Source organism: Hyaena hyaena, unplaced genomic scaffold (genome assembly GCF_003009895.1).
Source record: "Hyaena hyaena isolate Hyena2069 unplaced genomic scaffold, ASM300989v1 scaffold_221, whole genome shotgun sequence".
NCBI lineage: Eukaryota > Metazoa > Chordata > Mammalia > Carnivora > Hyaenidae > Hyaena > Hyaena hyaena.
In genome coordinates, this window is record NW_024080853.1 from 1,353,094 (window position 1) to 1,497,272 (window position 144,179).

Sequence of the window (144,179 nt, forward strand, 5' to 3'; positions counted from 1 at the left end):
TGCAAGTTTTGCTTTATTTTAGATTTACTCTTTGGAAAATTAGGAAGTAGCTTAATAATAGTTTCCTGTCGCCAATCTCTTCAGAAGGCAAATGTGACACTGGAGTTTTGTTGTGGAGATAAGACAATAAAAGAACACCCACAAGCTATTCATTTGCAGAATGTAGATCACACAGGATGCAAGGATCAAATAGTCTGCCCTTTTGTACTAGGGATGAGCAAACAGGCCCAGGGGAATAGAATAAAGTTCTGGTGAAACTGTAAGAATTCTTCACTAACAAGTGATATGACTGTTACCAGCATTTTCCATTTGTAAAAGGATATGGGGTGGAAGTGACTTAATTAAACTTTTTAGAACTCTATGAATAGGCACAAAGTGTTAACCCCAATTACAGATGAGGAAACTGAAGGATAGAGAGGCTACTATCTTGCCTAATTATTGTATAACTAATAACTAGTTATTAGTAAGTGTCAGAGCTGGAATTCAAACCTAGGGAATCTGGTTCCAGAAATCAGACACCAAGTGTTTGGGGTGCCTGGGTGGCTCAGTTGGTTAAGTGTCTGACTCTTGATTTTGGCTCAGGTCATGATCTCACTATTTCATGAGTTTGAGTCCCACATCAGGTTATGTACCAACAGCGTGAAGCCTGCTTGTAATTCTCTCTCTCCCTCTTTCTCTGCCCCTCCTGCACTCTGTCTCTCTCTCAAAATAAATACACTTAGGAAAAAAAAAGAAACCAAGGGTTTAACTTGCCTAACTTCACATATTCGGTCTCTTAAATTTGTAATCTGTGAATATATTTTTGTGCATATGTATATTGGACTTTTGTACATATATTTGTGCATATAAATGTATTTAATGTTGTAATTCTCATTAAACATGTCTGGGTTTTGATAAGTCCTTTCATTTGACTTTCCCAGATAAAGCAAATATGAAGTTAAGATTGACATGAATAAACTTTTAACTCTTGGAGGAATGTCACAAAGGGTAAAATTTGCTTCTGGAGTAATTAGATAGCATTTTTTCAAAGCCGTCATGCTATTGTGTTACCTGGCAATGTCAAATCAATGTCAATCTCTGGTCAAACACCCGTTGTGCAAAGCATGTCAGAGTAGCTGGCAGCCTGGCAGATTTAATCATTTTCTCTCTGAGCACCAAAATTATAGTTGGACACCTAGTCATGGTGCCTCTCGACTTTGGAAGAAAAAAAAAAACACCGAGAAGAGATACAAATTATCATTAGAGACAAATTCCAGGTTATTTTATTTAATAACTCGGGAATAGGATAGTGTTTGTCATGATATGCAAATCATAGGGCATCCTTCATTCATTCACTCAGTCTTTCGACATCTATCTACTGAGTACCTAGGTATCTGATGCAGTGGAAATGCCACGAACACAGATAAGAATGAGACCGGCTGCTGAGGAGCTCAAAGTCTAATGGGGGCCAAATAATATATTATGATCCATCTCTGGAGTCCAAATGAGGGCAAGTTTAATCATGGGACAGAATGAGAAGAGCTCTGGAGTCACCTGTACTTGAGTCCTAACTCAGATTCTGCCTCTGGCAAGCCACTTAGCTCAGCCTCTGTTTTCTCATCTGAAAAGTGGGGAAGAAAACATGCAACTCACAGGGTGAGGTACTAACATGACGGTTCTCTTTCCTCCCTTCTTGGAACCCCACCCCATCCCCACCCCATGTCCCCAACGTACCAAGAAAAAAAGGACTGGAGGAGTTGGGAACGGCTTCATTCACTTAAGTGGTGACACGTGAGCTGGGGCTTGAACGATGAGTAAAAGGTGACGTTGACAGGCAGAGCCAGTGGTAAGGGATTTTAGGAAGCGGGAACAGTGCAAGCTCTAAGCCATGGAAAATCAAGGTGCTAGAGCTAGGGGGCTTTAAGTGGTTTAGAATAAGGGCTGTATAGACTAGTATAGTTGATTGGTGCTGTGAGTGTCAAGTTAGAAAAGGAAGGTGGTATATGTTTGGTTAATATGACTGGTCAGGTGTCTGCCTGTAATGCCATTTCCAGATCAGAAAGGCAAAGGCTGACTTCCCTGGGGCTGGTGTTGAATGCTGACCACACAATGCACAACTCTCCTCTCTGAGCTGTTTGTATGCCACATGTGGGCTCTGCTCCCCTTTTCACCTCCTGGATGGGACCTGGAGTCTGGTCCCTGACATCCTAACATTGGCCACTAGACTCAGATCCTCTAAGATCCTATATCTAGTTTGGGATTTCATTTTGAGATCCCGTTGCTAACTGTTTCATCACATGTGAAACTAAGATGGTAATCTATTCAGATATCTTCTTCCTAGAACCAGTAAGAAACAGCAGCCCATTTAGAGAACATAACACTAAAGAAACTCAACCACAAATACAATTCCTGGTATTACTCAGTGTCTCACATAAATCAAATCCAAATTCATGTAAGATAAAGTCATTATACTGACATTAGAATTTACAGAGGCTTATGCAATTATGCTAAGGAGATCATTGCTTTTATAGTAGTTATTTTAAAAATCATAATTGTATGGCTAAGCATGCTCTTTAGGGTTGACTACATTGCAGGCAGGAAAACAGAAAAGAAGATGCTCAGCAGTAAAAGGAGGTGAGCTGTGGGAGATACTGAATTTGAAGCCAGTGGTTCATGTTCCAGTCTGTCAAGTATTAGTTCTGTGTCTTTGGACCAATCACTTAACCTCTCTGAACCTCATTACCCTTTCTCATTGAATGGAGAAAATAATACTTAAGCTTATTTTAGTATCACGTGTCACAATATATGTTAAGGTGCTTCATAACCTAAAGTCAGTTTAGAATTATAATAGTGATTAATTGGAAAAACAATCCATATTAGAAGTCTACTATCAAAGAAAAAAGTTTGTACGAGTCCACTAAAGTCACTGCTATCAAACTTCAACAACAGTTCATAAACCTAGGAACTTTATAGTCTTGCCATGTGGCGTTTGAATAGTAACTCTGTTCTATTTCCTTCCTCGGGCTTTCATTTGTGCTAAAATTTGGCAATGGGTATACTCTGGATCATCAGACCTGAGAGATACTCCCTCTATCAAAGGGCTCATAGTTATGGAAAAATACTGCATGCTCCATCCCAACCTAGAGAGACTGATTAAAACTTCTGAGCACTCCCGCAAGAACTTTTTACCACGTTTTCCAAACTTCTTGGAGCACAGAACTCTGTTTCCAAGTATTAATTGTGGTTCAAAAGAATATATTTGGGGAGTATTTCCCCATATAGACTTTTCTTAAAAATGAAAGTATTCACAACAAAACCAATAGCATTCTTAGGTTAATCTAATTTTAGAGCAGAGAGCTTTCATCAAGTCGGCTTTGTCAAAACTGTAGTAAATGCTATCTGCTGTGTAAGCTTCTTTTCCTTTTTCTTTTTAATGTTTATTTATTTCTGAGAGAGAGAGAGAGAGAGAGAGAGAGAGAGAGAGAGAGAGATTGAGCGCATGCAAGAGGGGGAGACACAGAATCCAAATCAGGATCCAGGCTCTGAGCTGTCAGCACAGAGCCCGATGTGGAGCTCAAACCCATGAACTGTGAGAAAATGACCTGAGCCAAAGTCAGACTTAATCGACTGAGGCACCCAGGCGCGCCACGTGTAAGCTTTTTTCTTGATTGCAAATATTTCATATTCCTCTATCACTAGGTGGGTTTTTAGTATTGTCTGAAAGTAACTTAAGTCAGGAAAACTATGTGTCAAGAAATGTTCTCCATTTTTCAGGAGAATGAGTCACCAAGAACTTAAGTGACTTGGCCAAGGTCACAAAGCTGGTAGGTGGTGACTCTGAGATTCAAACCTACGCTAACTGCCCCAGAGCCAGTGGATGCTCTGATGACAAATCGGAGTGTGTTTTACACTGTGGTCCTGCGGGTGTATTCAAGTTGGTGGCTAGGGCTGCTTCTCATCGTTTCCTAGACTGGTTTAGAACAGACCTTTGAAGATTGTTGGGAAGATTCAGCAGAGCCATCAGTGGCTCAAGATTTGGATTGTAGCAGGGAAGATGAAGTGTGTCAGTTGTCTCGTGCCATCCAGAAATTGCGCTGATTAAACTCTAATGATGGGCAGTAGCTACAAGGGATGACACACTTGGACCTTGTTCAGTACTTCGCTGGTTCACAGATGAATGCAGCTTGTTTTACCTCAACCCACACCTGATATTAATAGTTCATATAGATGAGTAGCCCATAGGACTCCAGCAAATTCAGTAATGAAACACCGCTTTTGATCTTTTCTGTACTAAGATCTAGATGTCAAGAACTGATTAAATAAGCAGCTCATTAAAATGTTGGGAGGTTGCAGTTAACTAGTATCTGTTTGGAATTGTATGATGCCGTCTTCATTCGGTTGTCTCTGGAAAGGCTTGTCATTTTAGAAACCTGGGTTTTGTCTTTAGTGAACATTAGGTTAGGCAGAGAGAAATGTACATCTGTCTTGATCTCTTACTAATCCTCTCACAAGCCCACCAATTTTGACACTTAAGCGTATTTTGTAAAGCTACTAATGTTTATTAAATAAGAACTAATGGAAAGTGTGATAGTGTAAAGATAATGCTGTTTCAACAAGTTTAAAGGGATTTGAAAATTATTCTGATGTATTCTAATTTCTCAGAATGGAAGTTTCTTGTTATGACAAACTAAGGAGGTATAGCATAATTTGGTCAGGCAGGGGATAATTAGCTTCCTTTAAACAAAGATTTTTTAGATACTGATTTTTATTTATGTTTAGGGTCCAAAATGGTAATCCCAGTGAAGGTATTTATTGCATCATCCTTCTATTGAATTTGCATTGTTGGGTGGTTTTAGTACAATTTGATGTGTCTGGATGTTTGATGTGTGTGTGTTAATCTTTTTCAAAATGTTCCTGATCATTATACATTATCTGGGTAATTCTGGTTTTACTTAATATTTATTTGCTTGTTTTACCATAAGTAAAATGAAATGTCTTGGGGCTTTCATAGTATAAACGGTGACACCTACCATTCTGCATACAGTTACATCACACGTGCCAGAGCTCAAAACAATTTGTGTTGCCTAGTGAGTTTGCTGCACCGTGGAGTCAGATCTCCAATGGAGAATATTTTTTCCCCAAAGAATGACAAATGAGTACTAAAATAAACAGAGGGTTGTGAACAAGTTGGTTACACAGGCCTTCTTTGAAACAAGAATTTTGCTTAACATCAGAAAATGGGTTTTAACGTGAACAGTTTTCCTTGAAATGGCAGGTTAATGCCTTTAATGAAGAGAATTAAAATTACAGTGCTCTTTATCAGATCCTAATTCCTTCTCCATGCATAGTGAGGGTAATGTTTAAACTGAAATCCCAGAAAAGAAATAGCCACAAAGATCGCCAGTCATAGGTAAATGCTACCACGCTATCCCCAGCTTCACGGATGCATAAAGTCACCAATGGTGAACGACAGGTTTTTCATTTGTACCCCTTTCTCTGTGTTTACCCCTTTAAGTCAAGCTTGGGTTTGGCATCCCCAAACATGGAGGCAGTTTAAAGACACCTACCTGAAAGACATTTTTACTGACTTTACAGGGAAGATCAACAGGTATTTCTGCATATAGGGCAGATTCAACAAGTGCAACCTTGACTCTTGAGACTTCCTCACAAAACAATAAACAACCAAACAACAACAACAAGGAAAACCCGAACTCACACCAAGATCTTCCCGGTTGTCGGGACCCAGAAAGGAGGGAGCAGGTGCTGGCAGCTCCCAGGCTTCACTCTTGCTGGACAGCTGGACAACTCAGCCCACCTGGGAGGATGCTTCTGTTTACATCTCAGGTTGCCGCCTGACGATTGGCGGCTCAGCTGGAAGGGAGGGTCCTCAGGAAACGCGACACTGGGGATGCTGCCCCCTATCACATGATGGAAATTTCCACTCTTTAGAAAGGCGAAAAGAAAAGAAAGGAGGGTCTCTCAATCCACCCTTTTCCGATACTTCCCCCGGATCGGCAGAAGTAGAAAAAGACGCAGGTGAGCGATACTTTCCATTTTCTGCTAGGCTTAGGGACTTGTCGGTGTGCGAACTTGTGGCAGGATCCCAGCCGGCATTGGTGATTGTGTGATTCCGTGCACAGGGAACGCACATGTGTACAGTCCGTTCCCTCAACCTTCTGGGACTTAGGTTAGGTATTGCGGCTCTTCGTAACTTGTTTGTTGATTGACCCTAATTCTAACCAGATTTTCCAAAGGGTCGCGCTTTGGGTGGCTAATGACCGATTGACTAGAAATTAAGTAAACCAGGGCATACAGAGGTAAAGGGAACTGGCTGGGAAGGCTCCTTTGTGGCTACCTTTGCAAAAGAGGTGGCTATACCAAGGTAGCCCATTCCCAGGAGGCGGGAGGAGGTGGCTGGGGCTTAGGGTGCCCCCGCCCCCCGATCCCCTAGGCCCTGGGGTTTCCAGTTGGGTGTCCTGGGACCGCCTTCCACAGTGGTGGCCGCGCCGCCAGCCTCGATCCAGTCGGCTTGCGATCAGTGCTGGCAAGTGCTACCCAAGTCGCGGGGCCGGGGCCCGTGTCCTCAGGGCGGGGACACTGGGTGCTGGACCTAAAATAGACCCGTTGTCCCTGACAGCTGCGCTGCGCGGGCCAGGCCGGCACGGTTCCCCTGGTGGGGGGCTGTGGCCCCGGGGGGAGTCCCGAGACAGTCTCCTTGAGGGAGGAGGAAGGCGAGGGTCGGGCTGGGTCTTGGGGCCCTGACTGTGGGGCGGCGGCGGGTTCGAACACGGAGTCCGAAGTTCCGAGGGAGGCGACCGGCGCCGTGGGCCCGGGCAGCCTGGGGCGCACTGGAGAGAAGGGAGGAGAGGTGCAGAAACGCGGAGCGGGAAAGGCGAGTGGGATCGTAGAGGGGACATCGGAGAGAGGGGTGAAGCCGGGAAGATACCAGAAGCCAGAGCCAGGAGAGCGTGAGGCTTAGAGGAAAAATGGAGATAAGAGAATGAATGAAGAGAGGAGGGAAGGGAACGCAGACACAGAGAGCGCCTAGGGACGAGCTGGGGGCCTCCCGAGTCCGAGAGAGGAGAGAGGAGAGCGCGGGGACGAGCTCGCCGTGCGCTGGGAATGGCACGGGGAGTGGCTTTTCGCAGGCGGTTGCACCGGTGGGCGCTGCGCCCTGGCCGCTGGCAGGGGTGGAGGTGCCGAGGCACAGAGTGCGCCCCGCGGGCCCCCGGCTTCTTTTAGTGATCCTGCAGGGAGAGGTAGGGAGAATGCCCCGCCTGTGCTGTGTGCGCCGGGACAGCTCAGGAGATGCGCACCGGCCTGCTGGCTTGGGTAGAGGAAAGCGATAAATTAAACCGGGAAGCCCAGCCTGGGAGGCTTGGTGGCTGTTATGCCAGGGCGTGTACCGGGTAGTGACGAGGCAGTAGTTGGGACCTTGAGACTTGGCAAGGACCTGGAGATCCCGAGCCTCAGTTCTAAGCAGAGTGTTTAGATCCCTGGTCCTGGTTTCACCGGAGGACGGAGCGTCTCTTGATGTCAACTTCTCAGTGCAAAAGTGCATCTTTCCCTGTCTCCAGGGCGTCTTAGATCCTGAGGAAAGTGGCAAAGGGGAAACTGCGGCCCTGGAGGTGTAAGCAAACCCTGGCCACCCAGGGCGTCCCCGCCTCACCAGGTGCTCCTCCGACTCCTAACTCCGCGTCCGCGCCCCCCCCCCCCCCCCCCCCCCCCCCCCCCCCCCCCCCCGCCCCAGGCTTTCTTTGTTACACATTTGGGAGCGGTGGTGCTTCTCATCCCTGGGGGAAGGAGGGAGAGTTGGCCTGTTTCCCAGATTACTGATTTCTTATACTCGTATTTATTTATTTGCTTCCAGGCAGCGCACACAGTCATTATGACTGAACTGTCTTATGTTGTAAAAAGAACACGCTACACCTAGATCACAATTTCCAGGGCCTGGTAGCCAGGGCTCTACTTTGGCTTTGGCTCAGCTTTGGTTGTAACCTTTTATAGACCTTAATTTTGGGGAGAGGTGGGGGCCGGGGAATAAGCCCCACTGCAAACAAGTCCCTAAGGGGTCACTGAGATTGATGGACTCTCTCACTTGGAACACGAGTGTGTGTGTGTATGCGCGCGTGCACTTGTGTAATATAGCTTCTCAAATGCTAACACGTGAATGCTCAGAAAAATCCATGGCCTGGGTAGAAGTTTGTAAGGACAGAAACTGAAGAGACTTTGTGAACTTTGCCCAATTATTGAATGTCAGGTGTTCACAGACAGAAGGCTTTTCTTGGGTTGATTCTATCACAAAACACTAAAAAGCAGGGAGACTGGTGTAAGGGGGTAAATAATTGTCAAGGCTGCAGGGATAGAGGAGTATGTAATGCAAGGTGCTCCAAGGAAGCTAGTCTGTACTGGATCAATGATGACAATGGCTTAACAGATCTATCTGTTATTCTATTTATGTTATGTTATTGCTTCTTTTATGTTAAATCCTCATAACAACCATATGAAATAGATTCTATTATTATCCTCATTTTACAGAGCAAGATTGGGACATATACAGTGTGGGGAACATAGAACCTCTTTGGAAATCCTATTTGGGCAATGAATTGTTCTTAAATCTAAATGAACAATTCTCTTTCACTTTGTACTTTTATCAGGGGCGGAACTGGACAGGTGACTTTCAGGGACCCCCAAGCTGACTTTTTGTCTGTTACAGACTAATCCAACGCAAAGAAAGCCAAGACATGATGATATACCTATAGACTGAATCTTTGCAGGCCCAGAACTAGATTTTTTCTTTTTTTTAATTTTTTAATGTTTTATTTATTTCTGAGACAAAAAGAGAGAGAGAGAGCGCGCAGGAGAGGGTCAGAGAGAGAGGGAGACACAGTATCCGAAGCAGGCTCCAGGCTCTGAGCTGTCAGCACAGAGCCTGACATGGGGCTCAAAGCCACAAACCGTGAGATCATGATGTGAGCGGAAGTTGGACACTTAACCGACTGAGCCACCCAGGCGCCCCTAGATTTTTTTCAATAAGTGACATTTGAAAAATGCATAGTATACCTATGGTTACTTGTCAGTTTACCAAATGCTGAGGACAAGCATAATAAATATAGCTGCTGTGGACTTCTGTGTTAAATGTTTTTCTTCTTTCATGTCATTGTCCTTGTTTATTTCCTCAGTGTTTTTCAGGCAGCTATGCCTTTTTCTTCCCCCTTATCCTTATCCTAGTACTGACTTACTAGGATATTTTCTAACTATTTTTAAATAAAGCCCCCCCCCTTTTTTTTTTTAATTTTTACTATCCAAAGCAATGACTTCTATACAAAAAAAAAAAAATCAAAGGTATAATGGGGCTTATATATATACTACTTTTATATATTTTTGACATATATCAAAAAAGTACGCTTGGTTTTTTTTTTTTTTTATGTGCCTCCTGTATCACCTTAAGTCATCTTGCTTGCTGCTGGGGACATCTTGTAGGAAGGGTAAGGGGGAGGGAGTAGGGGAGAGAGAAAGAAAGGTGAAGAGAATTTCCAAGAGCCCGACTTTTAGCCAAGGCCGTGTAAGGAGGGGTGTCCTGTGAGGTCCTCACTCCTGTCTGCAGGGGTCCCAAAGATCTGTCCTGCCCTTGCATTTCAGAAGTGAACTAATAAGGAACAAAAGGACCGAATACAGGAGTTGGCAACACATTTTGTTATTTTATCATTCAGTGATGATCATATAATAGAGAACTATAATTTTTTAGACTCCTTGTAATGTTAGTTTTAAACACTTCACTCAAGCAGAAAGACCAGACTTTATCATCCTCTGTATGGGAAAATCAGTTGTTTTTCTGGTTCTCAAGGGAATATTCCGTTTTAACAAAGATGCAATTTATACAATCACAGAAGCGATTTCCAAAACAAATGTTTTTCTGAGTTCTTCTGATGGGGAGGGGGTAGCTGGGAAGGATTTCTCTCCTTATTTTAGTTTTTAGTGGTTTTATTTTACTGTGTTGCAGAAGAGTCTGGAAGGAAAAATGTATTTAAAAAAAAAAAACCAACAACAAAGTGAGATAGAGAATAGAGTGACAGTAATGATATCAACCTCCTTGCTCCAAGGTAGACGTTTATACCAGTTAGGATTCTGGCTCTTGATAACAGACTTGGAGAACTTAACTCCCACTGTCTCCTGTTTCTTTAGGGATCTTTTATGCCAGTTTCTTATCCCAGGCTCATAGGTCTGCCTGCCTCTTTCACCATTTCCACACTTGTAAAATACTGTTACTCAAACTGTTCTTTGGAAGGGAATTCAAAAGGTAAATGAAATCTATAAACAATCCAAATCCTATTTCAGTTAATACACTGATTAAATCCTCCACTTTTTAGCATTATATCCCTGGGTAAATTTTTTAATCTTTTTGAGCTTCAGTCTCTTCAGCAACAAAATGAGGTAGGTAATAGCACCTACCTCATGGGATCGTTATGAGGATTAAATGAGTTAATACATGTAAAATGCTTAGACTAATGCCTGACTCACAGTGAGCACTAAATATGGGATCACTATTATTGTTAATGTTATTTATTCTGCCACCCAAAGCCTTACTTGAAATGCTAACAAATGTCTATACTAAATGTTCTTTGACCATGTGTTTTCCTCTGTCATAATTAAAATGAAGACAACAGAAGAGAGGAAATGAAAAAAAGGATAAATACACAGGACAGTCGAGCCTAGAATAATGTCATCCCCTGCATAATAAGATTGAGATGTTCCCTTATTTCCTGTTGGCTATTTGCCTCTATTTCTCCTGATAAATCTCAGGTGTATCTATCATTAAAATGAACACCATCTCCAATTCTATTGTTTTCTCTCATTTTTGTCTCTATGGTGCCTCACACAGTGCCTGGCACAAACACTCATGCATGTCTGCTGAAGGAAGGAAAACCTGTTTTTTTAAAAACAGTATTTAATTCTTTATTAAATAAAAACATTATTTTATTTAATAAATTTAATAACATAAATAAAAAATTTAATGTTTATTCAGTTTTGAGAGACAGAGAGAGACAAAGCATGAGCAGGGGAGGGGCAGAAAGAGGGAGACACAGAACCTGAAGTGGGGTTTGAACTCAGGAACTGTGAGATCATGACCTGAGCTAAAGTCAGCCGCTTAACTGACTGAGCCACCCAGGCGCCCCAAAACAGTATTTATTCTTTAACCAAGCATGTTTTCACTGCAATATTAAAGGCTTTTGCAAAGTGAATTTGTGTCTTACTGACAGTCAATGTAAATCTTTTTAAAATAAATTATTCACTGTGCATTACTGACACCATTAAGCATGCAGGCAGCGAATCAGGGCATGTGGATAGGAACCCCTGCTCCATCATACAGTTGGGCTTCCTGGATTGAGATCCTGGCTCTATCATCTGCATGTACTGGCTTCCAGTTTGGCTCTCCCGCTTTCTACCTGCATGGCCCAGATAGAGGTGGTTACTTAACCTCACTGCTTCATTCTCTTCATCTATAAAATGAAGGAAATGTTTCCTACTTCATAAAGAATCATATATTACACATGGTGAGATTTAGGAGTGTTTGTTAAGCAGCTAAAAGAAACTAGTTTTTCAATTTCTCTGCTATTAGGAATTGGGGCCCTGACTTGGCTTTTCCTTTTTTTTTTTTTTTTGGTCCATTGAAAATCATTTCGATTCTACCCTCTGTTTCAGGGTGACTTTTCCTCCTCACCCACCCTGTGTTTGTCCTGTCATTTTGCCTTGCGTCATTCGTGCGCTTTTCACACTGCATACTTTTCAGGACAAGGACTTTGCTCTTTGTTTTGGCATAATTTTATACCACTGGGTACACTCATGGTACTATAAAAATGTTAAGGGAAAAAAAAAAAGAAAAAAAAAAGATGTAATCCCCCCAAGAGGCAACTTTGGCCATCAGCTGGTCAGGCCGTCTCTGTGTCTGCAGTGTTGGTACTCGGTGCGTGGAGCATCTCTGACAGTGGCCGGTGGCTCATGGGCGACACTGGTCTTGCTCAGCCACCGCCCGTTTGCGTGCTGGGAGCATGAGCTGCGTCGCGGCGCCAGGGAGGAGGACAGGCGCGGCTCGAGAGTTTGCCTGCTTTGCTGCGACTTCGCTAGAGAAACCAGGCGAGTGAGGGAGATGGACTTGGAAAGAGAAGTAGAAAAAAAAAAAAAAACTAAAAAAGGAGGGGAGAGGGAAGGCAGCCCTTTCTGTTTAAGAAAGTTTTCTTGCATGCGACGTGGGGCTACCCATGCTATGGTCTTATTTTCTGGAATTTCGCCAAATGGAAGGAATGTGGTACATAGATGCAGAATGTTCTTATAAACTGTATGATCAAACTGATCTTGATTGTGAAAGTGGTCTAACTGAAAGCATTCGTGTTTCCAACCTTGCTTTGTGAATGCCTGAAAAGCAATCATATGGTTCACAGCACGACATAAGTGGAGAGATTTTATTACAGTCCCGAGAACACATTTTGTCACTGTATTACTCCTTTTTTGGTTTTTGAAGCAATTCTTTAGAAACAGCACACTTAAAAAAAAATCTGGCACTGTTTTGGCATGTGTCACTATGCTCTATGTCGTTATACTTGCTGTATAGAGAAGTCCATGCTGTTGGGGAACTTAAATTAAAACTTCAAAATAAAAAGTTTAAATGTAGAGTCACAGGAAGCTGTCAAGGTAACAGAGAGACCTCACACACCTTTGACCCAGTTTCCTCCAATGGTTACATCCGACAGCTTTCATGCAAGATCAAAACCAGGAAATCAATGTTGATACAGTATGTGTGTACGATAGGTATAGTTTCCACGTCATTTTCTCACATGGATAGTTTTGTGCAGCCACTGCCACAACCCAGACCTAGAGCTTCCATCACCTGGAAGATCTTCCTGTGTGAGTCCTGGATAGCCACACTTACCTGCTTCTTCCTTCCCCTGACAAGGAGAGGTTTCCCGTCTCCATATTTTAATTGTTTTGAGAACATTACAGAAGCAGAATCATATGATATGTGATCTTTTTGCAGTGGATTTTTTTTTTCATGCAGCATAACATTCCGGAGATCCATTCAAGCTGCTGTATGAATAGTTGGGTCCTTTTTATGGCTAAGTAGTATTCCAGCTGCCTCACCATACTTAGGGGTGTGTTATCTAGAATTGACAGACTTGTCCAGAACTTCAGTTGGATTAAAGAGATACTAAGGGTAGTTAGGTAAAGTGTGAGGACAAAATTTGAGTAAGTTTTTAACTTCAAAATGATGTGTGTGTGACAGGGCAAAAGGATGTATAAACTACACTTTTATTTAAAACAGGGACCCCTGGCCCACTGGAAAGGAGAAAAGGAATATGGAAGAAAAAAAAAAAAACCTATGAGTTTAGACAAGAAGATATAAAACCTCGCACTTTTGAAGATTTCTACACCAATAGGATTGTCTGTTCTGTGACTTCATCGTTAGATAGGATAACTCAGATTTCTTGGAGCTAATTTTAAAAATGCCTCTGTAGTATGGATTCCCCTGCTAATCTGTGCTCAGTAACCTAGCTGATAACTCAGGGGACATGGCTGGAAACTACTGAGTGGCTCTCCACTTTGACAAGGGTCACTGAGAGTCAAATTAGCATCATTAGTCCCAGGGCATCTATCAAGGGTCCTGAGACTATCAGCATTATACTATTCTGGCCATTCACCCCACCACCACCACCTCCAGTGGGGGGAGCATCTCCCGGAGTTCACTTAAGTCAGGTGTTTTTGTGTTTTTATTTTTAATGTTTCTTTTATTTTTGAGAGAGAGAGAGAGAGAGAGAGAGAGAGAGAGAGAGAGAGAGAAACAGAGCACAAGTGGGAGAGGGGCAGAGAGAGAGAGGTAGACACAGAAGCCAAAGCAGGCTCCAGGCTCTGAGCTGTCAGCACAGAGCCCAACACGGGGCTCGAACCCACTAACCATGAGATCATGACCTGAGCAGAAGCAGGATGTTCAACCAACTGAGCCATCCAGGCACACCTCCCCCTAAATCAGGCTTTGAAACAAGGATGTGCTTCTTCACCTGAACACCCAGAAGCACTGGGAACCTGGATTCCAAAGGCTGTAACTAGTTCAAGGAAATGCAGCACTTCTGAATAGTACTTAGAAGAGTTAGGCTTACACCCCTCCCTTTTAGCTGGTGCCTAAAGTTCTTGCCCCCCACCCAATCCTCCCTAAACAGAGGAGGGAACCAAGTATCCCTGCCCGAAAGTATAAATGCCTGTGTGTTTTTAGAATTTCACACTTTTCAGAGACATATTGTCCATTCACAAAATAACAGTCTAGAGCCTTTGGCTAGATCCAAGTCTAACTGAAGGCATCACGCTAAGTCATCATTTTAGTGATTTCCATTACCAGAAACATATTCCTTATTCCAAACTCTGCCAGAGGATGGAGGGTAGGTAGGGGAGGCTGGTTCCAAAGCACAAACATATAGGACTGTCGTCGCTAAAATAATTTATAACTCCTTTTATAGGCACATCTGCTTTCCTGAATCTTTTTCAAAGTGGAACAGAATCTTTGTACCGTCTGTGTAAGTTATTTTATTTTGTGTGAATGTTAGATACCTCACATCACTCTGTAGGCTGTTATTCTGGGATATAGCTCCTGTATATGGACCCTAAGTTCCCGCAGCATGTGGTAGGGCCGCTAGTGCAGCCTAGCAATCTTGAGGGAGTGAACCCTTTGCTGTAAGTCAGGAGACTGAACACAAGGCCTACAGAATTTTGTTTACCTCTCTTGTATTAGGCTATTTACCAATTTAACTAAGGGCGACAGTCATTCCAAGGGCATGATGCAAAATGCAGACACACAGGCTACAGTTCCCAGCATTACAGACTTTGGGGTTTTTTCAGGGGTAACTGAAGGGGTTTGTTTCTTAAACTTTTTCTTTAAAGTGAAAAAAATAGAGCTTTTTCTGAAAGAAAAATAGAAACGCCTCAATGTATCGGTGTAGACAAAAACCAAACAGCTGTACAATTACTTTCACACAATTTTCTAATGCTAGAGCAGTAGCCACACTTTAAAGAATGACCCCAAATATAATGGTTTCCATTCTTTATGCCAGAATTCCATAAAGTTCAAACTCCTTAACCTGGCAGTCAAGGTCAACCTCAGCCAGACTCTACACAAACGTTCCATGTGAGCTGAAGTGGACTCCAGTTGTCTTGGTTGTACTGGGGCCAAACTTCCGATCCCGTTTCTCCTGCCTGGAGCCACGCTCCTCTCTCTGGAGTCATACCATTCTTCCTCCATGAAACCTGTTCCATTTGCCCTAGCTCCCATGCTGCGCCCTCCAGTTCAGCTCCAGGTCTTGACAACAGGGATCCTGTTATGAATAGTGGCCAACAAAAAAGTAGGTACCCAGCGGTGATGGAATGTTGTTAGCAGCTGGGCTCTGCAGTCAGACGTGTCGGGCGTGGGAATGGGGGGCGGTTGAGTCCTGGCTCAGTCACCTGTTCACCAGAGTTGGTCTTTGGGTAAATTACTCAGTCTTCTTGAGCATCAGTTGCCTTACTTGTAAAATGGGGATAATAATACTACCTACCTCAGAGGTAAGGGTATTACTGATTTGATATCTGCAACATGCTTAGCACAGGGCTGGCTGTCATGAATATGATTACTAATGATAACTTAATGAGATTTCAGACTTTACAGAATTAACAGGCCTATGGTCTGAGTGGAGGATGCAGACTAGAAAACTTGATAGTTCAGGCTTCTCTGCCTCTCAACCCTACCTGCGGTCATAGGAAGGGACAGGGTTCCTCTATGCCTATCAAGGAAGGTGGTCTCTAATCTTCACCCACCAATCTGGGACTCAGAGTGAAGCAGAAAGATTCTTTCCTTCTTAGATCTAACAGAAATATGTGTGGCTTGGCACAGATTTTATTTTTGGTAAGAAGTAATCAAATGATGAGTAAATTTCTATGAAGAAAGAAACAAATACTAGATGTTGGCTTCAAAGAGTAATTAAAATAGTCTCACAATGAGTTATCTGCCCTTGAAGCTATTACAAATACAATCTGCAGCCGTAGAAAAGTGAAAAGTTCAACGAATTAACTGGTTGTTTGATCTGCATAATGCCAAATTAGTAGTTTTCCTGATATTCCCTTACAAATTTGGTTGATATTTCACTGGAACATAGGTTCAATCCAATCAAGGGCATAATCTTAGTGTGCTCTTATTTACACTGGTTTCTAAACAAACCCTTTTTGTGTTTTGAATTACAGATCTAAAAATGATGTGTTCAGACCATAGCATGCGATTACAAACAGAATAGGGATACTTTACATAAATAGCAACATAGATTAGTGTGGGATGAGGTAGGCAGTCACATATAGATTCTGATTTTATTTTGTTCTTGGGGCCATACTTTAAATACTACTTTTTGCGAAGTGATTAGAACTCATGTGTACTACACTACTTCAAATAACACCCCCAACCCCGAGGGGGTGTCCACAAAAAATTGTTGATGCTCATGTACACACGGCTATTTATAAATTTCACAGGCATAGAGGAGAAGAATTCTGCCCAAAAGTCTCATTTGTTAGGGTGCCTGTGTAGCTCAACCAGTTGAGTATCCAACTCTTGATTTTAGCTAGGGCATGATCTCATAGTTTGTGGGATCAAGCCCCCCATGGGGATTCTCTTTCCCTTTCTCTCTCTGCCCCTCTTCCACTGTTCTCTCTCAAAAGAAATAAACATAAAAACAAGTTTCATTTGTTTAGCTAAGGATATAGAAAAACTCGGTTATATAACTAGAGAATGCAGTGTTCCAGTTAAGAAGAAATTATACCGATCATGGATTGTCAATTTTCAGAGAAATTAGAATACAGCAAGATCCATTTTAAAATTAGAATTTTATTCAACATGATTTAATCTTTTGTTGACTTCATTGATAATGTCAAAACTCAAAAATGCTAGGTAATAGAAATTTCTGGTTAATTGAAGGAATTTATAGTTCCTTTTGCTTTCAACCTTTTAGGAGAAATACCACGAAAAACATACAGAAAAGTTCTCAACTAGGAAACTTAAACCTTTTTTAATGTGGTTTTTGATATATTCCAAAGTAGAATGTAGTACAGTGATACTCCATCTTTGCAAAACTTCAACAGTTATTAATACTTGTGTGTAATATTTCATCCATACCCATATCTTTGCCCCCTGCTACCCTCACCACAACCATTACCACATTATTTCCAAGAAAATCCAAGTTGTCAAATAATTTGAACCATACATGATTCAATATGTATCCCACAAAGATAAGTCTTTATATTATCAAATATCCAGGCAGTGTTCAAATATGTCTGATTATCTCTACTTTACCCCTAGTTTGTTTGAATCAGAATTGAAGTGAGGTTCATATACTCTTTAGTTGATATGGATTAAAAGAGGTTTAAGAGACAGACAAGTTCAGCCAAACCTCATCTTTTTTTCCTCACTTACAATTTATTGGATGATGAGACCAGTCATTTGTCCTATAAGATTTCCCATATTCTGAATTTTGTTGATTTCCAAGACTTTTAAAATGTCATCCTCAAGTTTTAATAGTCTGCCTTCTTTAAATCTAACCCTCATAAAATTGCTGCTTTCTCTCTCTCTCTTTTAAAATGTTTATTTGAGAGAGAGAGATGGGGGGGAGAGAGAGAGAGCGCGCACAAGAGAGCACAAGTGAGCGCGGGGGAGGGACAGAGAGAGGGAGAGAGAAAATCCCAGGCAGGCTCCACAGCACTGTCAGCAAAGAGCCCCACACAGGGCTCAAAATCACGAACAGTGAGATCATGACCTGAAATGAAATCAAGAGTCGATGCTCAACCAACTGAGCCATCCAGGCGCCCCTAAATTGCTTCTCTTTTAAAGAAAAATTATACCTTGTCATTCTTTGTTTCTTCGAGGATCCTCCAGCATACATTTTCCCTAATTTTGTCCAAATATCCTTTGTTTTAATACCCATGATTTACCTAACACTTCTTCCTGATAGAACTTGGCCAACCTGGAATGCCCTTCGGTCAGATTTCGAAATGTGTCCCAGCTTCCTCACCCAGGTGCTTACTCAGCTTTCTCTGTATTGTCTCAAGACATCATCAGTAAACACTAGGTTGTTTTGATTTTAAAAATTGTGCCACATGACTACTTTTTAAAAAGTGCTTTCTGATTACGACATATACAAGTATATTTACTAGGAAATTATGTATTGGGGATTTGCTTTGAAATCATGGGGGAGGGAGAGTGGTGGTTTGGATGTAGGAAGACTGGCCATGGTTGATAATTGTTCAAGCTAAATAATACATATGTGAGGTTTCACAACATTATCTTATTGACATTTGTATAAATTTTAAGTTTTCCATAATGAATGAAATATGCTATATTACCCAAGCTAAATAATGAAACATTTTAGGGGCGTATGCTGTAACACCTTGGCTAAAGATTATAAAAATACCATGCCTATGGGGGCGCCTGGGTGGCTCAGTCAGGGAAGCGTCTGACTCTTGATATCTGCCCAGGTCATGATTCCACGTTCGGGAGTTCAAGTCCTGCATTGGGCTCATGCAGAGCATGGAGCCTGCTTGGGATTTTCTCCCCCTCTGCCCTTTACCTTCTCTCTCAAAATAAACAAATATTTTAAAAAATGTGCCTAAGGAACATACACACTTGCTTCTTCTATTCCATAAGTCTGGTTTGCCTAAAAACAACTTAGTTTTAAAGTAAAATAAAATCATCATATAAATAATATTTAAATAAAATGGGGACATGGTTTGGAATGATTTAAAGCCGGGCTCATGCAGAGGTGCTTCAAAAGTTTTGTGGTTTGTCTTAAGACTCTGGTGTGGCAGAACTCACGGACCTGCTCCTGGGGTCAACTAGTAGCTAACAAAAGACTCCCAGCAGAGGACTGGCCCAACCTATTTGATTATCCATTAAAAAAAAGGTTCTAGAATAGATTGTGAAGGTCCCACTTACTAGCTCTCCCTGCTACTAGACCAGAGGAACATGCAGATTCTATTTTCCAAGGTGAAAAGTCAAACACAAACCTTTTCAAAAAACTATCAGCTTTTAAGTTTAGTCGGATTTCTCTTTATTTTGTTCAACTGTTGAAAAGATAAGAGAATTTAACACCTTATGCTTACATTAGTCATATATACTAGGAAATGCCTTTTAAAGGGCATATAGCCTTTATTGATAATTTACTATTATCTAATTTGTATTACATTAATTTATGATGGTAATTTTTAACTGTAATCAGCCATGCAACTACAAAACTCACCGTATATATGGACTTGCTTCATTACATCTTTCCTGAAGTTGCATTAACACCATACAGTACATACAAATTCCCAGTCAGTCCAGCTGAGAATAGTTAAGGGGAAAAGAGGAAGAACTGAGGCTGAAGGTGGAAAGGAAAGGAAAATGGATGCACAGTAAGAAGAAATGCTTTTGTGTGAAGGTTTGGAACACACAAGTGGAACATAGGACCTGGGGTAAGGCTTGCTGGGTTCTCGCATTGAGGGGAGGGAGCCACAAGCAGTGTGCAGGAGGGCTGGCAGTTTGTGTCCTATGATGTAGTGTCTAACATGTCCCAGGTTAGAAACACCTGCTTTGAGAGAGACAGAGGAATAGGCTTCAGAAATATTTGCTCCTCTAGGCCTAGTCCATTACCAAAAGGCTTCCAGAAGTTTTTCCATCTCGAACATCTGTGTAAATCCTGTTTCTGGGCCAACACTGGTAGATAGCAAGCAGGAAACAATGCTTCTAATCCAGAAGATGAGAAAGACATTAGCCATTTTATTAGAATGAGGTCATACCCTAACAATGTGCCCTGGTATATGTATATTTATATACAACAAAGTGTGAGTTTGCAATTGTTGGGGCTCTGGGAGATGCTCTGGAGACATTTTCATGAGCAAAAGGTGACAAATCTAAATTTAATTATCTTTATTACTACCAATTTAAAATATGTAATCATATCATTGGTAACATTTTTACTTTTAGGAGTATAAAGATATTTTACAGATTCACACAGGCTTGGCCCTAATCCTAAACTGTATCTTCTCTGTAAGCTATTAAGTTACCCAACCTGGAATTCTCCTGTCACAGACTTTAAGAATTTGATCCTCTCAACTGGTGAGAGGTTATTCTGGACCCAGATTCCCCAGTTCCCCTGAGCTGTTACTTCCTACATAGTCCCTTTTTAAAATTTTTTAATCAAAATTGAAATAAAAAGCCAATCGTAATTCTTTCAGCAAAACTATTATTTATGTATACATATCTGGATTTGCAGATTTGTAAAGTTTTGCAAAAGATTTAGAAAAAAAACTCAGTAGCCCATATGAGTCCATTTTTATTATTCTCCACCAAAATTAGCTGAGAAAAATAAATCACGGAGCACAATTTTGCATAGGGAAAGGAAAGAAATAGTCAAATGTGATGGGCTTCAAATTCCATGGGATTTTGGTCACCAAATATACTAAATGAGGCCAAAAGAAGACCCAGTCGTTTGCCCATCTGCCATAAAACAAATAATTTTCTCACACTAAATAAAGAAGAAATGTTTTACATTTGCTGCTTAGAAACTGGTATAGAGTGTTTGGGGTTCTTTTTGGATTCTTTGGGGTTCACTTTTAACGAACTCAAACTTATACAGAAAGTATCAAAAATAAGGCATATTTACCTGTCACATTTTTAATAAAATGATAGTCATTAACCCAAACTCTTACACTGCTGTGTTCGTGTCTTCTTTGCCAGAGTCCCTGTTATGCAGCCAAATATACTAAACCTTTAAGATTCCTTTTGAAAAAAAAGTAACAAAAAGTACTTAGGAACATTGTAAGTATTTCTCAGTATTATTATGGTCTCCTATGAAAATATCACTGCATACATTTCCATTTTGCCAAATATCTAAACTATCTGTATACCTAGCATGTTTTTGAATGTTCCTTTAAAAAAAAAAAAAAAAAGCTCTTCTTATCATAGAAACACGTATATACTTTGTGTTGCATGGTTGCTATGGGAACTCTGTATATTTTACTGAATACCAGACTAGAACAAACAGACATTGCAGCAGACAGAGGTGGTGCTAGAGACATCAAGACTGTCAGCATTTCTGTCATAAATATATATATACATTCAGGGTTTCCTACAAGTGAAACGTTAACTCTGTAACAAGTTAACACAAGACAAAAAATGCTAGTTCCCAAGTGGCTGAATGTTTTAAGGGGCCCTAAACTAGGAAGCAAAATGAAGCCATTTCTTCTGGAGATCTGTGACTATTGTAAATAACAAAAGTTTGGAGACCATTCCTGAAATGGCCAGGAGGCCTAGAAGATAGAATCGCCAGCTGGTTTTCAGCCAAGAATACTGACTAAAATTTTTGAATTGCGGTTTGGTTGGTACACTACCATTATTCTTCTGAATCAAAAATAATCTACTGCTTAAGAGTAGGTTCTCATAAAAATGTTAAGTATCTTGGCTATTTTATGTGGTCTACTGATTTAAAAATATACAACCATCACCAACAATAAATATTTATTTAGTCCGTACTGTATGCCAGGACCTATTCTCAGTTTTTATGTTATTATCTTACTTGGAGAAAAATAAAGAATACGTATTCCTTCTTTAATCAGTTACTGTTCTGTACAAAAGGAAGGAAGGAACTAAAAAATAAGAGGTCCTAATTTACCTGTCTACTTAAGATTTATAGAGTTATAGAAGGTGAGGTAGATACCCTCTGAACACTAAGAACCCTTGAAAAATGATTTTTCCTCCAATCTAGTCAACACCGGCATCCTCTTATGTATCAGCTGTGCCAATTATTCTCAAATGATTTCAGTGACCACAACATGAAAGATCTAACTGTGGTTAGATGAGATAATGCAATGCTTTAAGAGAAAATCCTTTCCTAAACATTTTAGGTGAAAATCCATGTGCCACAAAGCCATAGGACCTCATCTATTTCTGCTTACTAAAAAATGAATCTATTTATACACCTAAATATTCCTCTTGGGGGATATCAAAACATCTGTGACCGTTGTATATAATAAAAACTGAGTGCTTTTATTTGCTGAAATCCCAGGAAAAAGAATAAACAGAGCCCTCGGTTTTTTACTCCAGCTGGAATGATTCAGCTTATTGAGGTCATCATGAGGAGATTTCTCTAAGACATCTGAAAATGTGTTTCATTATTATTAGTGTAATAAAAATAAGTTGTACTGGAGATTTAAGAAATATTTAAATAATGTTTCTTGTGATCCAAAACCTGACCAGAACACCCTGAGTAAAATCCTAGGGAGTCTTTCAACAGTTCACTCTGGTCTCATTTTCTCTTCTCTTTCATTATGTAGTTCTTGCTCCTATTGTTTCTTTTCTTGAAGGGGCATTGGCAGTGACAATGGGGAATGGGAGTAATACAAACATCGTTTACTTAACAATTGCCACAGGAAAACCAGTCTATACATTGGACGGTGACTAATTCAGCAGACTAGTTTTGTTTTCCTACCACCAAAATAGTGGGACTGGTTTTTTTAAAACTAAATTTACCTTAAGACATTTATTTAAAAAAATTTGTTTAATGTTTATTTTTGAAAGCAAGAGAGGCTGAGCATGAGCTGGGGAGGGGCAGGGAGTGAGGGACACAGAATCTGAAGCAGGCTCCAGTCCCTGAGCTGCCAGCACAGAGCCCAGCATGGGGTTCGAATTCATGAACCATGAGATCATGAAGTCAGACCCTTAACCCACTGAACCCCGTCAGGCACCTCCCTTATAACCTGTAAAGTGGGTTGTTAAGACCATGAAACTTAGTAGTCTGGGTAGGTTCTAAGCCTAAAGACATCTATATTCATGTAATAAATATACTTCAATATTACTCTGTTTTGGAGCACAACAGGGACTTGTTCATGTTAGTATATTCACGCTGAGGTGAAAACAGCTCAATATTCAGCAACTGAAGAGCAACTGTTTTTTTTAATGGTCACTTATTTTTGAGAGAGAGAGAAAGGGGAGGAGAGGCAGAGAGAGTGGGAGATTGAGGATATGAAATGGGCTCTGCAGTAACAGCAGAGAGCCCGATGTGGGGCTCAAACTCACAAACTGGGAGATCATGACCTCAGCTGAAGTCAGACACTGAACTGACTGAGCCACCCAGGCGCCCAAAGAGCAACGATCTGAAAGGTTAAGAGGTAGAAAGGAAGTAAAATATCAGCGTGCACATCACCAACTTCCATCAGCGGTAGAGTTATTCACATTCATACCCATACCACCTAATGGGTAAAAGAAAAAAAACAAAAAAATACCAAAAAAAAAACCCCACAAAAAACAACAACCTAGTATGTTTCCCAAATAGTGTTAAGAATATTTTAGAAGAACACTAAAGACTGTAATCAAATGCTGTTTTTAATTTCTATGAAGCTGTCTCAATGAAAACACCTGCGTGTATGCTTCCCCATTTCTAACAAAGACCAAATTAAACTGGAACTAATACAGGATTCAACAGCACAGTCTTTTAGACTTCACTTCAAATTCTAAGCAGTTGTATCCAGGTTAGCCTCAAATTAACGAGAAAGTAGTATATGTGCGTGCTTGTAAGACTTGTTTGTGTTTAAGAGATGTAAAGATGGAAGTTACAGGGTCCTATTTGATCAAGAAGCTGCCTCAGAGAGCCCTTCATGTCGTTGGTTTAGCCGTGCACTGACTGAGAATGATGAAAAGGGGCTTGCAGCTGAAGCAAGTGACAATGATTCGATCAAAATTATAGCTGGCCTACTTGAGAATTTGTAGAAATTAGTATTAGAATACTAGTATTAATTAGTATCAGTATTAAAATTAGTATTAGTATTAGAATTAGTAAAAATACCCAGCAAAATCTCAAATCCTAGAGTTATAAGCAAAACGTAGGTCGCTTCCTTTGGCATTTGGCGAACGTGTTCTCGGCATATCTTTGGGTCTTCATGTTTTGTTCATCTCACCAAAATAAATAAATAAATAAATAACCAGTAAAGCCAAGCCAAGCCAACCGCCCCTCCATCATCCAAATCTACCAGGACATTTACATGTTTAAACACTGGCTCTGAGGGCAGGTTCAGGGATAAATATGTGCCACGGGGCTGTTCAGCTTCACAGGTTGGTTAATGTTAAACAAACACATATTGCAAACCATGTCTTATTACGAGGTTGTTTTCTGAGATTCCATGGGTCAGGGTCAAAACCTGCCGTTTTCTACCTTTTCAACAGTGCTAATCAATAGTGTAACAAATGGAATAACGGTCTAATTAAACAGTGACAATACACTTCCAAAGCAAAGGTGTCGAAACCATTTTATGATCAATTTTGTTAATGTCCTATCGCCCTTATAAACAGCAAAAAAGAAAAAAACACGTATACCTTTTAGGTTAATAATGATTAAATATCCATTATCTCATTTACCTCTCACAGTAACCTGGGAAAATGGCTTTCGTTAAATCAGTTTTAAAGAGAAAAATGAGTTTCAGAGTATTTATGTGACTTTATCTACTTATTCAACAAAGATATATTAAGTGGGCAATATTGGGTTTTGAAGTTAGAGACAGTTCTTTAAAGGTACAAATACTTATATAGTGTTTACTATGTGCCGCTCTTCTAAGTTCTCTACAAATATGAATGGAGTTATTCCGCATAACAGTAGTGTGAGGTGGGTACTATCAGTGTGAGGAGGGGCCCGAGGCATGGAAATGGCCAACTACTTGCCTCAAGTCTGACAGCTAGTAAGTGACAGGAAATGGATTTAAGTCTAGGCATTCAAGCCCCAGAATCTATACTAGTTGACCCTGTGCTACGCTGAACAAGGAACAGCATCTGCTCCCAAGGACTTCAAAGTCTAAAAGGGCAGACATGTAGACAAATGTGTCCGTACAGTTCGTAAGAAGCAGAGGGCGTAGTGGAGGAAAGATTAACTCTACTGTTTAGAGGCTCTCAGTGGGCAGGTGGCAGAATGGGAATCAGAGCCAAATCTGTGAATTTGGACTCCAGAGTCTGTGTGCTCTCCATTTCACAGGGCAGGCCCGTATTTGATAAAAGGGTTTGGAATGACAGTAAGAAAGCAATGCACTTATAGGAACACACCAGGTGAACCAAACGATAAAGGCCAGGCTTCTCTGAATAGGAAGAAAGCACTTTGGTTCCTAACAGATACAAGATACAGGTATATAGATCTCCCTCTCATCATCTATGTAACATATAATATATACATGTATAATACATATAATTTAATACATATGTAGATACCAGCAGAACTCTTAAGTTTATCAAATAACTGTAAAATTCCTTGGTTATTCTAAGGCTTGCAGTCAGTGAGAAAAAAATGAGTCAGATGTTCTACTTGAAAGTAGGAGAAAAGCCTAAAGACATGGAGACAGTGATGAGCATCATTCTGGGCATATAATAGATGTTCAGCGATTACTGGCTGATTGAATGACTGCTTGATTGATTTACTGAAAACAGGAAAGGGAAAGAAAGAAAAAAAGACTAGAGATGATGCATTCTGTTGTTCACCTTTTAACCTTGCTGAAAATTGTGATTAGAATTCGTTAAATTCAAACATTTAGTCAGGATTTTATGTCAACATACCAACTTTATGACCAACAGGTCTCTATTGGACAACCATTTTGATATTTCTTTGAATGCTATGTAAGTGTGGCTACCCAACTGTTTACATTTCTAAGTTTTATAGTCCAGGCAGTGGCAAAAAGAACTCCACAGGAAAAACGTAACTGTTTGGTCAGTTTGAACTATAGTTGTATTTGTAAGTGTATTTTTGGCACATAGTAGGTCCCCAATAAATGATAAAGTGAACTTCATTTGCTCTTCCCAATGGCCTGTTATCCCAGGAATTATATACTTTTTATAAATGAGAAAATGAAGGGGTGCCTGGGTGCCTCAGTTGGTTAAGCGTCTGACTTTGGCTCAGGTTATGATCTCACAGTTTTTGAGTTTGAGCCCTGGGGGAGGCTTTGTGCTGACAGCTCAGATCCTGGAGCCTGCTTCGGATTCTGTGTCTCCCCCTTTCTCTGCCCCTCCTATGCTCAAGCTCTGTCTCTCTATAATAAATAAGTGTTTAAAAAAATAGACAAAAAGAAAATGAAAATGAAGACCCAGAGAGTTTACCAATTTGTGGATAGTTCCCATAGCTAGTGAATGATGGAATTAGAACTTGAACCCAAATTTCCTGAATGGTAAACCAATGTCAAGTGTTAGCATAACAAATGAAGAACAACTTGTTCAGCCATTCAGATCCTTTTGGGTGTCAAAAACCTTCTCCAGGTGGATTGGAAGGGATGAATAGGAACGCTTTCAAGACAAAAATGTGAAGCTCTTTTCAGGCCCCCTATGAAAAAACTAATGTTAAAATTCTTATGCAAGATTCAAAGGAAATGCCATCAGCTTTTTCAACTTAAGAGCACAAGCAAAATTATTTGAGTCTATATGATTTTCCTTTGCACATGTAAATATCAGATCACCCATAATTAAAAAATAGGTCTTTAAGTTATTTATCACAATACACTAGATGCTATAAAAAGGAATTTGACTCTAGATGCTTACAAATTAATATATCAATATTACTGGATAAATTACTCATAATTTACTTAAGCATCAATCTTTACTTAGATATATTTTAAAATAATTAAGTTTAAACATGTTGAACCTTAGATTCTAAGTTAAAAATAACCTTCAAATATCTAGGAAAGAGTAGAAAGAGTCAAGATGTCAAGATTTCTATAGTTAAAAATTCAATTTCTTTAAAATTTGTAATTAGCTCTTTTCTCAGGTATTTTACATGATTTGAAGCAAAATACCTATAAACCTAAACTGTTCTGTTCTTAGCCAAATTATACGACAGCAATCCTGATGGTCGAAACACAAAGCAGAGGCCCCAGCTCACCTGAACACTCTCTCCAAGAACGTAAGGCAGCCAAGAATTGCCCCCATCTACCTTTGCGTGTGTGTGTGTGCGTGTGTGTGTGTGTGTGTGTGTGCGTGTTTGTGTTCCTGTTTTCAATAATCTTTATTATCACAATTTCTAACACATTTTCTTAACTTCAGATATGTGTTTGCACTGCTTGGCTGCTCTTTTTTATAAGCTCATTGGAACAGAACAACAACAAAAAGACAAGGCACCCACAGCCCCTTGAGATCCCATCTCCCACGTGCTACCTCTCCCACGGCTTGCCTCAGGCTTCCAGGAACAGGCTGCAGCCAGTAGCTGCTTCCTGCCTCCTTTGCCTTTGCTTATGCTGTCCCTGTGCTGATGATCTGCTCCCTATCCTTCTGTCCTGGCCAGCTCCCATTTATTCTTTTAGTCTGAGCCCAGCTGTCACCTCCAGGAAGTCCTGTCCATCTCTCTCAAATGGAGTTGGGTGCCACACTTGTCCTTCCCTTCAGTTCCTATGGGCATCTCACCCACTACCTTTCGGTGGCCTGGCCTACATAAACAATGGATTCCCTTGAGACTCCAGGGCTTCAGAGACTGGGTCTTCATTTTTTATTTTCTCTATTACCTTAGCCCTTCCCACAAAGTCTGGTTCATAGGTGTTCAATAATATTGAGTGAATAAATGAAGATAACTCTTTCCACTATAATAGAAATTGACTATCTCACAGCTTTATGATAGAAATAGCGACATCCATTTTTCTCCACAATATTTTGAGATTAGTGTACTGCCTGCTGGTGGGGAAAAAGCTATCCCTTTCAAACAAACTGGACATGTAGAACTTTGTCTTGACTCTAAATAACTCCTAAGTGCCCATTCAGGATCAAAGATTTTTGAAGAGAGTTGATTGTTGTTGGTGAAGCACCCAAAATATTCTCACTAGTAATAGGCATTTATCTGGGATTAAGAATTGTTGCAAAATCTAGGAGAGGAACTCTTTTTTTTTATTTTAATTTTTTATTTTATTTTTTTTTACAAATAGTTTATTGTCAAATTAGTTTCCACATAACACTCAGTGCTCATTCCCACAAGTGCCCTCCTCCATGCCCCTCCCCCCTCCCCCCCACATCCATCAGTCCTCAGTTTGTTCTCAGCATTCAAGAGTCTCTCATGGTTTGCCTCTCTCCCTCTCCCCCACTATTTCCCCCATTCTTCTCCCCCATGGTCCTCCATTAAGTTCCTCCTAATCCTCCTATACGTGCAAACATATGATATTTGTCCTTCTCTGCCTGACTTATTTCGCTCAGCATAACACCCTCAAGGTCCATCCATGTTGCTACACAAGGTCAGATTCCATTCTTTCTCATTGCCATGTAGTATTCCATGGTATAGATAAACCACATCTTCTGGATCCATTCGTCCGTTGATGGACACTTAGGCTCTTTCCATGTTTTAGCTATTGTGGAGAGTGCTGCTATGAACATTGGGGTACATGTGCTCCTATGCCTCAGCATTTCTGTGTCCCTTGGGTAAATTCCTAGCAGTGCTATTGCTGGGTCATAGGGGAGTTCTATTGTTAGTTTCCTGAGGAACCTCCACACTGTTTTCCAGAGGGGCTGCACCCGTTTACATTCCCACCAACAGTGTAGGAGGGTGCCCGTTTCTAGGAGAGGAACTCTTTATGTTGCTTTTGTCTTTAATAAATGCTTACCATTTTTCCCATGGTGAAATCCATAATTTTTACAGATTAGTTGCAAATATTGATGAGAAAGAAAGATTATCCATGTTTCCACAATTGGGAAATAACCACTATTCTTTCCTTTGAATCTGTTATATGTAATATATACAGATATATACAGATATATATAAAGTTTAAAAACATAGGGATCATATTACTATTAGATTTTGTATTTTGCTTTTAAAACCTACAGTTATAATTTTTGCATGTTTTGATTATTCATTGAATATTCTTTGAACACATGACTGGTAATTATTACTTTATATTCTAGAATTTCGGCAGTTCTCTCTAAAGGGACCAATGTGTATAATATGAGCATTCCCTTTACCACCTCACCATTGGCTCTGAGAAGAAGGAACTATGGCATTTTAACATATCACAGGATCCATCAATTGACATAATTATTACAATGTTTCCTGTTGCAAACTCATATATAAGTTCCAAAGAAAGGTTTTAGATGCCCAGATTGAAATCCGTGTCCTTAATAGAGACTTTCATTAATTCAACATTTACATAGTGCCTATTATAACCCAGGCATAGGCTAAAATTAATCAAGGTAAGCAAGCAAAAGAGACTGTTTACAACTAATCTAAATTGGCTGTCTAGACATACCTGAATCCATTCCCAAACCTCCTAAACCATCTGACCAAATGTTCCCCCTCTACTGCTATTCTGCTAAGTAAGGTCAAGACATTTATTTTACTTGAGTCAATTTTCCTATAATTTAAAGAAATATTGATGCTACCAACTTTATACCCAGCCCTCCAGGAATTATAATTCCTCATTCAAGCCACCCACAAAATGCAAAAAGCCCAGGTAGTCTTACTGCGCTGGGAACTGGTGACCCTTGTAGCACAGATGATGAGTACCTCAGTCTGTAAGCGCCCTGCCAAGAGCTCTGAGTGCATTGCCCAGCAAGAGAGATGAGCATTCCTGGCAGAAACCTGCACCTCATTTCCTGCACAGACCTGACGCAGACATCCTCGGTGTTCCCTGAGAACTGTCACTGCACCTCATTTCCTGCACAGACCTGACGCAGACATCCTCGGTGTTCCCTGAGAACGGTCATTGCCACTCTTACAGAGCTCACTCTGCTCAGATTCCTTTGAAAAACACTTTGTGGTAGACATTCACACTTTATTTCAACATTCTGGACAGGATACTGAAGAGGCCAGCCTGACCATATCGCTTGTTAATAGGGACACTGATGACAGCACAAGTTCATGTCATCACTCTTTGGGAGCGTCTTTCCCATTAAAGATCCAATTGAGTGCTCTCTCTTCTGCCTCTTTACAGCCTATTGGGTCACAGCTAGAGATACTGTTGGGAGTCCAAGTTCAAGCAAGATGGAACCGGGTTTACAATCTCCAATCACAGATGAAATTACAAAATCAAAACGTGTAGAAATTATTCTGGTAGAGAATTTGCTTTTAAAGGAGAGGGAATATAAATGAGAGCAATGGAAATTAATGTGCTGTGGCCCCTAAAGAATGTAATTTTTAAACCCTCAATTGCTCTTCATTAGAAAGGCAATCAACTCAAACTCCCATTATGTTAATACTGCATTCTGTACAAAGAACTTAAATTAACAAGGTGATTTAGCCGAAGTGTTATCATTATAGTTCTACATCACTGTCCTTCCCAGTGCTCTCTCCTCAAGCAGGAATTGTAAAGGAGAGGAATCATTCTTTAAAGCAAACTTTTTTAAAGCTCTAATTTAACATTTAGAATTTTAGTGTATTATTTTAAATTGTAATCAGCCATAAGCCTCACAGACCTTGTTATCTTTTACCTCAGTAGATCTGCTTAGGCAAAAGCTGGAATGAACTTTTGATCCTGTTTTCTCTACATTGGTTCAATGTGGGATGAAAAACCAAAAATTGACAAGAATTTGAGTTGTTCGAAAGGCAAATGGCAGAGAGCAAAAATATCAACAACCTGAGCTGTCTTCTAACTAGATTTTTTTTCTTTTTCTTTTCTTTTTTTTTTTTTTTTTTGGTCAGCTGAGTCTAAAAGGAATCTTCTATTTAACTCTGTGGCAAAGTCACTAAGTTTGTCAATCTGCACCAAACTTGTTTGCTGATTTTGCAACACAGTAGTTGACTATGCAAACATTTTCAAAATGCTCCATTGTATAACTGTAACCACGTTGTAGGCTGGGTTGAAGAGAGGGGCAAGCCATCAACTAAGCAATTTCCTCAGAATGCATGGGTCATTGCATTTTTTTCTTGGTCAGGGAGTTTTTAGAGCAGAAAAGCAAGGTCTCTCCCAGGGGCCTGGGCTGGGAAGTCCTTTGAGACCTCATATTTGAGAGTGTTTCAAATTTAGACTTTTTGAAGATATCTTCAAATGAGGATATTGAAAGTCATTTGTATTGTATATGTGTTTAGGTTAATTTGCTAAATAGACACATTGACAATGTAGTACACTTAGGAACCCTGTTTTAGGTGTAAGTAAATTTTTAAATATATTTGGAACCTCAAAAAAATGGAAGTGGCCTAAGATTCCATGGATAGCTGAGAGGCTGTGTTTAAGGAGGATTAGACAAGAATTAATCTTTAGGGTTTTTTTTTTTTAAGTTTATTTTTCAGAGAGAGAGTGAGAGAGAGTGAGGAGAGGAGGGGCAGAGAGAGGGGGAGAGAGAATCCCAAATGGGCTCTGAGCTGTCCGTGCAGAGCCCAATGTGGGGCTTGAATTCACAAACCATGAGATCATGACCTGAGCCTAAATTATGCATTGGATGGTTAACCAACTGAGTCACCCAGGCACCCCTTAATCTTCAGCTCTGTGTCTGTGATTAATTTGGCATGTGGCTCTTTGGGATAATATTCAGTTTTATCTTCTTTTATTCTGCATTGTTTTTTTTATTCCGTAAGTTGAGGCTAATAACTGTCTAACCATGCCACCAGCAATCCCTAAGCTTTCATCATTCTACAAGTGATACAAAGACTATTGTAGCTCAAGTATATACATACTCAATTCACCTCCAGGATCACAGAAGTCTGTTATTTAAATTACTTAGGGAGATTTCTGTAACATTTCTGTATGGAATTTTCTTCTTTCATTTTTGCTTGTGTCCATATTAAGAGAGATGAAATGAAGAGTTTAGAGTGCCAAAGATCTTTTTTGACATTAAAAAGAGATCACAAATTCTCTTCAACACTGTAAGCCTGAAAACCAAAATCCAGAGAGGAAACCCTATATCGAAAAGAAGTAATCAAGATCTTGTCTCTGACTGCAGCTCTCTTAGGGTCTTCATGTTTCAGGAATGACTTGGTAAATCAGGTAGACATTTACCCACAATACGATAGGAAATAGTTGGATTAAGGGAAGTGTTCATATTTGGAAGCACTGATATTGGCTGTAAGCTGATGGATATATAGTCTTGGGACTTGATCTACTTTATTAGATTTTGAGTTTATGAAGCTAAAGGCTGAAAAGGACACAAAGTAACTCTTCTTGGAAAATAAGCCACTGCAAAAAGAATGTAGTGCTTTTCTGCTCTAAAAGAGTGTCACTTTTTTGAAGAGTTAAAAAGAAAGACAAGAAACAGGCAGGTGACCTAAAGAGAAGTTAAAGCAGAAGTAAAGAAAAGGAAGGGAATGCAGGTACGGACATGATACAAAATTATTAAAAATCAGGTAATCTGGTTTCTTCTTAAGTCACTAGTGTGTCTACCCATCTTTTTACAGGTTGGCTGTAACCAGATCTTATTTCCAAGTATTATTTTGTCCCATGACTAAAATTAGAAATTTGGGTGCAGTTCTGATGAGAACAAGAGGTTATCTTTCTCAGTGTCATTGCAAAATGCCGTGATGGTCTGGCTAAGGCATTTTTTTAAAATTGTTGACTCATTTTGACTTGATCCAGCTGGAACTTTCTCTTTGAGGACATCATTAAAGGTGGAAATTTTAAATAAGATAATCATTGATTTTAAATATAAGCAAGAAAAATTTTAATTCAATGCAGATCTGTATTTATTTTGAGCCAACAATTTTGTACTTTAAATAGATAACATATTGGGTGGGACATATACTCTAAGACCGTCTCTGCACTATTTGAAAATAATAGCCACAGATGGATGGATGAGGTCCTGAAATGGATGAGTTATCACCATGGATTCTCTTTCCGTATATAAAGAAAAATGAAGATTGTATTGCAAGTTTCTTGTTTTTCATAGGATAGTCACCTAAAATTCATAGCATGTATTGTGAGCTAGTGAAAGTGATAGATAGAAATAGTATAAGAGAGAGTCAAACCACCACTGACCTTGGTTTAAGTCCTTTCCATCTGCCTTTTCTTCTGCCATTATCCTCAGACAGCAAATATTACCAAAGCCAAACTATCATTCAGCGTCCTCACTCATCTCCAGGTCCCTACCTCCATCTCTTCTTCCTACCTGCCTCCCTTCCCTGATTTTATTTTATTTTTTTTCCGAGAAGCCTTCAAAGATCCTTACTATTAAAGTTCTGAGCTCCCTAGACTCCATGGCTTTTATAATCTGGACTATTCCATTCTGTTTGTTTGCCAGAACATGCTTTTTAGCCTGTTTACAGTTTTCACCCAGGATGCTTTTCTCTTTTCTTTCTACCTATTGGGATCTCATGTAGACTTTTAAGGCCCTCCTCAAGGTCCATGGGCTCCCTGACTCCTTCTTGGACAGCTTCAGCCTCAGGAGACTCTTCATCTTTCAGAGCCCTGTGCAATTCTGCTGACATTAACTATATTACAGTCTGGGAAGCCAGGCCTCCCTTTATATGGGCATATCTTATCTCGTGGGCCCCCTTTCCCCCTACCCCGTGGACCAAGTCTCCTATATCTGCTCCTGGTGACACATGAATTTCTTATATGAAGGATCGGTTAAAGCATTTGTCATCTTCTTGCTCAGACTTGGTTCATTATTCACTACCCACAGATTTTTCATTGTATTCACTTTTTAAAGTTGCTACACATTCTAGTTCATTACCTCTTTCTAGAGTGGTACTGGAACCAAATCAGACTAAATGAATACGCTGCATTTGCAATGCTTTAAAAATTAAAAGAGCAGAGACCTATTACCAAATGTATATGACATTACACCATGTATGATTTTAAGAAATATGCAGACCATGAAACTATAGTGTTAAGTCTGTGTTTTCCTAATGAAGGGAAAGTTACAATGAGTTTCATCAAAACCAGACTGTATATTTTTTCATTAATTGACATACCTAAACATGTAAGAAACCAAGGGAAGAAAATAGTCAAACAAGTTCCTAAGCTGTTTTAATTCAGCTAACTTTTGTCAAACGAATTTTCATATATGTGTATTTTTAAGTCAGTATTAGGAAAGTTTGTGATAAGAACTTTGCAATTAGGATAGGTTCAGAAGAAACATATATAGAGACCTCTTATATGTGCTTTTTATTTTAATCTAATATGCCAGTTTACTATAATTTAGTATGCCTGAAGATCTAAATTATAAATGAAATCTAAACTAAAATTTTAAGAGAGATAAACCTTAGTTATTTATACATTTATCTCTATCCTTTTTAATATGAAGACATCATGGTATGAAATTCACATATTAGAATTTCTTTTCAGTTGATCCACTATGAAATAGAATTTTACTAGAATACAGGTATTTAATCTTCTAACAATTAGTGCAGGTTTTTGCTTGCTTAATCTTATACTCATCTGGTAACTTTGCAAAAAGGAAAATCTCAAGTTGGAAAATCACAACCTAAATGATAGAAGTGACTGGAAAAGGAATAGTCTTTAAATTTTTCTGAAATTAAAATTAATATATTTGTTATAATTTTTCCCTAGACCATACTAATTTTCACCCAGTAAAAAACAAATCTACAGAGTGATTCTAAAAAATAAAGAACAAGCTCACTAAAAGACAAATACAAGCCAAGACACCATATTAAAGTTAATAGACCCAATGGGCACATTTGAAAAGGATATTAGAAATGGGTGACTGGACATTTTATTTAATAGTGCCTCACATCAGCTTAAAAATTTCTTACTCAAAGAACAATATTTAGTTGTGTTTTTATAGAAAGAGAGCTGACCCATCTGTTGTAATCTAGCGTTTCTTCTGATTGGTCATCAGATTGCCTTTTAAATATTTATGACATGAGTGAACAAAGAACCTTGAATTCTGGATTGATTTCTAATCTTTTTCTCGTTTCACTTTGATGAGTGTAACTGATGCATTTTCATAACAGAACAAATTATATGCCATCATATTTCAAATCTTTAATGTGTGGAAAGCCAACTTTCTTTGAAAAGGAGGAAATGTTAATTTAGAAGTTCTTTAAAAACTCCAAACAGGGATGCCTGGATGGTTTAGTTGGTTGAGCATCCAACTCTCGATTTCAGCTCAGATCACAATCCCAGGATTGTGGGATCCAGCTCTGTGTTGGGCTCCGCACTAGAGTGTGGATCCTGCTTAAGATTCTCTTTCTCTCTCCCTCTTCCCCTCTCTCCTATTCATGCTGTCTCTACAAAAAAAAAAAAAATTTAATAAAAAAAAAACCCTCTCAACAGCATTTTGCTTATTCAGACAGAATAGTAACAGTGGCGGACAGAGCCTACGATTTTCATTCTTGTGGTGCCTTAAGTTGGTGCCGCTTGAAAGTGTCTGTCATTCTATAAAATTTCCTCCAAATAAGCCAGCAATTCAAAGGAAAATAACTCTTCTCCTCTATACTTAATATTTTCTATGTATTCTGATTATAATGCTTCATTCAACAAGCAGACTCCATAACTATTATTATTACCGTATTGTTATACTTTGGCTTAAGTTTATAAATCTAGAAGTGTCAATTTTCTAAAAGCTTTATCAGTCAACCAACTTATAGCATCTTGATATGAATGATAGCAGTCAAGATACAACTTTCAGTAAATGAGTATTTTGCTGTATAAAAGCCAAAATTCTAAAAACAAATAGAAATTGGTGTAACTGATGTTTAGTTCAAATGTACAACAGTAAACTAAGTTAGCTTCTCTTTTTTTCTTTTTTTGAAGAGCTGACGCAAGTTGGACAGAGGGAGGTGTTGGGGTGAAGTGGTGGTGGTGTGATTGGCTTGTCTCATTCACGCCCACTGTTCTTTAAATCATTGTCTAGAGCCCCAAAGGCTCATATAAGTCAACACTGTTGCAGGGGTCTGCCATTCCAAACAATTCCAGAAAGATTGCACAGGACTGGATAAATAATCAAGGTAAAGTTCTTTTTACATGAATAGTTGGTTGCAGTGTTAAGATAATGCTTCCTTTCTTCTTTTTTTATGGTGTTGATTATTTATTACAAATCAAATGCTTGAAAATACTACTTGGGTAATTTTTCTCTCCTTAGAAAAAGTAAAATTGAAATTAATTACCCACATCTTGATTGTAGCTTTCTTTTGCAGATCATTTTAGGTTTGAGCATAAAATTAGGATAGTGGACAATAGAAAAGAGAAACTGAGCAAAAAGGGTTAGGTGACAAGTATTGAGTTATTTACATCTCTTGGTTAATCACTGAATAAAGAGTTGAGATTATTTGTCTTAGAAAAATTATAAGGTTTTAGAAGTACATTCCAAATGCTATAGCAGTAAAGATTTTCTTTATCTTGAAAGCAAAATTACCCACAAAAACCAATGAAAGGAGGAACATCCTATGACTGCAGTAGGTATCAATGGCTAAGAGTTTGGGCTGTACCATTGTTAAATGCAAAAGAAGACAATTGTGTCTTCCCTTGTCTTCTTATGTGTCCATTTTAATGAAGGAGTATTTTAGACCAAATTTACTAAAAGAAACTGGGAAACTGAGTAGAATGTAAGAATATGAGAATAAGAATATAAGCATAGCTTTATATTTTGAAGGACTAGAATCAACTATCTAAATATAAAGCTGTATTTCTCAAATGTATCAATCAGATGGAAAACTCTCAGTGGATTTAAGTATCGCATGATTTGGGTGTCGTACTGAACATGAATGCCTAAATGCCCGGGTGATAGCAAAGAGTGTTTCTTAACTCATTGATAAAGTATTTAAACTGATGATATATGTCACATTCAAGGTCTATTGACTGAAAGTTTGATTTTTGACACACTGAAGAAATTTAGGTGTGTTTTCCAGAAAAGACTACCATTTATTTTATAGGCCAAGATCCTCCAGTTGTTCAGATTCATATTTAGATACTGTTTTAGGATTTTCTTGAAAGTCTGTTTTTCTACTAAGTAGATCAGCAAGATTTAAGTATTGAGAAATACAGTTTTGAGGACTAAACTCTCGAGTTTTCTATAACTATGTTATACAGAATCCTTTAAAGGTTACTAAAGTTCTTATTTTTAATATATGAGTTGCTTTAGAGAAAGTTAAAAAGTTATTTAAAAATACCTCTGAGCATGGTCCAGCATCTATTATAAAGGATGTCAACATTTTAGAATTTATCGCATCTGCAATTCAGGTTCTTAAATATCATGCTTTAATACATGATGCATAAAGAATTCACTCTGATAACATATATGGTAAGACCTCTTTCTACATTTCTGGAAACCACTGTTTGAACACATAGGAACTGAAACTTGTGCACGAATATAAGAGGCTTCTTCATGTTTAAGATGATAGAAAATCTCTATCACCTTCTAAGAACAGAGCTAGAAATGGTATTTTGCTTATAAAGTACAAGAAAATAATATTTTAACATATTCAGAAATTATGAATCATCCTTTATACTTCATCAAATGGCTGCTTTAATGCTCATATTAGCAAGCACTTAATCTTCTTACAAAAGGAAAAGACCTCAACATAGGGTTATTTCTTTTAACTTTTCTAGTTCTCCCTAGATATTATTTCTAAGGTATGTCTGAGTAGAGGAAAGGAATGGAAATGTTAAAATAGTAGCGCCAGCAAAAGTGGTCAAGTAAGCACAGTTTTGCCATCATTGGCAGTTTCTCTTGTAAGAGGTACCTCAGACTCAATGATATTGAATGCTTTTGTGGAAGCTAATTCCTGTGAAAAATCATGCCACAGATTAAGAAGCCATGTGACTAGGAGTGTGTGACTAGAAAGGCATTGTTGGAGAAACTGTTTAAAAGAATTTAATATAAAGGTAATATTAGATTGACTCCGTTGTCAATGTTGTATTCATTTACCTAAGGTACTTTTGGGATATGGATTTAAGTCCATTCCTTGGATGCAAAGATCATTTGGCTCTCAGAAGTTGTATGACCAGCTACTTCCCACTTACTCAACCAAAGGATAAATGGGATGTCAGGCTACCTGCTACCTAAACCCAGATTTCAGGGTAGATTCATCAGAACTTGGTGTGAAAGACTAGACAGACTGGATGGTGGGGAATGCTCTGCCAATGTTAGCTTCCTTTTCCCTTTCCCTTATCAGGTAAAATAAATGTTTGCAGTCACTAGGAAAGGTCATAACTTTTGCCTCTTGACTCAAGGACAGTTTTGCTTCCCAGATACGAGGTCTTTTCTCTGACACTGAACTACATAAGTAACATAGGAGAAGTTTGCTTTTCTGAGAATCTTCCAGCCGGTATTTCTTGGGCACCTATTCAAACAAGACACAATGTTTAGTAACTAGAATTTGGATAGAAGGAATCAGCTATGCCCACATTTAGATAGCACTTAATAGATGTGAAACAAAGCCTTCTAATAGTAATAGTATTCTAAATACCTTTGTTTCAAGTTCTGATTTTGTATCTTAATGAATGAACGAAGCAACAATGCAGATGACCACCCCCCTGGAATGTTTAGTCTGTTTCTGCAAGGTCTCTGTATCACAGAGAAACTGCACTTCGCTGAGGGGCAAAGCTAGACTAGAAAGTTCTGTCAAACCAAATTTGATTTTTCTGTTAGAATAATTTTGAACATTCTTTGTGCAACAATGCTGTTCTTTCTCATGGTTACCGGAGGGAAACACTTCGTGCCACTTTCAAATATTAGCCTGTAAAGGTGTAACAAGAATGCATCCTTGTAACTATAAAGGAGAGCATATACGGTTGCAATGGATTCAGTAAGTTATAACAGGAACCACAGTGCCACATGTGCTGGGAATATGTATGATCTACAACCCCGCACTGTTCCCACCTTCATGAAGCTCTCTGCTTAGTGGAAGAGACTATTCTTGATCAAATAATCACATAACTTAAAACGTAAGTGCAAAGTGTGATAAGTAGGTGAAGGAAAGGAAAACATGCCACAGGAGTATATAACTGGGGATCTAGTTTAGATGGGAGGCCTCTCTGACCACATTTAAAGATTTTCAGATTCCTGTAGCTCTGGTAGACACCTAGGTTTAAGAATGTGGAAAGAACATTCCAGGTGGAAAGAACAGCATGTTAAAAGGTCCCGAGGGGGCAAGGAGAAATGAAAAAGGCCCAGTGTGTCCAGTGAGTGAAGAGAGGTGTCATTCAATTTGGGCCTAAAGAGCAACATGTGTGTCAAGTATGTTGATCCCTATAAACATAGTAGGAAGTCTGACTTGATTCTAAAAAGTGATGAAAAAAATCATTTTTTTTAATTTTGAAAGAAGGATTGATAGGATTTGGTGATAGATTGGACATGGATAGAAAGATCCAGGATAGAGAATGAGAGGTGTCAATACCTATCTATAGCCAGATTCTTCCTGTGAGCAGTTGGGTTAATGATGGTGCTGTTTACTGAGATGGGAGCAGAAGAATCTATGCCTATGAACATTTTATTCTATTACATAAAGTACCACATATAATATATTACATGTAGTTTTCAGTCAAGGTGTATGCCAACATCATTCTTTTCTGGCCTGTGCATGCAATGATTGATTCTTCAAGAAGTAGCTATTTTAGAGAAAAAAGTAAAAATGTAAATTATGTTATAATAGAATAGTTCGTTCCAAACTTGTCTTTCCTACTGAGCAGTTCATCAGTTACAGTGATTCTATCTTATTCATGCTTTACCTTCCATAGTTTCTGGTCCGTATTTCATTTTCAGTATTTGTTGAATGAATAAATAACATCTATAAAATACTTCTACACTGAAGTATAATCATGTTAATAAGTTTTAATAATTATATGATCTGAAGTTTTCAAAGTATATACTTTCTGCTACAGGCAAATGATGCAGAATATTTAGTTTCTTGTGTTCTAATTCTTTTTTAAATTTTGCTTCTGTCTGTTTCTTCCTTAAGAGTGGTCAGTAATATAATCTTCAGAGCTAAAGATATGAGCTGTAAAAATGTGTTCCAACTTTTATGAGAAGATATCCATTTGCCGGGACCAAAATTAGGATTAGAGGCCAAAATCTTAAACCACTATTTCATACTTCATGGGCTATATATTATCTTGAAAAGAGAATGTAATGATTTATAGATGGTATAAACAGGAGATTAGGTATCAATTTCCATATTTGTAAAGGATACCTACCTTGCTTACACTTTTTTCTGAGTTTAGAGAACTGTACGGTCCTTTTATAGAAACTATAGATATACATATAAAATGCTATATATGTTGGGATGCGGATAAAAATAGCAATTAAATTCTGCTTATTAAAAGAACAGGAATTTAAATTTACTACTACTAGGTGCCAAACTTTGATGAGCATAATATCTTCTAAATCCTAATAGCACAGCTTTGTGCTCATTTTACATATGGGAAGACAAAAAAGTCAGAAGTTAGTTAATTTGGCCAAGATTTATGCCAAGTTATATTTATCACCAGAGCCAGAGTTTCTGTTCCTTGTCTTGGCTTTAGTTTTCTGTAGTAGAGAGCAGTACAGACACGGCATAGCATGGAGGCTACCTTACCTCTCTGTGCCTCGATTAATTAATTTATCTGTAGAATGGGAATAAGAACCAAAATTGTACCTCTCTCAGAGAGCTGCTGTGAGGATTAAATCAGTTAATAGATGTGAAGCTCTATTACACAGTCTGGCATGTGGTTTGAGTACTGCCGTGTTTGATATATATTTTTATTTCAGGTTAGCATGGCTTAATATGAATAAAATCAGTGAGGTTCCTTTGAATAAATATGGAGAGAAATGAAATTTAACTGAAGCCCCCAGGCCTACTGCCATGTATATTCTGGAAACCCCCTAGAAGGGTTGACTAAGTAAAGCATGGAATACAGTGCATTCCAGGTACCATGATTCAGCTGTGCAAATGGCCTGAGGTGGTAGAGAACTTGCTGAATTCCTGCAACTGCACCAAGGCTAGTGAAGCCAGAACATGGAGGTGGGGAGGAGAGGAGACCAAGAGAGAGGGCAAACCCTGAAGAACCTTGTGGGCACATTGAGAATTTAGACTTTCTCCTAAGAACAAGGGGAGGACAGGAAAGGGTTTTAAGCAAATAAATATGATCTACGTTTTGGTTTTAAAAGATCATTCAGGCTGTTGTGTGAAAAGCACAATTCTGGGGGAGGGGAAGCAAGAGGATTCAAGGACATGGATTAGGATTACTACAGTTGACAGTGTAAGAAATGATGGTAGCTGGGACAGGAGTGATGGAGGCAGAGATGGAAAGGAGACGACTAACTTGGGAAGTACTTTGATTAGGCGTAAAATCAACCAGACTTTGTAAAGGACTGGATGGGGGAGATAAGGGAGGAGAACTTAGAAGAGAAGACTCATGCTTCTTGTTTGAGTAACTGGATAAATGGTAACAATATTCTTTGGTTAGGAGACATTGGAAATAGAGGACACTATTACAAGTTAGATTTTGGTCACACTGAATTTAAACTGCCTTTGAGATATGCAAGTATATACATCAGTTAGACACCGGACACGTGCGGCTGGAGAGGAGAGGCCTGGGCAAAGATGTCGTTTGAGCAGTCCTTGGGATATGAAGTCTTGGGAGTAGATTGGAAGAATGGGGGTTTAGGACCTAGTGTTGAGAAATTTAAGCAATGAATTTAAGCAAAATAATGCTTTTTAAAAGAAAAAAGCTAAGAAGTTCCCCAAAATAATAGTGTCATTAACGAACACAAGTTTGGAAGAATTCTTTGAAGGCAGAGAGCAGATAGCACTGGAAAATCTGAAAGGCAGAAGGAAGCCAAGGTAAACCAGGTAAGTGGGCTTTTCTTCAGAACGAGCCTGGCAGCAGCTCCCAGTTAAATCAACGTATACAAAGAGTCGGTGTGGATCACGGGCAACCAATGATGAAATATTCACCAAGAAACCTCAATTTGGACATTTTAGCCCGTTTGCGCTGCCGCCTTTGCTCAAAGGATAAGGTTGTGATCTAGTGTGTGAAAAAAGCCGGACTTTAGAGAAGGCACGAGGGACGCCACAGCAGACGAGAGGGATTACAAGCAGGAACGGAAGCTCCACCCACGAGGAAAACACATGCAGCATTTTGCTCCCATAGAAACCTCTCCTAGAGTGACACCTGGGTCTGGGAGTGGGTTCTCCAGGGATGCTCCACACACAGACATCTGCAGAGAAGCCACTTACAGGACCTACAGGAGAGCAACCCGTTAATGAAACCTGCAAGATTTAAGAGCAACCTCAAGGACTGCCTGAGTTAACCGACATATTCTTCATTCATAAATATGAACCACCTAAGGTCACTAAGAATTTAAGGAAAACTAGCAAGCAAGAGAAGGATCAAGATGAATAAACAGAATTAACTCAAGAAATACATAATTTAGGCAAAAAAGGAGCTTTTGAAAACTTCTAGTCAATGTCCTTAGAAAGATGCGAGGAAATATTGCATCTGTAAAAGAAACAAAAAAAGATAGGATGAAAAAAAGAGGGAGAAGTTCAAAACCAATTTATTACAAATTAAAAACAGGACCATGAAAAATAATTAGTGGACAGGTCAAAAAATAAGATAGGGGGCACCTGGGTGGTTCAGTCAGTTGGGTGTCTGGCTTCAGCTCAGGTCATGATCTCACAGTTTGTGACTTCGAGTCCTGCATCGGGCTCTGTTCTGACGGCTCAGAGCCTGAAGCCTGCTTTGGATTCTGTGTCTCCTTCTCTCTGCCCCTTCCCCACTCACGCTCTGTCTGTCATTCTCTCTCTCTCTCTCTCTCTCTCTCGAGAGAGAGAGAGAGAGAGTATGCTAAATAAATGCTAAAAATAATAAAATAAATAGCTTAAAAGTAATCTGTTCTACAATGGAATATTACTCGGCCATAAAAAAGAATGAAATCTTGTCATTTGCAATGACACGGATAGAGCTAGAGAGTATCATGCTAAGTGAAATAAGTCAGTTAAAGATAGTCACATATGATTTCACTCATGTGGAATTTAAGAAACAAAACAAATGAGCAAAGAGGGGAAAAAAGAGGGAGGCAAACCAAGGAACAGACTCTTAACTATAGAGAACAAACTGATGGTTATCAGAGGAGAAGGCATTGGGGGGGGGAGTGAGTGAAATAGGTGATGGAGAGCATTTGTGATGAACACCAAGTGTTGTATGAAGGTGCTGAATCACTATATTGTACACCTGAAACTAATATTTACACTGTATGTTAACTCACTGGAATTTAAATAAAAACTTAAACTGTGTTTTCCTACCTAATACTTCTTCAAACAAAGTCTGAGGGCAAAGGAAAGACCTTTTTCCAACGTGAAACAACTCAAATTCTGTTTACAAACATGGACATGCTGTGCGAAAGGAGTTAATCATGGTGGATTCCAGCACAATGCAAAATGAATTGAAGAAAGAAGATGGAATGGTGTTCAGAGGACATTGGCAGCTCAGTGAGACCCAGAGGGTGGAGGAGGAGACCATTCAGAAAGTAATAACAGAGGACTTCTATATCCTTTTATGTTGTCAAATATACCACTTGGTTCTTTGGAGTATAGTATTTATACAATCATAATGCTGTAAATGCTGATTGTTGGCTTTTAGTTTTCAAAAACAACTTATAGAAAATTATGAGAAATGTAATTGTTTTTACAGAATAGTATGAAAATATTATGAATCTCAATATTGTAAAAGCATTTCATTAACCAGAAAATTAGAAGCACATGAGAAGGATGGATAGAAAGAAGTATGCTAATTTCCCCAACTGTCATATGCACAAGTCTAGAATTGATAAACCATGTCAGGTTTTAGTGAATAATTTAAGTTTAGAAGGTCTAACTTTATATAAAGGACTAAAAATAGAAATGGTCATTAATAGTTCCTGCTTTCAAGTGAAACTGGTCTGTGTGATGGGGGGAGAGAAATTTTACTCATTTAGTACAAGTTTCTATTTTTTTCTTTAACCATATGCATATCTTACTTCCATCCTCTTTGACTTTTTAAATTTTCTTTGATATTATATATGCATACTAGTTCATATTACTGAATATATCCACTTTTATTGCTTCTATTTAAAATACATGCACCATGTGTTTTTGTTTTTGTTTTTGTTTTTTACATCCTGAGAGCTACTATCTTTTTTTGGTTCTGGACAATTCTCTGCCATTATGTCTTTCTATTTTGTTTCTCCCTGGCCTCACACATTTCTCATATTAGAATATGTTAAATTTCTTTTCTCTGCTTCCCTCCACCATGTCTCTTAACTTCATATTGGTCTTTCTTTACCAATTTGTGATATAATTTGAGTGATTTCCATGGATCTATCTTCCAGTTTCATGACTCTCCCTTTAGCTGAGTTCTACTTCAATGACATTTTTTTTTAATTTTTAGAATTTTTTGGGCTCTTTTTCAAGCCAGCCTGATCATCTTTCACAATGTTCTTTTATAAATGTTTCTTATTTTGATTCTTCCTGTTACTTTTTGTTATGTTAGTTTTAAAGTCCCTTTTAAATTGCTTTGCCATCTCTAGTTACTCAGGTATGAATCTTATTTCTCATGCTTACTGATGTTCTTCCTGAGTTTCCATGTGGCTTTTGTAATTTAGGACTGTGAACTCATCAAGAGTGAGTTGCCTTCCACAGATGTGCTACCCGGGCATTGGATTGCAGAGGCATTTCCATGTGGTCTTTTTATATTTGTCAAGGAAATTATGAATTTCATGAGTTCTGGAGCAATTTTTATGTTTCTGTGCTCAGGATTTTCTTACCAAATGGGTAGTGCACATTCCAGAACCACACCTTCCACGAGTGATAGTATTTCTCCCAGTATTTCTCCCACTATATCAGTTCAAGAAGAATTGACTGATTCTAATAGTAAAAACTTTAGAAGAAATTGTATCAACAACATATGATGGATTCATAGCTTTATTTTTTTAAACACAATGCCAGTCCACCCCTTTACATGTTACTGTGAAAATGAGGTCAAACAAACAAACAAAAAAGATAAATAAAAAGTGCTGGGATTCAAAGAATTAAAGGCAAAGCAGAACCCAAATGCTGAGTCTCTTAGTTGTTAAAATGCATTTAAAAATCTTTATATGGATGTTGACTGATGTGTATTCAAAGATACTGGCTTCATGATCCAAGTACCTGGAAAGTGGCTCCGTTTGCATGATCCTCTCACCCTATGTTGCCTGTTATCAAGCATTTTGGTGATGCTAATTCTTTCATGCCCAATTAGCAAATTCAAGCAGACAGTTAGAACTGACAAAGGGGAATCTTTGGCAACGACTTACTTTTCTCTCCCTTTCTTTTAAATCATGCAATGTGCTTACAAATAAAAAAGCATCTTGAAGATCACTGCCAGGTCCTACTTTTTCTTCCCACCGTGATTAAGAGAACACGTGCCATGTTGATATACATAGGCACTCTATAAGTATCTGCTGATTTAGCAATTTATTAATGATTTTCCTTCTCTTTGACTTTCCCTTTTTGTATTGGGTAAAGGGAACTTGCCAGACATATTTATATGACAGTTTCAGGAGTTTACTTTCTGTCCATGTTTTTATAGAGACCAAAGTAGGTGATTCTATTTCCATTTATCTAATTTAAAGACAATTACAATGGTCTATTTTGTGTTCTGCTTGCAGAACAGAGTGTTCTGAACATCAGCCCAAAGTGGAAGAGCCTTAAGCTGAAGGCACAGCCTACTGTTTGCACTGAAGGAGCTTGTGTGTGGACAAGAAGTGCTGACAGCTCAAATGGATCCCATGGAACTGAGAAATGTCAACATCGAACCTGATGATGAGAGCATCAGTGGAGAAAGTGTTCAAGATGGCTACACTGGGATAGGAAATTTAGAAAAGGCAGCAATGAGCAGGTATGGGTTAAAAATGACCAGGTTCCATGGAAAAATGAGAGGTTTATGGATGTCAAGGTTTTTGTCAGGAAGAATTGATTCATTACCTATTTGAGAGATAACAATGCATTGATGTTAACACATCAACTTTCTGATTCTAAAGTACTCATTATAATATCATTCTATGTCTCTGATTTGGACTGTGTGTGACTAATTTAGAATTGAAATTATAGTGTTCTTATACCATTAATATAGAACATTTTCAGTTATAGTAGCCTATCATTTCTTTTACTTTTTGGAATGTTTTCTGATCCCTCTTCCTTTGACTGCCCCTTAAATGTTGTTGCATCTCCAGAATGCTGTAGGGATTCTTTTGTCACTAAGAATGTCCTGTGAGCAAGCTCTTTCACAACTGTTATGGTCTCACCCACTGAACATGTGCCACATCTTCGGCCTGTTAGACTTAACTTCATTTCAAATTTTTATACCCAACTGTCTGCTACACATCTCTACAGGGTGTCTCATGGGTCAGAAGTGCCTCATTTGTGGGGCGCCTGGGTGGCTTAGTCAGTTAAGTGTCCGACTTTCGCTTAGGTCATGATCTCGCGGTTCGTGGGTTCGAGCCCCGCGTCGGGCTCTGTGCTGACTGCCAGCTCAGAGCCTGGAGCCTGTTTCAGTCTGTGACTCCCTCTCTCTCTGACCCTCCCCTGCTCATGCTGTCTCTCTCTCTCCTAGAAATAAATAAAACATTAAAAAAAAAAAAAAAAGAAGTGCCTCATTTGTAAGTCAAATCTGTAATTTCTAATATTTAACTCCTATGATTCTCTTCAAAATCTGTTCCTCCTCCAGTAATCCCCATCACAGTGAAAGTCACCACTGTCATACAGCAACACAATCCAAAGACCTTGATTATCAACCTTGAATTGTCCCTTCCCCCAAACTACATATCCAGTGTTTGATTACATTCAGTTGGTTCTACCTCTTTTAATATTTCAAATCCACCCACTTCTGTATACCCATTCTACTGCCATCTTACTTTAGGCCCTTATGAGTCACCTGTCTATTAAAATGGGCTGGTTGGTCTCCCTGTCTTCTGTTTTGATCTCCTCCAGCTAACTTCACATCCCTGCAAAACTGCAAAAAGACTCATGTTCCATCCCTTGGTAAAGCCTTTCAGTGGCTCCCCATTAGCTGTAAGACAAAGATTCTGCTATACATTGGTTGGCAATGATCTGTCCCTGACCTAGCTCTCCTGTTCAGCTCATGCTCTGCTCCCTTTTTGTAGGAAAGCCTTGTTATGCCACTCTCAGCTCCCTGTGCCTTACTCATTCTGCTCCATCTGCCTGGAATACCCTCTTAGTATCACCCACCCACCTTTCCCTTTCTCTCTATTGATACTATTCATCCTTCAAGACACAGCTCAAAGTCAGAAGTCTTATGAGGTCTCCCCTTAGGTAGAAGTGATCACCGGCTCCTTTGTGTGCCCTCTCTTGTCATTATTCCACTACAACAGGCTAAAGGCTTCCGTAGCCCCAGCACAAATCACACTGCCTGGAACATGGTAGGTGCATGATATAGCCATTTGATAAAGTAAATTAACTCCTCACAACATGGTGCATAACACAAATGATGCAGGACGTAAGACACTTAGAAGGAAATTTTTGACCAAATCTAGGCCTTAGGTTGAGAATTATCCTCAGACAAGGACAGCTCATTTCATTTCACAACATCCAGGGAAGGCCTCCGGAGGAAGCACAGTTCTTCCTCCATGGAGCCAGTGCAGTAAACACTCATGCTGCTGGACCAGAGAGACCACAGAGATGCAAATCGTGGCATTTTCTAGGTTGAGCAACTCTTGAGAACGCACGTTGTGGCAGAACACAGGGCTCTGGAATCTGTAGAATGAATACCTGAGTTTGGAGACGATATTTATCTTCTGGAAGCTTCAGTGAAAAATGCAGAATGACAAACTAGCACCTACTATTCTGAGGATGAAGTGAATACTGAAAGATAGCAGATCGGCAGTAAACTTTGGTTCTTTGTCCTCCACTTCGTCACCCTTAGTAAATTGATCAACTCTGATGGCTCATTTCTGAGAAGAATGCGCACAGAGATGTGATCTCTGCAGAGTTGGCCAAGCTGAAGGGGATGCCATCCTGAGAACAGTCCTCCAGAGTCATTCGATTTGTGCCTCTGAAAGCCGTAATGGAAAAAGCAGGAATGCTCTTGTTTAAGCTCCGTATAGAGTGTTCTGGACCACTTAACAGTGACTTAGCTTTTAACTCCTGACTCAAACACAGGTCATCATTTTGCAATTTTATAATCACTTTAAAAAGATGGGTTTTTATTATGTTTGGTTTGGATCATTCCCTTAAATGTGAACTTTTGGGAAATTGAACATAATTCATTTATTTGAAATTATACTTATGTTTTCAATACAGGCTGGGTTTGGTATCAAAACATTTAAGACATTCAAAACATTTCTCATATTTTCTCCAATCTTGTCATGTGTTATGATTATAATTCATCTCATGCCATAATAAAAACTTGCAAATGTCTCAAGAAAGAAACTCTACTTTCACATTTTAAATTTTAAAAAATACTGCTGGACTAAAGGATTCTAATTTATTGATTAAGATAAAAAAATAGAATGTTGTTATTCTGTAGTTTAAATCCAGATGACACTTTTGCTTTATAATCTTGAGGCCTGCTTTAGGCTCCATTTCATCTTATTGTCCATTTCCAACTATGAACATTATGTGCCAATCTCCACATAGCAAGTATATTAACTACAGACTATTAAAATAAAGGACAAAAAGGGACCAGGGGACTTAAGGGGGTTTGTGCAGGGATGGAAGAAAGCAGCATCTGAGGGCATTATGCTTTCTACAAGAAGTAAGAGGATGCCAGGAAATGTTCCTAACTTGTACACAGTGAGCATCTAGAAAAGCACATAAAACTTAGTAATTTTGTCTGCCGGTCCTACATATACTTTATGTTGTTCCTTATTCTCAAAAAGTAACCTTGTTATCTCTCTTGCTCACAGGATAGTTCAGGATTAGCTCCTACTATAAAGGATAATTTGTAGACATCCTATAATTATTAGGCAAGCCTTTTGGAAACGTGGTTGTACTAGACCCATACCCTCAAAAACCCCTCGTATACACATGCAGGACCTCTACGGTAAGGCAGTGTGCAGTTTCCAGCCTCTGCCCAAGAACACTGCAATCATCATCATGTTCGTAGATCATGACATTTCGAAGTCCTGCTTCCTTCCCAGCTCTTCTACCAATTCATGGGTGTCTTTAATGTTTCTTTACTTTCTCATTGTCCAGTAAGCCAAGTAGATTTTCAGAGTAGTTAAAATCCTCACCCTCACACACAAAAACCACCAAACACAGAGCTACCATTGAACTACATTCCAGCACAGAATATGTGAATAGACGGGTGGAGCTCCACCACCTCAAAAAAGGAAAGAAAATACCAGTGACAGGGCCCTGCCTGGGACTGTGTGGAGCCACGGAAAACCCTAGACTGGAGCCTAGTGGGGGTGAGCATGCTACTTCCCTTTTCTGAGCCACGGTCACCTCATCTTTAGAGTAGGGGCGTGAGAGTTCCTCTCATAAGGAGATTCGAGCATCAAAGGAGATGAAGGTCGTACACCTAGGCATTTAGCAAATGTCTACTGAATTAATAGAATACTCTGATTGTGGTGTGGCAGTAGTTGAGAAAACTCAGTCACTGTTCTGATAGACACTCTCTCTTTGCGAGGGCTCTAAATGGAAACATCATTAGCTGTCATTGTTCTTTCTTGCATAGTTAACGTGGGAAGAAAAATGTGGCTTAAAAAAAAGATAACTAAAAAATTATTTTCTTCTTTCCCAACTTCCTCTCTCCTTCCCAAAGTATATTCATAAATGGAGCACAGTTGTTGGTCTGGGAGGAACACAGGTATGAAGGAAGAGAAGGGGGAACAATGTTTTAGTGCCTTGTTTTTCCTCCCTGATCCAGTTACTTAGATCACCCGGAACAAATATAATTCAGAGCATTTACTTAGATGTTTTTACTTCTTTTTTTTTTTTAACGTGCAGTCAATTTACTAATGAAGATGCTGAAAGTCAGAAATTCCTGACAAATGGATTTTTGGGGGAAAAGAAGCTGGCAGATTACGATGATGAGCATGTAAGTGAATCTCTGCTTTCAGGTGGTAAACAGGACTTGAGGGTGTCTGATCTACCTAGGTCTCTATGGGAAAACAATGTGACTGAAATTTTCCAAGCCTCGATCAGCACATTCTCTGTTTATTCAGGCCCTTACTGGAATAAGGACTTGTTTTTCCTGTTCGCCATATGGCTACATAAATCATTTATGAAATTCATTGGTTTTTTGGAGAAATCATTCTAACCCAAATGTAGTCTGCAATCATACATGCTTTCCCTTCTTTGTTACTCAACCTGCGTTTTTTATTTTTATGGAGACCCCTGCTAAAACCAAGCATTCCATTCCATTGAAAATTACATGCTTTTATTGAAGTAACAGCTTTTGTTCACTGTGATTTTATCTTAGTCTTCAATTTTGACCCATAATCTCCTCCAGTAACGATAATGTGAGAATAAGAATAATTTGAAAAAGGTCACCCTTTGGCAAGTATCTGCTTCAGACCTGCCCCTTTTTCTTTAAGCATCCCGGGACCACATCCTTTGGAATGTCTTCATTCAACCTGAGTAACGCAATCATGGGCAGTGGGATCCTGGGCCTTTCCTACGCCATGGCCAACACGGGGATCATACTTTTCATGTAAGTACATTTGGTTCAGAGCCCATGCACACCTGGTATTCTTTCAATTAACAATCTCAAGTCTGATCTTTGTGAACAGGAATGCCCTGAGAAAGTATTAGCATATTCTTGGGTTTATAGATAAATGAGCAACATGAGGAACAATCAGAGTGACTAATCCTGGTGCTTGTTCAACCAACTGCCCCTAACCAAATGGCAGAAAGTCTAGGTGTTCAGCCACCCAGAGTGCTGGGGCAGCCCTTACCAGTCCATAGAAAGCATTTCACAAAGTGATTCACCGTAAAAAAGATCTTTCCCAGAAGCAGATTTGACTTTGTCACACTCTTAGGAAAGAGATCCCATCCCAATCCAGGCCTACAGAGCCCTGAATGCTCTGCTCTCATCTTGTGCCCCATCCCTTATGCCTCCTAAATGCCTGATACGATGGGCATACTGACCTTCTCTCCATCCCAGAAGTTGCCATATTCCCCTCTTACCACAAGGCCTTTGCACATGGTCCTAGTATCCTTTTCCCTTTCTTCCTCATCTGGTTAACTCCTCATCGTGCAACTCACTCTCCCCTCTTTGATACCTTCCCTGACCTCTATGACTGGGACAAACAGTCCCTACAGTTTTAATATTTTATTGTAGCTGTCTGATATATTTGGTTAGTGTCTATCTTCTTTCTTGCTAGACTATAATCTCCAGAGGATTGAGCCCATGTCTGTTTTCACTCACCATACATCTGTATCCCCAAGATCTAGTATAGTGCTTGGCATAGAAATAATTGCAGAGTGGCCAAAATTTATTCCTAGACCTACGTACTTGGTCAAATGCTGCCTAAGGACAGCAGTGTCGCATAGCTGGCCTGGAGGATGGCTATCACGTCATCTGTGTGACAGACGGCCACAGATGTTTGTGTGCCTTATGTACAGCCTGGTATTTTCCAAGACACAGTTGGCAGTAGTAGAATTCTTCACAGGAATAAAGTCTAATATTAGTCAGGCATCAGTGTGAATGCAGATTGTCATCCCTAATGCAATGCTAGAGCGTTAAATAACTGTCTAAGAATGCAATGCTTATATTATATATAAGTATATGCTATTTGTATTTTGAACATCATTTGTGATTATCTAATCACACAGCTATTTGAGGGCTAAGGATCAGGCAGGACTATAAATATTTATATTGTGTTAGTGCTTTGGCCTGTTTTAGGTATATTTATTAGCTGAATGGATTTTTGTGTCAACCACTCTTTAGGTCATGTTTGAAATAAAGAGTTTTTTTAAATCCTCTGAATCTTAAAGGCTTAGAGATGTTTCCATATACACAGTGTATATTACAAAAGTATACCAGTATCTCTAAGACTGCCTTCTCCGTATTAATTACACATACCATTACAATTATAAGTTATCATTGATTACTAACCAATAGAAGTAAGAAACTCTTCCCCTGATCCTAGGGCCACGAGATTATTTTCATGGGAGAATACTCCACTTTTAAAACCGACAGCCTCATTTCAAGCCTAAACATTTAACAGATTAAAATGTCCAGAGCAATTAAACCATTAGACATGATGTCTATGTTCTGTGTGTCCAACTAGCACAGACTGAATTCAGCCATCTCCCTTAATTCACAACAAGTGACACAGAATTTCATTGGTTTTACTTTTAATATTTTTGGCCAAAGCAAGTATATGTTTAGAATACAGGGAATGCTCATTATTTTTCCCAGGAAAGAAAACAATGTAATCTGAATTACATCTTTAAAAACAGGGAAGTTCATAAGGCATATGGAAAAATATATGAATAAGTCATTGATTAGACAGTTCTGATAAACATACTTTGCAGAAAGCAAGGGCACAATATAGGTAGTTATAAACTTTTGAAACTTGTGGCCCAAATGTACATTTGCAAAATTGACTTCATCAGGAATTACCGAAGAATTAGGTCAATTTGCGGTGAAAATATCTATTGGGTTCTTATATACAAATGTAATACCCTTATATACTTATAAGGGCATTTGTTTTGGTTTTTTAGATTTTAGGTAAAGGTTAATATTGTTCCTTTATTATATAGATGCTTCTATCTATGCTCTTATTTTTGCTTTCCCAATCTTGTTTTTGGAGAAACACTGATCACTAGATAAAGAATTCCTACATGCCTATGGACATGTGGAGGAGGCTGAACCAGAAAGAATTCTTTCTGAACAGATAAAGGCATTTTCCTGCACCCTATACTTCCTTTTCTCTCTCTCTCTCTCTTTTTTTTTTTCCTATTATACAGGCAATTGCCAGAGCTGTGGCTCACAAGTATCTGGCCATTTAACACACAGGATCAGTAGGAGTGGAGTTTATACTTTGCATGCTTTGGCTTCTATTATTTCTAGATTTTATATTAAGGTTTAGCCAGGCCAAATAGCTCTTAAATTACAAATGTTGCTGAGAATATCACACACACCTGATGTACACATATCCGTATGTTAAACAGGTATAGTATTTCCTAACTTTGCTATACATTTAGCATCTAAGTTATAAATCAGATTCTACTAATGGGTAGCACTAGAAAAAGGAAATGTTAGTAACTTCCGTGGTATGTTTTAGCACATAAGATATAGCAAATTCCAGTTCTGTGACGGGAAAGGGTATGTGTAGAGTTCTGAAAATAATTTCTCAGGTTCTCCCCAATCCACATACTTTTGGAAGGTTAATGACTGAAAGGAGCAATGTGATAATTTATTATAATATCTAACATGAGTAGATTTTATTATAGATGTTTTCTACTCTCTCTTCCCTTCCTAGAATCATGCTGCTTGCGGTAGCAATATTATCCCTGTATTCAGTTCACCTTTTATTGAAGACCGCCAAGGAAGGAGGTATGCTACCCCTTAAGTCCAAGATGTCTTTTTTTGATTCTTGTTACAGAGCTATCGACTGAAATACCATTTAACTAGAGGAGGATTTTAGTCAATCTCACATTGCATTTTCTTCTGACCCCAATGACATGGCCTCTCAGTGTTTTTAGTAATTTGGGCAGCTGAGGGAAGTGAAAAGCAACTGGCTCAGGTTCAAGCCAAATAGAAAAAAGGAGTCTTGATGGATGACAGAAATAACAGTTCTGACGTGCTGCATGGAGCGAAGATGAATGAAGCCATTGCTTCTTGTCTGTAGAACATGTAACATATTTGGTACTGGCTTTTGAGATTGCATCTTTTGGGTTTATAATTTCTGTGTGGTGTTTATGTACACATTTGAGACTCCAGTGTGCAATTATAGAAATATTTTAGTTATTAAAACAATCCTTTTAGGGGCACCTGGGTGGCTCAGTCGGTTAAGCATCTGACTCTTAATTTCAGCTCAGGTCATGATCTCATGATTCAGGAGATCGAGCCCTGTGATGGGCTATGTGCTGAGTATGGAACTTTAATATTCTCTCTCTCCCTCTGTCCCTCTCCCCCCTCCTCAAAAAATCCTTTTAAAAGGTGTTTTACTTTTTATTATAGGGTCTTTAATTTATGAAAAACTAGGGGAAAAGGCATTTGGATGGCCTGGGAAAATCGGAGCTTTTGTTTCCATTACAATGCAGAACATTGGAGGTAAGGGCATATAGCTTTCACTACCACTTACACTTTCTAAATAATGTTCAATAAATAAGGAAACTCTTACAGCAATGAACATGCACTTTAAATACAGCAAAACACTGCTTTATATTAGGAAATTTGAAAAATAAAGATTTAGGTAGATTTACTGTGCTTCAATTAAAAATAACAGTATCTAAGAAAATACTATATAAGATCCCACCAAATGAATTCTAGAAGTAAAATATACAATAAAACTTCTCGATATCAAATGCTATCATGACTGAATTTTACTTTAAAAAATTAAAGCATTGGTGCTTATTTCATTGATGTTTCATGTTGATGTTTCATACGTATGATAGGGTTTATTTCATAAAACTGAACATTAAGTATCTCAGGGGCATAGCCAAACATGGGATATCTTTGAGATAGCCTGCACAGAACCAGCCCACTGGAGCGTGTCCTGAGAAGTTTGGGCTATAGCAGAAACTTGGCTAGACATCAGAAGCATTAGGATAAAACCACGAATTCCTTGGTTCTAAGGATTCTTATAATTCCTGCTGAATTATAGTTTCCAGAGTAGAAGCTAGAAATATGTATTTTTAATAGTGTTCCAGGTGATATGTTTGCCCACCAGCTTCACTAGTCCTGTGGAGTCTTCGTCCCCCATCGACCCATTTTCCTATGTTCTAGTAGCTTTGTTCTCTTGCACAGCCTGAAAGCTATCACACAGTCGTACTACTTTCCTCACCTCCTCTCCTGTCCCCAAAGCTGCCATTCTACTCTTCTTTCCTCTCTCAGTAATACCAGCAGCATCCAGTTTCTTAAGTCAGAAATCTTACGTATTATCCTAAACCTCTCCCTCTCTCTCTAACCCTTAACGTCCAAATACCAACTCCTGTCCAGTCTACAGCTTACCTGCCTTGTGAAGCTCTCCTCTCCTAGTCTCCACCATAGTTCAGGTGATCACTATTTGTGCTCAGACTCTTGCAGTAGCCTTTTAACTGGACTTTCTGCCTTGAGTTTCCCCTGCTCTGATCTCCAGTTCATCCTCCAGATTAACTTTCTCGAATTCAAATCCAGTCTAGCTTCTCACACAAGTGAAATTCTTTAGCATGCTCTCATTTTCAGGGTAGTGCTTAAATTCCTTGTCCTGATATAAAAGAGTCTTCATCTTTCATCCTACTCTGATACCTTTCCTATCACACCCATATCTACCTAGCTTCTATATGTCCTGTCATACCATAACAAATTATATTCACTTCCCTTACTTTTGTAGTCCTGCCACCCTCACACACACACACACCCTCACACACACACACACTCATTCTCTGTTCCCATGTCCCATGGCTTCTCTAAACTACTAGTACTAGTTCCTTTGGGCTCCCTTGGCCCTGTTTGTATATATCTGACATGATAACTGCTTTTAAAAAATATTTTAAGACCCTTGAGTAGAGAATAGACTTTTAAGAGTCCAATGCACCTAAATTTGAGTCTGCTTCTGTCACTGTGACTTTACTCCTCTGAGTCTAATTTGTCCATATATGGGAATGGGAGTAATACTCCATCTCACAAGGTCATTGTGAGGATGAAATTAGATAACATATGGCACATAATGAGGGCTCAGTACATCCTTTCCTCCCCAGTTCTCGGATTCAATGTCACCGGAGCCCTCCTTTTTTTTTAAATGGGTATTTTTATGATTATAAGACAAATATATGCTAACAGAAAAAACTGAAACATGACATAAATAAGTAAATTATAAAGATGTTTATATGTCATCCTTAGAAATAACTATTTCAGGTTTTTCTCTATGTGAAATTTAATAAGTATATTGTTACTGTTAACATTGGATCATCTTATAATACTGATATAGCTTCCTTTTTTTATTTACCTGACAACATGCCTTGACTGTATTTGCATATTCTTCTTAATGGCTTTGAATTTTCCATTGTACTAAAGTACCATAACTGGTTTACTGAATCCCTTACTGATGTTGGATGGTTTCCAGTTTTTCACTACTACAAATTGCTGCAATAAATAAGTGTGCACAGAAATCTTGCAGGGAAGTAACCCTTCTTAAACAAAATCACTGGAGGGGCGCCTGGGCGGCTCAGTCGCTGAAGCATCGAACTTTGGCTCAGATCATGATCTCAGTTTGTGAGTTCAAGCCCTGTGTCAGGCTCCGTGCTGATAGCTTGGAGCCTGGAACCTGCTTCAGATTCCAGGTCTCCCTATCTGCCCATTCGCTGCTCACACTCTGTCTCTCTCTCTCCCAAAAATAAACATTAAGCTTTTTCACTAAAAGAAAAATAAAATCAAATCACTGGAGTGATCTAGGATTTTCCAAATTTAGCAATTCCTTTAATAAACTTTATCCAACTTTAATGGCTCCTGCTAAAGGACAGTTGGTAAGCAAATAAAATCCAGGCATATCTTAATGATTTATATTTGTTTCTTTTCATATTTGTATATAGTATGACTACAGCCCTGGGTAGAATTTGGCAGGAGTTTCGGGATTGTTTTCATCTTACTGGTTTTCCGGCCACAGCATAGATGCTCCCCATTCCCCACCAACAGAGTGCTTTACATTTGGTTCAAATTTTCAGCCTATTTAAGACTTAAGACATCAAGCATTTCATAGGATCACCTCAGAGTTGATCTAAGTTACTTGTTTGGATAACAAATACCCGGACAGACACATATCTGGCCCTAAACCCAAAGGGCTGAGGGACAACGACACCATCTGTTGCTCAGAGTATAGCTACTAAATAATGGAATAAACTAAAAAATGGTCTCTCAAGATGCACACACATGAAGGAAGTATGGCTTTAAGGGACTAAAACAAAATTTCATATATCATTCCTGAAAATGCTCTCACTTTGGTTACTCCATGCGATTAGCAGTTATTTTAGCCTAAGGGAAATCATTTGGATTTCTGTATTTAGCAGCTCCACATTTAGAGCATTTAACTTTCTCAATCCCCTGAAAAATTAACATTTACCACAGGTGTTTCAACATTAGCAGAATAATGTTGACATTACCCAGACAGGTCTGGATCATTCTAAATTTTCAAAGACCAAACACATTAACAGTGGTGACATCACTGAAAGTCAGCAATTAATAGCTCTAAAATTGAATGGTATCTCACTGAGCCAGTTAATCAGAAATATCTCCTCTGTTTACGCACCATAAGATTTAGCTTTAGCCAAGGTCTTTGTAAAGATTAACCAAATAATATTTACAGAAGACACATCAGGTATTGTAAAAATCATTTCACTTCACAATAGAGAAGAAACACTGGCCTGGGGTCAGGGATCTTCTATTCTGGATGTGGTCTGTCATTTTCAATCTGTGTGATCTTGGGCATGTCATTTAAGCTTTCAAACCTTTACAGCTTCAGCTGTGGAATGAAGATAACATACATTTTGCTGATTTACAAGACTTTTCAACCAATTAAATGGAATAAAGTGCAGTACTAAACAACATAGGGAATTGTATCACCATTATTACTTTTGTTTGAGGTTAAGGAAATATTTTGAAACTACTAATAGCACAATTTGCAATTTAGAAATCAGCTTTACATGTCTGTGAGCAAAACTTCTCCAGAAAGATATAGCAAACACTGTTTTTGGCAATGCAAAACCTGTCAGTTTTATTTTTAAGTTAATAAAATGTATTTTTTTAAATGTTGTCAATGTTTATTTTTGAGAGAGAGAGAGACAGTGCAAGCAGGGAAGAGGCAGATAGAGGGAGACAGAATCCAAAGCAGGCTCCAGGCTCTGCGCTGTCAGCCCAGAGCTGGATGTGGGGCTCGAACCCATGAACCATGAGATCATGGCCTGAAGTCGGATGTTTAACTGACTGAGCCAACCAGGTGTCCCAAAATGAATTTTTAATTTACTGGACTAGCATTTTACCTCATGGAGTGGATGGACTTGGGAAAGATGTTGCATAAATCCTTACAACTTTTGGCAAGATTGTATGTTATGCATATGTATACATATATATTTTTCCAAGGAGAGGGCTTATAGATTATATCAGATTTTCAGAAGAGTACATGATCACATGTGGATCTTTTATCTAGATGCTCAAGAGCTTTTGTCACTTGGTATGATTTCTTATTTGGTCAAAAGGAGACTGGGATATACAGAAAAAAATTCACTGACAGAAGTGGAGAAGCTGTCATCTCTTCCATTATTTTATCAGTGCAGTCAGCCTTCAGTGTAGACAGTTAGTGGTCTAAGGCTTTGGGTGCCCCTCAGGGAGGTTACAGAGGACTAGGCTAGCACACAGTCCTGTCCTCTCTCCTCTGGTCGATGCCTGTTGTTGCCAGACCCCTGATCAAACGATGGACATGAAAACAGTCGCACTCAGTTTAGGCCATCATGACTTAGAACTCTGATGGAACAACTTTACTAAAAGTCTCAGAGCTGGATTAAAAACAAAATCAGCATTGATACTGTTAGCAAAGGTCCATGTGCAAGAGCCAGAAGGCCAAATAGCTATTTTTGAAAAGAACTTGGATGCAGTACAAGATACACTGGGTGGCTTTTCTTTCCGTTTGGGGAATAAGATGCTCATCTTATGGGAAAGACTGAACGTCCTAAAGGCCAGGACTTCTCACAACTTGCCTGTAACTTAAGTGCTATGTGCACCACTAAGCTGTCATGTTTTCCATTTTAGCAATGTCAAGCTACCTCTTTATCATTAAATATGAGCTACCTGAAGTAATCAGAGCATTCATGGGACTTGAAGAAAATACTGGGTAGGTCTTATGTTCTCTCTGTAACATCTGTTAACTCATTCTACTTGGTCTTTTCTGATCCTGATATTCTTGTCATTCTTTCTCTTCTAGAGAATGGTACCTCAATGGCAACTACCTCGTCATATTGGTGTCTCTTGGAATCATTCTTCCACTTTCTCTTCTTAAAAATTTAGGTAAAGTCATCTTTAATTTTCATTTCCTGTTCTAATAGGCAAGCCGATTGTAGATATCATATTCACCTTCCAGAATTTCTCTGCCAACTTTTAGGTTACCTTGGTTATACCAGTGGATTTTCTCTTACCTGCATGGTGTTTTTTGTCAGTGTGGTAAGTGATTTATTGACATGATCCTCGTAGGTTGGTGAGCACAAGACACATAGTCCCTAAATTAGCGTCCTCATTTTTGTTCAAGCACTTAACTAGCATGAAATACTTCTTACATCACAAGCCATTTTATTATATTCTAATTTGGAATCAGAAAAGAACAGTCAGGAATTTAAAAATAGTTGAGTTAGAATGTCAAGGCCATTGCTAATAGTATGTTCTAAGCACACTGGATATATATTTGGACAAAAGGAATACTTCAAGCAGTAATGTGACAATGACCTAGTATTTAGAAAGGTGGAAGAAGTGAAGAGTCCCAGAAGGGAAATGAATGAGTTACAGAATTATTCATATCTACATCAGTCAGCCATTTTCTCCTACACTTTCCACCCATGAAAAGAGGGTAACCCCAGTGGAATTAGAGAAGAAATCCTTCTCCCCATTGCCCCCACTCCCTGCCAAAAGGGAAATGTTTGTAATATCCTGTATACCAAAATGTATACAGTATTTTCCCACAAAGGCAAAAGAGGGGAAATTTTTTGATAATCCGTATTATACTAGTTTGAAGAAATAGAAGATATGAAATGTAGCAAGGAAATGATCATCTTTCTCACAGAAGAATATGGATGACTCTTAGAATGGATTCATGTATTGTCCTATTGATTCTCAGGGGCAACTATCCTTCCAACTTAGAGCAGAGGCTGGAAGGAGTCTCCATTGTCCATTAGTTTAAAAGGAATTCTCAGCAGAGGCCCCTCACCACTACCCCATAAGCTATATACATGGATTTTTGTTTCACTGTTTCCCCTCAAAAGGCTGATTTTTATTTTTCTTTCTTTCTTTCTTCTTCTTTTTTTTTAAATGGCTGGACCTAGGTGATTTACAAGAAATTCCAAATACCCTGCCCTCTACCTGTTCTGGATCACAATGTTGGAAATCTGACATTCAACAATACACCTCCAGTGCACATGGTAATGTTACCTAACAACTCTGAGATTAGTGGCGTGAACTTCATGATGGATTACACCCATCAGAATCCTGCAGGGCTAGATGAGAACCAGGCCAAGGGCTCTCTTCATGGCAGTGGAGTAGAGTATGAAGCACACAGTGATGACAAGTGTCAACCCAAATACTTTGTGTTCAATTCCCGGGTAAGTGATGAGCCTACCAAAATGGCCGATCTTCATTTTATAAGCTGAGATGGGTGGAGATTGCCATCTGTGTTGGAAGGCTACACATGTGCTATTGTCTTTGTTTTTCAGACGGCCTACGCAATTCCCATCCTAGCATTTGCTTTTGTGTGCCACCCTGAGGTCCTTCCCATATACAGTGAACTGAAAGAGTAAGGCAGCCATCATTTTAACATTCTAATTTGTTTTGAAAATGTGCTCATATGTTCCGAGGTGCTTTACACAAAAGTATGGTTAATGGCTTTCCCCAGAGAAGGTTTGTGGTACATATCACTCATCAGTAATGTATTTTAACCAAAAAGGCGTTAATCAGCCCCCTCACTACACTACCTTATCTGCTTCCTTCATCCTATTTCTTCATCTTAATGGGTCACAAGAGGGATTTAGGGCAGGGGGGAAAAAGCACCAATGGCTAGAAGAATTTCGGTAGGAATGAGAAATCTGAATTTGAATTTTGCTAGGAATGAGGTCACCTCAGCTATAAATGACCACATCCATGAAGACCAAAAATTATGGTTAAGGTGACCTTGCTAAGCCATTGATGTCACTTGTGGCCAGTCCCGAACCCTTATCTAGAAGTCACTACAAGGGATGTGCCAAAACCTGGCCTTCATTGTCTTATCTGTACAATGGAGACAGTGACTAGACAATCGTGTTTCTTCTAGCTGAAATTCTAAGATTCGTTAATAGGCTTTTCCCTTTGAGGTTGTTGACGTCTATTTAGGTATGAAGTGTGTCTGGGCCCTCTAGCACTGCTTTCCGCTTTACCTTTAGAGAAGGGTGGCCTCTAAGAATTCAGTTTATTTAACCTGGATATCAATAACCTCACTCTTTATTAAGCACATTGATACATACTGAGAATAAGTTGATTTAACTTATGAAAAATTTTTGGAACACCTTCAATTATTTTTGTTTTACTTGGAAAATCACATGTAGCATCTACTCTATACTTGATCTTAACCAAAGATCAAGAGGTGATAGCAGTTACTCCAGAAGCCCAGCAATTGACTTTAAGCAGCTGGGTGCCCTCCAGAATGGTTTTCAGAAGCTTCTAGGCTTTCTGGTGGTCTGGACTCATGCAGTTGTGTTTTGCTGATTCTAGTAGGTGTGTGTCCTTTCACATGAAAGATGAATCCCATCTCACTATGAAGTATAAAAGCTTTCTACAGTAGGAGCCAGTTTGATCTCAGTGTTAATTACATTCTTAAGTACTCAGACAACTATATTTATCAACACAAAGTAAACTAGTCTTCTTCTAGGAAAATAGTTGTCTCTAAGATGGATGGAGTAGTATTTAAGAAAAATGGAAACAAATCCCCACGGCTCTCTAAGACAAGTTTAAAGAAGCTTTGTTTCTGCATGAGATATGTGGTTTTTTATTAGCACACAGGCATACATTTTTTCACTATTTAAAAAAAATTTAATTATAAAAAAGGATACTTTCACAAGTTAAAAAACCCAACAAAGCTCAGTTTTTTGTTTTCATTTCAGTCGGTCCCGGAGGAAGATGCAAACAGTGTCAAATATTTCCATCACAGGAATGCTCATCATGTACCTGCTGGCTGCCCTCTTTGGTTACCTAACTTTCTATGGTAGGTCACTCTGTCAAAGTCATTCTCTTTGTGCAAATCCTAGTTGGACTGATCATTAACCTGGGTAGGTATAATTCTTTTAACTACCCTCTGTAAGCAGCATGATCTATAGTTCATGTGGTCAACTAACAGGCTATTTTAGCCTTGTCACTTGACCTAAGAAAATGGGACCTGAACAAGTCTAGCTAACAAGTTACAACAATTTGAATTCACACATGTTTTTATAAAAACCACCCCTCAAATTTAAATTATTTTCCTTAAGAGATAGATTATATTTGACTTTGACTTCTTAGGCCATCTCATGCTAGAAGCAATGACTGAATCCAATTGTATGTTGTAAAGTTCTTTTGGTGGAATAACTAACTATTAAGCAAATGGTAGGAAAAGGGTGAAGTCCTTGAGCTGGAACTTGCTTCTTGTTTACCAGTCAAGTGGGATCTGGGGGCTTGGAGCATTAGGCAAGTTTTTCTGGCTTATCCCATTCTATTCTGTTATAGTGAACAGTTTCCTGGAAAAAAAAACATGAACAAATTCCACTCAATCTGGGAATGCGCTACCAAAAACAAAAAAGTGACTACGCACACATTAGATTTATGCCTAAAACAATTTCTCTATGGCATTTTAATGGGCACAAAAAAAGGACGTTATTGCCCTCCATTGAAGCATAGCCCTATAGATAAATTTCGGGGACTTAAACATTGACCTGTTAGCACTAATCAATGTTATCAACATAAATATATCTTTTATTTAAAACTTCCTTAACTTTAGTTTTTTTCCTTCTGATTCAGTAAATTAAGTTGATTAAAAGACAAATTGTGGAGGAAAAGAGTTGGGAGGGAGCGCCATTTACTTGTTGTTGTTGTTGTTGTTGTTTTCTATTTGACTAATAGTTGCGTATTAACCAAGCATTCACTTTAGACTGGGCATTAGTTGCTTGCTGGTTGTGAAGTAATAAAAGTCAAATCAATCCATTGAAGATTTTTACCCTGTTTTGTCTGATTTGAAGGGAAGTAGGGAGCAAAAAAAAATCCAACTACACCTGATTTTAGGAGCATCTTCATGTTATTCGTGTCTGGAATTCTAGTGAATAAGTTTTCCAGGAGAGTGGCATCTTAATTTTAGATCAGTATTCATTGGGAGACCCTGTTAAAATCATGCTAATTCATCCTTGCATGTTACTTATACTGATTCTAATGAGTTTTATAAGTTTGAAAAATCCCCAGAAGTATGTGCATTGGAGTCATGATAGAGTCATAATTATTGAACTTGAAAAAATACTAAAACCATTTGTCCTAAGGCTTCCATAACTAGGCTCAGAGAAGCTGTGTCAAGGCTCACTGAGCAGGTGGGAACAGAGTGGGGGTGGGCAGAATGTAAGGGACAGTCTGGTGGGACTTGGACCTTTCATCCCCTTCAATCAGGGCACTTCAGCTTCTCATCTCTTCTGTGAGGCTTCTGTACAAGCAGAGACAGACTTATCACAAAGCAAATGAGCCAGGGAGGCATCTTCACAATTTTATTCTAGCTTCTTTAACTTCATAAGCTTCATGACCCCCTTGTTCATTTGAAGAAAGGTCACACAACTAATAAGCTCAAAGATAGGATAAAAGCAGGCTTCTAGATTCCCAGACCTGGGTGTTTCTGTTGTACTGTGTTCCCTTTGTAAAACATTGCTTTTGGTAATCAATATTGACTTGGCAACACCAAACTGGACCCATTCTCTTCTTGTTTGTAGGAGAAGTTGAAGACGAATTACTTCATGCTTACACTAAAGTATACACATTTGACACCCCTCTCCTCATGGTACGCCTGGCAGTCCTTGTGGCAGTGACACTAACTGTACCCATTGTCCTGTTCCCAGTAAGTACCTGAAGCTTTGATGAAATATTGCTTAACCTCCTAGATTAGATAAGTTCCAATTTTACATGGATTTAATGATAATATCAGTTTGCACATGCAATGCCTGAAGACATTTTTATATAACATTTTGGAGCTTTAATTTAAGATGGACAATATAACATGTAGATTCAAATATTTTTTCATGTTAAACCCTTTAAAATATTTTGAGAGAGAGAGAGAGTGAGAGAATCCAAGCAGGCTCCATGCCATCAGCACAGAGCCCAATGTGAGGCCCGATCTTGTGAACCATGATATCATGACCTGAGCCATTATCAAGGGTCAGATGCTTAACCAACTGAGGCACCCAGGTGCCCCAAATGTTAAACACTTTTAAAATGTAGGAGGAAAAAAAAATCATAAAATTTCTATTTCCCAACTTTATTGGGGTCAAAATTTTTTTGTTAAACTCCAATTCAAAAAATCTTGAGTTTCTGTCTGTGGGTTAGTAGAAATGAGTAGGAGGTCCTAAACTTCTGGAACTTGAAAGGCAAAAACTACATTACTTTTCGATTTGTTGTCTTTTCATCAGTTCTGAAGGTATTTAATATTCCCCTACAGACTGTTCTGCTGCAGTCACATTCAAACGTCGCCTTATTTAATCTGGTTCCTTGAAGACCAATGAGAAGGGGAATCATATTAAGTAAATTATGTACTAGAACTTGAAATTTCTTGAAAAAGAGTTCTATCTTCTATTGTATATCTTTTGTCCTATCTCTAAAACTGATGCATGCCCTCTACCAGACTCATACTGGGATCACCTCTTCTTGGCATTTGCCTTTGGCATCACAGAGCAGGGCTCGTTGAGATTTACATGAGTTAAAACCACCACCTATGGATAAACACAGGTCTGCGTTCTCCTGCCAACTCTTCTCCTTTCATAAATACTCAAGTTACTCATTCATTTCAGGGGGAAAAATAAGCGACTTAGTAACCAGCACTGTCCTGTACAAAATGTTCCATACAGGGCCCAGCATATAAGGACTACTCATGTAATGACACTGTGGTCACTTTAAATGCAGCTTGTGTGCTGAAATATTTTTTGACACATTCCTTTTTCATGAGGGCATGAAATCAGATCCTTGCTACTAGGAGGGCTAATATTTTACTCCTATATAATATCTTGCCTTGCATATGTCTGAAAGTATTTCCAATGACATGCATACAGCTTTAGCCTAAAATCAGCTCTATCGTCAGTATGAGTTAGAAGACAGCTGTAGACAGAAAGTGTACCATAGGGTAAAATCTCTAAGCAAACAGGGTCTCTGAGGAAATAATGTTGAAAGCCCTTCTTTTTGTGTATAAAGAGCTCACTAATTTTTGGCACACAGTAGGTACTCACATTGTTCTGAAGTCACAGCATTTTATAAGAGAAATCTGTTATGTGGTTCTGTATTGCTTTATTCATAAGTCCTAAATATAGCATTTTGAGGTCGTGGTCTCGGGAGATTAATGGACTTGGCTGTGGTCGTGCAGTTAGCCACAGTTGATTAATGTAGTGCTCACAGAAGGACACTTATGGCTGAGGTCAAGATAAAGGAAGTGGGAGTCATACTGATGGCCATTTTACCTCAACCTTTAAAATCTCCCCATAGAGGTTCTTTCTCTTGGGACACACAGGGCAATGGTATAAATCTGACCAACAGGAACAATAGTAGTTCAGAAATATCTCCCATTAGATGCCCCTTAGAATCAAAATTGATCATCAGAACCAAATTTCAGAAATATAACTGTTATCCTTAAGTATTTTCAACCTAACATTAGCATTTATGAAACATGCTGCAAATAATTCTGTCTTTGACCTTACAATGTTCCACTGAGATAATCTGTAAGTGCCCACCTTCTCCTCGGGTTAAAAGTCCTAGAGGTTAGAGATATGTACAGTGACTGGCACAGAAGTCAACAACAGTTGCCCAGAAAAATGGTCTCCAAATGAATCTTGCCTTTTGAGATGTATAAGCTGCTTTTCCTAGCAAAAGCATAAGCTGCTCCCCCTGCCAACATTTGCCATAAACTTTAGTTTGGGGGAGGATCTGGGCTAAATGAGCCAAGTGTCCATGGGTATGATGTAGGACATAAAAGTAGATGTGGGGCCAAAAAAAGCCTCCTCGTCCCAGTCAAACCCACAAGATTACCTTCAGACAGTTTCTCCCCAAATTGAGAGAAGTTATTAGTGGTGTGTTTATGATTTAGAGCTATGATTTCCAACATGTCAAACACTGAGCCATGCACGGCAGGGTTCTCCCAGTGGTTCCTTTGAATTAATGCTTGACCCATAAGAAGTGTATTTACTTTGCTTTGATATCTCCATATATAAGTAATAAAAACAAAACCTGATCTGGATTAAAATCTCAATTTTAGGTATAATTTTATATTCTACTTCTTTCAACAAAGGATAATAGGCTCTTTTTCTTATGAGCCCAAGACATAGTAAGGGTGTTGCTGTTGTTGGTTGGATAGATTTTCCTTTGATTACTCCACTTAATATCTTATTTCTCCAGTTAGGCCAGTTTTTTCCATAATAAAAGACCTAGTGAGTGCAGAAATGATTACCCAACAAATGAACAAATGAAGTGAGTTCCTATTTCACTAGTAGCTCAACATTTCTGTTTCCACTGTTGCGGGTGGGGGTTGAATGGGGGAGGGTGATCTATTATGGGACTGTACCTCCTTCTCAAGGACTATTAGTACCATTTTCAGCTTGTACTTCCCTTTATGCAGTAAAGTTCACCCATCAACATGAATAGAAAACCAAATCATCCTAATACATTTATCAAGAATATACAGACTCACATTCCATTTGCCACACCTTAAATAAATAAATAAATCACATCTCAGGTTTTCTAGCTACTTCTATTTTATTTTGTGATAGTGAAGTCATTTTTTTCCACTTATGTTGCCTTCAGATCTGTTTTTGAAGCATATGTAGACATAGAAATACGGCAAATGTTGCTGTGAACTGGAATAGAGTCGTGGTCCACAGGTATTTCCAACACTCCTATCCTAAGCAGTCTTACAAGGTGAAACTGATTCCCCTCTAAATAGGATTGATTTGTTGTTGTTGTTGTTTTTAAGAGTTCAGACCTAAGGTTCCCACTTTCTACTGCCTCCCAGTGGGTCCCCAGATTAGAACACAGCACCTCCTAACAGACTCCTCTTCTGAATACTCTCTGGAAATAACAGGTTTTCTCTAGAGCTGTAAAGGACCTTTCTGGAATCCTTCTGGGTCAGAGGCCATGGCTGTTGCTAAGGACCTCCCCGCCCACTGCATCTGACCCACATTTCCAGGTTCTTATCAGTTTGTGTCAGTGGAGAAAAGGCACTTAGACAAGTGAAACAGCAGGCAGTGCTTTGTGGGTAACACACCAGAGCTGCCTTGGTCCTGACATGGGTAAACAGAACTGCTCAGGACCTATTGATCCAAGCTCACCTCTCAAGGCAGGATTTTAACATAGAATGACCAGCAAGTTTTCATCTATTCTTTCCACAACCACCTCCCCCCACAAGCTCCCCTACCATCTCCCTGTTTGCTCCATGATCCTTTCTAGGAAAGCACTGGCAATTCTATATGCCTTCAGTTCTGTCTGGGATTTTGTTATTCTTTAGTTGCTGTGAGGAGCAAGCTTTCGCCATTTATTCCAACCATGATTCCTGTAAACTTTCTGTACTTTTACATCATCAACCCAAACCTTAGTCTTTCTCAGAGCCAGGAGACCCTAGGAAACCACATTCACATTCAGGGGCCCTGCATGTACAGGTTTACTTCCAACTCAGCTTATCGAATAAGGAGTATTCTTTCAACAGAAGACCCACCTCCCCCCCAAAAAAGCACATACATAAGTCCTCTGCCTGAAAATAAGTTGTATTCTACTTGTTTATTCTATAAGTTTTGCACTTTCAGACAAATAAATCCTTAAGCCATTGGGATGTACCATGGAAAGCTTATGTTGAAGCCTAATAGACCAGTTTAGACAATATCGAATAAGCACGGAGTGTGGATCATGATGTAGAATTAATGGGCAGCTGGGGAAAATGTAATCAAGCCATTTGCTTTCTTCAGCCTACCTTTCAAAGCTAATTTCATAATTTTCACTAATCCAATTTTTAAAATCCTTTACAAAGTCACTCTTAAACCATTTCCAGAGACTATCTGGTTTGCCATTCTGGAAATGAAATTGCTTTTGAAACCTAAACAGATGGGTTTAATTTTTGGTGGAGCGGTATGAAAGGAATGTCACATTAGACACTGCAAACAATTCGGCTCAAAGTTTTTGTCGTTCATACATGTATTTCTAAATGTATTTTACATTTTTGGTCTTAAATGAGTTCCCATCTCCCCACCAGTAACAGACTTCAGAAGTAAAATTTTAAGTGGGAAATCAATGCCAGCATTTCTAAATATGTGAAGTCCAAGCTTAACTGGAGTGTTCACTTAATTGAAAAGCCAATAGACTAATGCCACTAAGTCAAAAAGTGTCCTCTAAAAAAAGATTCCAAAGATAAGAGTATTTTCTACTTTTCTACTTTGTTAAGCTGTTCAAACATGCAGGGCATTCCCTCCACCCACAAGGATCTTTTTATTATCCAGTTACAGCACAGTAACTTGAAAGGCTGCTACAAAAGGAGCCTCTCTTGACCTTTCACCTACTTATTGTAGCTGCTGAAATAGGGCTGAAGTCTGTCAAGGCTCCTGAAGGGAGGAAAGGGATTCATTCTGTTCAACTTAATTCAACATGTATTGAGTGCCTGCTGTGTGCAAGACACCAAACAAGAAACTGAGGAATGCTAAAATTATTAGGTCCTATTCATTACCTTTTGTGTGCATTTGTGTGCATTTATAGTCTATAACTGAAAAGGGGGAGATAAAAGGGAAAAAAGGGGTAATATACAAAGAGTATCATTTTTAAAAACATTATGTGGCAAGATAAACCTTATGTGCTAAATACAATGCTGAATTAAAAAAAAACAGATTTCTAAAAATTCCATTTACAAACAGGGCAAATCAATTCAGTGCTTGCCCTTAATACTTACTTAATCCCATCTGATGACCCAACATGTTTGGAAATCAAGGATTTTATTGTGTCCCTGAATTCTATGTCTTATCTGCTATTTTCTCATTGAGATTACTTTTAAGAAAAAATTCTGAAAGCTGAGAAAGTGAGCACAAGGAAAATAGTATCTCAAATATCAGCATCAAGGCTGCACAACAATATCAACATACTTTTTTAAATATTTATTTTAAAGAGAGCACAAGCCAGGGAGGGGCAGGAAGAAAGGCAGACAAGATTCAAAATAGGCTGTGCACTGACATCAGAGAGCCTGATGCAGAGCTCGAACCCACAAACCGTGGGATCATGACCTGAGCTGAAGTTGTATGCTCAATCGACAGCCACCTAGGTGCCCCAAAACCAACATACTTAATAACTGAACTGTACACTTAAAAATGGCTAAGATAGTAAACATTATGAATATTTTACCACAATAATGAAATTCTGAAGAATAAATCAGCATTAAGATCTTTTCTAGGAGAAAAAGGAACAACACAGGAAGTGCTTTAGAGTAACAAGAATATTTGAAATAGTAGACAAAAATCAAAAACAAATTAGTAACCTTGCCTTTGAACTTTCTTGTTGCAGATTCGTACATCAGTGACCACACTCTTATTTCCCAAAAGACCCTTCAGTTGGATAAGACACTTCTTGATTGCAGCCCTACTTCTTGCACTTAATAATGTTCTGGTCATCCTTGTACCAACTATAAAATACATCTTTGGATTCATTGGTAAGTGTGAGAAAGGCTTTATTTAGTCAGCTCAAGCAGATACCTCCTTAAATGGCAGACAGGGAGCTGGTGGATAGAGATACCCACTCCATCTTTGACTCATGGGATTCCTGTTAGCCCAGCCCAGCCGGGCTCCAGCTGGACATCTCCCCTCCCTCCCAGGTGACTCGAAGTTATTCACAGGATCAGAAAACGTCAACGGTAAAAGCTACCTTATAGGTCATCTAATCCAGCTGCTTTATCTGACAGAAATGGAGCCCCATAGAAGTCAAGTCATATACTGCTTCCCCACTCCCCACTCCATCCAAAAGTAGGGCATTCTAGGAAACTTAACGTAAGCCTCAATGGCATAATGCAATGAAGAAATTATGATTCATTTCTATGGAAGTATTTTTGAGCATCCAGACACAAAAGACAGCCTCTCTTGGGCTCTTCTGATACCTTGCGACACAATATTGCTAACAAATGCAGAAAATAAATCGATCTAAAACATTCACAATGGTTCAAAGCCCATGGCAGCTTAGTGCCAAGATGGAGTGTAGTTCTCAGGGAAGGGACTTGGTGACACCACTCTTGCTGCTTAGGGGGCGCTGCCTCCATAATGCTCACTGCAAAACATATTCTGAGTGCGACTTTTACTTTTTGACATTTTTCCATAAAGGCAGAAATCCTCTTTGGATTTCTTTCAGTTAGTGAAAACGGGTGCTAACATAGGTCCTTCCTAAAAGGAAAGTGGCATAACACAAACTTTTGAAAAGTGGAGAATACCTGTATCTTGGAATTGATCCAGGATTTGAATTTAGGTCTTAACTCTGCATCAAAAAGTAAGGAAGACAGAATCTACCTATAGGATGCTTTCTCAGGTCTGTCAGTATCAGCTGAGCATTCATGGCCATTTTTGGAGGTGGAGGAGGTTGTTCTTATAAAGCATATTCCCTTAACTGTGTGGCCTGTTAATATAGCTTTCATCTGCTGATTTCAAGGGTTACTCAAACTTTAAATACAATATAAAATTTTTTGGAATTCAGGGTCAGCAACTTGAAAAGTTAGAATTGGGTAAGTAGGCTGGGTGAGGAGTTCAACTTCTTTAGTATGTGTTTCTATTGCCAATTGCCTATACATTTTTAAGTCAGCTTTTTTATTGTTTACTATGTATTATGTGTACTTAGGATACAACTATGATGTTAGGTATAATTTTATTGATAAACAGATCTTCCTTGAATAAGCAACCAAGTTTACAGTACTTTCAGTGCTAAGATTAGGGTAGCATTAGACTTGGTTTCTTTAGAGTGTATGACCTTGAGTCTCTGCCTTGCTGAGTAAGACACTGACCTGTCCTGTGTTTGTCCCCTCAGGGGCTTCTTCTGCTACTATGCTGATCTTCATCCTTCCAGCGGTTTTTTACCTTAAACTTGTCAAGAAAGAACCCCTTAGGTCACCACAAAAGGTTGGGGTAAGTAAGCGCTGCAATTTCCCCCATTAAAAATTGCTTTTCAACTTAGGGTAAACCAGAAAATAGACATGATCAGAAAAAATTGATGAACAAGAACCGAAAATCGGAGATGGGCTGGAACTTTAGTGGAGAGAAAGAGGGGTAGATTTCTGGTACTGACATGATTCCAGGATTTCTTCCTATCATGTATCAAGTATCTTGTGTTGAGTCCTTTCTACCTGTCAAACATTAATGGAGTTTTCCCGCAGACATCTATGATACCAGTTTCCACCACCAACATTGCACCACTATCTATAGGAAGTTATGTGGGAAGGAATTAGGCTCCCTGACAGTGTTAAGAAATTATTGAAACATTTTAGTCATATTTTTTAGCTTAGGAAGGCCAAAAGATCCTGCTTTGTTTCCTTCTCCATAGTACTATGGTGTGGACTGAGATCCAGAACAGAACCATCATTTTCCAGATAACATCTTTAGATACAGAATTTAATTTTATTAAGTGAGAGCATATTTCTTTTCCAAAATGATGTTGTAAAAACATATTCCAGAACAAACTGTTTTTCTAATTATTTTTTTAATGTTTATTTTTAGAGAGACACAATGTGAGCAGGGGAGGGGCATAGAGAAAGGGAAACAGAATCCCAAGCAGGCTCCAGGCTCTGAGCTGTCAGCACAGAGCCCAACGCAGGGCTCGAACCCAAGCCACTGAGGCGCCCTTTGTTTTTCTAATTATTAAACAGCCATTGATAACATTTAATTAAGTCTCCCATCTAAGGCTTAAAAACAGTGCCTCTTCCTGAGTTATGCTGAATGTTGCCTGAGAGTCATTCACTCCTCAGGACTGTTCCGGGACCTCAGGACAGTTTGGTATTCAAAGCTCCTCCCATCATCTCCCCCAACCTTCCCCTGAATTCCTAGGCTCTCTAGTCAGTCTTGCTTGAACTTTTACAGTGGTGTGATCTTGGCAGATTACTTGTCCTGTTTGTGACCCATTCTGAGTTTGATGTAAAAATGAGTAAAATTGTCTCCTAGATCCTTTCTAGTGAAAGAAATTTCAGCTGTTGCTTCCTCATATATAGAGTGAGGCAGTTAATCCCAGTGGTGGTAATATAAAAGGCCCCTTCTACTGTTTTACACACACACACACACACACACACACACACACACACACACATTTAAGAAATATGTAACACAGATTAGGCTTTTGTTTTTATCGGTTTACTTTATAAATTTAATCCTGCCCTATATATTATAATATGCCCTTCTTCACCTAAAAGATTGTGAGCACACTCAATGTCATTCTATCTTTTTCTGTCACTTGGTTTTTAATGATTACAGAGTATTCCATCATTTTGATGTACCCAAATCAACCACATCTCTAGTTTGAAGATTTAGGTTAAGTCTCTCCACTGTATTCACAGAACCCTCTTTCCTCAACTCGGGTTCTAAATTCACTCAACTGCTAGGCATGGACATCTGAGCTGCAAGAATACAATTCAATATACCAATCAGATCGCTGCCTTTAGATAAACTTTTAAGAGCAAACTGTGCTAAATAATGGTTTTTGTGTTTCCTAACAAGCTCTCTCTGGTTTACAGGCTTTAATTTTCCTTGTGGTTGGAATCATCTTCATGATTGGAAGCATGGCACTCATTATAATTGACTGGATTTACAACCCCCCAAATTCCAAGCATCACTAACCCAAGGAAAAATACCTTTTCTATTGGAAATGGTTGCAAATTATGTTGCAAAAGACATTTGAGTTCTATTGATTGGAATGTTATTCATAGGAAATAACAGGAAGATTCCAAAGATGTTTATAGTAACATCATCAGGCACCGTGGAAGAAAAACAAAAGCATCATTTTTGTCAAGAATGGCTGCTTATAGGTTTAAAACCTGTGGTGCGCATTTCTACCCAGGCTTTCCTAGAGCTATGTGATGTATTTTTGCTGTTGCACAAGCAGAATAAGGGTAGCTATATGGAATGGTCATCAGATACTACCCTTTCCCCTCCCCATAAAATTACCAGATACTTGTATTCTCAAAACATACAACAAAAATGCCCTGGTGGCAAAGGTATCACCCCTTAATACCTTTTCCCAATCCAGCACCAAATATTCTAGATCTATTTAACAGAGGCTAAAGCCAGGTCTTATGAATAGTCCCCGTAAGGTACATTTATGATCAGATAGCCAGCTAAAACATCTTATTGTCAATAGTGAAAGAATATTTTGCCCATTTTGTTTGTGACATTGAATGAATGACTTCTTCATTCAATAGATTTTTGGTAAATGTTAAAGATGTCTTATTAAACATAGGCATATTGTTTATTTTATTGTGCTTTACTGCGCTTAGCATTGAGGGTTTTTTCTTTTTTTTTTCTTTTTTCTTTTTTTTTTTACAAATTGGTTTGCAGCAACCTTGCATTGAGCACCACTTTTCCAACAGCATTTGCTCACTTTGTGTTTGCCACATTTCAGTAATTCTCACAGTATTTCAAACTTTTTCATTATTATATTTGTTATGGTGATCTATGGTCAGTGATTAAGACTTGCTGAAAGCTCAGATATGGTTAGCACTCTTTAGCAATATTTTTAAATTAAGGTATGTACATTTTTTTTAGATGTAATACGGTAGCACACTTGGCAGGCTATAGTGTAAACATAACTTTTATATATGCTGGGAAACCAAAAAAATCTATTTGACTTGCTTTATTATAACATTTGCCTTATTGTGGTTGTCCAGAACCAAACCTGCAGTATCTCCGAGGTATGCCTACACGTCTTATGAACAGTCCCTGTAAGGTACATACATGAATGATCAGACACCAGAACACCTTACTGTCAACAGTAAAGGAATATTTTGCCCATTCTGTTTGTGACATTGAAGGAGTGCCTTCCTCGTTCAATATTTTTTATAAACGTTAAAACATCTTTCTAAACAGAGGAGCTTTATTTAAATTATAAACTGCCTGTTCTGGAAGCATTTGCTCTTCAATATTAACCTAGTCCTCTTGTAATGCTTTTGTCCTTGAACAATGCTCTCCCCCTCGTCTTCCATTATCATTCACAATTTTTAGATAGACCACAGTTCATGTGGAGCTACATTACCCAGTATTGTTTGATACATTTTTGATAAACATTCAGTGCAGGAAACTGTGATTGCTATATGTGTATGTATATAATCTTATTCTGTAGTCATCAGAATTTTAGTGTATGGTACATTTGATTTTTATTTTTTACATGTGTAGTTTTCGCTCTTCACAGTCAAAACGTTTATATTATTGAGGGTGGGGGCAGGGAATTATGTTGATGTACTCAAAAAATCCATTTGTATGTATCTGTCTATTGGGGATATTTTAAATTAGAAACCTAAGTTATATATAGTTCAGTAATGCTCTTTAATGTTTACAATAACAACATAATCATCTACAGGAAAATAAGTTCCTTGTTTGCAAATAATTGTCAGTGCTAAGGTTGTTCTTTTAACTTAGCATGTCTACAATAGGATTTAGTTCAGTTTAGCTTGTACAGGGGTCTCTGACATTCATTTGCCATTTAATGCAGCGTTGAATGGTCCTCCATAAAAGTGCTAACACTACAGAGAGATGCAAACCGTTATTCTTGCTCAGTTCTACAACATGCTTACATAAAATGGATTTAAAAACTAGCACTTGCTTCCCAGAATTTCTGGACTTTGCCACTTCCTCCCCCCCAAATCAGTACGAAGAACATTTATTGTATATTTTTATATTTTAGTAAAGCCAAGTATGAAATACAAGTATCAGCTAAGTATAACATTAAATCATATTTCAATAGGGTTTTTTGGATTGTGCCTTAAGATATACATTTGTTTTATATATTATTTTCTAGAGGCATAATACTGTCAAACGGTGCACTTTGTTATGGAAATTGAGCATTACTAGACACTATCATAACTTTGGAGTCACTATTATTGGAAAATACTTGCCAAATAGCATCTTCAAGATAGGTTTCCATTTACATTCACCTAAAGCGTATGTCAAAATAAAGTGGAAAAAGGTACCTTCTGAGTGTTAAAGGTTTAATCTGAATGTATTTAAATGTAAATATAAAGATTAATTCAAAAACTGGGGAAATATCAAGTCTGTATATAGTTTGAATACTTTACCTTTGAAATTACTAACTTGAAAATATCCACATCTGTAATTATACAGATATTCAAGAGCAATACTACAGTGCCAAATAAAGCACCATTTTTTTCTCATGGCAATTTTCAGGATTAGAGCTCACATAGACTGCAGGGCAGGCTTACATACGTTAACTTGTACTGGTTAATTTAACCCCATTTATAAACAGATGAAAATTTATTTTCTTATTTCATTTATAAGATGGTTCAATGTACTGGGAGGCTTTTTTTTTTATTACAGAAAGTGTATATTGGTATATAATAAATGAACTTTTCAAATGACTATGATTTGATTTTATTCCTATTGTTGAAGGCTATAAATTTGTATGTGAGAAATTTTAATTTTAAATATTGTCTATGGTACATGTTCTATTTTCATTGTTACTCTTTAAAGTTCTTTTGTTTATTCATTTTTGAAAGAGTGTGAGCAGGGGAGGGGCAGAGAGAGAGAGGGAGATACAGCATCTAAAGCAGGCTCCAGGCTCTGAGCTGTCAGCACAGAGCCCAATATGGACGAGGCTTGAACCTGTGAACCCCGAGAGCATGACCTGAGCCAAAGTCAGATGCTTAACCAACTGAGCCCCCCAGGTGACCCTCATTGTTACTCTTGATGTATAATTAACATTTGTAGCTGTCAAAAAATAGTTGCCATTTTGTTTTGGCAAAATACACTGCTAATCCTAAATTTTGTTTTAAATTTTTAAGTCATCTCCACACCCTATGTTGGGCTTGAACTCACAACCCTGAGATCAAGAGTCACATGCTCTTTCCACTGAAGAAGCCAGGCACCCCCTAAATCATTTTTGTTAGTAAATAAGTTTTAAAGTTTATTTTTGAGAGAGAGAAAGAAGATCCCAAGCAGTTCCATGCTGATAGCATGGAGCCTGACACAGGGTTTGAACTCACAAACCATGAGATCATGAACCAAGCTGAAATAAAGCAAGAATCAGACCCTTAACTGCCTGAGCCACCCACGTACCCCCTGAAATGGTATCTCTTTGTGATTCATTTCTATTTCCTTGCTGACTAGTGTTGGAAATTTTTCATGTGTTTACTGGCCATTCGTGTTTCCTTTTGTGAAGTGCCCACTCAAATCTTTCAGCCATTTTAACGGTTGCTAGTCTTTCTTGTAAATTTTCAGTTCTTTATATATTCTGTACACATGTCCTTTGTCAGATGGCAAATGTATTTTTGTCAGTCTATGACATGCCTACTCATTTACCTAAAGGTATCTTAATTATATCTTTCTGGGGCCAGGTCTTCACAGCTTGAAGTTCTGTAATTCCTGTCTTACTGGGATAAACCTCGTTAGGATGGTATTGTTATAATTAACATTTTGCTTTTCAAATTTGGGGAGGAAGTCTCTCTTTTTTGAGAGACAGAGTGTAGTCTGTTTTCTTGCCTTCTAGTGAGCTTTATTTAGTGTATACTAATGTACTTCTTTATAGACACATAGATAGATAATTGACTATCTAACAATGACCTTTGCTAAGTCACTTGGACTCTAGGTTAGGAAACCTAGTACTACTTAGATAGGCCTAGGACATCAAAAACCCTTCCTGGCGACATGTAATCAAGTTCATTAGCTTTCTCAGTCCTTGTTACAGGCACATACAGATGAAACAGGAGAAATTACTTCATGTGGCTTCAGTCACCAGCTTGGAAGTTCTGCCACCTCCCCTGGACTCTGTATGTCCTTCATGTACACAGCAGTCTGCCAGGCCTCTGCTTCTTTGGCATGTACTCTCGTGACAGTCTTTCCCCAAGAAGATACTGGGTACTAATTATCCAGTAGGCCATATTGAGGAAACTGATTGAAAAAAAAAAAAATTCTCTTAGACCCTTTCTTCACACCATACACCAAGAGTGGAAAAATGCAACAAGAAAGGCACAAACTTAAGCAGTGACATTTTAGGAAGAATGACCTGACAGCTGCCTTGGGAAGTAAGACACAGTGGAGGAAATTACATGGGCAACGATGGACCACAGGACTATATGGTAGTGCATTAAAGAGCATTCTAGAAAACACCAGCTACCTGGGCGCCTGGGTGGCTCAGTCAGTCAAGTGACCGACTTCAGGTCAGGTCATGATCTAACAGTTGGTGAATTCGTGCCCTCCTGTATCAGGCTCGTTGCTGTGAGCACAGCCTTCTTTGGATCTTCGTTCTCCCTCTCTCTGCCCTTCTGCGCTCATGTTCTCTTTCTCTCTCAAAAGTAAATCAACATTAAAAACAAGAAAACACCAACTAGCAACAAATACAGACAAGTATTAGGTCTTCATACATTAAGGATATAAACAATAAGAATGGGCACCTGGGTGGCTTAGTTGGCTAGGTGGCCCGACTCTTGGTTTCAGCTCAGGTCATGATCTTGCTGTTCAGGAATTTGAGCCCTGCATCAGGCTCCACAGTAACAGTGCAGAGCCTGCCTGGGATTCTCTCTTTCTCCCCCTTTCTCTCTGCTCTTCTGCTGCTCATGCTCTCTCTCAATTGTTTAAAAAAACAAACAAACAACAACAAAAAACAATGGAAGCTACTAAGAATCTAATAGAATAGGGCAATGGACATGAAGTCACAGAAGAAAAATGAATGGTGAACGAGTTTAAGTCATTTGACCTCACAGTGAGTCAAAAACATGCAGGTAAAGAACACAAATATAATTGTTTTCTTGGTCATATTACTAAAATAAAAGTTAATACTCTGTGGTGGGGAGTGCAGGGAGTGGTACACTCGTTCAATGCTGCTGGCAAAAATCCTGGCTCAGCTTATGTGGAAGGCAGGCTGGCAACACTAAAGGTGTTGAGGATGTTTGTGTAGTGGGCAGACAGCCCCCAAAAGCTCTAATCCCATGAGCCCTTAAAATCAGAGAACTTTCTTCAGCTGAAATCAGAAAGATTCAAAGCATAAAAGGGACTCAAGCTTCCACTGCTGCTTAAAGACAGAAGAGACCATGTAGAAACAGAAGGAAGTGAATTGTGCCAACAACTTAAATAAGCCAAGAAAACCGTTCTCCTGCCGAGTCTCCAAACAGGAGCCCAGGGCACCAATGCTTAGAGCTGAAGCTTGAGAGACCCTAAGCATAGTACTCTGCCAAGCCAGCCAGACTTCTGACCTACTGATCTAGCAGATAAGTGCGTGTTTTAAGTTGCTAAGTTTGTGACAATTTGTTACAGCAGTAGGAAACTAGGAAATACAGTGTTCGCATCTTTTGATCCACTGACTTTTCTAAGAATCTATTCTGAGAAAGAAATCAGAGAAGTGACTTGACTTATGTCTACTAATGTATTCTTTCAGCATATAATGGTTCTGAAAACTACATTTTTGAAACACTCCACATGTCCAAAACTGTGGAATGATTTAATAAATCCTAGTAACTTCATAGGCTGGGATAGGACATAGTCATTAAAAATGCTTAAGAGGGGCACCTGGATGGCTCAGTTGGTTCAACGTCCAACTTCAGCACAAGTCATGATCTCGTAGTGTGTGGGTTCGAGCCCCGCATTGGGTTCTGTGCTGGCAGCTCAGAGCCTGGAGCCTGTTTCAGACTCTGTGTTTCCCTCTCTCTCTGCCCCTTCCCCACTCATGCTCTGTCTCAAAAATAAATAGACTATTAAAAAAATAATGCTTTTGAATCATTAATAAAATGATAAACTATGGTATAATATTAAAGTGAAAAAATGCTTCCTTACACCAATTTTACATATTAAAAATGCATGGAATAGAATAGAAATAGGAAAAAGGAAATAGACATAAGTGCTAAAAGTAGATATCATAGATAGCAAGATAAGGGAGGTTAGTCCTCAACCTAGACTTCTGTTATTTTCTAAAAATTTTCTACAGAGACCATTCCTTTCACAGTTATGAAAAACTTAGAGAAACATTTTTCTGTCAACTTAGATTTTCCAGAAATAACTGAAACGTGCTGCCAATTTCTATACATTTTTATATTTTCAGTTGAGTCTAAAGGCTCACTTGGAGGAGAGTACAATTCACAATTGGGGAACAGTCCCTGATGACTGAAGAAGGAGAAAGGATGGTGCAGACCCTCCCCAGAAGTGAGGCATGGGGAGGACATAAAGAAAATGGTGCAGCTCAGCCAGCAGGCCAGATTTCAGTCCCAGATTCATGGTTTGGGCAACTCCTTCAATTTTACTGAGCTTCAGTTTTCCCATTTCTGTTGGTGTAATTTCTATGTAATGCAGTTCTCAAGATGATTTAGTTTAGAATCCTTAGAAATATCAGAAAGCCCTTATATCTTTAGTACAAATACTTGACAGTCCTAAGTAAGGGATCATCCAAGTGCTCCACACCATACCTTGCAGCCATGATTTCTGCAGCTCAGTCCTGAAAATGTGAGTGAGGTTAAGTCCAATGCTTCTGGGGAATGCTCCCTCCTTGCCACTTAGGCTGAATAACTTAACGGACAAATATTTATTCAGTGAAGACCATGAACCAGATATGGTCCTAGGCACAAGGATACAGAGTAGTCCTTGTTTTTGAGTAGCTTCTAGAGGAAGAGGCACATGTATACAGATAGGTAGAATGGAAAATACTTAACGGAACTAGAGTGTATTATGCTAAATGAAATAAGCCAGTCAGAGAGACAAATACCACATGATTTCACTCCTATGTGGAATTTAAGAAACAAAGCTGATGAACTTAGGGGAAGGGAAGGAAACATAAAATAAGATAAAAGCACAAAGAGGGGCAAACCATAAGAGACTCTTAATGATAGAGAACTGAGGGGTTTGCGGGGGGATGGGCTAAATGGGTGATGGGCATTAAGGAGGGCACTTGTTGGGATGAGCACTGGGTATTGTATGTAATTGATGAATCACTAAATTGTACTCCTGAAACTAACACTATACTGTGTGTTAACCAATTTGAATTTAAATAAAATCTTGGAAGAAAAATAAGGGAAATATTTATATATAAAACTATAAACATTTGTATATAAAACTATATTTATATATAAAATTAAACTATATACATTATATATAAGTTATATATACATTTATATATATACACATATACACATTATATATATAAATAAATATATATATATAAAACTCCATGGAACCTCTAAGGGGAGAACCCAAGTCAAGCACTCAGATTTCTGGCAGCAGATGCCCATTAAATTGAATCCTAAATTAGGACACACTGAAGCCGTCAGATAAAAGGTGGAGAAACAAAGCAGCACACACAAACGCAGGATTCCTTCCATGGACTCCCCACTCCACACAGCCACATGCATACATACACCTTCCACATACTCTATTAGATTCCTTTTGCTGCTATAACAAATTACCACACTCTTAGGGACTTAAAAGAACACATTTTATTATCTTATAGGCAGCTCCGCAGGGATCAGTAGAAGCCCCAGCAAAATCATAAACCCAGGTGACCAAGTAAAACAAAGATTCTCAGAATTAAATTGATTGGTACTACAGCCACAAAGTAGGCCAAAACCTGTGTGTTAATCTAAAGAGAGTGGCTGCTTGTTACAGTAAAAGATTTTAATAGGATGTTTGATACACAGTTGAGAGTCATCCACCACACTAAACACCAAGAAAATTACAACTTGAATAAGATAATCAACTGATGCCAACACTGAAATAAATCAGATGTTCAAATTACCTAGGAAGAAATTTTTTTTTAATTTATTTCTAGGAGAGAGAGAGAGACAGCATGAGCCAGGGAGGGTCAGAGAGAGAGGGAGACACAGACTCTGAAACAGGCTCCAGGCTCTGAGCTGGCAGGCAGCACAGAGCCCGACGCGGGGCTCGAACCCACAAACCACGAGATCATGACCTAAGCGAAAGTCGGACGCTTAACCGACTAAGCCACCCAGGCGCCCCAGGAAGAATTTTTTTTAATTTTAATTTTTGAGAGAGAGAGAGAGAGGGAGGGAGACAGACAGACAAGACAACACAGAGACAGACAGAATCCGAAGCAGGCTCTAGGCTCTAAGCTATCAGCATACAGCCCAATGCGGGGCTTGAACTCACAAACCACAAGATCATGATCTGAGCCAAAGTCAGATGCTTAACCCAGGCAGCTCCCCCAGCAAGAATTTTAAAGTAGCCATTCTAAAAATACTTCAATGTCAATTATAAATGTTCTTAAAAAATAGAACATTCCAGCAAAGAAACAAGTTTATAAAAAGAAATAATTAGAAAGTATAAGTGGAAAAACATAACAAATTTAATGAAAAATTCATTGGGTGTGCTCAGTAGAACAGAGATAGAGAATAGAATCAGCATACCTGAGTAAATACAAATAGAATTCATTCAATTTGGGGATAAAAAGAGGGAGACTAAAGAAAGAATAGAACAGAACTGGGCTCTAGACCTGTGTGACAAAAACAAAGTCAACAGTTGTATTATCAGAGTCCTGGAAAGAAACAATTTGAATAATGGTTGAGGACTCCCTAAATTTGGTGAGAGATGCCAAGGTATGTACTTTAAAACTTCAGTGAATTTCCAAGGAAAACCTAAATGAATCCATGCAAATACTTGTCAAAATTTCTGAAACTAACATGAGGAAAACAATCTTGAACGCATCCCAAGAGGAGCACATGCCATATAGAGAACACTTGTTTGAGGTCTGAGGATCTCTTATCAAAACATGTGGAGATAACAGAATTGGCACAATGTTTTCAAGTGCCAACAGGAAAAAGTTTCAACAGTAAATTCTTTATCAAGCAAAACTGGCTTTCAGGAAGAAAGGGGAAATAGCATCCTTAGAAAAAGGAAAACTAAGTAAATGGTTGCAGGCCTACCCATAGAGATGTAACAAAAAAGGTTCTTCCAACAGAAAATAAGTGATAAAAAAAAAATGTTAGGGAATCCGGAAAGAACAAAGACTAGAAATATGGGTACATGCAATAGACCATACTTTTCTTCATGAGCTTCATAAATACATTTTCTGATTGAAGCAAAAATTATCTAATACTCAAGGCAATGATTTTTTTAAGCAGAGAACATAAAGAGAACTTAAATAGAAATGAAGTTATCACAGTTTGCTGGTGGTGGTAAAGTGTTGTTACAAGTAGACTGTGATAAGTCACTCATGTGTGCTACAATAGTCAGAGCAACTGCTACAAGAACTATACAAAGAGATTCACTCAGAAACACCGTAAGTAAAGATGAGTTCTCAAAAATATTTAAGTAATCCACTGGAAGCCAAGAGAAACAGGAATGAGAATCAGAAAAATAAAATGGTACACTTAAGCAACAACATCAACAGTTACTTTAAATGTAAACGGTTGAAGTACACCAATCAAAAACATTAAGAGGATTAATAGAGGTGCCTGGGTGGCTCAGTCAGTTAAACATTCGACTCTTGATTTTGGCTCAGATCATGATCTTGGTTGGAGATCAAGCCCCATGTTGGGCTCTACACTGACAGCACAGAGCCTGCTTGGGACTCTCTCTCGCTCTCTGCTTGTCCCCTGCTCATTTGCATTCTGTCAAAATAAGTCAACTTTATTAAAATAAATGAACAAACATCATGACCCAACTACATGGTAAGAAACACTTGTAATACATTGACACAGGTAAGTTGAAAGTAAAAGGCTGTAAAAAGTTACACATGCAGAAAAACAAACCCCCAGAAAAGCAGGCATGGCTATATTCATATGTGATAAAGTAGACTTTAGAGAAAAACGTTATTAAAGATAAAAATGTATTCCTTTTCCCCTGCCATGTACATAATAAAAAGATCAATCCAGCAGGAAAGCATACTAATCCTAAATTTGCACACAAACTAGATAGCAGAGCCTCAAAATATATAAAGTGAAAACTGACTGGAGAAAGATGAGTCCACAATTACAGTTGCAGACTTCCCCCACGCATCTCTCAGGAACTGATAGAATTACTAAACGGAATCAGCAAAGATAGAGAAAACCCAAACAATACAATCAACTAAAAGGTTCTAACTGATATATGTGTAGAACACTCCACCACCAGCAGCACGGTGCAGTGGTTTCAAAGTACGCATGAAACATTTACCAATATAGATCATATCCTGGGTCATAAAACAAACCCTCAATAAATTAAAGAGAACTGACATCACACAGTATTTTCTGAGCATGATGGAGTCAACTAGAAACCAATGGCAGAAAGTATGGAAGTCAGGTAACACACTTCTGTATAATCTGTGGGTCAAAGTGTCAAAGGAAAATTAAGTACAAAGAACTGAATACAAATTTTAAAAAACACATCAAAATATGAAGGATGCATCTAAGGTGGTGCTGAGAGAAATTAGTGCTAACTGATATTAGAAATGAAAGAAGATCTCCAGTCAATAAGTTCCCACAGTAAAAACCTAGAAAGAGACCAAATTAACCAAAAGGAAGCAGCAGGAAGTTAAACATAAGAATGAAACCAAAAACAGAAAAATGGGGGGAGGGGGGGAGGAATGTCAGTGAAACAAAAGTGGGTTCTTTGTAAGATTCCAAACTGATAAACTTCTAGCAAGACTGATGAAAATTTTTAAAAAAGTATTATTGTCTCAGTTGGCAGTTTTCCTCTTCTAGTGGTATGTGAAATAATGGTTCATCTTAAAACGTAAGAATGTCTTTTAGGGGCACCTGGGTGGCTTAGTCGGTTAAGTGACTTCGGCTCAGGCCATGATCTCAGGTTCGTGGATTCAAGCCCCATGTCGGTCTCTGTGCTGACAGCTAGCTCAGAGCCTGAAGCCTGCTTCAGATTCTGTGTCTCCCTCTCTCTGACCCTCCCCTGCTCACCCGCGCTCTCTCTCTCTCTCCCAGAAATAAAAACTTAAAAAAAAAAAAAAAAAGGTCTTTTAATACTTTCTGTGGGGGAAAAAAAAAGACTATTAACATCCTTTGGTGCAAAGATATGGATTCCAATGAAATCTGGCCATGTGTAGCAACATGGATGGAGCTTGAGGGTGTTATGCTGAGCGAAATAAGTCAGGCAGAGAAGGACAGATACCATATGTTTGCACGTATAGGGAGATTACGAGGAACTTAACGGAGGACCAAGGGGGAGAAGGGGGGAAATAGTGGGGGAGAGGGAGAGAGGCAAACCATGAAAGACTCTTGAATACTGATAACTGAGGACTGATGGGTGTGGGGCGGGGGGCGATGGGCATGGAGGAGGGCACTTGTAGGGATGAGCACTGGATGTTATATGGAAACCAACTTGACAATAAACTATTTGTAAAAAACAAAAAAGATATGGGTTCCATTTTTTTTTTTTCTGGAGATTCTGCTCACAGTTCTACAGAGCGTTATGGTTACCATCACCATGTGCCATGTTAGTTCCAGAATGGTTGTATGTGTATGTATGCCTGCGTGTGTGTGGTCTGGATGGGTGCAGGCCAGACCAGATGAGGGTTACAAAAGGTGACCAAATAAAACATGAACTCAACTGCAATCTGCATTTTTCTATCAGTCTAATTTTGGTCAAACTGGGTAGCTTAGTGGACTCTTAACAAAATATAGCTGTTTTGCCAAAGGGAAATGGAGGCCAGAAATGAAAGGGTAATAGCAGGATGGCCTCCACATTGCAACTGGCCTCCTTGGCCTCTAAGTCCCATGCCTAGTTCAGGCACTGTGTAGCACTAACACCAAGGCTTCCAGACAGTAAGCTTTATACATAGTTTGACATTAAATGTACGTGTCACTATGCTGGAGTTTTTCCACCAGCCCTGCGAGGTGCAGGGAGAGAGACAGAAACCTGATTCTTCCCTGTGCATCATGGCTCAGCCTCCCTGGCACTGGGTCCTAGAGCATTTTACCAGGGTAGTTTGTGAATCAGCTACTCAAGAGTGATTATTTTATGGTCAGGTTCTTGGGATTATCTTTCTCAAAGGAAAGCTGGACTGTTCTCCAGATAGTGATGGGCATATTGGTTTTATTACTGCCACTTTGTAACTTAACATTTTGGAAAATCACTGTTTTACTTGGTAAGAGATGGTCTCAACCTGGTCTCCAGCCCAAACTTCAGTTCCCAGAAAGGTAATCAGCATTTCTTTCCACCTATGCAATTCAAAGAGAACTAAAACCACTTGCTGCTTTGCATTTAGCTCTTTTCCTAAAGGTATAGCCCTTGGCCAGCCACTGAGGGCCAGCCATGGTTATAGGGGTAGAGCTGCTGCTGAGATGGCTGTGCAGGAAAATGAAAAGAAAATGGACTATTTCATCAAATAATTTACCTGTGAAGGACAGTCATCACATGGTTCACTTTTTATTTAAATGTTATGAAATAAAGCAGTGTTTGGTAGAGCTTTATGAAAGTATTTTGTCCCTCGATTAGACCCAGTGATGTACTACAGTTGGCTAATACTGGCCTTCAAGAGCCATATCTCTATAATTCCATTCAGTGAGATCATGCTAGTAGCATTACATTAATGGGAAATCTTCACACCATGAAAATTGGCAAATACTGCAAGTTGGGGGGGGGGGTGAAGGTTTCCTTTTAGTTTTGGTTTTATTGGTTAAGCCAGTCTTTAAAAACTTAGTAGCACACGGGTTTTTAGATCCCTCTGCAGTCTTCCTGCAGCACCTTCCTTTAATTGTACTTAGCACGTGTTACAGTTCCTTGTCTGTACAACCTTCCAGACTACAACATCTAGAAGGGCAGACTCTGCCCGTCTCACTATTCGCAAATCTAGTACCTTGCATAGTATCCAGTTACACTGTCCTCACCAAGTATTTTGGAATGGATGACTTTTTGTTCCTTTTCTCCTATAGGATACCTGACATGGCCAATAACTAACTGTGGTGCAGAAAAAACGTGGTTAAAGACACCTCTGTTCCAGGTAATGAACACTCTTCAGAAGCTGAGAGCCAAGCTCTGGGCAGCATCTGTGAAGGGAGAGTTCAGTCCCTCTGGGGTGACAATACCCTCTTATCCCCAGCCTGCTTTTAAGAGGGTGGAAAAAGTGAAGCACTTAGAAAACTATAAAGTGTGACTCAAAAGCAAGGCTCTGAAAAACACTTCTCCCACTTATTAATGACTGAACTTGCCCTAAGAGATAAATTATTTTTTCCTACGACCAGAGAGATATAAATAAGTGTCCTGTTAGAATGGTGTATCAGTTTTAAATTCTCAATTAAAGTAGAAGAACCCAATAAAATCTTCCTTTAAAAGCAAGCTTTGATATAGGAGCAAGAAAAGGAGCCAAGAGCTGAAAGATGTTAATTGCCCGGAGTAAGGGAAGGAAAATGGTGTACAGTCTACAAAGATGGTTGCCATCAATCCTACCTCCACCAAATCTACCCATATGCTTGCCACTTGCCTCAGTAAGAGACAAAGTTTTCTTGAATCTGGGCTGGTCTTGAGACTTGCTCTAACCAAGAGCATGTAGTTGAAATGATCCTATACCTGTCCTCTAAGAGGCCTGGAAACTTCTACCTTCACATTCCCAATTGGTATTAAGAGTTTTCTGTGTATCTTTCCAGATCTTTGTCCATGATATTCTTTTTACCATAGGTAAATATACAATTTTTTAAAAACATAAGTTTATATACTTTAAGATTAAACTTCTATTTAAAAATATTTGTACAGGGGCACCTGGGTGGCTTAGTCGGTTAAGCGTCAGACTTTCACTTAGGTCATGATCTCGTGGTTCGTGGGTTCGAGCCCCGCGTCAGGCCCTGTGCTGACTGCCAGCTCAGAGCCTGGAGCCTGTTTCAGATTCTGTGTCTCCCTCTCTCTCTGACCCTCCCCTGCTCACGCTGTCTCTCTCGCCTAGAAATAAATTAAAAACGTTAAAAAAAATTTTTTTAAAAATATTTGTACACTATGTTCTGTAACTTTATTAGTATAAATTTTTTTAGTTTATTTTGAGAGAGAGTTAGAGAGCAGGGAAGGGGGCTGAGGGAGATGGAATCCCAAGCAGGCCCCCTCACTGTCAGCGTTAACCCACTGCAGGGCTTGAACCCACAAACTGATACCATGACCTGAGCTGAAACAGTCAATAGCTTAACCGACTGAGCCCCCCAGCCCCCCCAGCATAATAATTTTTGTTGATTCATATAGATTGAACTTATTGCCTTAACTACAGTAACTCCATTGTTTAATATAGTGCATTTATTTATTCAAGTCAGTCATTTATTGTTTGTAATTTATTTATTCGAAAGATACTGCAGATCATAATTCATATCTATCAATATACATAAGCTGGGCCAAAGATCACATACAACTTTAATAGAAACTGTCAAATTATTCTCCAAAATAGCTATCAATTTATTCCAACTGGTAGTATACTATAGTGTTCATCTCCTTATAATCTGGTAACACCTTAATAGTGTCATTATTTAATAGTTGCCTTTATGATGGGGAAATAAAGAACTTTGTTGTTTTAATTAAGTTTTATACATATTTAGAGATATGTTTATAACCACTGTTTCATCACTGGAAATTTATTTGTTTATATCCTTTACCCATTGATTTCTATTAAAATATTTTTTCCCATTAATCCGTACAAACAGTTTCTTACGCACACTGTGATGATGGGAGTTTAAAGTGACTTGATCATAACCTATCAAAACTGAAACAGGAATAGAAAATTTGAGAAGACTGATTACCAGCAATGAAATCAGTTAGTCATAAAACTCCCAGAAAACAAACCCAGGACCAGACAGACGTCTTCACAGGTGAATTCTACCAAACATTTAAAGAGCTAATATCTATTCTTCTCAAATTATTATGACAAAGAATACAAGAGGAAAGAAAACTTCCAAACTTGTTTTATGAGGCCAGCATTACTCTGATACCAAAACCAGATAAAAAGACACCACAAAAAAAAAAAAAAAAAAATCAAACCCACACTACAGGACAATCTCTCATGAATATGGATGCAAAAATCCTCAACAAAAGATTGGCAAACTAAATCCAATGATACATTTAAAAAAATCAGACACCATGATCAAGTGGAACATATTTCTGGGATGCAAGGGTGGTTCAATATTCACAAGGCATAATAGGTCACATCAATAAGACAGAATAAAAATCAGCATAATTTCAAAAGATGCAAAAAAAAAAAGCATTTGACAAAGTATAACATCCATTCATAATAAAAATCCTCTGCAAAGCAGGTCTGGAGGGAATGCACCTCAACATGATAAAGGCCTCATTTGAAAAATCCATAGCCAGCATCATAACCAATGGAAAAAAACAGCTTTTCCTTTAAGGTTAGGAAAAAGACAAGGATGCCCCTTTTCACCACTTTTATTCAACGTAGTACTAGATGTCCTAGCAACAGCAATTAGACAAAATAAATTAAAAGGCATCCAAATTGGCCAGGAAGAAGTAAAACTCAGTATTTTCAGATGACATGATACTATAGAAAACCCAAAATACTCCACCAAAAAAAACCTACTAGGACTAATAGAAGACTTCAGTAAAGTCACAGGATACAAAATGTACAGAAACCTGTTGCATTTCTATACAATGAAGGAGCAGAAAGTGAAATAATCCCATTTACATATACACCAAAAATAGTATCCAGGAATAAACTTAACCGAAGAGGTGAAATAAAATAAAAGGCATCCAAATTGATAAGAAAGAAGTAAAACTCTCACTATTTGCAGATGACATGATACTATATATAGAAAACCCAAAAAACTCCACCAAAACACAGCTAAAACTGATATAGTTTGGTGAGGTTGCAGGATACAAAATCAACATACAGAAATATGTTGCATTTCTATACACCAATAATGAATGAAACAGCAGCAAGGGAAATTAAGGAATCAATCCTATTTATAATTGCACCAAAAAATAGGATACCTGGGAATAAACCTAACCAAAGAAGTGAAAGATCTATACTCTGAAAACTATTAGAACACTGATGAAAGAAATTGAAGACAAAGAAATGGAAAGACATTTTATATTCATGGACTGGAAGAATATTGTTTAAGTGTCTATACCACCCAAAGCCATCTATAGATTTAGTGTAATCCCTATCAAAATGCCAATATGGAACTAGAACAATCCCAAAATTTGTATGGAACCATAGGAGACCTCAACTAGCCAAAGCAATATTGAAGAGCAAAGCTGGAGGTGTCACAATTCCCGATTAAGTTTATTACAAAGAGGTAATAATTAAAACTGTATGGGGCTGGCATAAAAAATAAACCCATGGATCAACGGAACAGAATAGAAAACCTAGGAATAGACCCACAATTATATGGTCAATTAATCTTTGACAAAAGAGGCAAGAATATGCAATGGGAAAAAGACGGTCTCTTCAACAAATAGTGTTGGGAAAACTGAACAGCCACATGTAAAAGAATGAAAACTAGACCACATTCTTAGACCATACACAAAAATAAACTCAAAATACATTAGAGACCTAAATTTGAGACCCAAAACTGTAAAAATCCTTGGAGATTATAGGCAGTAATCTTTCTGTTACTGGCCGTAGCAACATTTGTCTAGTTATGTCTGAGGCAAGAGAAAAAAGCAAAAATAAACTATTGGGACAACAGCAAAGAACTTCTGCACAGCAAAGGAAACAATCTATAAAACTAAAAGACAACCTACTGAATGGGAGAAAGTATTTGCAAATATATCTGATAAAAGTTTAGTATCCAAAAATATACGAAGAACTGAAACATTTCAGTACCCAAAAAAAAAAAAAAAAAAAACAATCCAATTTAAAAATGGTCACTGGAGTGAACACACATTTCTCCAAAGAAAGCATCCAGAGGTCTAGCAGACACATGAAAAGAAACTCATCATCACTCATCATAAGGGAAATGCAAACCAAAACTAATGAATCTGTATTATTGCAATCTAGGATTTTGTTAACTTAAAAATCAATTCTATCTGTATTTTCTTTGTTGTAACTAAAGTGTTTTGACAATTAAAAGAAATGACCTGCACAAAGTCTTCTGATCTCAGATATCTTAACACAGGTTGTAATTTAGTCACCTGATTTGATTTCAAAGGAGAATATATTTATAAGGAAATAATGAGAAGATAGGACAGAAAACCATGTAAGCAACACCCTTCTAAGATAAAATGTTATTTTTTTATTATTAGTTTATTGTTTACTTTGAGAGAGAGGCCAAGAGTGTGAGTGGAGGAGGGACAGAGAGAGACAGAGAATCCAAAGCAGGCTCTGGGCTCTGAACTGTCAGCACAGAGCCTGGTGTGGGGCTCGGACCCACAAACCATGAGAACATGACCTGAACCAAAGTTAGATACTTAACCAACAGAGCCACACAGGCATCCAAGATGTTACTTTTTAAATAGTTTGTCCTGAGCTTTTAAAAAACATTGTGTAAGGAAAATCTCCTATTCCAAAGAAAGTTACAGTTTAAGACTTTGCATGTTGTGCGGCGTCTGGGTGCCTCGTTGGTTAAGCATCCAGCTTTGGCTCAGGTCATGATCTCATGGTTCGTGGGTTCAAGCCTCGTGTGGGGCTCTGCTGACAGCCAGCATAGAGCCTGGAGCCTATTTCAGATTCTGTATCTCCATCTCTCTCTGACCCTCCCCTGCTCACACTGTAGCTGTCGGTCTTAAAACATTAAAAAAGAAAAACAACTTTGTATGTTGTTTTGTTCCCACTATCTTGCATCAAATGATAATACCAGTATTTTCTAATTTTTGTACGTTAGTTCATTTGGAATTTTGATATTTTATAACTTCTCCTTAACACTTAGTGTGGTATTACCATGAAGTGGGAAGCACACACGGAGAAGAGCAGCATAAAAAGTTAACCTGCAATATGGAGCTTTCTTAAGTTTAGCTTTTTAGCAAGTTAGGTGACTACAGATAGAAAAGGAAAGCAGGTCAAAGTAATTTTATTCTAATTTCAATGTTTATTAAGCACAGAATCAAAACAGATTTTGCGTGTGATCAAAGTTCTCCAAGGTAAAATGTCTGAGTCAAGATAGCAGGGCCAAAATGGAGACGTAAAAATAGCAGGACCAAGTCATCTGCTCATTTTTTTTAAGTTTTCTTTTTAAATCCAGTTAGTTAGCATAGAGTGTTGTCAGGTATACAATACAGTGATTCAACACTTCCACACAACATCCAGTGCTCATCACAAGTGCACTCTTTAATCCCCATCACCTATTTAGCCCATCCCCGCATCCATCTCCCCTCTGGTAATGATCAGTTTGTTCTCTATAGTTAGGAGTCTTTCTTGGTTTCTTTTTCCCCTTTGCTCCTTTGTTTTGTTTCTTAAATTCCACATGTGAGTGAAGTCATATGGTATGTGTCTTTCTCTGATGTATTTTGCCTAGCAGCATACTCTCTAGCTCCATCCAGGTCATTGCAAGTGGCAAGATTTCATTCTTTTTTATGGCTGACTAATATTCCATTGTGTATATGTACATACCACCTCTTATTTGGTTATTATAAGACTGCAATAAACAATGTTACATGTATCCCTTTGAATTAATGTTTTTGTATTCTTTGGGTAGTGCAATTCTCAGTAGTGCAATTGCTGGATCATAGGTTAGTTCTATTTTTAATTTTTTTTTTTTTGAGGAAACTCCATACGGTTTTCCACAGTGGCTGCTCCAGTTTGCATTCCCACCAACAGCGCATGAGTGTTCGTTTTTCTCCACATCCTCGCCAACACTTGTTCAAAATAATTTGTTGGTTTCATCACGATTAATACCTACCTTATCTATTTTTAGCTTTTCACAGCACATTCGCATATACAACATAACCTTCAAAACACACTTGTAACTTCATGAACTGCATATCCGATTCAACAAGAAATTCATTTTCCATGCATTCTTTGGCTCCCTGAGAGTTGTGTAGGAATATGACCTACCAATTAAATTTGTATTGCTGAATCTCTAAGTGTGCCCCTTGCCATCAGAACATGAACTTCACTGTGTAACAGTTGGCATTTGACCTTTTGGCATCACATGTGGCCACCCTGTCCTTCAGAAGCCCCAATGATGCAAGCTCTCAGCCATCCTTGAGAAAATCTGCAGCTGAACTAGGGTCTGGTTCCAGTCACTTAGAGCTATGGTTAAATTTAAGCCAATTGCTTCCTTCTTCCTGGAGTAGTTACATACAATGCTTCCTTCAAATTGAAACTTTAAACTCTTAAGTTTTTTTTTTATTATAAGAAACACATAACAAAATTTACCATCTTAACCATGTTTTAAAAATTATGGCCTTCACTATAAGCACCTCGTTGCAGAATGGATGTCTAGAACTTCATCTTGCAAAACTGAAACTCTGTACCTATTGAACAAAGCTTTCCCCCTCCCCACAGTCCCTTGGCAACTGCCATTCTACTTTGTTTTTAAGCATTTCATACTTTAGATACATACTACGTAATTCCTCTTATATCAAGTATCTTTTTATGATGGCATATTTCACTCATAATTCCCCAAGGTTCATCCATGTTGCAGCATATGATAGGATGTCCTTCAACATGAATTAGAAATCAGAAAAATGATAAAAGACAATTAGAAAGTGATAAATTGAACCACCATACGAAGTGCTTTATGGTCAATTTTATCAACCATAAAGTTCACACAGTTCAGATGTGGCAAACCTTCCATGGGATTAGAATAGCTGGTGAATTGGTATTCCTTAGAGCTCAAAAATGGATGGACTACTTATTGTTGTCTCCAAAATATCAGAATAAAGATCCATGAAAGCACTAGAAAACCGAAGACCATGTCATTAGCAGACCAAAATATTAAGGAATTTCTGTATGAATGATATAAAGCAAATGGACTCGGTTATTGGCAAAACCAGACAGCATGGAGGAACCTACTTTCCAAACAATTGCCTATAGCATTTGCCCTTAGTCTACAGTCCTAAAAATACCTCTCAAAATAAGGGATTTTACTTTTAGGGAATGCCTAGCAGGAGCCCTGGAGGTGGAAAGAGAAGTAGGGTAAGGTCCCAGGATCACTTCCAGCCTCACTATGCACATGGAGTCCCAAACCCCAAAGATGGGCTTCTCTGGCCTTCAGAACCCACCCATCACACAAACCCACCCAATGTAGAGTCAGGCCCCAGCATCTGAGGGGAAAAAAGCCAATAAGTGGACGATGTAGAGGAGCCGTCCTCAAAGAAAACACAATTAATGCAAGAAAACAAATTTTATAGAAATGTCTGACAATTTAAGTCATTACTATTCCTTTCTCATTTAAGGACATGAAATTTAAGCATGAGAACACCAAATAGCTTTTGGAAGCTAAAATTCTGGTTGCTAGAATGAAAGCTGAGTAGAAGGACTGAATAGAAGACTACAGAGGATGGGAGGTGTCTTAGGCAATCTGAAAGCTTGAGTAAGGAATCCCAAGAACACCATTCAAAAAGAAAGAAAAACTAGGAAAGGAGTTAATACACATGGAGCTATATTCAGAGATCTAATATTTACCCAAAGAGTGAACAGAACATAGAGAAAAATATAAAATTAAAGAAATAATATAAGAAATTTCCATATGCTAAAGAAGGACATGTACCTGCAGATTGAAATGGCCCACCATGTGCTTTATGCAAATGTTAAGAAACACGCTTTGGTGATTTTTATGAATTCCAAGGATAAAAGCTATGAGCTTTCAGAAAGCGAGAAGAGGGTGGAAGGGAAGGGAAAATTACAAAGGACTTAGAAAGAACCTGGCACCAGGCTTCTGACTAGTAAGTGGAAAAGCTAGAAAATCATGAAGGAATTGCCAAAATACTGAGGGAAAAGGATTTGGAAACTTTTCCCAGGCAAATTAGCATTTAAGTATGAAGGCAAAATGAAGATAATTTTGAACATGCAAGAAATTTAGCAATTTTGCCACCCACATAACCTTCTGAAAATATTATTCCAAATAAAAATGTAATCCAAGAATGGGAAGGAGATAGGACACAAGAAATAGAATAGAAAAAAAAAACGAACAAGTAATCAGTAAAGCATATAATTGAAACAAATTCTTACAGGGTGACTGTAATATGTATTGTAATTGTTGCACAAAGAGTCCCAAGATAAAAAATGTAATTTAACAATCTGGAACGATAGTTGTAGCAGCAGCAGCAGGTAGGAGATGGAGAGGAGTGGGGAGGGCAGAAAGGAGCTAATTGATGCCAATGCTCTTGAACAGTTTTAAGGGAGGGCTAGAAAGAGAGCAGTGGTTAGTTAGAAGGGTATAGATTCCTGAGAAGGAGGCGGGGGGCCCATTCTCACTGGAGATTCCATTATGTTCCCAATTCAACCAGCATGAATGCCAACAAATTATCAGGCCTCCAGGAACTGTGGGGCCAGAGCAGATGCTGTGTATCCTGTGTAGCTTTTTCATGACCTCTTATTTGCTTAAAAATAAGTTGTCCATAAAGTTTATCATCCAAATCTAGACATGCTTGAGACTGAATGGGACTATTAACTGGATTAATGCAGCACAATATGTACAGCATTCCAGGACTGTCCTGGAAAGTGAAGATCTGTAGTCATCCTACCTGTAAGGTAGTCATCAGTTACATGGACTGTGCTGGATCGGGTATGCTCAGGTTGGGGAACCCCTGGATCCTTGCTTGGCAGTAAATCATTGTGAGTTTTCATAGGCATTGTTGATGAACTTGTGATTTCAAACTATACACTTCCATGTAAGGGACGGTTTGCAAACATGTAAGGGTCTGTGTTTGAATCAAGCTCTGCTAATGGCTATTCTTGTTGACAGCCTCCCACTCTGTCATGTTTATTCCCAAAGAAGATCTAACAAAGACACCACATTTGAGGTCTGTTTCAACCCTTGTTTAGGACGGTCATTTTCTCACATTCACAAGCTGAGAGGCAGAGGTTGTAAAACGCTCCTCTAATGGGACTTAAGAGATAATTATTGCCATCTCAGAGGTGAAGAGCTCTGCAGTGTCCATATGGGCTGGTCACAGCTAAGGAAACTATAAGGAAGCACATGTAGACAAGAAGACCACCAAACAGCCTTATTAAACCCAACTGTGCCTGAAGTGCAGGAAAACAAAGCAGCTAATAGCTGTAAGGGCCCCAGGTGAGCCAGAGTCAGGGTTTCCTGACTTGCATCCTCTAAGTCTAAATGACATCTTTATAGACAAGGCTTTCTCCAGATATGGTCTTCCCAAGACTGGGGCTCTGATTGCAGATTCCAATACATCCTCTCAGACTTGAAAGTGTTTAGTCTATGTCCATGTAGCCCTTTCTATCTTCAAGGCCTTAAAAGGCACGTTTAAGATATAATTAAAATTGCCCAAAATATAAACACGTGTATGATGAATAGGTATGTAATTCCCTTTCAATTATTTCTGGGTTCTTCTGGAAAACCAGTATCCAGTAATTTTTTTAAGTTTGAGAGAGAGCACAGGTGCATGCAAGAGCAGAGGAGGGGCAGAGAGAGAGAGAAAATCCTCAGAATTCTGATGTGGGGCTTGAACCCATGAACCAGGAGATCATGACCTGAGCCAAAACCAAGTGTCAGACACTTAACGAAATGAGCCACCCAGGCACAACCAATATCTACTCTTATGAAGCATAAGTACAAGTGAAACCATGTGTTGAGAAAGGCAAAAATTGAGCATAACAACAACATACCGGGGTTGTTATTTATTATACTGCTCAGCATCAGCTTGCTCTCTACCGCATAGACGTGAAGGGGGGGGTGTCTTTGCTACAGTAACACAGAATCATCCTCCAGTATTCCTCTCAAGGGCAAGATTTAGTACATAAAATAGGTCCATCTTGGATCACAGCCAAAGTGATTTGATTCCTGAAGTTTTAAGAGTAATATCACTATAAGGCAAGGTAGGTCCCAGAGTATACCTAAGGTAGGTCATATTTTAATTAGTGAATTAAGTTAGTAAATAAAAGTACTTCAAACAATGCTTACTGTGTGCCTGGAATTGTTTTTAAATGCTTTACAAGTATTAACTCACTATAGTGAAGTCAAAGACTTTAAGAATATGTTTTTTTAATGATGTAAAAAACCTTGTTTATAAACCAGGGAAGGGAGACAAAGACGGAAGAGAAAAGAAAGAGTAAACCAGAAAATTAACAAAGAGGAAAGAAAGTGGAATTTTTTAGTGGGAAATTGAGGTATTTGAGGAGAGGGGTTAATGAGGAGAGTGTGAAAAGTTGCTCATCGAAAACCAAGCCCCATCCAGTGCTGGTATTTTGGGAAAGCTGTTTGTAAGGGCACAACACTGGTAGCAAGAAGAAAACAAAGGTGCATTTCTGCTCTGGCCTGAAGCAACCTCAGATTACCCCCATCCTGGAGCCTGCCTTTCCCCCATTGTTGAGCAATGCCAGGCCAACAATAAAAACCACATGAATTGAGCATTATCCATTTTACTAGCAGAAGATGCTGAAGCCACTGGGCAACAGATACAGTCTGTAGTCAGGAAATAGAGGGATGAAAAGTGGAAAAACCACATTTCCCTGATTCCTTTATAGTACAGTCAGTCACACAGCTTAGGCCAAGCAGATAAACCCACATGAAATTTGGGAGCTTTGAATTCTAGGGTATCTACAAAGATAGAAGTTGTGCTCTCTTACTTCTTTTGGAAATCACTGCAATGAGGGTATTCTTGTATCAGGCCTAGAAAAAGCTGGTTCTTTGGGCCATCTCTAGCTTTATGGGTACTAAGAGGTAAGGAGCAGAGGACTCATTTACCTGGTCCAGATCATGGCAGAAGTCAGGAGTGAGAGGGTTTCTAGAACTGGCAGCTTCCTAGTAGTGGCAGAGGCAGAAGCTCACACACTCACTGCAGCACCATTTTGGGAGCCCACCTAGAGCCTGCTTCTTCATCTTTGATAGTTTTAGAAGCATCTAATCCCAACTAAATCTCTCCTTGAAACCGGCTTGAGTGGATTCTGTTGTCTACCACTAAACCCTCACTGGGACTGGTTATTGGACTTGGTTGGGTTGCATGGTAGTGAAGATCCATTTGCCATTAAATATCATACTTATACTTCCAATTCACAGCCGGCAGGGACAAAATAGCTACTTATACTATCCTCACCATAAGGAGAAAGTGCCTATTAAAGAAAGGATTTTGGCGTATGGGGGCTACTTCCACATCATAGGAGAATCACAAGAAATAGGAGTGCTGAGTGTTAAATGCTTTTAACTATACTTCAGAACTTAAAGAAAATTTGAGGATAAATGAGATAAAGGCAGAATCATGGAGTTTCTCAGATTTTCTAAGAAACTCTTCAGAACATAGCTAGCTAAAATACAAGAGATCGATCAACAGAATACAGATCAATTGACAGAATACCTCAGCAGTTTATGGATTTATGGATCTATCAAAGATCAGAGTGTCATTGTACGAGGTAGGGAAGTCTTACAGTGTATTTTATGTGAAACAGCACTGACTGAGAAAGAGTGGAACCGTGAGAATTGGAATGGTAACATTTGGGAGGAATAAAAGGATTCTGACTTCCCCAAATGCTACTCATCACCATTTGAGAGCAGAATTACTGCTGGAAGTTATTCCTGCTTGAGGTCTCCTCAGGTTCCACCTATTGCACCTCTCATTGCCTTCAGACTTTGAATTATATAGCCCAGCATTCCCCAGGAGACTAATTGAAAGTCAAATCCAGGAGAAGAATGTTCAGATGCCAAAAAATTACATAATTAGCTTTACAGATTTCTACATAACATACCCACCCAAAACTCAGCAGCTTAAAGTAACAAAAGTTTTATCTAGCTCACAAGTCTGGTTATCAAGTCAGGCTGACTTGATAGACCCAGAAGACCCAGGTGGTCCTTTTGGTCTGGGTCAGGATCAGCTCCACATGTCTGAGTTAACTCACAAGTCTGGGATCTTAAATGAAGGACAGTTCATATGATCTCTAATTCACCAACAGGCTTGCTCACAAGGTTTTGAGATGGTTTCCACTGGTTGGGTTTGCAGCTTCTGCAAACCTTCTTGAAGTCTAAATTCAGAACTTGAGTAATATCACCTTCTCCACATTCTGTTGGTTAAAGCTAGTCAGAACCCGGTCAAGATGTGGAGAAATAGATTCCACTTGTTGATGGAAATGGGGCAAATGATTTGTAGGCCTTTTTTTCAACCTACCATATGTTTATGATAAGTGATAATCAAACTAAACTGGCAAAAAAATAAATTCTGATGGTGCTAGAGCAGACCAAGATAGGGCGTAGGTTTACACTTTTTCCTTTGGAGCATTTGTTTCACATAAGCAGCATGAAATGAGCAGAAAGCATCAGGTAACAGTCTGAGAAGATACAGCTTTAAGAAGTCTCACTTGCTTAAAAAAAAACAAAATTCAGGACCCACAGAAGAGGAGGCTATTATAAACTTTATGTTTCTAGGTAGGACTATTACAGGGCTAAATGAGGAACAAGAATGAACCAGAAATAAACAGGTTTCTACAAATAATGAAATCCACCTTCAAGTCACATCTATGTTTGACTGCATAGAGGTAGTCTACCCTGTTCTGTCTGCCAAAAGAAAATTGTCTTGGGAGGAAAAAGACCTCATCCTAAGTCTTCATGGTTTTTCATATTCAACATTCAACTTAAAAAATTAGGCATGTTAACAGAAAGAACAAGAAAAACATCCCCAAACAAGCCCACAGATCTAGATATGGTTACCAAGTTAGATTTTAACAAGATGAAGAGTTTCTCCAAAACAAGTGAGGTCTATTTAGAAGAAAAACACCTGGGGGCGGGTGGGGTGGTGGTGCCTGGGTGGCTCATCTGGTTAAGCGTCCGACTTAGGCTCAGGTCATGACCTCATGGTTTATGAGTTCAAGCCCGCATCTGGGCTCTTGCTGACAGCTCTGAGCGGGGAGCCTGCTTCAGATTCTATGTCTCCCTTGCTCTCTACCTCTCCCCCACTCCTGCTGTCTCTGTCTCAAAAATAAACATTAAAAAAAAAACATTTAAAAGAAAACACCTAAAGGAAATAGAACTGTAAATTAAATAACTAAGCTTAAAGCCTCCAGATTTCTTTAACTACAGCCAGTCATAGCAATAGACAGGATTAGTGAACGGCAAAATAGATTAAGAGAAAAATTATGAGCTGAAGCATAGATTGCAGGTCAGATTCCTTAGGCAGCAGGCTCTAAGACAGATTAGAATTCAGGAATTTTCAGGGGAGAGTGTTTTGGGATAAACATTTGGAGGGAAGTAAAGAAAGTGAAGGGCAGAGAGAAAAATTGGATCTCAATAGTCAGCCAGCTCCATGGGGGACACTCAAGCGGGAGAGCCCTTTAGAATTTCAGCAAGGGGTCAATAAGGCCCATCTTTTATACCCCTCCATTTATCAGTCATTTGATGGGCTGTTCCCAGGAAGAGGGCATGGACTTCAGAGAGGTGGTTAGCCCCAACTGAATTAAATTCCTGAAAAGAACCAACACTTGAAAATTGTTAGCACCACCACACCCAGCGGCTGGGAAAACAAGCCTCTCAATCCTAACTGGGAAATGTGAGTGATGCAGTACAGTATCTATAACATAAGAAGAGGGGCACCTGGGTAGCTCATTCGGTTAAGCATCCAACTGTTGATTTTGGCTCAGGTCATGATCTCATAGTTTGTGGATTCAACCCTCATGTCAGGCTCTGCACTGACAACATGAAGCCCTGCCTGGGATTGTTTCCCTCTCTCTCTGCCCCCACGTCCCGCCCATTTGCACTCTCTCTCTCAAAAAATAAACAAACATTTAAAAAAATAAAACACAAGGAGAGAGAAAAAAAGTTTAAACAAACAGAAAATATATTTGTAAGACAAAGATGGGATACAATGAAAGGGCCTAACATACATATAATTGGAACCCAGAAAAAGAATGGGGCAGAAGCAATATTTGAGAATTTTCTAAAACTGACTAAAGATATCAAATCACATATTTAAAATCCTAGGAATCCAGGAAAACCACACCTAGGCACATCATAATCAGATTGCTGGAAAAAAAAAAACAAACTTAAAGCAGCCAGAATAAAAGACACCTTACCTTCAAGGGAACAACAATAAGCGTGAAAGCTGATTTATCAACAGAAACAATGAAATTGAGAAGACAAAGATATAATATTCTCAAAGTGTTAATAGTAAGTAACTGGCACACAACCTGAAGAAAATACTGTTTTAAAAAACAAAATTGAAAAAAGACATTTTTAGACAAAAATGGAGAGCATTTCTTGCCATTATACCCTTTACTAAAAGAAACACTAAGAGACTTTTTAAGCAGAAGAAAAATAATCCACAATGGAAGCACAGAAATGAAGAATGAAGAGTATTCGTCTTAAATCTAAGTCAATGTTATTTCTACAAAAACTGATAATAATGTCTTTAGGGGATTAACATATGTGTAGAACAAAAATAAAGGAATTACACAAAGGAAAGGAAGGGTGAACAAAGTTGAAGTGTTCTCTGGTTCTTGCCACTTATAAAAGTGACAAGTTTTATTAGTCTGCAGTCAGTCAAGAAGGCATGGTGTAATCTCTAGGGAAAGCTGTAGAAGAATAGTATTAGAGTATGTACTTAACAAATAAACAGTGGAATAATAAAAAAATATTTGAGTAATCCAAAGGAAGTTAAAAACAGAGAAAAACAGAACAGGTGGGTCAGATAAACACAAGTAGTAAGATAGTCATTATAAATTTAAATATATTAGTAATTATAGTAAATATAAATTGAATAAATATAAATTGAAAAAATAGTTTGAGTAAAAGACAAAAATTGTCATACCCAATTTCAAAAATCTACAAATACATGCTGGCTATAGGAGATACATTTTTTGAGAAAGAGAAAGGGGGGCGGGAGAGGGGCAGAGTGAGAGAGAGAAAGAAAGAGAAAGAGAGAGAGAGAATCCCAAGGAGTCTCCATACTTAGTGTGGAGTCTGATATGGGGCTTGATCCCATGACCCTGGGATTATGACCTGAGCCAAAATCAACTGACTGCTCCACCCAGGTGCCCCTAAGAGATAATTTAAATATAAGAACAAAGAAAGAATAAGATTAAAAAGAATGGAAAAGTATATACCATACAAACACTAACCAAAATAAAATTGGTAAGTCTTAACTAGTATCAGAAGGATGGTATTTAAGGGAACAAGCATTACAAAAGATAAAAAGGGGCATTTATTCATGTCAAAAGGGTTAATTGTAACACATAAAATACATATAGCAAAAAATTATAAAACTAAAATGAAATTTACATAATCCACAAATATAATGGAAGATTTTAGCAAGTAACTGATACAATAATCAGATAAAAAAATTGTAAGGATATAGACAATTTGAACAACATGCATAACAAACTTTTCCAAATCTACATATACAGAACTCTGCACCAACAGTTTCAGAATATACCTCCTTTGCAATTGTCTATGGAATAGTTACCCTAATTACTCATAGGCTTCAAGGAATTTTAAACATTGAAGCTATACAAAGTATGTTCTCAACATAGTGGAATCAAGCTCAAAATCAATACTAGAAGAGAAGTTAAAACTCTCCAACTGCTTAGAAATTAACTATGAATCAAGGAAGGTATAACAGTAGAAAATGGAAAAAATGTTTTTAATTAAAGGTTAATAAAAATATGGTAGATCAAAACATGTGGAGTACTGCTAAAGTTGTGCTTATAAGAAAATGTGTTGTGTTAAATGCAGATATTCCTAAAGGAAGCAGAAAGGAGGAATAATAATAAAAAGTAATAATTTTTAAAATAGAAAACTGGTACATTACAGAAATACTCAAGAAATTCAAAGGTGGTTCATTAGTCTTTGCAAAGACTTATGAAAAGAATAAACTCCTAAGGAGACTAAACAAGTAAAAAGAGAAAAAAAGTGCAAATACAATACCAGAAATGGAAAAGAACCATCATTATGGATCCTACTGCTATTAAAATGATACTGAAAAGTTCTAAATAACTTTATGTCAATATATTTGAAAATTTAGATGAATTAGACAAATTTCTTGAAAAATACAACTTTCAAAAAATGATATTAAAAACTTAAATAATTTGATGTTTATTAAAGCTGTTGAATCTGTAACTTAAAACCATCCCACCAAGAAAACTCCACACCCAGATAAATTTACTCATGAATTCTTTCAAACATTTTAGGAAGCAACAACAATTGATTTATGTAGTTTTTCAGAGCATACAGAAAGAGAGAATATTTACCAGATTGTATTATGGGGGCATGATAACCTGGACATTAATCCTGGGCACAGACATAAAAGGAAAGGGAAAATATGGGTTAGTATTTTTGCAATAATATGGATACAAAAACCTCAAATGAAATATTAAAAAATGAAATTCTTGGGTGCCTGGGTGGCTCATTCAGTTAATCATCCAACTTCTGCTCAGGTCATGATCTCACAGCTTGTGAGTTCAAGCCCCACATAGGGCTCTGTTCTGACAGCTCAGAGCCTGGAGCCTGCTTCAGATTCTGTGTCTTCCTCTCTCTCTGCCCCTCCCTTGCTCACACTCTGTCTCTCTTTCAAAAACAAATAAACAAAAAAAAAATCTTTTTAATGAAATTCTGAAACGTAAAGGAAAAGAAAACATATAATACCAAGTTTAGTTTGTTCCAACAATTTGAAGTTGGTTTACTATTCCAGATTCAATCAATGTGCCTCACTTACATTAACAGAAAAAAGAAAAAGCATGTGATCAACTTGAAAGATGCAGAAAAGTACTTAATCAAATGTAACATTCTTCTATGATAAACTTTTAGCAAATTATGGCTCAAAAGGAAATTCATTTTCTGATAAAGAGGATTACAAAAACTGTATAGTACATATTATACTTAATAATTTTTAAGTAAGAGAATATATTTTAAATACATATATCTGACAAAGGACTCATATCCAGAATATATAATGACCTCCACAACTAAGCAAAAGGAAGGTAATCCAGTTTTTAAAAATGGACAAAAGCCTTGAACAGACATTTCACAATAGGGAATATTCAAATGGCGAGTATGTGTGAAAAGATGCTCAAGTTATTAGATATCAAGGAAATGCAAATTAAATCCACAGTATGTTGCCAACAGATATCCATCAGAAGAAGAGCTAAAGAAGGAAAAGGGGGCGGTGAAGGAAAAGGAGATAGGAGGGAGGAGATATAGAAGGAGAAGAAGAATAAGGAGGGTGGAACGGAGGAGGAAAAGGAAGATGGAGGGGAAGTGGAGGAAAATGAAGGAGGAAGGGAAGGAAAAGGAATGAGAAGGAAGTAGACCATGAAGACTGAGAAATAAGTGGGAGAAGAAGAAATGCAAATGTTATTATGGATGCTGTCAGCAGCTGGAACTCTGATGGTACTGCAGATGGGCATGTAAATTGGTACAACTGCTTTGGCAAACTGTTTGGCAGCATCTTTTTAAGCTCAATCTATATATACCATATGACCCAGTAATTCCACTCATAAGACTATACAACAGAAAAGTATACATATAGTTACCAAAAGACTCACTCATTCTTTCAAGAATACGCTTTTACCGTTTACAGCACTATTCACAAAAGCACCAACTAAAAACATCACAAATGTCCAACAACAAAAGAAAGGATAAAAAACTGTGGTTTATATGTACAATGGAAGAACATAGTAATGAGAATAAATAACCTACCACTGCATACAAAAATCACAAGTCAATCTCACAAATTTAATACTGAGCATAAGAAGCCAGACACAGAAGAATGCATTAATAGAATTCAAGATAAGGCAAAACTAATCTACGGTGATAGAAGCCAGGATAGTGGTTGCCTTGAGAGGGGTAGGGAGGCACTGGGAGAGGGTTTCTGGAGTTCTGGGAGTGTTCTGTTTTTTTGATCTACACTTAGTAGTTTGCTTCTTTTTTTTTTTTTTTTAACATTTATTTATTTTTGAGAGACTGAGAGACAGTTGTGATCAGGGAAGGGGCAGAGAGAGAGGGAGACACAGAATCTGAAGCAGGCTCCAGGCTCTGAGCTGTCAGCACAGAGCCCGATGCGGGTCTTGAACCCATAAAGCATGAGATCATGACCTGAGCTGAAGTCAGAGGCTTAACCGACTGAGCCATCCAGGCACCCCAGTATTTTGCTTCTTTTTATGTCTGTTATTCAGATTTCAAAGTAAATGTGTTTAACTTAAACACATTTAAAATTAAATGTATTTCCTTACAAAATATTTAAAAATTACTAATTTTCTAAATATTCACAAGCTTTAATCAGTTTTTTAACATTACCTATCTTCAACATCATGTCTAGCTATTTTTCCTAGAATTTATCTTTTTAACTATGATGTTTAAAAACATTTCAATGCCTACAATTTTCCTCATATTTGTATTTTATGGGTATTAGGTTTTAAATGATTGATGCTTTTAAATAATCATGTTCTGTAGATTTTTGTCTACCAGAGAAAATCTCTCTCTACTGAGGTACCTGGTAAGTTCAGAGCAAATGCTGCTAAATTGGGGATACTCTTAATTCAATAGTTTTATACTGAAGTATGCAAATATGGAAGCCCAGATAATTTCTCAGAAAGTATCTTTTGGCCTGCCTTCGGGAGCTCAGAACTTTTCAATTAAACTTATAATTCTTCTGAATGTTTTGCCAAATTTAGATACCAAAAAATAATTTTTTATTAAAATATAATTAATCAATTTCAGATCTTTGTAGTTCCTCTAGGTTCAGTCATTGAGGATTTTCCCCTGCCCCTCCTTCTCCCTCAGGTGGTATCTATGTTGGGGTTCGTGTACCATCATGGCATGAGGGGAGACATCTAGTCTTTAGTCATCTGTCCATAGCCATCTGCTCAGTCGCAGTCATGGCCATTGTCCCACTTCCTTGCTGGCAGCTTCTAAGCAGTCACATTCTTAGTGATTTGTAGATATACCATCCTTTGATGCCCCAAGAAGTGCATGTCACAAGATAAACAAATAAGCTAAATAACAAACACCACATGAATGAATATGATCCTGCGATGGTAGACAGCCATTCCCTTGACAGCACTTGTTACAGGACAGCAAAGTCTTAGCTCAATACTTGGAGTCAACTTTGCATGTGCACATGCAAAGCCTAAAATCTTTCTGCACAATAGTAAGAACCTGTTAAAAGTAAACATTGGCTTTGGGACAAGACTAGTAGAGTGCACACAGGAAAGAACAACAGAAATGGATGATGAATAGGCCACCAGACAATAGCACAATTTTGAAAAACTCATTCCTTAATATGGAATAGTGTTTCTCAACTAGGGTCCCTGGACTCATGGAGGTCTGTAAGTACATTTTCAATGGCCTATATTTTCTCTACAGAAAATTTTTAAGTCTGTATCTCCTTTTTGATGATAATCTTTAAAAATGCTATCAACATTGGGACACCTGGGTGACTCAGTTGGTTGAGCATCTGACTTCAGCTCAGGTCATGATCTCCTGGTTTGTGAGTCTGAGCCCCACATTGGGCACTCTGCTCTCAGCACAGAGCCCACTTTGGATCCTCTGTCTTTCTCTCTCTCTCTCTCTCTCTCTCTCTCCCTCTCTCTCTCTCCCTCCCTCCCCCTCCCCCGCTCCTAGTCTCTCTCTCAAAAATGAATAACTACTAAAAACATACTGTCAATATAAAAAATATTATCAGCATATTAGTAATCATCTAGACAACCATGTTATCCTCAAGTGATATTATCATGCAATTTTAGCTCCAGCACCTGCCTTTGTGTTTACAGTAGCCCAGGGGAATCACTTTAAGCGACTAAACTTAAGTTTGAAGGCATTGAAAGCATGTCCGCCTGATTTCAGGTTAGCAGCCAGACCTTAGGTGTCCTAATATCAAAACAGAAGTGACTGACTATCCCTTATTCTCAATTACACTCAAGTTGAATTATTTTACCAGTTATGAACATATAAGTTCTCTTTTGAATGATGGTTTTCAATTAAAAGATTTTCCTATAGCATGCAATTTTGATTTCACATATTAGTTAATAAATGAGATTGATTTGACAATTTGAAACAACCTCCTACCACCAAGTAATATAATGGACTATTGTAATGATTAAGACTAGTGTAAAAAATGGCAGTTGAGGATTTAATGCATAGATGAGGCATTTCTCTAAATGAAAGCTGAATGAGGTCACTGTGTACCTTATGAGAAAAGTTTTTCAGACTTCGGGTGAAGGAAAGGGATGGGAGATTTGAGTCATCCCTTGGCACAAGACATCTTAGGTACAGCAAACTCAGAAGACCCAAATAACACTGCATTCACATTTCAAATTACAACGCAGCCAAGGAAAACAGTATCCATCACACTGAAATAATATCATTAATTTTGATTATTATTGTTTTTTATTTACAATTTGTTGATTTTTAGCATATAAATTTTGTTTCCACATTTGTATAGGAATTATGAACCATATGGGGTTTATAACTAGTTTTTTTCATGTATAAAAAACATTAAAATAAAAACAATTTGAGTTCCCATCAATAAACATACACACACAGTCCAGTGTTCCCACCTATGAACTTTTCCAACTATTAAAGGAGAAATAACTGTCCTTTATACAAACTCTTCCAGAGAAGAGAAGAAGAATATGCATTCTCAACTCATTTTCTGAGTCCAGGATAACTTTGACACCAAAGACTGTCCAGAATATTACAATTAAAAATCTCTCAGGAACAAAGATGGAAAACTTCTCCACAAAATATTAGCAAATTGAATAAAAGGAGACTTTTCACTGGAGTTTGTGAATCATTGATCTACAGAGGAGTTAGACGTTAATAGTAGAACAGCACTATGTAGCATTTATTGTTAACATAAGTACTTTTAATGGAAAAAATTATTTTAAAAGTCAACAGCTGCATTTTCCTAGTAAGCATATCATATTTTTATTTGAAAAACACTCTGATAGGACACGGTTCTGGAAGGTGGAGGTATGACACAAAGAGAAAGCTAACTGCTGTGAATAATGAAGAAAAAAGAGATGGGGTTCCTTTGGCAGCACAGGAAAGAGAATATGAGGAGACTAGACTAACAAGGAAGGGAGATGAAGATGGTGAAGCCAGAAGAGAGGAAGAGCTCAGGTACCAGACGTGTGAGACAAAGGAAAAACACGTTCCTAGAAATGGGAATGTCCAGCAGACTTCTGAAAGCAGAGGTGCCTGATAGTCCGTGGTGAATTGCGGGGCTGTGGGACAAGTTGGCACTCTACTACCCTCAAAGCCTCAGATAAACTTCTTCTTACTTGCCTTGTGATCAAGATACTTTGGGGAAAGCTAGGACAGGGGGCTGTGCTCTACATTTGGACCCACAGGTAGAAAAAAGGGAACAGGCACAGGAGGTGAAAAAAAAAGTAAAAGTTTAATAAGCAAGAGCTGCTGGAATCTTTAGGAATGTACGTGAATCTGGGGGAGGATGCTGAAGATAGGATATTTAGTCATTTTAATTTTAATAACAAGAACAAGATGACTCTTTAGGATGATGACATTTGGATTAAATATATATGAGAATAATACCAATATTTATTGAGTTCTTAATATGTACCAGGCAGTTTTTCTGAGCCCTTCACATGTATTAATGTATTTAATTCTTACAATAACTATATAACTAATTAAAATCTTTATTTCCACTTTACAGTTGAGGGTTAGGTAACTTGTCCAAGATCACACAACTCTCACATGTAGAGCTGGCATTTGAACCCAGGGAGCTGATTTAACAGAGCCTGTGTTTTCCCTGCCAAATCATACTGTCTCTTAAAAAATGATACATCTGGAGGAGGGTGAGTGGCCAGTGGCTTAGTTGGTTAAGCGTTGGGCTCTTGATTTCAGCTCAGGTCCTGATCTCACAGTCGTGAAGTTGAGCCCTGTGTCAAATTCTGTGCTGTGTGTGGAACCTGCTTAAGATTCTCTCTCCCTCTCCCTCTACCCCTCCCTGGCTGAAGCTCTCTCTCTCTTTCAAAGAAAAAAAAAAAAAAAAGATACATCTACATTTGTTTCTCTTTTAAAGATTCAACCGTACACTAATGTAGGCAGACAAACCAAAACTCCATCTTTATGTTAGCTTTATAAAGTCCTGAGTTATATTCCGACTAATAATGTCTTAGACCAGAACCTTATTGTTTACACAGACCACCTCCTGGCTGGTCTCCTTTCCTTCTTCCCTATCTCCCTCCTATCTTTCTCACACTGATTATCTGAAGTATATATTTTCACCCAGTGACTTGTTTAAAATGAAAATTCTGCGAGTCAGTGTCTGGCCTGATTAGATACTGCCCATCTCAGCCAAGACTTTGGTAACCAGAGAATAAAAGACCAGAGTATGCTTTACAGAATCTCACCTTTTTGAAGCTTATTTCTGTATTCATTGGTGCCACATTTGGCTCTTTCTCTTCCAATTGCTGGGCAGCTGATACTGCTAGAGAAAATCACACTACTCTGCCAATCTGTGTTCTCCAGGCTCTGCTGACTCCTCATTTCTGTCCTTTGCTCTTTTTTTTTTTTCTTTTTACCTTTGGTCAGTATCTTCCCTATATTCAATCACCAGTGTAAACCTTCACCATTCTCAAAGCCCCAACAGTGCTTCCTACTTTACCCAGGACATTGGAGCAAGCAGGCTTAAGTTGCTACAGCCTTTATGTCATCTTCTACTCACACCTCCTGCTGCTCCTATACTTTGCATTCCAGGTGGTGACAACATTATCCACCCAAGCCACCTAATATCCTTGATCCCATACCAATTCTCAATCAATTACCCACATTTTCCAGTACATCCCAAATACTTCTCAGATTTGTCACTGCCTCATCATTCCTTGTAACACTGACTCAGGGTGTCCTTCACCTTTCAGAAAAGGATCACAATAGTTTTCTCTTGGTCTTGCTGCATCCATTTCTTCTCCCCCTTGAAACTGATCAACTCCCACATGCAGCCTTTTTGATCGATCTCAAATCCAACTTCTACCACATCATGCTGCCTCCCCTTCCCTGTGTTCTTCTGTATAGGATAAAATGTAAGCCAACCTCCTTCTTTTCTTCCTCCAATATTTAATTGGCAATTGTATCACTGAGTTTATGCATTAGAACCACTCCTATTTTCAGCCATCTGGAATTAGGACAAGATGAAGAGGGCTGGCAACCTGAAGCTCTTTTGCAGCCCCTGAATGGCAGGATTATCTTTATGGCACTCAGCCCTCTGCTTCAAAATGAGAGAAGAAAAGACAACAGGAATTGAAGAGAGAAGTGGTTTTTGTTGTTGTTGTTGTTGTTGTTGTTGTTGTTTTAGAAATCTGGATCCAGCCATGGTGGAACAGACATGGTGCCTTGGACTCCTTATCTAATTACTTACACAGCTGGCACACAACAAACACAGGCTAATTAGACACACTTAAGTAAAAACATGGCATATGATAAAAGAAAATTAACAAATTATTTTCTTTTGCAGACGCCATGTAATATTCAAGTTAATATTGCTGTTGTGGTGTTTTCATATATTCTGGCACTCTGGGGTTAGGATGTCTCTTTGTTCTCGAGCTGGTTCGCACATGCCTGTGTAGTCTCAAGCTGTGCTAGATGCACGCTATTGGAGTGAACACTGCATATTTTGGAAATTTGTCATGTCTGAAAGCAGGAGCTTCCTCTTTCTGGTGGACTGAGGCAGGCACTTGCTTGTTTCAGTTCACTTCTTCCTTCCCAAAAGGCTTAGCAATTCAAGGAAACTGACAGCTCATTATTTCAGAACTTGGAAGAATTGGTGAGGTTGGCATGTATGAGCCTGTCTTTCCCATGAAGACTGCCTCCCTGATCTTCAGTTCAATGTCATTCAAGTGTACAAACGTTTATTAATTGACTTTGGTACAAAGGATCAAGCTGGGTCCCCCAAGGAGGAAAAGGAACATGACACGATTTCTGCTGTCAGAAGTAGTGTTATAGGGACAGTAAACAAACACCTGTACTATAAGGTATGGCAAAGCATCCTGAGAGACACACAAAGTGCTATGTGGGAGCGACAGGAAAAGAGAGGACACCCTTAGTGTCCACGGTGCTGCTATGCACTGTGCTATAGACAGTGCAGCTCTGCCCTTCATTAGCTGAGCAGGGAACTCAGCTCAAAGCCTTTTCTTATTACCCTATGTCAAAAAGTTGAATTGAGGACTAAACATATTTTATGTGACTTTCCTTAGTGCAGCACCCAAAAGACAGAAGGAACTTAGCAAACGTTGGTCTCTTTTGCTTTGACAGTATCTTTGAGATGGATTCTCCCCTAAATGAGTATGAAACTTACAGGCAGAGATTGGGGCATGAAGACAGGCTTTTTAGGCACAGAAAAGATCACGAGAGGACACAGAGGTGGGGAAAACGAATGTTGTTAAGAAAAGGGTGAATGCTCTCCAGTTTCACTCATGGGAAGTAAAGAGATAGACTTGGAAAGGGAAGTTCAGGCCATACAGAAGGGGTGGCAATACCTGGAGAGGCAGGGTGGCCTGGGCTTTGGAACCATATTCTTTGGTCCCAGTCCTGGCTCTGCCACACCTATTGACTGTGTGACTCGGAGCAGGCTACCAGCTCTCGGTGCCTCCGTTCCTTCGTCTATAAAATGGAGTTAATATGAGTGCCTTTGCCATATTCCTGTTCTGTGGATTAAAAGGGTTCAAATCTGTGAAAGAATTAGAAATGTGCCTGGCACATAGTAAATACCAAAAAAGCACTAACTAGCTATTATTATTAGCAGGCTGAAGTATTCATCATGAAGTGTCATAGCCAGAAGGCATGCTACAAGTGCTAACCAAGCAGAGGAAATTTAATCTGTTTTTATAAGATAAATGGGCCTTCCTGGTCTGAGAAATGGCTCTGCCTTTTTACCTGATTGAGGTGATATGGAGGTTTCTTAGCAAATGATAAAGAATAGGTATGAACTGTCCCCTAGGATTTCTTATTCTTTAGCGGATACCTGTAACCCCTCAACTCCATGAGGTTCCCTAATTCTGCTCCTATAGGGAGATGGACAGCTGCCTCCACCCCTGGAATATCCTACCAATAAAAAACATCACCTCTTCTTGCTTGCTGGTGATGTAAGGTCAATCATACCATGTTGTATGGAAAGATGACTAAGTGATCAGTGGCTAGCTTGAAGGATGACCGATCAAGTTTGGGGAAATGAAAAGCCTCACCTTCACAAAGAAACTAAGGGAACCCTGGGTTCAGAGATTAGGGACCAGCCTGGACAAGCACCAGCTCCTAACTTCTGCGTGGCTGTGCTCCAGAGGCTGAATAGAGGAGTCACCCAGAGAAGGATGTTCTGGAAGCTCTGGGTGGCCCTTCCCCTAGACCTTATCTTTAGCTGGCAGGGATATTTGTGGGGTAGCATTGTGTCCTTTGGGATAAGAACATGTCTTGTCTCTTGAGTAAAAGACACATAGTTGGAATTAATACTTTTGTTTTAAAAAAAAAAAACCACATTAAGTGAAAAATTCAATCCACATGGCTTTGAGAAGAAATTTATATAAAAAACCAGGACCTGGATGACTCAGTTGATTAAGCTTCCAACTCTTGATTTTGGCTCAGGTCATGATATCAAGGTTCATAAGATAGAGCTCCATATTGGGCTCTGTGCTGCCAGCATGGAGCCAGCTTGGGATTATCTCTCTTCCTCTCTCTCTGCCCCTCCACTGCTCCCACTCTCTTGATCTCTTTCTCTCTCAAGATAAATAAACTTTAAAAAAACAACAACAGGGGTGCCTGGGTGGCTCAGTCGGTTAAGCTCAGGCTTTGGCTCAGGTCATGATCTCAGAGTTCGTGGGTTCAAGCCCCGCATCAGGCTCTGTGCTGATAGCTAGTTCAGAGCCTGGAGCCTGCTTCAGATTCTGTATCTCCCTCTCTCTCTGACCCTCCCCTGCTCATGCTGTCTCTCTCTCTCTCTCACACACACACAAATAAATAAAAACATTAAATTTTTTTTAAAAAAAAACAACAACAACAAAAACCAGGACTTAATCCCTCAACAAAGGGAAGACATTAGAAGGGGAGTCATTCATTCTTGCCAGTGTGTGTTTGTGTGTGTGTGTGTTTGTGTGTGAATGTGTGTTTACACTATAACTCTAATGAAGTAGATGATAGTGAATTCCAAAAATTCAAAACAGGCATAAGGTACAAGACTTATTGGATAAATGTGTAATCCAAGGAAGTTTGGAGACCCCTGCCCTCCTAATGGTACAATCTTATTGTACCAATAAGTGGACTTATTAGCAAGGGGAACAAACACTTTTAGACCCTGAGGCTGAGCCACCTGAACTTGAGTGCTTGCTGATCATGGGAGTACTGAAAAATGCTAGCTGCCCAGGACCTGGAGACCTTGAGGGTCCACAGGAATTCACAGCCCCCTCCTGCTGTGGTAAAGATAGCACTTGTCCAGAGACCACCATGTCCTTTGCAAGCTGGGTTCAGTTGCAGCCCTATCTACTGGGAAACAGGGGCCTTCAGCCAATTCATAGTTGACAATCTACAGAATTCCTAGGTCATTCCACAAGCCCCATCCCTGGAGGCTGCACACTGGGGAACCACAAGTTTTTATCAGGAAGAGAGAGTCTAAGCTGTACTCTGATCCCAACAGCAATGGAAGGGGAGATTGAGGAGGAGAAGCCATGAGCTATCACTGTAGCATTCAGACACTCATATAAGCTGCACGCACTTTGCTCTGGATATTCAAGATGGCAAAGAGTCCAAAAGCCATATCCTCATATCCTCAGAAAACAGTTAAATATACTTTGCAATGTCTGGCCGAGAGGGATTAAGCTCAAGTTTAATGGTCACGCAGAAGAAAAAGTGGATTTATTTAGTATAATTCCAGATACTAAACCTGATAATAACGAGTAAATTTTACCTCAATAAAAAAACAAATGAAACCATAATGAGTAGATGAAGTACTGGCCTTCAGAAGAGTGAGTTCCCTATCACTGGAGGTATTGAAGCCCAGACTGGGGATCATCTATCAGCTATTGTGTAGGTGGGACTTCTGTACTGGGAGATGGCTGAGGTAAACGAAGAAGGTGTATCTTTGACCAACACTCACCAAGACTGCTTCAATGACCCAAACTCTTACAGTGCTTTAATCTTGCTTCATAGAACCCCAGAGTTAAGAGTTTTGCTTTGAAAACGAGTTTTCATGAAAAAGAGTTTTGCATGAAACGATGCTCAGCATCCCTCCTCATCAGGGAAATACAAATCAAAACCACACTGAGATACCACCTCACGCCAGTCAGAGTGGCTAAAATGAGCAAACCAGAGGACTCTAGATGCTGGCGAGGATGTGGAGAAACGGGCACCCTCCTACACTGTTGGTGGGAATGTAAACGGGTACAGCCCCTCTGGAAAACAGTGTGGAGGTTCCTAAGGAAACTAACAATAGAACTCCCCTATGACCCAGCAATAGCACTGCTAGGAATTTACCCAAGGGATACAGAAATGCTGAGGCATAGGAGCACATGTACCCCAATGTTCATAGCAGCACTCTCCACAATAGCTAAAACATGGAAAGAGCCTAAGTGTCCATCAACAGATGAATGGATCAAGAAGATGTGGTTTATCTATACCATGGAATACTACATGGCAATGAGAAACAATGAAATCTGGCCATGTGTAGCAACATGGATGGACCTTGAGGGTGTTATGCTGAGCGAAATAAGTCAGGCAGAGAAGGACAAATATATGTTTGCACGTATAGGAGGATTAGGAGGAACTTGACGGAGGACCAAGGGGGAGAAGAAGGGCGGAAATGGTGGGGGAAAGGGAGAGAGGCAAACCATGAGAGACTCTTGAATGCTGACAAAAACTGAGGACTGATGGATGTGGGGGGGAGGGGGGGATGGGCATGGAGGAGGACACTTGTGGGGATGAGCACTGAGTGTTATGTGGAAACTAATTTGACAATAAACTATTTGTAAAAAAAAAAAAGAGTTTTGCTTTGGCTTTCCAAGTTCTATAAAGGACCTCAGAGATCATATGGATCAACCTTGTCTCATTTTACTGATGGAGAGCTTGAGGTGGAACTGCTCCTGGCATCTAAGGTTACATGGTCAGTAAGTGGTAAAACAGGGATATGAACCCATGACCTGGAGTCCTACGGTGGTTTCCCATCTGCCCTCTTTCTGTCTATTATCTCCCCAATACTATTTATCCTACACATATGCCAGATTGATATTTCTAAAACATAGCTCAGATTATGTCATTGCTGTATTAAGCCACTTCAAAAGCTCCTGTGCTCTTTAAAACTATACTTAGAATTCTTTATTATGGCATTTAAGACTCAACTTTCTTGGTTTTATCTCCAATTCTAATCCCTCAAACCAGTTCTTCATATACATTAAGATATTAAATGTGTATTGATGGTAACTTCACTTATCATGATGGGCATTTCATTACATATATAAATGTCGAATCACTATCCTATATACCTGAAACTAATATAATAGTGCATGTCAACTACACTTAAATTAAAATTAAAAATAAATAAAAATAAAAATAAAACATTTAAAGACAGCAGCTAGGATAACTAAAGTTTTTAAAATACAAGTTTCCTATCCTCATTAAACACAGCTTCTGAGATGGCTGATTGGCAAAGACTAAACAACTTTTAGAGGTATTGTTTACCTCTGGGATTTTATAGCCATTTCTAAGTTAGAGGTAATAGATAGTAATAGCATTCAGAACATACTACCACAAAATATGGCATCTAGCATATTGAATACTTTAAGCTGAAGGAGTCTGAGTAAAAGGCCAAAGAAGGGAGGTGTCTCTAACCTCCCCTACCCACCCACCATTCTCTGCTGAAGTAGGTCATAAGATCTTCATGTGAGAGGTGCCCTCCTATACCCAAAGGAAAGGAGTATCCTTATGTCCAAGACAGGGACACTAAGAATCCAAACAGGCCTTGCTAAGCTTCTCCCAGTTTACTACCCTCAGCTCATATTCTTGGGCTTATCATATCATTTTCCATTCTTCATCAAACCTAGCATTTAAAAAAATGTGTATTGAATACAATTGGCTTTGGAGAAAACAGTTTTAGTTCTCAGACTGTTTCTTGCCATATTCCTCCTTTGTAGGGTTTACTGATAATCTGGTTGTTGACCAGCATGTGACAAACCTCAGAATTTTTTTTAACAGGCTGGCTTTCAGGAAAATTAACACAAGATACTATGGAGCATGTTTTGACCAATATTGCACTAAGGGACCTTAACATGAAAGCCTGTAAAATGTGGCAGGGGAAAAGAATCTAGTCACAGCCCATTTCCAAGAATTTCTTAATAATTCCTCTTTCTTTCACTATAAAAATAAATCAGAGCTTTTAAAATGTGCCTTCCAAATACCAGTGTCTTAGAATTCATTCTGCAGTTATGTGAGAGTATGAGCCTTCACAAGATCAACACCAGCATCTTTAGTATTTTAAGAGAAAAGATCAAGCTCCCTGAATGCATTTAAAAGCCAAATAGAAAAGACTCCTGCAAAAACATTTAAGACATCTGTCATTCTGGACTTTAATATGAGTGACACAGTAAAGTGTATTGAATCATAAATTAATCTGAATTCATGACCATGATAACTTTGACTCTCAAGCACTTTTACAAGCCAGCATTTCCATTAATGGTTGACATTCTCTACACTCTCCAACTTCCAAGTCAAGTAAGCCAGGATCCTACTCCTTTGAGGATGAAAAACAGAATGACTTATGATAGATCTGTTATTTGCTAAAGTGTATATAAGTTAGCGTTTTTTTGCTGCTTAATGGCCTAGTGGCTTAAAAAAAATCTACTAGATTGTCAGAGGATAAAAAGCTATTACTCAATATCTCAAATAAACAAAAAGATAAAGCTGAATTTTTTGTTGGCATGATCTGGGAGAGCTCTGATCAGGCACAGTCACTCCAAGCAGAGTAGACTACTTATAAAGGGCTTGGAGGATTGGTTGATTTTCAGGGTCATAAATGAGTTGACATCACTTGTTGGATCATGGTTACTTTGGCAAGACTTCTGTTGAGTAGCTAGCACACTCAGAGGCGTGCTTATTTGAGTGAATTCACCCCTGACTGATTGATCTACAGAAGTAAGAGGCTCCTATCGATTGGTTGGGCTTACAAAAGTATGTTTAATGAAGGAAGTTGTAGTTGATCTAGTAAATGGATTCAAAATTGGCATGGTGGTTTTGTATCCATGGTTACAGAAAAATTGATCTTTTTGTAAGAGTATGTGAAGCAGTAAACCTCAAAGATGACTTCCAATGATCTCTGCCTCCTGTTATCATGCCCTTGTGCAATTCCCTCTCCTAGAATGTGGGCTGGATTTAGGAACTCCCTTGTAACAAATAGAATGTGGTAGAAGTAATACAATGTCATTTCTAAGATTAGGTTATAAAAAAGACTATGGCTTCTGCCTTATGGGTCTTCTTTCACTTGCTTTCACTTAGATCTCTCACCCTGGGGGAACTAAGCTGCCATGTTGTGAGCAGCTCTGTTGAGAGGTCCATGTGACAAGAAAACTGATCTCTCCTATTAACAGCCAGTGAGAACCTGAAATCTGCCAAAAGACAAGTGAGTGGGCTTGGATGTGGATTCTTCCCTAGCAGAGTCTTGAGATCATTGCAGTCTCAGCCAACACCTTGACCTCAATATCAAGTCAGAGGCTCCCAGATAAGCTGTGCCTGGCTATGACCTACAGAGACTGTGGGGAAATAGAGGTTTGTTGCTTTAAGCTGCTAAACTTGGGGATGGTTTATTACACAGCAATAGAAAAGTCATATGGTGTGGGAACTTTTTTTTATCTTCACTAGTTATCATCTATGAGTCACCTGGGTAGTTCTCTTGAACTGGGCAAGTTCATTTGATCTTTACTGGGCTTTCTCGTGCTTCTGGAGTAAGCTGATGCATTTGACAGTGACTGCATCATCTTGGAGGGCTTCACTTGCATCTGATGGTTGGCAGGCCGTTGTGTAGGACTATCTAGTTCTCTTCCATCTTTTAGCAGGTTAGCTCTCAGGGTTCTAAACCCAGCCAGAAGGCAAGTTCTCATATGCAAGTATTTTTCAAATCTGTGTTTGCATTAGGTTTGCTAAAATTTCATTGGGCAAAGCAAGTCACATGAGACTAACCCATATGCAAAGGGTGAGGACAGAGACTAGCCTTTTAAAGGGAAGATTTGCAATGTCACCTTACAAGGATGTGGCTGCAGTGAAGGGAAGGATTTGTGGTCACTTTAATAAAGAACATGACAAAAATAACAGCAAATGGTATTTCCTCTTTTTTCTTCTATTTCACAAAGAGAAGAGGTGAACAGCCCAAGCATTACTAAGTATTTATAAATAAGCTGGAAATATTTCACAGTTAAAATTAAAAAGAATTATAAAGAAAGTTAAAGAATTACAGGGCTGCTCTAAAAAGGAAGATTAGATGAGCAAAAATATGTCATTTGGATAAGAAACAATAAATGGAGTTCCTATAAGTGTCTAAACATATAGTGTCCACAAAAATAAGAAAGCATATACAAACATGATCCTGAAATCACAAAGGTAAATCTTACCTAAACATCAAGAAACCCATCTTCCAAAGCGATTTGTTCCTGTTATTACAAAACAGGAATGAACTTTGGGAATAGCATTGCAATCACCTTCATTTTAGGAACACATGGCAAGTTTTCTGGATTCACATATAAGGTGGTGTGTCGCTTCCACATTTGAAGCCTAAGACTATAGAAAGGATTCCAGTATATCACCCTTTATGATATTTACTTGATCTATTGATGTCTTTAGGTTCTCCCCTCAGTTGATCATATAATTTTAGCGATACCATAATTGCACAAGAAGCCCTGACCAGGGGTCTAGATACATAGGCCCATTCTAAATTATAATCTGAGTCAGATCTATTTCTCAAGTTGCCACTGAGGCTCTCACATTTTTAGAGACTTATCTGTTTTTGTTTTCTAGATTCTTGTCCAACCAGCAGCTCATAATAGTTCTTAACAAACCATATCAACCATATCTTATTTGGCCACACCAGCTTCTATTCTAACACAATGGCTTTTTCACATGTATTGTACTCATCATTGCAGAGAAAATTGATTCCAGAACCCCTTCAAAGTCCAACAACTGATCTTGAAATTCACTAGAAGAAAAAAAGAACAAAATGTACAATAGTGGATCCCTTGCTCCCACCTAAAAAAGGTAGTTCTCTACTTCCATGTTTGTTGTACTAAAAAGTTGTCCAAAATTAAGAATGTTATATGGTTTACTATGGGGCTGAATTATTAATGTAGTTTTATGTAAGTGGTTATTGTAATGCCAATTACAATATTGGGTGACCAATTCCTTTTCAGAAAAATAACTAAATTCAATCCTAGTTCTACAGGGACAACAACCAGATTAAACTGCTTCTGAGAAAATATAGCATATTCCAAACATTAATGATGATACTTTATAATTTTTAGGTTAGTATTTATTTTATCTGTGGATATACAGAGTGTCTTAAAAATAGAGAAGGAAGAGGTGCATGGAATATTACCTAGAAACTTTAGGGGTTTTTAACTGTTCTTTTTTTTATATGTGTATTATAGTAGAATCACTCTTAAAGGATACTCCATATTAGAAAATCAAAACTATAAAGAAGCAGGGGTACCTGGGTAGCTCACTCAGTTAAGTGTCTGACTCTTGAAATCAGCTCAGGTCATGATCTCTTTGTTCATGAGATGGAGTTGTGGATAGGGCTCTGTGCTGACAGTGGGGAGCCTGCTTGGGATTCTCTCTCTCCCTCTCTCCACCTCCCCCCACTTATGTGTGCACATGCATTCTCACTCTCTCTAAATAAATATTAAAAAAATATTTGTTAAGAATATAAAAAAGCAGATTTATATAGAGTCTACCATAGATTAAATGGAATTGTACTGCATATTACAGTAGTTATATTTTCTCCATAATATATGTTTTATGTCCTTATGGTGTATTATATTTTCATGTGCTTTTTAATGCTAAAAAGGGCCAAAGAAACTGGTAGAGGCTTATGCGATCAGAATTTTCTGGTGGTTTCTTGTTCATCAATTCAGCATACTTGAAGTACCTTATCAAAGCCATAATGCTAATATTACTATAGCAAATTAATTACAAAGAATTTGCTCATTTTTTTTCTTCACAATAGCTATACAATGTTTTATCAAAAAGCCCATTTTATAGAAGAAAGATCTGATTCTCAAAGGGTTGTTGCTTGTCCACAGTCACCCAGCCAGTGCCTGGAATAATTAGAACCACACTCCAGTCTTCTAGCTCCAAATGTATTCTTTTCATTTTGTCACATACCTGTATCATATCTTTACCCTTCAATCTTTCATAAGCATTCTATTTCCAATTTACAAATTCTATAAAAGCAGCACATGAGAACCACAATCTCTGTGAGTGCTTTCTGTCTCTCAGCAATTACAGAGCCCAATGGGCTTTCACAATTTAATTACTTACTAATTAATTATACCAGTTGGCATTTTGAGGGTATGGGAAAATCACAGATACTTACAAAATGCATCATATTAATTAAACGCACCCCCAAACAATAGTCAGGAAATTCCCTTGATATGAGAAAAAGAAATTATGAACACTTCTCTGTCTTAAATTCAGTATAAACACGTACGGACATCTGTGGTTTATATTCTCTTGAATATTCTTAGTAAAATTTCATAGTATAAAGACTCTTATAATAATATGAAGATATCTTTGCATTTGTGTAGTGTCTTACAGTTTGTAAAGCACTTTCAAGTGCATTATTTTATCTTCCCACCAAGCTGTGAAGTAAGCAGATGACAGCTGTCCCCATCTTATAGACCTAAAACTGAAATTCAGAAAGGTTAAGGGTCCCTTGAGTTAGAAAACTCTTAGGTACAGGAGGAAGCTCACCTCAGAACATCAGAGCTTGAAGGGCCTTCCTTAGATATTATGTAGGGCAGTATTTCCCAGTATGTGTTCTGTGCTACACTGATCTTCTGAGATGCTCTATAAAAAGTGGTTGAGTGCTCCAGTGAATTTAAGAAACATGCGTATTATATTCCCTACTTGAGAATCACAACTTATGTGGGCATTAAAAGGTTCTGAAAAGTATTGCAGTGTGTTTTTTTAAGGTTAATTTTGTTCACCTCAGAGCTTCCCAAATTGACTTAAATAAGAAACCCTGTTGGAAAATGTTCACCCAAGGTAACCCCACATTATATTCAAAAATATAAAATTCTGATTTAGGATCACACTATAACTTATATTAGAGTTACAGAGGAAACTCAAATCTCCGAATTCAGATTCAATGTTCTTCCTAATGTCCCATATAACTTTTCTATACTTGAATGCTTAGTTTTCTATTCTAGGAAAAATAATTTGAGTACTTTTTATATTCAAAATTAGATAAATATTTTGAATAAAAAATATTGTGGAAAAAGGGGCGCCTGGGTGGCTTAGTCGGTTAAGCGTCCGACTTTCCGACTTTCGCTTAGGTCATGATCTCGCGGTTCGTGGGTTCGAGCCCCGCATCGGGCTCTGTGCTGACTGCCAGCTCAGAGCCTGGAGCCTGTTTCAGTCTGTGACTCCCTCTCTCTCAGACCCTCCCCTGCTCACGCTGTCTCTCTCTCCTAGAAATAAATAAAAAACATTTAAAAAAAAATAAAATAAAATAAAAAAAAATTGTGGAAAAAAAGGAGAGAGAGAGACTATCTTTGGTTCTTAATTCACCTTTGTATTATCAAAATAATATCACTAATGATACTAGCTGTCATTCTTGCATGCCAAGATTATGAATAATTTTTAAAACTCTTAACAGATTTGCAAGTTAAATATTTTTACAGATGAAGACACCGAGACTCAGGAAATAAAGTAACTTGAGAAAGATTATCCATTCATTTATTAAAACTGGGAGCCATGATTTAAAGTCCAGTCTATTGGACTGCAAACTTCTTCAAAAATAACATCCTGAGGGTCCCATTCTTTTGGAAGAGATCCTTGAAACCTGACCACTCACTTTCTTATACAATGACTATTGCAATGAATATTAAAGCCTAGGCAAATTACACAGACAGAAGCAAAACACTAAGACCTAGAAATAGATTAAGCAGGCTGGGAACAAGTAGTATCTGAAAAGAGAGAAAAGTACATAGCTGTAATTGCAGTAGATACTATGCATTCTCTTTTTAATGCCTCCAGTTCTGCAGTAAGTATTTTTAAATGTAAGACCAAATTCCAGAAGCAACCATTGGCACATTAATGAGGCTTGTCAGAGGGTTAGAATTTCAGATATAATGGGGCCTTAAAGGTCTTGGACACTTAATCAGGACTTGAATTCCATCTACAACATCCCAACAGCCTCTGCTTGATCACCTCAGTGACTGAAGGACATGTGGCCTCCTCTAGAGGTAGACCATCATATTGGGCAACTCTAAATGAAGGAAGTTCTCTGACTGTATGCCCCTTTAGAGAAGCGTGAATTTCTGTATTGTTTTAAGTACCTCCCAAGTGTCTAGCAAGAAAGAATTCATCACTAAGTATTTTTGGGGGGGGAATGATTGAATGGTACTGACATGAAATATTCCTTCTGGTAATGTTTGTCCTGTTATTCTAACTCTGTTCTCTGTGCAAAAGGGAAATGATTTTCCCAGAAGGTATACAGCTGGGCAAGGAAATAAAACAAACTCTAGGTTCCTCTTTAAAAAAATTGCATGTAATTCAAATGTCATAAATTCATCCTTTAAAGTGTACAATTCAATAGTTTTGAGTATATTCATAAAGTTGTGAAACCACCATCACTATCTAATTTCAGAACATATTTATCACTTCCCCCAAACCTCATACTTATTACCAGTTATTCTTCATTCCCTCTTCCCCCTCAAACCCTGACAACTACATTCTGCCCCATGATTTTGTCTATTTTGGACATTCCATATAAATGTAATCATATAATATGTGGCCTTTTGTGTCTGACTTCTTAGTATATTGTTAAGGCCCATCCACATTTTGGCATGTATCAAAACTTCATTCCATTTATGGTAAATAATTAATCATGTGGATATGCCACATTTTGTTTATCCAATCATTAGTTAATGTGCATTAAATAGGTCTCCACTTTTTGGCTATTAGGAATAATGCCAATATGAACATTCATGTACAAGTTTTGTGTGGATATATATTTTCAATTTTTTTGGGAAGGTAACTAGGAATTGAAAAGATATATGGTAACTTGATGTTTAAGATATATGGTAACTCAAAGTTTAACATTTCAAGGAACTGTCCAACTATTTAACAAAGCACCTGCATCATTTTATGAGCCTGTCAGTTATGTATGAGGGTTCCAATTACTCCAAATCTTCATCAACACTTGTTGTTTTCCATTTTATTCTGTTTGGGTTTTTTTCAAAAAATATTATAGCCTTTCCAATGGGTATAAAGTAGTATATCTCATAGAATTTAGATATGCATTTCTCTAATCACTAATCATGTTGAACATCTTTTCATGTGCTTATTGACAAATTGTATATCTTCTTTGGGGAAATGTCTATTCAAATCCTTTGCTTATTTTTAAAAATTGGGGTTTTTTTTTTAATAAGGTATAAGAGTTCTTTATACGCTTTAAATGCAAGTCCCCTATCAGATATATAATTTGCAATTCTAGGACTAGTCTTTTTTACTTTCTTAATGATATTCTTTGAAACACAAATGTTTTTTAATTTTGATGAAGTCCAGTTTATCAATTTTTCTTTCATTGCTCCTGCTTTGGGTATCAGATGTAAGAAACCACTGCCTAATAAAAGGCATGAAAATTTACTTTTATGTTTTCTTCTAAAAGTTTTATAAATTTATGTCTTAAATTTAGGTATATGATTCATTTCGAGTTAATTTATATATGGTATGAGGTAAGGTTCCAACTTCATTCTTTTGCATGTGCCTATTCAATTGTCCCAGAACTACTTGTTAAAATTGCCACCCTTTCCCCACTGAATTGTCTTGATATCCTTGTCAAAAATTAATTGACCATAAATGTAAGAGTTTATTTGTGGAATCTCAATTCTATTCCATTGATTTATATGTCTATCCTTAAACAAATACCACACTATCTTGATTGTTGTGGCTTTGTAATAATTTTGGAATTGAGAACTTTCAAAACTTTGTTCTTTTTCAAAGTTTTGAGTATTCTTGGTTCTTGTTCTTGCATTTCTATATGAATTTCACAACTTGTCAATTTCTACAGAACAAAAACACAGCTGGGATTTGATATATATTCCGTTAAATCAGGTGCCTGGGTGGCTCAGTTGGTTAAGCGTCTGACTTCAGCTCAGGTCATGATTTCCAGGTTTGTAGGTTTGAGCCCCACGAGCCTGCTTCAGATTCTGTGTCTCCCTCTCTCTCTCTTCCCTCCTCTTATCTTTCTCTCTCCCTCAGTCTCTCTCTCTCTCCACCCCCCTCAGAAATAAACATTTTAAAAATTAAAAAAAAGAAATTACATTGAATCTGTAGATCAGTTTGGGAAGTATTATTATCTGAACAATATTAAGCATTCTGATCCATGAAGATGGTATGTTTTTCCATTTATCTTTAATTGATTTCAACACAGTTTTGTAGTTTTGATTTAAGTCTTGTACTTCTTTTGTTAAATTTTAAATATTTTATTCTTTTTGATACTATTGCAAATGGAATTGTTTTCTTAATTTTATTTTCAGATTGCTCATTGTTACTGTATAGAAATACAACTGATTTTTGTACATTGATCTTGTATTCTGCAACCTTACTGAACTTGTTTATTATCTTCAATAGTTTTCTTATGGATTTATAAGCATTTTATATATACAAGAAAATATCATCTGTGAATAGAAATAGTTTTATTTCTTCCTTTCTAATCTGGAACCCTTCATTTATTTTTCTTGAATAATTGCCCTCACTAGAATATCCAGCACAGTGTTGAATAGGAGTGAAGACATCTTTGTCTTGTTCCTCGTATCAGGGGGAAGGCTTTTAAAAGTCTTTCACCTTTAAGTATGTTAGCTGTGGTTTTTTTGTACATGCCTTTTATCATGTTAAGAAAGTTCCTTTCTGATGACATACAAGATGGCCAACAGACACATGAAAATATGTTAATCATCAGGGATATGCAAATCAAAACTACAGTGAGATATCATCTCACACTTCTCAGAATGGCTAAAATCATCAACACAAGAAAAGACAGGTGCTGGTGAGGATGTGGTAAAGGGGTACACTTTTGCACTGTTGGTAGGAGTGCAAACTGGTGCAATCACTCTGGAAAACAGTATGGAGTTTCCTCAAAAAGCTAAAAACAGAACTATCTTATGATCCAGCAATTGCACTATGAGGTATTTACCCAAAGGATACAAAAACACTAATTCAAAGAGATAGATATTTATATAAGCAGCATTATCTATAACAGCCAAATTATAAAAAGGGACCAAATATCCATCAAGTGATGACTGGATAAAGAAGATGTGGTGTATATATGTACACACACACACACACACACAATAGAACAATACTCAACAATAAAAAAGAATGAAATCTTACCATTTGTAACAACAAGGATGGAGCTAAAGAGTATTATGCTAAGTGAAGTAAGTCAGAGAAACACAAATACCATATGATTTCACTCATATGTGGAATTTAAAAAACAAAATAACGAGCAAAGGGGAAAAAAAAGAGAGGCAAACCAAGAAAAAGACTTAACTATAAAGAACAAACTGATGATTACCAGAATGGAGGTGGGGGGATGGGTTTAATAGGTGAATGGGGAATAAGGAGGAACTTGTGATGAGCCACTGGGTGCTGTATGGAAGTGCTGAATCACCATATTATATACCCGAAACTAATATCACACTGTGTATTAACTAACTGGAATTTAAATAAAAACTTTTAAAAAAAGAAACAAATAAAGGAAGTTCCCTTCCATTTCTAGTTTGTTGACTATATCATGAATGAGTACTGGATTTTGTTGAATGCTTTTTTGCACTTATTAAGATGATCATGTGTTTTCTGTCCTGTTTTCTATTAATATGGTACATTACATAGATCAATTTTCATACATTGAACCACTCCTCCATTACTGGGATCAATTTCACTTGGCCATCATTTTATACATTGTTATGTTTGGTTTGCTAGTATTTTCAATATTTCAAAAGAAATATTGGTCTATCGTTTTCTTAAGATGTCTTTGTCAGGTTTTGGTATGAGAATAATACTAGCCTCATAGAATGAGTTGAGAAGTTTTCTCTCTTTATCTTGTTTTTGGAAGAGTTTGTGAAAGTTTGCTGTTAATTTTCTTTAAACATTTGGCAAAATTCACCAGTGAAGTCAATTGGGCCCAAGTGTTTCTTTGTGGGAAGGTTTTTGCTACTAATTCAATCTCTTTAATTAATAAAGGTTTTTTCAGGTTTTCTATTTCTCTTGAATCAGTTTATATCTAGGAATCTGTCAATTTCACCTGTTAAATAATTTATAGGCATATAATTATTCCCTTATAATAATTTTTATTTCCATAAGGTTAGTATGTTAATGTTTTGATACTGGGGAAGGACAGCGAGAGAGGGAGAATCCCAAGCAGGCTCTGCACTGTCAGCACAGAGCCCAACACAGGGCTCGAACTCATGAAACTGTGAGATCATAACCTGAGCTGAAATCACGAGTCATAAGTTTAACCGTCTGAGCCACCCAGGCACCCCTTGATACTGATTTGTAGAGTCTTATCTCTTTTTATATTGCTAAGTCTAGACAAAGATTTGTCCATTTAGTTCATCCTGTCAAAGAAGCAATTTTTGTTTTGTTGATTTTGTTGCCTTTCTCTATTGTTCTTCTGTTTCATTTATTTCTGCTCTAAACTTTATCTCTTCCTTCTGTTCATTGTGGGTTTAGTTTACTCTCCTCTTTTTAGTTTCTTTAATTTTCAGGTTAAGGTATTTTTTCTTCTTCATTTTTGTTTTATAATACGGTATCTACAGTAATGTAGATATTTAATGTTTGTTGAACTAAATTAATAAATGTTCCCAATATCTGGTCTAATATAGCATCTTATATAAATATGGCAACCAAAAGATATTTTGAAAGATATGAAGATCTATAGTATATATTCATGTTACCCAAACTTAATTCATAATTAGACTCTTCTGGGGAATTTTTAAACTCGTGACCATGCTAGTTAGACAATACTAATGGGATCTACTCTGTGTGACCCCACCCTCAGACCTGTGGAATCAGAGCTCACCTCTACAATGCCACCAACAAATCAAGCAACTTCCCATTTCCAGTTAGAACACAACATATTCCATTTTATAAATATTGTCCTTAAAAAACAGATCTGGAGTTATTTCTATATTGCACCAAATGATTTGTTAGGTGCATAAAACATATAGAATGTGATTCATATTTGTCACTAATGCAGACTGGAGGTAGAATATTCTGGGCTAAAGCATAACATCATAACATTTAAAGAAATATTTATGTAGACCTTAAGAAAGTTGTAAACAAGCTACAAAATTGTTTCTTCACAACTGAAATGTAAATATGTCATCACTGCCTTTAGCATGCTAGTAAAGAAATAATGAAGGGAATACACTGAAGGGAAGTGAATTCTGTTTGGGACATACTTGTTACATGAAGTAAATAGAGCCCAAATCCTCTAGACAAACCCTCAGTCTTCCCATGGTCTCCCCCCATACCTTTGAAATGTCCTCAAATTCCCAACATTTTAAAGTTTGAGTATTATCTCCTAGACCAGGTCTTAAACAATGTATTGTCCTGGCATTTCTGCTGCTCCTCTATTTAGAAAACAATGACCACTTTATTCAGGTAACCTATTTCCTACCTTGAGAGAAAATACTGATTCTGCTTTCTTTTAGTTTTAACCTATATTTCAGAAAAGGCTTAAAAATATGTAAATGAAATAAAGGAAATGAAAACAGAATGTAAAAGAAAACCATTTAGAGTCACTAGAAACAATTTTGTTTCCTTCGCGCATAGCTCTAAGATGTGGAATAAATATGAAATTATTCCAGAAAAAGAAATGTGATGGTAGGCTTATCAATATTGAGGAAAAGCCATCCTCAAGATTTTTCTGTCCTCAACCCAGATTCATATATGTAACACTTTCATGAGCATAGACACTGGTGTAATTGCTTCTGAGTTGAGTCGGAACAGTATGCATATTTCTCCTTCATCACTTGCAGGCATCACTACTGATAATATCATATTTATGTGCCCAACATCCAGTTGAGAATTGCTGCAAAAGAAAGGAAAGTCAGCTAGGATTTAGTGCTGGCCTAATATGTGTCAGGCTCTTCCACATGTTACCCTAATTAAATTTAAACTTCTATAACTTACAATCACCATGAACCATAAAAAAGCTAAATTAGTTTTTATGCTACATTAAGCCCAGGATAATGTAACAGATTTATCCACAATGAGAAGAGTAGATGAGTGAAACACAAGTTTTACTTAACAGCTGAGTTCTGAGTTCCACCAAGGGACTCCTTTCTGGTACCAACCTTATATCTTTGTTATGTTTTGTTGTTGCTTTTGCTTTTTAATTTTGAAGTAACTTAGAATTCACAGAAAATCTCACACAACTATTACAAAGAACTCTTTGATATCCACCACCAAATTTTGCTATTTAGGTATGACCATTTGTCTCAATTGTTTTATCATTCTCTGTCTCTCTTTGACCCTAAATATTCAGAGTATACTCTGTCTAAGAACATGAGGAAATGTACCATAATACCATACTATTTTCTAACCTTCAGTCCTTATTCATATTTCTTCGATTGTCCCAATAATTTCCTCTATAGCATTTATTTTCTTTGTTCAGTATCTACTTCAGGACCCACTCTGCACTTAATTTTCATACCTCCTTCATTTCTTTTCATGTGGGATGAATCCTTAGCCTATCTCTGACTTTCACATTTTTAGTTGGTTTTATTTTTTGAAGAGACAAAGAAGATGAAAATGTTTAGTTCTCCTCAATAACTTTTTAACATTGATGATCAAACTTCTTTATTAATTCCTTATATTCCTAAGACCTCTTATCTATAGTAGAAAACAATACCAAGAAAAACAAATGCTTAAAAACTGGTTCCATTTATCAATTTTTTTCAAGTCCAGTGGTTTTAAGAATAAGGTCTACAAAAAGTTCTGACTAAATTCCTTGGTGTTTTCTTTGTTGCCTGGAGACTAAACACATTGATCCGGTTTTCACTGTTTTATAATGCAGAAGAGAGATGTAAAAATAAAAATATTACACGAATTCAAAGCATCCACATTTCAAGGTCATTTGTTAGTACTGACTGGAAAGACAATTCATAGGACTAAGAAGAACAAGAAAAAGAACCATCCTGCCTTATAAAATATTTTAAAGAAGCCAAAAAACAGGTCAAAACATTGAGCTAGCTTCGTGGTCTAATAGTAGGAGCTCAATATAAGTATTTATTGGATGAATGAAAGAATAATGAAAACTTCTGAGAGAGTGACAAGGCTAAGTGCTTTCAAATAAGACAAAGAGAAATCTTGTACCTGTAGCAGAACTGTCAGTGTTCTTGTTCTGCGAAGTGATGCATAACTTTGGGGGACAATTTCCATACACACTGGTGACTTCCTCCTCAAGACCCTGTGTCTCACTGGTTAAGAGTCTTCTGTGCCTGCGTGCAGGACAGTCAGAAAAGCAGGGAATCAACACCCCTAGGAGCAAGCCCAAGGCAATGGGGGATGGGAGCGAGTGGATAAATATGCCAGCTCCCTTGCTTTTAATGGGATAATTGCAAGGTGCCTTCTACAGAGTCTCTCAGAGTCACCAGCGGGATCAGCCTCAGTCACCTAGTGATAACCTGCTCATTAATGCACCTTTTACTGCCTTTCCTGCTGTCCTTCTCTCACTCCTTCATTCACTTGTCAAGCTTGGGATCATCCTTCAAATAAACCACCGCAACCTTACAGCCCCTCTGGAAAACAGTGTGGAGGTTCCTAAGGAAACTAACAATAGAACTCCCCTATGACCCAGCAATAGCACTGCTAGGAATTTACCCAAGGGATACAGAAATGCTGAGGCATAGGAGCACATGTACCCCAATGTTCATAGCAGCACTCTCCACAATAGCTAAAACATGGAAAGAGCCTAAGTGTCCATCAACAGATGAATGGATCAAGAAGATATGGTTTAACTATACCATGGAATACTACATGGCAATGAGAAAGAATGAAATCTGGCCATGTGTAGCAACATGGATGGACCTTGAGGGTGTTATGCTGAGCGAAATAAGTCAGGCAGAGAAGGACAAATATCATATGTATGCACGTATAGGAGGATTAGGAGGAACTTGACGGAGGACCAAGGGGGAGAAGAAGGGCGGAAATGGTGGGGGAAAGGGAGAGAGGCAAACCATGAGAGATTCTTGAATGCTGACAAAAACTGAGGACTGATGGATGAGGGGGGGAGGGGGGATGGGCATGGAGGAGGGCACTTGTGGGGATGATCACTGGGTGTTATGTGGAAACCAACTTGACAATAAACTATTTGTAAAAAAAAAAAACAAAAAACAAAAAACAAAAAACAAACCACCGCAACCAAATCCCTGTCTCAGAGCCTGGTTGAGAATCCAAGTTAAATTAGTTGGTGCCAAAAGTGGTCTGAGGCAGCAGGGGGTAAGATGAGGTTTAAGAATTGAATCACGTGTCTGTCCAGTTGGTCAAGAATATCCCATTCATGTATCTATTAGGGTTCTCCAGAGAAACAGAACCAATAGGTTATATATAAGAGGATATTTATTATGCAAATCGGCTCACACATCTTTGGAGGCAAGAAGCGCCCCAGTCTACCCTCTGCAAGCTGGAGAGCCAGGAGAGCCAGTGCTATAATTTGTCCCAGCGAGAAGGCCTGAGAACCAGGGGAGCAGATGGTGTAACTCTCTGTCCAAAACTAAAGACCTAGAAGGTAGCAGGTGACCCAGTATTACTCCCAGAATCCATAGGCTAGAAAACCAGGAGTTCTAAATAATGAAAGGCAGGAAAAGATAGAGGTCCTAGCTCAGGAAAAGAGATAATTCACCCTTCCTCCACCTTTCTGGTCTATTCCAGCTCTCAGTGGATTGGATGATGCCCGCCCACACAGGTGAGGGCAGATCTTTACTCAGTCTACTCATTCGATTACTAGTCTCTTTCAGAAACCTTCACAGACACTCTCCAAAGCAATGTTTTACCAGGTATCTGGGTATCCCTTAGCCCAGTCAGGTTGACCCACAAAACTAATCATAACAAAAGGGTATGTAAGGCTCATATAGACCTTGGCACAAGATGATGGCTCAGTCGCTAAAAATTTTACTGATGGTAACTTGGGGATAAAGCTTTCACAAGTTCAATGATTCACATATTTTAATCATTTAAAAAGTACTGTAGAAAGCAATGCATATAAGACAATGGGATTGGCTGATTACACCAGGGTACACTGATCCCTTACAGAAGAATAAGGGTAATCATATATATATGATTATATATCATATATATATAAGGGTAATCGTATATGTGTGTGTATAGATAGATAGATAGATAGATAGATAGACAGATAGATAGATAGATATATCCTGCAGTAGGAAAGCAAACACAGCCTAGGATAAAACTCGAGATCTGAGAGTTAATGTTGCAGAGCTTCAAAGAAGATTGTTCAGCCAAGACAGTTCTGTTATAACAAGATTAGGGCCCTAGTTGAGAAAACGTGGGACCCTAAACATAGGGTAGGACATTTGGCTGAATATCCCTGAAGATACAAAAAAGAGCTACAATGGCTCTTTAAAGTCTCCTTAACCCTCAGAGTCTGCAGAGGTGGCCTGTCCTTCCCTGTTAAAAGCTGGAGGCATTTCCAAGCAGGAAGATAGGATAGGACTCTCTCCCACACAAGGGAACAGATGCCCCCATCAGAAGCTGCCTCTACTTTCTTTTCCAGCTTTGGCCAAGAAACAGGGTTAAATCCCAGCATACCCTATCTGGGGATATGGTGGGCTTGATAAAGAAGGAAACATTACCCACCCCAAAGCTACAAGAATTAGCTAGCATGCACCAGCAGGAGCCACAGGAGTGGGCACCAGATTAGTTTTTTAATGGTTTTAGTCTAGGAGGTCAGAAATATAAAGTGACTTGACTAAATGGTGCTGTCTTGGGATATAAGATTTATCTCTTTGTCAAGGACACTAGGAGAGAGACAAGACTCATGACCAGGATGACTCCCAGAATTCAGGAGAAAGCAATGAGGTAGACTCCTTGCAAGGTAATTCCTGTCTCCAAAATTCAAACTCACTTTTCCTCAACTATCCTACATCAATAGTTAGTGACATGCCTTATTATGACCTAAGTGAGAATGTACAACTCCTGCTGTGGGAGAAAATGGGCCTGGATGACATGTATCAAATAAAGCAAGATAAAATACATAGGAATAGATTTTTGAGGGTGTTGGAATGAGGGACTGAAGTATAGGTGAGATAGGGGAGAACTGACTGATGTAGGGGCACTCTCCCATGACTCAGGATCTAAATCTTGGCAAGGACACTCAGTGCCAGTCCTAATTACACTGCTTGAATTTCTTACCAGTAAAATGAGGTAGGGATGCCAGAACTTCTTTGGCAGAGCCTGAGAAAGCTGCCAGAAGAATCAGAGAGTTGACATGTTAGAATGGATTTATGTTAGAAGACTGAAGAACTTACTAGCTTCAAATATTTCCTGAGAGAGGTTAAAGATACTTCCTTCACCAAAATCATATAGACCATACCAGGGAAGAAAGCATCACTATCGTTGAGAGGCTCAGAACTTTGGTAGACCGGGGCTACTGCTGCTGTACTGGGTTCCCCTGTGGCAACAGGATGAGAAGATTCTGGAATATCAGAGGTCTAGTGAAACAATACAACCATCAGGGGCAAGAAGACATAATTTCCATAATGGTAAGCAACACCAGAATGTCAGCTTAGGCCTTGATGTACAGAGATCTATGGTGATGACTTGAAAAAGCATGAAGTGAGACAGATGGGCAGCCACTGAGAGTACTGCTTGACTTACATAACCAAAAGAGATCAAAACTGGGTGAGCAGAAAGCTTATGCAACCTTTGGTAATGGAAAATCATGAACCCTCATCCAGTTTGCAGACCTGAGTCAGTGCTCAGGTACAGAGTCCTTTGTCCCTTTGATGAACAACTCTGCAATGCCACCATTTAAGTATATACAATAATTATACCCCAATACTTCCCCAAAGAGCCCTCTGGAGGGTAATATCCAGATCTTCCAAGAGCTATTATCTATAGAAACTGACCTGATACTAATAATGGGCAAAACGCCATCATGGTCTCCCTGTTAGAGAGAGGCATATGGAGGCCAGGTGACAAAGGCCTAAGTACCTGACAGTAGATCCAGTGACCCCACACACTCATCTTGTTCCTGGTCCCTGAGTGTGTAATGAAAATGGATATCATGCTGATTCCCTATACTCTTGATATTATGTTAGACATGGTAAACACAAAATGGCAAATTCTCTTTTATATTCCTGGGAAAGATACATTTATGTCAAAGGTTGTAGAGGTTTATAAACCACCCAAATACTGAAGGGCCTTTAAAATCAATAAGAGGCATCTAATTATCTGGAGGCATGCTTGGGAAACCTCTCCTAAGGTAAAAGACAAGTTATTGCACCTTATACTTCCTACCACTATGAAAGTGACATGGCCCTTCATAGGGCTCTTTGGATTTTGAAGACAGCATCAGTCATATCAGGAAATATAGCTCCAACTCTTTTATTTGAGAAGATTCTAGTTTTGAGTGGTATCCAGAGCAATAAAGGGCTCTGCAAAACACTCAGTCTGGAATATAACTCTCTTGCCACCCAGGCCACATGACCCAGCAGATCCTATGAGACATACGTAAGATAAGGATGCTGTATGGAGCCTCTGACAGACCCCAGTGGGAACATCTCAGCGCAGACCCTCTGAGTTCTGGAGCAAGTCCATGCTGTCTGCAGCAGATAAATGCTTTCCATTTAAAAAGCAGCTCCATTTAAAATGCTACTGGGCAGAGTGAGTACCTGGCCATGGAACATCAAATGACTCTAAACCAGAGCTTGCCAATCATGACCTGGGCATTATCAGACTCATAAAGTCATAAATTTAGATGTGCACAAAATAAATCAATTGTTGGATGAGAGAGATATATTTGGGATTAGGCCTAAGCAGTAGGTTCACAGGACAGAAGTATGAAAAAAAAATAGTTGGCCTTAATCTACATGTTACTTACCCAACTAACCAATGGTTCTCTCTCAGCTCACACCTATGGCATTGTTGAAGGTTCCTTATAACCAGATAAGAGGAAGAAAAAACACTCAGGCATGGTTCACAGGCAGGTCAGCTCAATATGCATGATGGTATGAGCAGAAAAGAGACTGATGCTACATTAGTCACATGCAAGGCTAGCCTTGAAAGACAGGAGTGAGGGGAAATCTTCCCAGCATGCAGAGCTTTTAATTTGGTCATTGACCTTGTATGAAGGGAGAAATGGCCTGAGGGAAGGATAAACTCATGGGAAGTTGCAAATGACTTGGTGATTGGTCAGGGATCTGGAAAAAGCAAGATTAGAACACTGGTGACCAGAAAGTCTGGGGAAGAAGCCTGTGGCTAGACCATTAGGAGCAATCATAAAGTGTGAAGATTTTTCTTTTCTTTTTCATGTCAGTGTCTACTAAGTGCCCATCTGCCTCAGAGTAGGTACAGAACAATCTGTCAGACAGGACTGTTTACATAGTGGGTATCAACCAGCTTCTTCCTCGGCCACCTCAGTGCTTGCAAAATGAATGGGTCCATGAACAGAGTAGCACTGGTGGCAGGGATAGTGGCTAACGTATAGGATCAACCACACAGACCTCTCTTACCAGTACTGATCTTCATCCTGTCAGCAGCAAAAACTGACGATGGACCCCCATGAAGATCAATAAGCCACATGGTGGCAAGGTGATTACATCAAATCCTTCCACCCTGGAGAGAGCAGCAATTCTTCCTCTATGAGAGTGATCATTTATTCTAGGAATTGGTTTGCCTTCTCAGGACACAGTACCTCTGCCAGTACATTATCTGAAGGCTCAAAGAATGTCTAAGGTATCAACAAAAGAGCCAACATAATATCTCCTCATATCAAAGAACCCAATTTGTGGTAAATAAGGCACAACGATGAGCATGTGTCCACTGAATCTATAATATAGCACTTCACCTGGAAGTGCTGGCCTAATGCAAAATAGACATGGCCTCTGGCTCGAAGATAACACCTTTCTGGATTGGGTGGTATTTATGTTTGATAATGTAATATCTGTGTTGAGCCAAATGCCATCATATTGTGCTGTCCTCCATAGCTAAAAGATAGGTCTGGAAACCAAGGGCAATTTTTTTTCTTAACCGTTAATTCCAGGGACCTACTTGGGAAATACGTTTCAGGTCTTTGCAACACTACCCTCTGATGAATTAGAGGTCCTGCTTCCTTGAGAAGGTGGGAATGAGATGCCTTAACCAAAGCACATAGTAAAGTTTCCATCAAACTTAAAATGACATTTACCATTTGTTTAATTTGGGTTCCTCATATTGATAGACTAGTAGTGGGGAAAAAAAGAAGCTAATATACTAAAAAGGATAATTGACTCCAATCATTATGAGAGACTAAGATTGCTGCTACAATAAAAAAAAGGGCAGGCTGGAATATTTACTGGAGCATCTCTTAGTGCTTCCCTGCATGATGATGTCTATAGCAACAATGGCCTGATTAGGACACAGTAACCAAAGACTCTCAGGGATGAAGATCTGGGCTCACTCCATTGGGAAAATTCCCTACGTCAGCAGAATTCTGGCCAAAGGTGAATAAATCTAAAATGGTGATAAAGGAGGATGATGATGATTATCAGTTACATTCTTGGGGGAAAACTGCGGCTTACAGAATCAAATGAATTTAATGCAGAACACAAGAAGATCTAAGAAGATGTGGTGGGTGCTCCATCCACACTCCCTTAGCCCACCTCAAAGTTAGATGCAATTTCACCAGAACAATCCTCGTACAGGCCAATGACTTCCTATCTCAAACATCTGGATCCCCTCGGCCAGGAGCATCTTTCTGTGGTCCCAGGAGTAGACTCTGTGCGTGGACAGGGCAGGCTGAAAGCGCCAGGGAGTTACTGTTCCCAGGACCAATCATCATCTGATCAGGAGTGGGAGTTTCTGGATAAATACCCCAGCTTCCTTGGCTTTTGGTGGGACAACTGTAAGGTATGTTCTACACATTGAGCTTAAGCCCTGGCTGTCCATGGTGGGAACTCACTTGTTAATACACCTGTTAGGTTTTCTTCTCTTCCCTGTCTTGCTGCCTCACTATGCTTCCTGGTATCTCCTCTGATACCACTTGTACCCAAATGCTTGCCTCAGGGTCTACTTTTGGTGGAAGCTAAACTAAGATAGTAAATGAGTAAAATGAAATAACAGCATTTGTAGAGTTGATAATTGGGATCAGAAATAACTAGTATACTATAGGTTAAAGGTTTACTAAAACTACCCCCCAGTTTTAAATGAATTTATTTATAGGACATAAAATTAGAAGAAAAAGACCTATCCTGGAGCTTCTATTTGGGAGACAATAAATTTAAAAAAAAACAACAACCACAGGATCTTCCCACAATGAAATCCTGGAAATATTAGATAAAATATTATCAACATTCTTTTAAATGCATAAATAAATTCACAAGAAAACAAGAACTAACAACAAAATGAAATCTGAAAAGCTGAGTAATAAGGAGGTAGAACTGGCCCTGGGTTGATAAAACCCAAGGGACTGAGAGCAGAAACAAATGCAAAACTTCTCTGAAGGGAGCCATTCACAGTCCTGGCCATACAAGCCCCACAGATACAGCCTTGTCAAAAATGAGCTCACAAGCCAACATTTAAAAGCCTCAAGCATAAAAAGCCATCTTGAGGAAGGAGGCAGACCTAGGGAAAGTTCAGATAATTGTTAGATAAAGACTATAAAATATCTATGTTTAAAAGCAACAGGAGATGAATCAAAATAAAAAGCAATGTGCAAGATACCATAATAATATTAGACATATAAATAGAACTTATAGAAATAAACAGTGTAGGAACAGATAAAAAATATTCAGAGGCTGGATTAAACAACAGACTAGCTATAACTGACAAGAAGACTCATGACCTAGAATATAAATCTAAAGACATTAAAAAAGAAGTCACCAGAGAGAAATTATAAGTTGGGAAACAGAAAAGAGGACTTAGAGATATAAAAGTGATCATGAGAAGATACAAAGTATGTCCAGGAAAGGTTCCAAGAAGAGAAGGCAGGGAGATTTGAGAAGAGAAAACATTGTGAAATGTTTCCATAAGTGATAAAGACAAACCTCATCAGATTCAGAAGGCATCATGAATACAAAATTAAATAAATCCAAACATAGGCAACTGCATACAATTCACAAAGGATCAAAAAGCCAATCTGAGGGGAATAAAGTGGATTATTTATAAAAGTACAATTTGACAGGGCACCTTGGTGGCTCAGCCAGTTAAGCGTCTTATTTCAGCTCAGGTCATGATCTCACAGCTCATGAGTTCAAGCCCCGTTTAGGCTCTGCACTGACGGCTCAGAGCCTGGAGTCTGCTTCAAATTCTGATTCCCTCTCTGTATGCCCCTCCCCTGCTTGTGATTTCTCTGTCTCTCTCCAATAAATAAGTAAACATTTTAACAAAAAGATTTAAAACAACAATTTGACTGGTAACAGACCTTTCAAAGCAATAATACAAAGTAGAGTAGAGGGCAGTGATCTTATCCAAACACTGAAAGAAGTTGTCAATGCAGACCTTTATACTCCACTAAATTATTGATCAAGAACAAGACCTTATTCTATAAATGAAACTGAGCTTACCACTAACAGATCATCATTTCTAAAGAAGATAATTCAGGAAAAGAGAGACTGAACATGAAAGGGAAGAATGAAGAATAAGAAAGAAAGATGAGCAAACAATCTGATAAACATGTGGGGAAATATAAAAACCCTGGCCATACAAATCATGATTATGACATGATGATCACTAATTTACGGATATCAACAAGACAGAGCTAAAACACTAGCTGACGAAAACAAGCATGACTAGATGTAGGTAATAGCAAACTATTCTGAGATCCATGTCATGTTCAGCATAATGTAAAGGATTCCCCATCAACTCAAGGAAAATGTGGCAACCTATAGAAAAATGGGCTTACTAGGAAACATATGAGCAGAACTTTGCAAAAAAAGAGATCCAAATGGTTGGCAAATTTATGAAAAGGTGTGGTACATTATTATTCACTAGAGAAATGCACATTAAGTCACAATATAATGCCACCAGAAAGTTAAGTGACTATCAAGCATTAGTGAGGATGTGGAACACTGAGGGCTTCCATACACTGCTTGTGGAAGTGTAAAGTAGTACCACCTTTCCAGACCCCTTTGGGAAACCACTTGGTAATATCTACTATAGCCGTACATATTCAAATCCTATGATCCAGCAATTCCCCTTGTAGGTATATACTCAACAGAAGTGTGTACATATGTTCCCAAAAGATAGATACAAGAAGGTCCACAGAATCAATCATCATAACCATACCAAACTGGATATAGCTCAAGAGTCCATAAACAATAGAATGCATATATAAACTGTGGTATATCCATATCATGGAATGCTATCCAATAATCAGAAGAAAGGAGGTAAGTCTCACAAACATAATGTTGACTGAAAAGAGTCAGGCACAAATAACTACCTGCTGGATAATTCCATTAACATAAAATTCAAAAGCGGGCAAAAGTTACTCTGCACTTTTAGAAGTTACATTAGTTGCTGTGCTTTGGATAAGAGGGCAGTAGGTGCTGGAAGGAAGCACAAAGTGGGCTTTGGAGGTTTTGGTTCTGTTCAGATTATTTACCCTAGTTGCTAAAAGGTTAGTGAAAATCCACTGAGGTGTATACTTATAAATTATGCATTCTGCTGCATCTATACTTCAATAAAAATGTATCTTTTAATTGCCTTAATAAACACCAGCAACAAAAAGTTAGGAAATGTAATTTTTAAAAAGATACCATTTACAAGTATAAGTTTTCTAGGAGCGTATCTATCCTAAATGTCAAGACCTTTATGGAGAAAATAATGAATTTTCACTGAGAAACCTCAAAAGTGACAAGAAAAAAGGAGGGAAAAGAGTTTCATGAATTAGAAGGCTAAATGTCACAAACATGTTGCTTTCTTCCAATGTTATATAGAGTTAATGCATAATTCTAATCAAAATCCCAAATTTATTGGGGGTGGGAGAGGACTTGAAAAGATTTTAAAATTTAGGTGGAGGGTCAAAGAGCCAAAAATGACCAAGTCAATTTCAAAGATCAAATACTAGACATTAAACTTTATATAAAGCTATAGTAATCAAGAGATTGTGGTATCAGCACAGGGCTACAGAAAGACCAAGAGACCCACACCTAAGAAAAGGTGCTGGCACTGCATTTCACGATCAATCACGAGTCTGTTCTAAATTAAAGATTCAGGGTATATATACATCAAATGTTACAATTCCTTGCTCTAATAAGAATTTTCAATTAGCTAATGAACTATTCCAATGATGTCAAACAAGAGGACTTCTACCATTACCTGTTGTCAGACCTATAAACATCAACTGAAAACAGTATATTCTGAACCCATTTATTGAATACCTTGCGTGAGCCAGGATTTGAAGGAAACAGGACAAAAAGAAACTTTGGATATGGTCCTTAAGTTGAGGAAGCCCATGTGACATCTAAACACCTTAAGTCCCCATGATTAACTAAAGACATTCTCATTCTTCTCTTACAGACTGATGGCTTCAGGAAAACAAGGCACAGAGTAATTGAAAGGGCAAGGAGACCCATTTCTCAAATTGCTCTCTCCATTCTACTTCTAATTTGCAAGGAAAAGCATTGCATTCCTTTAGGGAGGATCCTTCCAAACCCCCTGGGCTTCCTGTCTTCTCCCTCAGATGTCATTAACCACAGATGGCTCTGAACCTCTGCTGCCTATCCGTCCCTGTGTAACATCTTCTCTGGATGACTGCCCTGGATGCTGACGATTTTTCCAGCTGTTAACCGGTCACCCTGCAGGGTCAGCTATCTTCCTCCTTCAAAGTCCCAGACCTCTTGTGAACATTTCCCAACAATCTCCCCACCATAGGACCAAAAGCACTTCAAATTATGAGAAAGGGAAGGTGGGGGAGAGAGTCCCTGAAAATACAGTATGTTTGAAATAAAAACATTGGCCACTAGTGATCAGTTGGCAAAAGCAAATTCATTTCATCAGTGCCAAATAAAGACATTTTGATAAGCACTGTGGCCATCTGTTGAGTCGTCTTTATTCAAATTGCTTTTCATTACGCAGAAGGGTGACCTTAGAGAATGAGAGCCCCAGGCACCACTTTAGTTCTTTGAATCCCTTCTACCCTTTTACACTCCCACAGCCCTACTTACAAGAACACATTGCTTCAGGAGGAGTTATTATGCTACAGAGGTTTCTCCAGATTACGCTATAATTTCAGTTAATATAAAAATGAAATGACCCAGGATTTTGATTCAGTTGGCAAAATACTATGTGTACATAAAAATATATCTAAAGAGGAACATGAACAAATTCAGAGAAATAAAAAAAATCAGAGCTTTTACTCGATTTGGATTTTACTGCCTATGGCTAAAACCCAAATACTGTAACTCTTAACCCTTTTTATTTTTATTTATTTATTTTTGATGTTTAACTTCAAACTATTTTTTAACACCATCCCCAGTGTGTTTGAATGCGTGTGTGTGTGTGTGTGTGCGTGTACCTGGTCCATGCCTACTGACTATTTAGACCAGTATGCTCATATTTCACAATTTTATGATTTTTTTTAATGAGCATTTACAAGTCTGTTGAAATCCCAAGAGTCAAACATTAACAATAACAGCAAGATTACTTCCACAGAACATTGTTATTTGGTGAAATACACATAAGGAGGGAATTCTAATTATTGGGCTAAATTCACACTTCCTGGTAAAATCAATAAAGTGCCAGCATCAAAACTTGCAATAGCTATGAAGAAAATTCTGGAGTCTATAAAGGACTATTAAGAAATGCTGAATTCTCAGTAGAGAAGGACAGCTACCAAATGTTTGCACGTATAGGAGGATTAGGAGGAACTTGAAGGATGACCATGGGGAAGAAAAAGGGAGGAAATAGTGGGAGAGAGGGAGGGAGGCAAACCATGAGAGACTCTTGAATGCTGAGAACAAACTGAGGGCAGATGGGGGGAGGGGAAGGGGGGTGATGGACATGGAGGAGAGCACTTGTTGGGATGAGCACTGGGTGTTGTTGGAAACCAACTTGACAACTATTCATTAAAAAAACACAAAAAAGAAATGCTGAATTCTCATAAACTGAGTGTGGGAGTGCAAATTGATACATCTATTTTGTAAACTGTTGACATTATGTGCTAACAGTTAAAATATACAGGATTTTCACTCCTAGATATATACCAATATATGCATGCACATGTGTACCAAGAGATGTGTACAAGACTATCGCAGCATTATCTATAATGGAATAAAATGGAAACCATTCGATTGTCCATCAACTGGAAAATGAATAAATAAAATGAGGTATATTCATATAAAAAATCTTATGTAGCAATAAAGGTTAACAAATCATGCTATACATAATACATATGTACATCATAGCATAGAACTGAGCAAAGAAAGTTAGAAAAGAAGGAATACATACTGAATGATTCCATTTATATAAATAAATAGCACAAAAGGGCAAAATGAATCTATTATGATAAACTAATGAAATTAGTAGTGGTGAAGAAGAGGTAAGGCCTGGGAAGAAGCACCCGGTGCTTCCTGGTCCCTGGACAATGCTCTCTTTCTTCCTGGCTCACGCTTTAATGGACATTTGCTCTGGGATAATTCATCCAGCTGTGCATTTGTGTAATATGCATTGTTTCTTCAATAAAACATTTTAAAAGAAGTAATGATACATCCCCAGTATTTTTTTAAACTTTATTTCAACAGAGAAAGAGAGAGAGAAAGAGTAGGGGTGGGGCAGAGATAGAGAGGGGGACAGAGGATTCAAAGCAGGCTCTGTGCTGACAAGAGAGAGCCCCATGCAGGTCTCATACTCACAAACCATGAGATGATGACCTGAGCTGAAGTTGGGTACTCAACCAACTGAGCCACCCAGGTGCTCCATCCTCAGTACTTTTGATGTGCAAAGGAGGCATTATGTGAAAAACACCAACAATTCTGAGTTAAAAAGTGATTCAGAAGACTCGGACTTAGAAGTTTTCTGAATATCTCGAGCAATTAATTTGGCTTATATATTCCTTTTTATGTAAGTACAAGAGGGATCAGGGTGCCTGGGTGGCTCAGCTGGTTAAGCGTCCAACTCTTGATATCAGCTCAGATCTTGATCTCAGGGTCATGAGTTTAAGCCCTGCACTGGGCTCTCTGCTGGGCATGGAGCCTACTTTAAAAATAGAGGTATATAAGATTAAATTCTCTATATAAATAATGCTTAATGTGTCATTAAACATCAATTTAAAATTCTAAGTAATAAGAAAGCATAGTGGCATAGTTTAACTCACAGGTGTTTTCCTTAGTGGTATATAAAATACAGTCAGTGGCTACTTAGATTAGATGAAATATATTATAAAGGTGATTGTTTATAAATTTAGTTTATACAAGGGTGCCTGGGTGGCTCAGTCAGTTAAGGGTCCAACTTCAACTCAGGTCACAATCTCATGGTTCGTTGAGTTTGAGCCCCCATATTGGGCTTTATGCTGACAGTGCAGAGCCTGCTTTGTCCCCTCTGTCTCTCTGTCTCTGCTGCTCCCCTACTCTCTCTCTCTCACTCACTCACTCACTCACTCATAAATAAATAAATTCAATTTATCCAACCAGAAGGATTTGAACATAGTGAAATTAGGAAATTGGCACCAGCGTAAAGAAATGTGTAAGCAGTGGCCACGTACCTGTGAAGCTGAGTCAATGTTAGCCATAAATAATGTGATCCCAGCGTGTCTTCACTTGTATGGTGATTAAGCAAAGTGACAGGCATAAAGTTCAAGCAAAGAGAAAAGGAATTTAGAAGATGGATCGAATGGGAGCTGCATATCTGCTACTGTTTTTTTCATTTCAAGTCAGCCTAGGAGAATGTTCACCTCAAGTCTACCAATTTAGGCCAATTGCAGGTACTAGTTATAAATATCAACCAAATACCTGTATATTCCTAACTCCCACTGTTACTTTGTTTCTAAGTTATTTGTGCAACTGTATTATCTCCCCTACTTCACCATAAGCAGAGATGGTCATCTTTTTCTTGCATCTTCCAAGGCACCCAGCAAGTGCTGAAAATATAATAGGCAGTCAGTAAATATCCCCCAAGGAAACACTTCTGCATTGCAACCTCTAAATTCAAATCAGTATGATCCAAACAGTTTTTGCCAAAGATGTCAAGAGGGAGCTAAAGAGCTTCTATTTTTAATGTGCCTTCATGGATCCTTGGCACCATAATCACATTCCTGTAACATGTAGCTGAAACCTATCTTCCCAGTGTATAGTATAGGTATGGCTGGGATGAAGGTGTAGCTTTAATTCACATTTCATAGACTCCTGGCCTCAAGTGCAAACATCTGACTTCCAGTCTTACAAAGTCTGAACCACCACACATGTATTTCTGGGAATCTCCAGTAGGTGGCTCACCTAAGCACAGTAACAACTCCAGTCTTGATAGCTCCTGCCTCTGTTTTTTTTTTTTTTTTTTACCCAGAGTGCATCTTCCAGCCAACACTGTGCTCACTGGGTGCTCCCGTCTTCTCATCGAGGGGAGACCTACGTTTCAGAGTGCTTACTTGGAAAGGAGGCAGATCATCTGTCTCCTTTAGGGTCATATTCTTTTAGAGAACTAAAGAGGCCAGCCTGCCAGTGCACTGATGTCTTAGAATTTAGAGAAACAGCCCTTTCAATGTTCACTCTGTCCCCCTCTCACAATAGTATCTAGGTATCCTTCCTCTGGGGGCTGGGCTTAGAGACAAATCCCCAAAGTGCACTCAGAGATGTCATGAAAACAGCCTCTTCCTTTGGACTTGATAGGGTCTGTGGAAAAAAGTCTCTTTGGAACTTTTTAACAAAGACTTTTTTTGGCGTCACCACACTGTTAGCTAAATTACGTGGAATCTGCTTTTAGGCAATGGGCTTGAGCAATGGAAACCTGAGTAAGGTAAAAGGGCCCACAGTGACCAGTGACCAGGCTGAATGCAAACAGGCCCATTAGGTGACCCACCTCAAAATAGCCATAAGCCCTAGTTGACCAAAGGGTTACTTACAACTGGGCACTGGTACCAAAAAGGAAAATTCCATACATTGCCGTAACTCATCCTCCCCACTGCGTTCTGGCAGACAGTCTCTCCTTTGCTGTCCTACCCACAGCTCCCTTGCTGTGTATTCAGTAAATTTCTATCTCCTTTGTTCTGCCTTGCCTTGGGTAAATTCTTTCACTGCCTGCGAAGCTAACCTTCACCCAATAGGGTCACTCCACAAATCAAATGAGCCAATAGCCCTTAAATATACAGTTGGATGGGGCAGCTTGATTTTAAATTAGCAATTTCAATTTGAGTGTTTGGTTTGAAACATAAAAATGACTGGCTTTTGTTTCTATATATTTCAAGGACAGGTTACCTGTGCCAGGATGGTCTAGCCTGTGAATGCCTGGCTATTCAAGCTAAGTTAGAACAGGCCCCTGATTAGACCACCCGAAGGCCATTTTCCCATACAGCTGGAAGCATCAGGACTCAGCTGCTACTGTTGTTCTTGCTGAGTCACTTAGGAACTTTTTGCTTGGGTTTCGCTTGTACCTTCTAAGTGTATGCTTTTTGTGTAAAAGCCCACTCATGGGGATCTGCTCCTAGTTTCTTTTCTTCAACCAAAGAGTAAGTCCTTATTCAGAGTTCTACATCAGTACAGACTGGATCTATCTT

At 38.5% G+C, this 144,179-nt stretch overlaps 1 protein-coding gene across 1 annotated transcript; it reads left to right on the forward strand.

Moving 5' to 3' along the window:
* The first annotated feature begins 5,933 nt into the window (after positions 1 to 5,933).
* On the forward strand, positions 5,934 to 73,395 carry SLC38A4 (solute carrier family 38 member 4). The gene is made up of 16 exons (XM_039243086.1): positions 5,934 to 6,015; positions 45,503 to 45,732; positions 49,803 to 49,893; positions 50,393 to 50,508; positions 53,288 to 53,361; positions 53,989 to 54,081; positions 58,750 to 58,831; positions 58,922 to 59,004; positions 59,099 to 59,157; positions 60,030 to 60,305; positions 60,417 to 60,496; positions 61,836 to 61,936; positions 63,672 to 63,796; positions 69,469 to 69,613; positions 70,969 to 71,066; positions 72,662 to 73,395. The coding sequence occupies exons 2-16, from the start codon at positions 45,614 to 45,616 to the stop codon at positions 72,761 to 72,763; spliced, it is 1,644 nt and encodes a 547-aa protein (XP_039099017.1). The 5' UTR covers positions 5,934 to 6,015; positions 45,503 to 45,613; the 3' UTR covers positions 72,764 to 73,395.
* The last annotated feature ends 70,784 nt before the right edge of the window (positions 73,396 to 144,179 follow it).

What these genes read in the sequence shown, in the direction of transcription:
- SLC38A4 (XM_039243086.1), top strand. Translation starts at nt 45,614, where the DNA reads ATGGATCCCATGGAACTGAGAAATGTCAACATCGAACCTGATGATGAG. An exon ending in ACGGGGATCATACTTTTCAT is followed by an intron (nt 50,509 to 53,287) that starts GTAAGTACATTT and finishes TTCCCTTCCTAG; the next exon opens with AATCATGCTGCTTGCGGTAG. An exon ending in TGGTTACCTAACTTTCTATG is followed by an intron (nt 61,937 to 63,671) that starts GTAGGTCACTCT and finishes TCTTGTTTGTAG; the next exon opens with GAGAAGTTGAAGACGAATTA.